We start from the raw sequence: 144,179 nt of genomic DNA on the forward strand, positions 1-144,179 counted from the left end.
CAATACTCTATTTAATGCCTCCTGCACTTGGACACGAAACGTAACGCACAGAAACAGGAGTTAGGTCACCGCCTCACCGTCATACAACTGCGATCATCTACGATGTAAATAGCGGCCGTGAAAGCTTGATCTGTGTGACATCCTGAGAATATATTTACTTTGTGATATGGAATTCCGATGCCTAACTCCTCATTCAGTTCTGAATATGCCACTATCGTGGGAAGTGTTGTGAGAGTTCATATTCTTCAGTACATTGAAAAACGTATACATAGCTTGTTTCTTAAATGCTGTTGATAGACAGCTGTATTTCTGTTTATCCATCCGAGATACGTTATGCATTTTCCTGTATGGGAAGACGGGGCACATTGCGCACAAAACTCACTCACTCATTTTTTGTCAGCTACTGTAATTGCAGTAGACACTTTAACAACGTCCGGAAGTCACGTAATTACATTAGCTGTTCTTGAATTTCTCTCTCTGCCCTCATATTAACAGTTTTGCGACAAATACTGGAAGAATAAAGCTCTGTCTTTTGCCCACTGTGCCCTATACAGCAGCAGAGCGAGTAACTGCTTGCGCCAGGAATATTATTGACATCAAAACTTATTTAAGTAACACATTTATTTCATTATTAGACAAATATTTTCACTGCTTTACTGAACATCATAATGACACAAAGGTCAGAAAGTTATTACAGCGGTCAGTACCTCCATCAGGCTGGGGCTTCAGTAGTTCACACACAATGTCACTAATGTCGATGTTACTTTTTTGTGGATCATTCGGCATAATAAAACAGTTTTCACTTTTAACCGATTTCTTTACGGAATCTGTTTCTGCACCGTTTTCACTTTCACCGCTTCCGCCACACACCGTCAGGTGGCTTGCGGAGTATGGACGTAGATGTACATGTAAGTGATCATCTTTTTTGCGATCATCAGTGTGGGCACTGTGAATATATGGTGCTCTTCGTCATAACCACAAAAATCAGTGACATCGTTTGTGTCATCCAACTAAATTTGCATTTCTGCATCAGACTCACCACTTTCAAAAAGAAGCTGCGGTTTGGCTCTTGCTGTTTGCTTCACAGAAATGGTTTCTTTTGCAGTTCCTTTGGATTCCTCCTGCTTTTGTTCTTCACGTTTTTGTTTGCCTGGCGTGTCTATCAAGAATCGTGTTTTGCCTCTTTTGCTTGCGGGAGATGAACTTTTATTTGGTGGTGCCTTTGGAAATGGATTAATTTCCTGAGGTTTGGATTGGTCAAAAATGTTCAAATGTGTATGAAATCTTATGGGACTTAACTGCTAAGGTCATCAGTCCCTATGCTTACACACTACTTATCCTAAATTATACTAAGGACCAACACACACACACACACACACACACACACACACACACACACGTGCCCACACACACATATGCCCGAGGGAGGACTCGAACCTGCGCCGGGACCAGCTGCACAGTCCATGACTGCAGCGCCTGACACCGCTCGGCTAATCCCGCGCGGCTGTTTGGACTGACAAGCATTTTACTCGACTGGTATATTCTCTTGAAGGGACGGGTTTCTTCCAGTTTCCTTGACTCATATTCTTTGGATTCTGACAGCACAGCATAACCATCTTTTAGGACACATTACACAGCTTCTTCCATTCTGTTTTCAGGTATCATGCTGATATTAGTTTTGCTTCTCCTATTCCGAACTATATTTCTTGGAACATGAGACGGAGAAGAAGATAAGACTGCCGAGCAATAACTTCTGTGCCAGCGGGGCACACAGGGCAGTACAGCCACTGGCCCCTAGCATCAATTGCCCACTGTGCGCCATGCATATAATACGCAAAACTTGCTGCTTAACAAAATTTTAGAAGTACATGTATGATCAATTTCAGTGCCTCAATATCATTTCTAAACTTACTACATTCATGCTTACCGCTTTCGACTTCCTTGGACATTATGCTACACGAGGAGAAATGTTTTTATTTCACGGAAACCTTGCAAGAAAGGAGGTTCAAACACACATGCTACGTTTTGCCGGAAGTCCCGGGAGCGGCCATCATGAAAAGTCAGCTCGTGTTCCCAACGTATGAATACTTTCCCCTGGTAAAACTACCTTACGCTACTTCCAAACACAAATTTATTTTTATAACGAACTGCCCCTAGGCTCCCCTACACCGTTTCGACTAGCGGGCCGGTGGCCTTCCTCAGGAACTAGAGCCAGCGGCCGCTGTAGGGTGCGGCTGCGGCACACGCCCCTTCCGCCGGCAGCCTCCGCCCCCACCCACCCTCCCGCCGCCTGCTCGGCGCACTGGGCCACGCCTCGGGCATAACCGTATCACGCGGCCACGGCAAGCAAACGCGGCCGTGTTTGCGCAGACGGGGGCGGCGGGGCATCGCTGTCAATATCGGAAAACGGCAACCGGGGCCCACCCGGATCACCCACTTACTGGGGCGCTCTAGACGTCTGCCTGCCTGGGCAAACACTTTGTCTCTCGCGCCCGCCGCCAAGCCGTCACGTCTACTGAGCTCAGCAAATGCGACAGACAGGTCACAAGAGCAACGCAGCTGTACACCGAGTAAGCAGGATTTATGGTACTGACTGCAATGTCGACATCTAAACGAACGAGGTGTAGCTCACACGTGTAGTCATGAGGGTTCCCCGCCTCCGTAGCCGAAGTCTCTAGCGGTGGCACTCGATTCGCAAGTAGCAAGTTCGAATCCCGGTGGCAGGAGAAAACTCCAGTGTTTGGCCTGCAAGGGGAGCAGAGGTGATGACGGCAGATTTCTCATCTACACACTTTACACCAATGTCTTAGATTGAAGTTCAAATCTTCCGCAGTGTCTCAAGAACTGATGGGTCAAAAACAACATCTACTACTACTACTAATGATGATACGAACGAATATTGCTACTTTTACAAAGGTAAGTTTTGCAAACGCAGCAATCAGTCGCTGGAGGCTGATTGTTGCTGTGTCCTGAGAATACTTCATACTTGCATTGTAGCAGCTGTGCCAAATGTGCGGCCGCAGTCGCTGAAGTGGTTGCTATGGCATCGTGGTTACGAAGAGAGATTCGGGCAGTTTTGCGGTACAGCTTCGCGCGTGGTTTAAAGATAGACCAGTGCTTTGAAGAAATGGCTCTTGCATTCGGTGATGTGTGTCCCCATCGTACAACTATATTCAGATGGTACAGAGAATTACAAAGAAGAAATTTCAGTCCGGACGACGCTCAGAGGACGGGAAGGCCACGATAATCAGTCATAGTGCAAAACATTTACGAAGACAGGCGAGTGACCCGTAAGCAAATAAAGGATACCTTAGGACTGACGGAAGAGCAGATGACACGACGTATGGCTTGGTGCCGGGAGATGTTACAGAAGTTTGCTAAGGGTTAATCTCAGTACGTGAATAATATTGTGACAGCTGGCGAGACGGCTGTACTATTATGACGCGCCGATTAAGACTCAAAACCAACTTTGAGTCTTTCAAAATGACGCCACACCCGTAGCTGTCAGAAAATCCCGATCAGTAAAGAAGAAAATAACAGTTGTCTTTTCGACGTTATCGAGGTATTTCCAACACGTGTAGGGAAACACCTGTCGTGTTCGTAAAGTCATAAGCCCTTGAGCCTGTCTAGCAGGATCTGACCATACACCGCTGTATGCAGAAGAGGAAGGTATGCAGGTATGCAGAATAGGAAGAATCCATTAGTACGTGGCTACCTCTGCACGCCGCAACGCGGCTCAGCCATCACCAGTAGCCGACAGAACGAGCCAGCAATTACATATCACAAGATTTTCCAACCAAAGAAAGTTTAGCTGTGGGGAACAACTTCTTAGTGAACTAATTTGTTGCCAACATGCGAATGTCTGCATTACAGTGCACAAAGAGTCAGGCCACACGCTGCTGCACCGCCTAAGGCAGGCACCGGCATCGTCGGGCGACCCGCCGGCCTGCTTCACACGCTGGTAAAAGCTCGCGGGCACCTCGAAAAGTCTCGCGACAGCAGCGCTCTTGATGCCTAATGTCGTGACTTAAATTTGTATGGGGTAACGCACCGATATGACAGCAGCCCTTTCCCGAAACGCCACGTCAACAAATTATGCCTTAAAACACGTCCTTTTTAATAGAACACACACTTTATATTCACCCCAACTTCAAATGTTTACATTTTATTTACGTCCTGTTAACATTTTGTATTTACTCGTGACGTTCTACAGCAACTGCCTCACAAGCTTTCGTTGCAAAACTTTGCAACGCCGTTAGTAAAGAAAAATACGTCCGTGACAAATAAATACAAATATCTGATGATACCAGGCATCTTAGCGCGTCATCCATGGAAAAATAAATGCCAAAAAACTAACCAGTTGCAGCTAATCCACTGTACATTACTTACAGTTTCAATAGTAACAGAGTTTTAAAACGTCCACAACGGCAACAGTCAGTTACTGATGTCAATGCACGAAAGAACAGAAAAACAAGTAAGATACGCAATCTCAGTGGACAAGAATTAGAGTGACTGCGATTTTTGGCCACAAGCAGGTCATTCAAGTGTTTCTGCATAACACTATCAGTAACCTTTTATTTAAAAAAAATTTCATCCAAAAACTATAGATGGCTGTTGGGGTAAGCATGGGTTGTTTGTATATCAGTGAACAAATGAATACTCTGAGTGGAAACATGTTTGTCTCAGCTCTTCCAATCCACCGGCGGCGAAGCAGAATGCGCGGAGTACAGAAACACTGTCACTGGTCGACGGTATGAGCTGCAAACCTGAGGCGACCCGTGTGCCTGCGAAAATATCCCGACTGAAATCAATCGCGTGCCGCTGGTTGCACACCCCTGGTCCGAGGCATGCAGCATTGTCTCGGAAATGCTTTTCAGCCCGGTGTGCATTTTCGTATGCTCTTGTTAGCCAGTATGGTGTATCCCCAGGAAAATAAAAACTACATCGTGGCGTCTACACCAAAATTCACTATTAACCTTATACCTTTGAGAGACGCAAGCTTATGGAAATTATTCCAAGAGAACCGCATTGTTTAAAGGCGTCGATGTTAATGAGCCAACTTTTTAAATTCATCAACGACCAAACTTTTATTTATTGTTTTTAAACTAAGATCAATGAACAACTTTTCACAATACAACGAAGAGAAAGAGTAGTGTCAATTTAGTTTTTCTTAACTGATAAACAACTGGAAATTGTTTAATGAAACCACAGTCTTTTGTGTCATCATGGCCTCAAATATTATTGGACTTAAATTGTAACATGGAAGACACTTGCTTTTACTGCTTGTGTCTACAGAACGAATTCTTCTTACCACTATTTATTAGCCACACTCGTCTCTTCTGTATAGTGATCCTTCTTAGACAACATCGTAATTATTAGGGTACCAATTTCAACAATATTACTTTATGGAAAACAACAGGCACTTTACTCGGTACGGGAGTGACTGACTATAAGGCGGTGCAGAGCGTTTTGAAGTCCGCAACAACGTTGCCTGTGTGCAGTACTGTCAAGTACACATCGGGCGCACTTGATACAGGCAGCGGCCACATGCAGCTCTCGAGTCGCGTTGTGGCCACCCCTAATCTATATGAGACGATACCCCTATCTGAAGCAGTAATTAGAGCTCATTCCAGTTCCATTCATGTATGGAGCGCGAGAAGAATGCTTGAACGCCACAATAAGCGCTGTAATTCGTCTATTCTTGTCCTCCTCATCCCTACGGGCTCTCCTTTCTGTTTCCTAAGCAATCCATCAATGAACCGATATATGTCACCGCCTTTACATACGACTAAGCCTATGTGGTAGTTCCATTTCATATGCCTACAAATTGTCACAACCGGGTATGGTATGAATTAACCATTTTGAACTGTAGCTCAGTGATATTATAGTCATAGCATACTATGTTTCTTAGTTCTGTGAAGTGCAGAGTTTCAAATTTCTGAACATTTAAATCACGTTGTCAGTCTCAATAACAGTTTGAAATTTTGAAGACCCCATTGAGTATTTGTTTAGCTTTTTTCAGACAGTCCTTCATTATAAGTGACTGCGTCATCTGCGGAAAGTCTGAGGTTACTGTGAAAGGTCATTAAGACACAACAGGAACAGGGAGGGGTCTCAACACAATTTCCTGGGGCATACATGAAGTTACATCTGCATCTATCGATGACTCCGCATCAGAGATAAGAAGCTTTGTCCCCTGGCAACCAAGAAATCCTCAATCCAGTTACAAATTTTAATGATACCTCGTATTATCGAACTGTCGACGATAAACGTAGTAGTTATTGACTCAAATACTTCATCTACCAGACTGGCCTTCAGTGAAAAAAATCGGTGGGAAATCTTATGGGACTTAACCGCTAAGGTCATCAGCCCCTGAGCTTACACACTACTTAACCTAAATTATCCTAAGGACAAACACACAGAGCCATGCCCGATGGAGGAGTCGAACCTCCCCCGGGACCAGCCGCACGGTCCACGACTGCAGCGCCTCTGACCGGGCCTTCAGTGAGTCAACTGAGAAAAGAGCGGCGAGTTTCCCATGCTCGATGTTTTCCCGCAAGTAAAATAGTGACAGTTTAAATCTGTCCTGTCACTGTTGTTTCTATTTTCCATGGTTTTGTTAAACACTTAATAACTTTTATGTCAATACAGTTGTTTGGATGGCGATACGTTGAAGTAACCAGTCTCCAGTATTAAAGTGAATTATGTCATCCCTCACTAAACATTAAAATATTGAGTCATCACTTATTATTACTGTTTATTTGGTTTAAGAATAATAATAATAATAATAATAATAATAATAATAATACAGACGTTCGGTTATTCCAACATTCGCAAAACTAAAGAAAGTGAAGTACTTACTGCATTTTTACATAAAGTCTGCAACGTAGTAACGAAACTTCACCGTACTTACGATGTCGTAAACTTCAGAGGACTTACCTGTAACAAAAAACAATCATTATAATTATGTTTCATGTCTTTAGTAAGTTGCTGAATCGTTTCAACAAGCATGCATAAAAATACAAGTATGGTAATCTGAGATCTCCTTCATGTACTAGATGGGGGTTAAATTCTTGGCGTTTTTCAAGCTCAGAAACGTTGTTCCACAGAAGTAAAAGGATACAGATAAAGCGGAAATTTGCGTTAGAGCCACTGACGATGCAAACCATAACAGCAACAACAAAAACATAGTATTCAATAATCATTATTTTTGTCTTGTTTTCATTGCATCATTAGATTGTTTTGGAGAATTGTTATTCACTTATAAAGTAAGATAGTACAGTCTACACTGCATGCCTCCTTAAGATTCTCATCTGGCTGTTGAGAAGAAACCTCGATAAGAAATAATAAAACATCTCAGATGGAACGGGCCGTTCAAAGAAATAAACGTACCGTTCTTTGTACTTATGGTAAATTGCATTCAACACACCAGACGTTTCATTTACGATGGTGTACTGACTTTAAGGTGGGATTCCTTCGCAGCGTCAGACGCATACTTCACGCTTTACGCGTCTGACGTACTGCGAGTGCGACCAACGCATAACTCGCGATTGCTACACAGCGTCAAGCCCACACCGTTGGTTATCTGGTGCGTCTGTAATGGAAGAATTAGTGGGTACGATTTGTTTTTTTATCTGATGTTTGAAGGAGCTGAAGATGAAGAAACGAGAAATGCTGAAACACACCCTGTTTTCCGAACAAAAACTGAGTAGGTTGTTTTGAACAACCCATCAGTCGGTACTTGTTAAAATATGTATAGAAATTTGAGGACTGTTTGAAGCTGAACATAACGCATTAAAGCTATGTCATCGATCTCGTCAAAGAAGAGACAAAGAAACATTCCGCTCCCAGATACCCGCGTCCTGTAAGTGCAGAGAAGAAACTGGTTTTAAAACTGAGGTACGTAAAATTAACGATATCCCTTAATGTGTAACTGATTTATTAATAATGCAAACAGTATAAAAATGAAAACAGTATAATACAATAACATGAAATACAAACTGACCGCAGTATTAGAAGGTTTGGTAAGATTGCATTTCAGTCTCCGTGTATTCAAACCGAGCAATGACAGTGTTGGCCCTGGAGTTGTTGAGTGTGCGTAAAGTATTCGGTGATGAACGACACACGGGAAAGTAAGAGTCGAAGGAACTTGCATTTTCTACATCAATAAGCATTTGAAGAATTCTTAATTTGGTTCAAAAAATGGCTCTGAGCACTATGGAACTCAACTGCTATGGTCATCAGTCCCCTAGAACTTAGAACTACTTAAACCTAACTAACCTAAGAACATCACACACACCCATGCCCGAGGCAGGATTCGAACCTGCGACCGTAGCAGTCGCACGGTTCCGGACTGCGCGCCTAGAACCGCGAGACCACCTCGGCCGGCTCTTAATTTGGCTTCACTAATTAAATTATGATTATTTTGTTTACATCGTTGGCGATACTTTTAAAAAATAAATCGATGTCATCATCGCGTTTTTCTTCAGCCAGTGCTTTCGGTACCGTTTCTCTCTCATCCCCGCGAGAATCACTATCGCCAACATTTTTTCATTTTTGACGTCTCATGTTGCCAAGTGGTCTGAATTGCTAGTACTGCCAAAGAGCTATTCAGAACTATCGTCTTTCAAGTGCTCCCAGAGTTTCTGTAAACGCCTTCGCTCTCTTAAGTCAACCTGCAGCCAGAAATGACTGATAATTTGGTTATTGCTGCTTGCTGTTTACACAGTTTACTTAGAGGTGCATCCTGAGAGAGAGAGAGAGAGAGAGAGAGAGAGAGAGAGAGAGAGAGAGAGAGAGAGAGAGAGAGAGAGAAATAGACGGGCCTCATTTGGAATTAAACAGAAATGGACCACTGCCTATTGAAAATTTTGGACTATTGGCAAGCAGTGACGGTTATGCACATGCTGATGGACTTTCTGTGCGAGATTCACTTGCAGAATATTTGAGAAGGCGTGCAGGTGCAGGGACACACATCCAGGCAAAGTATTCTAGTTGACAGAGTCAGCAGGCTTCCGGATTCCTAACGTTACTCAACTAGACATGTATAATATACATCACGAATTAAACTTGCATAATATACGTCGGATTCTGATATCCACTTTGTGGACTCCTTGCTATTATAATAAATGAGTAACACGCGATATTTGCCTGAAAATAAACTAAAAATATATAGTGCTTTTGTTACTTGTTCTCTCCACGAATTCTGGTATTTCTCTCCAAGCATTATCCTCCACTGTGTGGTCCTTGTATATTGGTAAAGATACATCGTGGACGCAAGGAAATTTTGAAAACTTTTCCACCAGTTTCTAATCTTGCACCACCGTGAGCAATACTGTTCCCTCGGACACGCTCACTTGGTCAGCTTTCCGGCTGGGTCTATACCGCTCTCCAAGCGACTCGACTCAGTCGCACGCTGCAGGTAGCTGACGCGTCGTAGAAGGACGCAGTTCCACTTAACGCACTCTGCAGTAGTACAGTGCCTCAGACGCTGCGTAGGAGGCCCGCCTTTAAGCATTCACTGCGACAACCTGCAGACTACTGAAAGAATACACTACTGGCCATTAAAATTGCTACACCAAGAAGAAATGCAGATGATAAACGGGTATTCATTGAACAAATATATTATTCTAGAACTGACACGTCATTACATTTTCACGCAATTTGTGTGCATAGATACTGAGAAAAAAAGTACCCAGATCAACCACCTCAGGCTGTAATAACGGCCTTGATACGCCTGGGCATTGAGTCAAACAGAGCTTGGATGGCGTGTACAGGTACAGCTGCTCACGCAGCTTCAACACGATGCCACAGTTCATCAAGAGTAGTGACTGGCGTATCGTGACGAGCAAGTTGCTCGGCCACCATTGACCAGACATTTTCAATTGGTAATAGATCTGGAGAAGGTGCTGGCCAGGACAGCAGATGAACATTATCTGTATCCAGAAAGGCCCGTACAGGACCTGTAACATGCGGTCGTACATTATCCTGCTGAAATGTAGGGTTTCGCATGGATAGAATGAAGAGTAGAGCCACGGGTCGTAGTACATCCGAAATTTAACGTATACTGTTCAAAGTGCCGTCAATGCGAACAAGAGGTGACCGAGACGTGTAACCAATGGCACCCCATACCATCACGCCGTGTGATACGCCAGTATGGCAATGTCGAATACACGCTTCCAGTGTGCGTTCACTGCGATGTCGCCAAACTCGGATACGACCATCATGATGCTGTAAACAGAGCCTAGATTCATCCGAAAAAATGACGTTTCGCCATTCGTGCACCTAGGTTCGTCGTTGAGTGCAAAATCGCAGGCGCTCCTGTCTGTGATGCAGCGTCAAGGGTAACCGCAGCCATGGTCTCCTGGCTGATTTGATAGTCCATGCTGATGAAAACGTCGCCGAACTGTTCGCGCAGATGGTTGTTGTCTTGCAAAGGTCTCCATCGGTTGACTCAGGGATCGAGAGGTGGCTGCACGATCCGTTACAGCTATGCGGATAAGATGCCCGTCATCTCGACTGCTAGTGATACGAGGCCGTTGGGATCCAGCACAGCGTTGCATATTACCCTCCTGAACCCACCGATTCCGTATTCTGCTAACAGTCATTGGATCTCGACTAACGCGAGCAGCAATTTCGCGGTACAATAAACCGCAATCGCGATAGGCTACAATCCGACCTTTATCAAAGTAGGAAACGTAATGATACGGATTTCTCCTCCTTACACGAGGCATCACAACAACGTTTCACCAGGCAACGCCGGTCAACTGCTGTTTGTGTATGAGAAATCGGTTGGAAACTTTCCTCATGTCAGCACGTTGTAGGTGTCACCACCGTCGCCAACTTTGTGTGAATGCTCTGAAAAGCTAATCATTTGCATATCACAGCATCTTATCCCAGTCGGTTAAATTTCACGTCTGTAACACGTTATCTTCGTGATGTACAATTTTAATGGCCAGTAGAGTAGTTACTAGTGTATGACACTTAGCTACACCGAAAGATGTTGCTGGCCACTGTGACGTGAGTGGCGGGAAGGGGGGTGGGGATGATGAGAGGGGGACATGTTGGCAGCACTGATTCCCTTATATGTGTCGAGCACCCACCTGGGATCGAACAACGTTTTAACAGCCGAGACAATGACTGACAACTCCGAAAACAATATTGTATGTAGGGCTTCAGCTGTTGCTCTTAATTTTCACGCGGCACTGTTTGGTTCAGCTTGGCCCATACGACGTGGCGGGCTGTAACCCACAATGACACCAGCACGGTCGTTAATGAGTGCCTGAAACGAACACACGTCCAAAACAATAGTACTGCGCTGGTATAGCAGCCCCCAAAATAACGGCGACAAAGGGCTGCAACGTAGGACAACAGAACGGTAGATCCCAACAAGACATAACAATCATCCGCTCATTATCGCCTTTTTCACGACACAAGTCCAGGGAAAGTTTCTCCGTACCTCTGGTGCATTGGATAAACCACCGACGATAGGAAGTCGAACCTTTAGCGATCCAAAAGAAAACACCTCGCAGATTGAGTGGTGACGTCTGAACTTCCAAGTGCCCTGACGGACTTGGTTGAAGTACTCCTAGCAGGAGCAACGCGGCTGTTAATGGAGCTGCAGCGAACGGCTGTCCAGCAGGTATTTTGTAGGCGGCTAGTCGATGGGTTGGCAGTGGAGGGGCAGTAACTCGTCGCCATATTTGACTGCCCTCCTTCTTTGTTTCGGGGAAGCGTGTAGGACGAAGTGTGTCAACACTCTCCTACAGTACGTGGGGATACGAGAGATGGGGAGCCACGGCTGACCTTTGAAATGATGCTAAATCTGTTACTGTACACCTGAACAGAAAGACCTAGTATTTTCTAATAGACTCTTCAGTCTTTGAAACCTTCAATAGAACATCCATTATTCTGCGAATTCCCTTATACTTTCCGTACAAGTCGTTCGAATTATCAGCTTCAGGAAGAGTTTTTTGATGATCAGCAAAACGGTGGAAACTAATATGTTCATTTTCGACAGTCCTTTACAAAGGTAATTTTTTTCCCACTAATTTCATTTGAAATTCTCAAATTCCGGTCTTTTCTCAGTTCTGCAGCAGATTGCAGGATATATTAGGTACAATATTCTACTTGCCCTAGCTCGTTTCTCTAAAATGTGTTTTACCGAAGAAATATCGGAGGGCACCACAGTTTCGGAGAAAAAGTGCATGTACTGTGGATGTGAAGATCCTTGCATCTATAAACGTCGTTTCTGTACTGCCCAATGATTACGTCAAGATTTTATTGGACTCACTGAAGAGGTGATTGCTGATCAATTCCAGGTAAGTTGTCTGTGATCTACGTTTCGGACACTAAGTTTATTTTCTCTTTTAGATTTCTTTAATGATAGTACTCTTGACACGAAATAATTAGAGTGGAAAAGTAAAGTGATTTAATTCTCTCTCTCTCTCTCTCTCTCTCTCTCTCTCTCTCTCTCTCCCTCCCTCACACAGAAGACATCAGGGCCTATTAAACAGAAGTGCTATTCGCTACCAGGCAACCGCAAGACAGAGAGCGGCAATTGTAGGACTGAGCGAAATTGCGTCTCAGTTGCTGTTGCCAACCACTTCCGAGGATGACACGACCTGCTGATGGAGGCAGCGGCAGGCATCCGGTTGCTTCGCCCCCACCCGCGCAGGAGGAATCCGACACGGCGCGAAACGCGCGCCAGCAGGTAGTAATTGGCAGCGCTCGCTGCTGGTTGCGGCGGCCGCCGCCAGATGTAGCGGGCAGCCTGCCCGGCGCCCCGAGCTGATCAATGGCGCCCGCCCTGGTCCGCCCGCATCAGCAGCTCGTCGCGTGCCGCTCGCTTGCAGCCCTACCTGCTGCCACCGGCACGCACCACGGCGCTCTGCCGTGACGTCACACTAGCCGTGCCCCGCCGCCGACCTGCGTGCACAGCCGCTTACTGTGTTGACCGTGGGCCGCGCCTCGCATACCTTGTCTCGTTACAGACAACTTCCACATTCTTCGGCACGGAACAGCGCGTGACTCTCGCTTTAATTCCATACCAGCTCACTATATTTCCCGTCACTTAGTTTACTTTCGTACACGTTCACAAGTGTATGAAATTCATGAGCTGGCGTCGTTTTCGTAAAACTCGTTCAACACAAAGGCATATTTAAAAAGTGCATACAGCTAGTCTAGGTGCTTACTGTGCAGGCAACGAATCACGTTACCTATTACTAAGGCGGGCTGACAAGTAATACCTCAGAATTTTTGACGTGAAAACTCTTAAAGCTTTTAACGCAGAAGAAATTCTCCACACTTATTATTCATATCTAGATATTTATTTCTCAACACAGTCACTCTTAAAATGGTTCAAATGGCTCTCGGCACTATGGGACTTGACTTCTGAGGTAATCAGTCCCCTAGAACTTTAACTACTTAAACCTAACTAACCTAAGGACATCACACACATCCATGCCCGAGGCAAGATTCAAACCTGCGACCGCAGCATCCGCGTGGTTCCAGACTGAAGCGCCTGGAACCGCTCGGTCGCCTCGGCAGGCATAGTCACTATGAACACAGTTCTCCCAAAGACAGATCGGTTTGTTGATGCCGTCACTGTAGAAAGTATGATTTCGTTTACGGAGTGGCAATGTCACGTCTCCTTAAAGCACTTCATCACCATCGAAGTGAATTCGTCAAAGGTGTTCTCTAAATTGTGGAAACGGATAAAAATCTGATGGGGTCGAGTCGGTACTGTATGGACGATCATTGATTACAATGGAACCAAGGTGTCGGACTGTTGCAGATTTTGCAGCGCTCTTGTGTGGTCTGCCACTGCCGTGTTGAAAGCTGGGGGAGCTCCATATGTGGACTAACTTTTCGAATTTGTGCTTTCACTTTTCTGGCAGACTCGTGCTTTCAGTATTCTGACGGCCTCGCAACACATCGATGTGGCTACGTTACACACTACAATTCGGAACCCTCTAGCGGCAGAGGGTTGCAACTTGCGTCAGCAAAGCAGAAGACCTAACCCAGTAATATGGATGACATACACTACTGGACATTAAAATTGCTACACAACGAAGATGACGTGCTACAGACGCGAAATTTAACCGACAGGAAGAAGGTGCTGTGATATTCCAATAATTAGCTTCTCACAGCATTCACACAGGGATGCCGCCGGTGGCGAAGCCTACAACGTGCTGACATGAGGAAAGTTTCCAACCGATGTCTCATACACAAACAGCAATTGGCCGGCGTTGCCTGGTGAAACGTTGTTGTGATGCCTCGTGTAAGGAGGAGAAATGCGTACCATCACCTTTTGACTTTGATAAAAGTCGGATTGTAGCCTATCGCGATTGCTGTTTATCCTACCGCGTTAGTCGAGATCCAATGACTGTTAGTAGAGTATGGAATCGGTGGGTTCAGGAGGGTAATACGGGAAGCCGTGCTGGATCCCAACGGCCTCGTATCACTAGCAGGCAACATGACAAGCATCTTATCCCCATGGCTGGAACGAATCGTGCAGCCACGTCTCGATCCCTGAGCCAACAGACGGGGACGTTTGCAAGACAACAACCATCTGCACGAACAGTCCGACGATCTTTGCAGCAGCATGGACTATCAGCTCGGAGACCGTGGATGCGGTTACCCTTGACGCTGCATCACAGACAGGAGCGCCTGCGATGGTGTATTCAACGACAAACTTGGGTGCACGAATGGCAAATCGTCATTTTTTCGGATACATCCAGGTTCTGTTTACAGCATCAGGATGGTCGCATCCGTGTTTGGCGACATCGCGGTGAACTCACACTGGAATGGCGTATTGGTCATCGCCATACAGGCCTATCACGCGGCGTGATGGTATGGGTTGCCATTGGTTACACGTCTCGGTCACCTCTTGTTCGCATTGACGGCACTTTGAACAGTGGACGTTAAGTATCTGATGTGTTACGACCCGTGGCTCTACCCTTCATTCGATCCCTACGAAACCCTACATTTCAGCAGGACAATGCACGACCGCATGTTGCAGGTCCTGCACGGGCCTTTCTGAATACAGAAGATGTTCGATTGCTGCCCTGGCCAGCACATTCTCCAGATCTCTCACCAATTGAAAACGTCTGGTCAATGGTGGCCGAGCAACTAGCTCATCACAATACGCCAGTCACTACTCTTGATGAACTTTGGTATCGTGTTGAAGATGCATGGGCAGCTGTAGCTGTACACGCCATCAGAGCTCTGTTTGACTCAATGCTCAGGCGTATCAAGGCCGTTATTACGGCCAGAGGTGGTTGTTCCGGGTACTGATTTCTCCGGACCTATGCACCCAAATTGCTTGAAAATGTAATCACATGTCAGTTATAGTATAATATATTTGTCCAATGAATATCCATTTATCATGTGCATTTCTTCTTGGTGTGGCAATTTTAATGGCCAGTAGCGTATAATACCTTATTCGATACTCTAAACAGTAAGAAATTCAGAGCCATTACTTTTCAGCATGTCACAGTAGTAAGGGAAATAGATGTTTCTTGATCTGTTGTAATTACCGTACACGGATGTCAAACATAGCGAAAAAAAATAGTACAGCAACAATTCGTAGAGAATCCGGTTCACTGCGGCTGAAGAATACGCTACCCGCACGGAGAAAAGTGTCGCTCGCAGCTCGGCTAGAGCTCTGCACATCGCAGCACGAATCCGCGTGCCCCGCCAACGTGATTTTGAAGCCTGCGTTCGATTCCCGGTCGCGCCGTTTCATTCCTCATGGCGAGAGCTGCAACAACGCGCGCAGTGCGCCGGCGAACGGAATCCACTCTTCGGGGTACTTAACGCCATTCCGAACACTGCGTAATCCAGTTTAGCAACGCATCAAACACGCACTCGCCATCGCCCGAGTGCTATTTTATGTCAATGAGATTGTTGCTGCGACCCAATAACGCTAATGGGAAATGGCTTTCGCTTTTTGTAATGGAAAGGATAAAAATAGTTCCACATCAAACAGGCTACCGCGAGGCAGTCTGTCGGCTACAGTCCACCCTTCACCTTTCTCCACCCTCTGCACTCTTTCCTGTTTCCTCCTTCTCCCTCGTAAGACTGACCCTTGTGTGTGCAGTGCGAAATGAACGCTAACGTAAACATTTGGTGTTGTAAGTTTTCGTTCGAAGGCCGTACAGTCCTGGACCGGTACGACGCCAACCAGGCAAAATCGCAGTGAGCATTGAGGCAATGATGCCACCGACGCACCAATCTGAAGGTGCCCGTTTGGTCAAGCGCCGTCTTGTGATACGTGGGGAAGTTCCTGAGTGCCAACTGCAAATCCTCGTCCGACACTCGAATCGTCCAGCCTTCGAAGCTTTTCTTAAGAGACCAGAGGCGTGATAACCGCGTGGGGAGAGACCTGCACAATAGGACGGGTGCTCGAGTGACACCCACTGAAGTCGCCGTCACTTCTGCGTTACGACATCTGCGATATGGGGATCTGCGTTACCATAGAGCACCAGCATCCCTTGTCACAATTTTCCTGGACGTGGTTTTCGACAGACATGCTGGCCCATATACATTCTTCATTGTCTGATGGATGTCAGCCGCTGTTCGTCCTTCGTCAGCCAAGAAAAGCGTAACAGCACGCCGATTCTGTTCAGAGCATTTGGCAGTTCGCGTTTCCGCATTTACCCCACGTATGTTGGAAACTCACGAATGTCACACTAATCTCTTGTTTGCATGTCAGTGCTCAAATACTCGCATCGGAGAAGCGCTACGTTGCATATACGCAACAACAACGCCTCCAAACGGAAACGTCTTGATCTCCTCTTTTATTAAATAGATATTAGAGTCGCTGTAGAAATTCAGCAGGCGGGTGACCACACCAAAATTCAACAGATCACTGTACAAAGACCTGGTTGTATAGGATAACCAGCGAACGACTAACACAATAACCCATGCAAAACCAGTAGCTGCAAATCACCACCAAGCCGCCGTACGTTGGATTCACACCAAGAAACTTGGCGTAGCGGCAAGTGTTTTTAACAACTCGACACGTTATAAAACGCTTAATGTAATCGACAGCGCAGTCACAATTTTTAAATAGTTTGATAACGTGAAGATACAAAAATCACCACGAAGTTTAAGAACGAAACATTTATTAGCCCACTCTCTCCCTATATCAGTACTATTCCCCATTTCTTCCTGGGTAGTTGCATGATGGTATGGATTCACTGAGCTGGGAAACTAGTGTACAGTTAGGGTGGTTAGTCTTGAAGGCCCCAAAGATTATGTTTATGCCAACGCACTTATTTAGTATCTATGTGAACAAGACTTAAGAGTGCCACTGATATTTGTAAGCTTAATAAAGTGCAGACATTACACGCATGACTGTACGGCGCTGATCAAACTTCGCTGATCAAACTTGAACAACAACAACAACAAAAATAATAATGATTGTTTCTTGCTACAAGCGCATGCACAGAGAGAGAGAGAGAGAGAGAGAGAGAGAGAGAGAGAGAGAGAGAGAGAGAGAGGAGGGGGGACTTCCTATCGTCTTCAGGTCTTAAAAAACCTGGCCAGCTTGGATGGGGTTTTTTGGCTGTTTTCCACACTCCACCAATTGAATGCCAGGCTGGTATCCACGTCCTACCTCAGTTACACTATTCGCACAGCAGGTAGACGGGCTACACAAATTCCGTCCCGGGGGTGGAGGCGTGGGGGAGGCGGGGTGGCGAGAGGAGGGGCATCCAGCCGCCCTCTACCGCTAACACCGCCCGCTCCTGATAAACATGGCGACCGTTTGAATAACGCGGTATAACAACCAAATTTGTGGTTTAGGCATGGCTTGACCAGAAATGAAAGTGACAGAAGTGTGACTTCCACACGGTATGCGTTTTCTTAGGCACACGTTTGGCGAGGCAAGAGCCACCGTAACTGTAATTACCATGCAACGAAAAGAGTGAAGACGAGTAATTCGAAGGTTGAGCCCTCATATGGAAACTTCTTTTTATTTTCAATTTTTTCGCTATTCGCACACTCCTAACGAACCAAAGTAATGCTCGATACACTGTTTTTATTAATATTTTCATAAACGGCATGAAGAGGACAGGTGAAACTGAAATTTGGGACTGTAAATGAAATTCGCGTATACAATCAGATACTTTTATTGTTTTACAACTGATCACTTACAAATATCGTGTAAACAGAGGGAGGGCCAATTGTCTGGCTATCTTCCACACATTATACACGCCGTATTTTTACAATTACACGGTTATTTCGAAGATTCTATAAAAAAAACTTGGCTTACACTCACAAAAGCTTATCTCATATCGCACAGTTCTGCAGCAAACCACACGTAAAATCACATTTAGCCAAATATTATGGAACAGCTGGTGATGTACAAACGAATGCATTTTCATGCAGCCTCCTGGGGAGGCAATTCCCTTTTCTATCTCGTTGGGCCGATTTTACCTGCATCGGGAACTTACTGTTCGCATGCAGCTGCCCAGGGCTGCTCGAAGATCACTATGTAGCTAACGGAATACTAAGTCCTGTAAGCTTCAGTTACAATGCCCGCTTTGAAAGTTATTTACCGATTCCTCGTGGACGCCGTAAGTAAAATTCTCTCTTGGAAATTTATTCGAAGTACCAAATTTCTCTTTGTCTATCCTTCTCGCGCCCTTTATGTAAATATTAATAAATACAATTTACTGACCACTATTTCAGTTTTATTTGCAGTGCAAGTAACGTAAAAATCGAAAACGAAAAGTAAATAAAAGCGTTAACACACAAGGAGTCGACTCCACTATTTTCGGGTTTCCATTCCGTACTCTTTACGCTGCGCCAACCACGCGGGGTGACTATGCTAACATGAATGTCTCATGTCTCGCCCGACACGCAGCAGAAATGACATTTTTTAAGCCCTTAGCCATCTGAAACACCCACTTCTGTCAGTTTCGTTTCTGGCCAAGCCCCGTAAATATTAAAAAATTTGAACGCCATCGGTGATGATGGGCAGACGCAGTCCCCTCGCCAGCGCACTTCGTCCTAAACACAAATCACGAGATGTTCATGACAGCAAAATCAGAGAACGTGCGATTGCCGGCCGCGGTGGTCTCGCGGTTCCAGGCGCGCAGTCCGGAACCGTGTGACTGCTACGGTCGCAGGTTCTAATCCTGCCTCGGGCATGGATGTGTGTCATGTCCTTAGGTTAGTTAGGTTTAAGTAGTTCTAAGTTCTAGGGGACTAATGACCACAGCAGTTGAACCATTTGAACGTGCGATTGCATGGGAGCTTACCGACAGACGTCCCTCCCATGAAATATTCGCGACTTGAACACGAAGGGGTGAAAGAGGGCAGCACGCGATACACCCACCACCACACAACCTAAGTTTCAGACCTGTGCATTAATGTATTTGTTGACTACCTGGCCCTCGCGAAAAAGGGCTCCACTCTTTTTCCTTTGAAGATGCTGTGAGTGATCGGCAAGGGCGCGTAAACCACTCCACGCAAACAACAACCGAACAGCTCGCCTTTTACAGTGCAGACCCGCTCTTGCTGCCCGTGGGCACTCTCGAAAACTATAATTTTGCCTAACTGTACCTTGCCGAAATGTTTATTGTGTGTTCACAGTTACTGCTTCACATCACTTGATGGTCATCATTTTTTATATATCTAGTGTGACCGCCTGTACAGCATTTCTTCTCGTGGTAGTACCACGAATAAGTGAAGCACATTAAAACTAGTGCGCCCGCAATGCGTACCGCTAATTAAAAACGGTCGCGTTACACAATGTGAACCACAAAAAGGAAGACAGGGCAATACGTGTCAAGTTGATCTGTCACGCAGCTGTGACAGCCTGGCCTCAAAGCTTCTGCTGAAATTATAACAACAGTCATGACGAAGCAGTAATTACGTATCATTGCAAATGAGCATCAGTTGTCAGCGTTAGTCACCGCAATACAGTTTGTTAAGTTCGACGCCGAATCTCATTGTGTGTTCTCACTGTGGCGTCGCAACTAGCGCGAGCGCACAGTTTTCTATCAAATATTTACTGTGAAATGTAGACAGACTGTAAAGTAGCCATCAGATTAGCATATGTGCTGTAGCGGGCAGATTACCGGTGTCCGTTCGTCTGACGTCACGACCATATGGCATGTCTGTACCGTGAGAATGTAAGACCTGTGCGCTAACTAGCCGCGTGTATAACGTGGAACTTTCATCTTTAATAACTTCTAACTGAGGAACCTGAGGAAATTAAAAGTTAATATACTAGTTTCTGTTATGAATAAAAATAAGTCATCCAAATTTGAGCTTTGAAACCTGCATATTTTGGAAATTAGAAAATTCTTACAGAAAACGCAAATTTCTACAATTTTCGAGTCTAAATAAATACCAGTATGTATAGATCACCTTCAGTGACCATCCAACTATGAAACAAAATCACCTTCCGTGCTTTTGTATTTATTTTGAGAATTTTACTTTTAGAAATTCACCTATAACTTTGTTAAAACCATAAATGTTTTGAATTTTTGTGAACAGTTATTTTATATGAGTAGGTGAGAGTGAATGAGTGTGCCTGAGTGAATGAAAGAGGGACATTCGCCATTCTTTGCAAGTGTATAAAATCTAGGTTGGAACTCGCAAGTGTTCAGACGATGTAACCGTGGGAACAGAGTCGCCAGTGGTTCCCCATCTTAGTGAATGTCGGATGTCCAAGAGTGTATGGTATTGTACAAGCAGCCAGAACGTTCGCGAGTATTTAAATAATTTCTGGAAATAAAGTAAAGTCTAGTTTTCCTTTCGGTTTGTTAAATTATACAGTAAATTTTGTGTAACAAGAAATCATGACGTAAATGATTCAGAAGTCATGACTGGTGCGTGCTAGATTTTGGCGCGAGGCGCACCCAAAGAGTTAATTCTGATTGGCTGTGTGATGTGTGAGCCAATGAGATGCGAGGACGGTTAGAGACTAGGAGAGTGAGTCGCGAGTGGATGAGGAGTCGCGAAGGAACGGTGATCGAGAAGAGACATGCTTGATGTGTCCTCGCGAATAATGTGTAAAATGAAGTCATAAAACGGCTTCATCGGTTCGGTACTGTGCGATTTGAGACTGGAAGAGTCCAGTAACGCGTAGTGTGAGTTTGAGCGAGTTGTGACTTTTCGTTCCGCGAAAGACGCGAGTAACTTTAATAATTAAAAGCGTGGCGGTACTTCGTAAACTTTTACTAAGTGCTTATGGCGAGCATTAACGTTAAAAAACGAACTATTATTGAACATCGACTGCAAACGTGTATGTTAGAAAATCGTCTGTGTTGCAGTTAAGTAAATTCCGTAACTTTGAAAGCTAATTCTGGCGGGGTTTGAGTGTGGATAGAATTGTGAACTGAACTTTCTTCAAACGTAGATTAGCGGGCTGATGATCAGGCTTAAAGACAATAAAGAGCTTAAATAGAATTACCAACTTCGCGTTCTCGTTTGAGTAAACAATTACTACCATTCCAATAACTCAATTTATTTAGGAAGATTGCTCATAGATTGTATTTCAGCAAACATGTATCGCGGCCTCCGGTGAGCGGCTATTAAATTGCAGTTTCTTCAACACTGCTTTTCTGCAATTTTTCCAGTAGCTGCTATCAGGAGAGGCGAGTGCAGCAACTACCTAAGAAACGAGGTAGGTGGATTTTCTTTCAGGGAAAGGAAACTGCGCGATAAGAGCCTGACACGTCGCACTCACCTCTTGGAAAGTAACAGTGGCATACCAAAAAGAACGCTAGACAAAGACCTGTGTACATTCCAAGGTTAATAGTACCGCTTTCTATTACATGCCACTTAACAAGAGTATCATGCATGCAGTAGAATTTGCTAGTGGCGGATTTGCCTGACACAGCTCCTGGTTAACGCAATAGGAAAAAATTGCCCAGTTGCGTGTAGGACTCGCATACTCGGGGTTCCGTAAAAATATAAATATGTATACATACACAGTTCATCCATTCCGGCAATCGAGGATCTCAGCAATTTTTTACCTTTATCCACACTGATACTGGCAAGATATCGGTCACAGGGATACCAAGATATTCGAGCATATTTTGATTTCAGTAATATAAATGTGACATGAAATCCCGCAGGAGGCAGGCGATCGGTAGTATAATAATCAGTTCTGCGCGTCCAGGCTGACTGGGTCTGAGTGATAAAAGTGAAACGTCAGGCAAGGAATGAGTTTATTGCTCATATGACGTCTTTCGGAATTTATTCATTATCAGATATCCAGGAGCGATTACTGCACTAGATATGGCGTTTCAAACTTGTGTGACAAACATACATTCGCACACGATGGATAATTTTAATTTCAAGTTTGATGTCGGATAATCCACGACAAATATTTTTTGTGTGATATAACTACAAATTAATTTTTTTACTTGTACAGTGAAACCTTAGAACTTGCCATATTTCATGTTTGTAGGTCGACTGGAAGTACCTTATCGGTTTTGATGAATGAGTTTTGGAGTATCAAAATATGTAACATGAATGACCGTGTCTTTTGACAACATTGACTTAGAAGTTTCAATTTTTTACACTGCCATGGGACCGTAGACTTTTGTATGTGACAAATTTCAGCTTAATACGTCTGCCTGTCCGTTACTGAGAAAAGTATTTTTTAACAGTCGGACAGACAGATAGAGAAAGTAATCCTATAAGGACTCCGTTTTTACCGACTGCGGCACGAAACCCTAAAAAACGACGAATTTTCAATTTGCCAGCACGAATGTCATAAATGCTGGTAGTGTGAAACTCTGCATTCTAAGTTCTTTCATGAGAGGTGAATGGCCAGCACTGTTTCGTTTCAGAAAGCGGCCGATGGCGAAGCCGAGTGTAACTGCGTGTTTCTCGACCATGGGAAAGCATTCGATGTAGTTGAATGTCGACGACCCGTAGACTAAATACGTGTTTACTGAATGTCAAAAGACGCACACGAACAAACTATGGGAAAGCATTCGATGTAGTTGAATGTCGACGACCCGTAGACTAAATACGTGTTTACTGAATGTCAAAAGACGCACACGAACAAACTATGGGAAAGCATTCGATGTAGTTGAATGTCGACGACCCGTAGACTAAATACGTGTTTACTGAATGTCAAAAGACGCACACGAACAAACTATGGGAAAGCATTCGATGTAGTTGAATGTCGACGACCCGTAGACTAAATACGTGTTTACTGAATGTCAAAAGACGCACACGAACAAACTATGGGAAAGCATTCGATGTAGTTGAATGTCGACGACCCGTAGACTAAATACGTGTTTACTGAATGTCAAAAGACGCACACGAACAAACTATGGGAAAGCATTCGATGTAGTTGAATGTCGACGACCCGTAGACTAAATACGTGTTTACTGAATGTCAAAAGACGCACACGAACAAACTATGGGAAAGCATTCGATGTAGTTGAATGTCGACGACCCGTAGACTAAATACGTGTTTACTGAATGTCAAAAGACGCACACGAACAAACTATGGGAAAGCATTCGATGTAGTTGAATGTCGACGACCCGTAGACTAAATACGTGTTTACTGAATGTCAAAAGACGCACACGAACAAACTATGGGAAAGCATTCGATGTAGTTGTATGTCGACGACCCGTAGACTAAATACGTGTTTACTGAATGTCAAAAGACGCACACGAACAAACTATGGGAAAGCATTCGATGTAGTTGTATGTCGACGACCCGTAGGCTAAATACGTGTTTACTGAATGTCAAAAGACGCACACGAACAAACTATGGGAAAGCATTCGATGTAGTTGAATGTCGACGACCCGTAGACTAAATACGTGTTTACTGAATGTCAAAAAACGCACACGAACAAACTATGGGAAAGCATTCGATGTAGTTGAATGTCGACGACCCGTAGACTAAATACGTGTTTACTGAATGTCAAAAGACGCACACGAACAAACTATGGGAAAGCATTCGATGTAGTTGAATGTCGACGACCCGTAGGCTAAATACGTGTTTACTGAATGTCAAAAGACGCACACGAACAAACCATGGGAAAGCATTCGATGTAGTTGAATGTCGACGACCCGTAGACTAAATACGTGTTTACTGAATGTCAAAAGACGCACACGAACAAACTATGGGAAAGCATTCGATGTAGTTGAATGTCGACGACCCGTAGACTAAATACGTGTTTACTGAATGTCAAAAGACGCACACGAACAAACTATGGGAAAGCATTCGATGTAGTTGAATGTCGACGACCCGTAGACTAAATACGTGTTTACTGAATGTCAAAAGACGCACACGAACAAACTATGGGAAAGCATTCGATGTAGTTGAATGTCGACGACCCGTAGACTAAATACGTGTTTACTGAATGTCAAAAGACGCACACGAACAAACTATGGGAAAGCATTCGATGTAGTTGAATGTCGACGACCCGTAGACTAAATACGTGTTTACTGAATGTCAAAAGACGCACACGAACAAACTATGGGAAAGCATTCGATGTAGTTGTATGTCGACGACCCGTAGACTAAATACGTGTTTACTGAATGTCAAAAGACGCACACGAACAAACTATGGGAAAGCATTCGATGTAGTTGTATGTCGACGACCCGTAGGCTAAATACGTGTTTACTGAATGTCAAAAGACGCACACGAACAAACTATGGGAAAGCATTCGATGTAGTTGAATGTCGACGACCCGTAGACTAAATACGTGTTTACTGAATGTCAAAAGACGCACACGAACAAACTATGGGAAAGCATTCGATGTAGTTGAATGTCGACGACCCGTAGACTAAATACGTGTTTACTGAATGTCAAAAGACGCACACGAACAAACTATGGGAAAGCATTCGATGTAGTTGAATGTCGACGACCCGTAGACTAAATACGTGTTTACTGAATGTCAAAAGACGCACACGAACAAACTATGGGAAAGCATTCGATGTAGTTGAATGTCGACGACCCGTAGACTAAATACGTGTTTACTGAATGTCAAAAGACGCACACGAACAAACTATGGGAAAGCATTCGATGTAGTTGAATGTCGACGACCCGTAGACTAAATACGTGTTTACTGAATGTCAAAAGACGCACACGAACAAACTATGGGAAAGCATTCGATGTAGTTGTATGTCGACGACCCGTAGACTAAATACGTGTTTACTGAATGTCAAAAGACGCACACGAACAAACTATGGGAAAGCATTCGATGTAGTTGTATGTCGACGACCCGTAGGCTAAATACGTGTTTACTGAATGTCAAAAGACGCACACGAACAAACTATGGGAAAGCATTCGATGTAGTTGAATGTCGACGACCCGTAGACTAAATACGTGTTTACTGAATGTCAAAAGACGCACACGAACAAACTATGGGAAAGCATTCGATGTAGTTGAATGTCGACGACCCGTAGACTAAATACGTGTTTACTGAATGTCAAAAGACGCACACGAACAAACTATGGGAAAGCATTCGATGTAGTTGAATGTCGACGACCCGTAGGCTAAATACGTGTTTACTGAATGTCAAAAGACGCACACGAACAAACTATGGGAAAGCATTCGATGTAGTTGAATGTCGACGACCCGTAGACTAAATACGTGTTTACTGAATGTCAAAAGACGCACACGAACAAACTATGGGAAAGCATTCGATGTAGTTGAATGTCGACGACCCGTAGACTAAATACGTGTTTACTGAATGTCAAAAGACGCACACGAACAAACTATGGGAAAGCATTCGATGTAGTTGAATGTCGACGACCCGTAGACTAAATACGTGTTTACTGAATGTCAAAAGACGCACACGAACAAACTATGGGAAAGCATTCGATGTAGTTGAATGTCGACGACCCGTAGACTAAATACGTGTTTACTGAATGTCAAAAGACGCACACGAACAAACTATGGGAAAGCATTCGATGTAGTTGAATGTCGACGACCCGTAGACTAAATACGTGTTTACTGAATGTCAAAAGACGCACACGAACAAACTATGGGAAAGCATTCGATGTAGTTGAATGTCGACGACCCGTAGACTAAATACGTGTTTACTGAATGTCAAAAGACGCACACGAACAAACTATGGGAAAGCATTCGATGTAGTTGAATGTCGACGACCCGTAGACTAAATACGTGTTTACTGAATGTCAAAAGACGCACACGAACAAACTATGGGAAAGCATTCGATGTAGTTGAATGTCGACGACCCGTAGACTAAATACGTGTTTACTGAATGTCAAAAGACGCACACGAACAAACTATGGGAAAGCATTCGATGTAGTTGTATGTCGACGACCCGTAGACTAAATACGTGTTTACTGAATGTCAAAAGACGCACACGAACAAACTATGGGAAAGCATTCGATGTAGTTGTATGTCGACGACCCGTAGGCTAAATACGTGTTTACTGAATGTCAAAAGACGCACACGAACAAACTATGGGAAAGCATTCGATGTAGTTGAATGTCGACGACCCGTAGGCTAAATACGTGTTTACTGAATGTCAAAAGACGCACACGAACAAACTATGGGAAAGCATTCGATGTAGTTGAATGTCGACAACCCGTAGACTAAATACGTGTTTACTGAATGTCAAAAGACGCACACGAACAAACTATGGGAAAGCATTCGATGTAGTTGAATGTCGACGACCCGTAGGCTAAATACGTGTTTACTGAATGTCAAAAGACGCACACGAACAAACCATGGGAAAGCATTCGATGTAGTTGAATGTCGACGACCCGTAGACTAAATACGTGTTTACTGAATGTCAAAAGACGCACACGAACAAACCATGGGAAAGCATTCGATGTAGTTGAATGTCGACGACCCGTAGACTAAATACGTGTTTACTGAATGTCAAAAGACGCACACGAACAAACTATGGGAAAGCATTCGATGTAGTTGAATGTCGACGACCCGTAGACTAAATACGTGTTTACTGAATGTCAAAAGACGCACACGAACAAACTATGGGAAAGCATTCGATGTAGTTGAATGTCGACGACCCGTAGACTAAATACGTGTTTACTGAATGTCAAAAGACGCACACGAACAAACTATGGGAAAGCATTCGATGTAGTTGTATGTCGACGACCCGTAGACTAAATACGTGTTTACTGAATGTCAAAAGACGCACACGAACAAACTATGGGAAAGCATTCGATGTAGTTGTATGTCGACGACCCGTAGGCTAAATACGTGTTTACTGAATGTCAAAAGACGCACACGAACAAACTATGGGAAAGCATTCGATGTAGTTGAATGTCGACGACCCGTAGACTAAATACGTGTTTACTGAATGTCAAAAGACGCACACGAACAAACTATGGGAAAGCATTCGATGTAGTTGAATGTCGACGACCCGTAGACTAAATACGTGTTTACTGAATGTCAAAAGACGCACACGAACAAACTATGGGAAAGCATTCGATGTAGTTGAATGTCGACGACCCGTAGGCTAAATACGTGTTTACTGAATGTCAAAAGACGCACACGAACAAACCATGGGAAAGCATTCGATGTAGTTGAATGTCGACGACCCGTAGACTAAATACGTGTTTACTGAATGTCAAAAGACGCACACGAACAAACTATGGGAAAGCATTCGATGTAGTTGAATGTCGACGACCCGTAGACTAAATACGTGTTTACTGAATGTCAAAAGACGCACACGAACAAACTATGGGAAAGCATTCGATGTAGTTGTATGTCGACGACCCGTAGACTAAATACGTGTTTACTGAATGTCAAAAGACGCACACGAACAAACTATGGGAAAGCATTCGATGTAGTTGTATGTCGACGACCCGTAGGCTAAATACGTGTTTACTGAATGTCAAAAGACGCACACGAACAAACTATGGGAAAGCATTCGATGTAGTTGAATGTCGACGACTCGTAGACTAAATACGTGTTTACTGAATGTCAAAAGACGCACACGAACAAACTATGGGAAAGCATTCGATGTAGTTGAATGTCGACGACCCGTAGGCTAAATACGTGTTTACTGAATGTCAAAAGACGCACACGAACAAACTATGGGAAAGCATTCGATGTAGTTGTATGTCGACGACCCGTAGGCTAAATACGTGTTTACTGAATGTCAAAAGACGCACACGAACAAACTATGGGAAAGCATTCGATGTAGTTGAATGTCGACGACCCGTAGACTAAATACGTGTTTACTGAATGTCAAAAGACGCACACGAACAAACTATGGGAAAGCATTCGATGTAGTTGAATGTCGACGACCCGTAGACTAAATACGTGTTTACTGAATGTCAAAAGACGCACACGAACAAACTATGGGAAAGCATTCGATGTAGTTGAATGTCGACGACCCGTAGGCTAAATACGTGTTTACTGAATGTCAAAAGACGCACACGAACAAACTATGGGAAAGCATTCGATGTAGTTGAATGTCGACGACCCGTAGACTAAATACGTGTTTACTGAATGTCAAAAGACGCACACGAACAAACTATGGGAAAGCATTCGATGTAGTTGAATGTCGACGACCCGTAGGCTAAATACGTGTTTACTGAATGTCAAAAGACGCACACGAACAAACTATGGGAAAGCATTCGATGTAGTTGAATGTCGACGACCCGTAGACTAAATACGTGTTTACTGAATGTCAAAAGACGCACACGAACAAACTATGGGAAAGCATTCGATGTAGTTGAATGTCGACGACCCGTAGGCTAAATACGTGTTTACTGAATGTCAAAAGACGCACACGAACAAACTATGGGAAAGCATTCGATGTAGTTGAATGTCGACGACCCGTAGGCTAAATACGTGTTTACTGAATGTCAAAAGACGCACACGAACAAACTATGGGAAAGCATTCGATGTAGTTGAATGTCGACGACCCGTAGACTAAATACGTGTTTACTGAATGTCAAAAGACGCACACGAACAAACTATGGGAAAGCATTCGATGTAGTTGAATGTCGACGACCCGTAGACTAAATACGTGTTTACTGAATGTCAAAAGACGCACACGAACAAACTATGGGAAAGCATTCGATGTAGTTGAATGTCGACGACCCGTAGACTAAATACGTGTTTACTGAATGTCAAAAGACGCACACGAACAAACTATGGGAAAGCATTCGATGTAGTTGAATGTCGACGACCCGTAGACTAAATACGTGTTTACTGAATGTCAAAAGACGCACACGAACAAACTATGGGAAAGCATTCGATGTAGTTGAATGTCGACAACCCGTAGACTAAATACGTGTTTACTGAATGTCAAAAGACGCACACGAACAAACTATGGGAAAGCATTCGATGTAGTTGAATGTCGACGACCCGTAGGCTAAATACGTGTTTACTGAATGTCAAAAGACGCACACGAACAAACCATGGGAAAGCATTCGATGTAGTTGAATGTCGACGACCCGTAGACTAAATACGTGTTTACTGAATGTCAAAAGACGCACACGAACAAACTATGGGAAAGCATTCGATGTAGTTGAATGTCGACGACCCGTAGACTAAATACGTGTTTACTGAATGTCAAAAGACGCACACGAACAAACTATGGGAAAGCATTCGATGTAGTTGTATGTCGACGACCCGTAGACTAAATACGTGTTTACTGAATGTCAAAAGACGCACACGAACAAACTATGGGAAAGCATTCGATGTAGTTGTATGTCGACGACCCGTAGGCTAAATACGTGTTTACTGAATGTCAAAAGACGCACACGAACAAACTATGGGAAAGCATTCGATGTAGTTGAATGTCGACGACCCGTAGACTAAATACGTGTTTACTGAATGTCAAAAGACGCACACGAACAAACTATGGGAAAGCATTCGATGTAGTTGAATGTCGACGACCCGTAGACTAAATACGTGTTTACTGAATGTCAAAAGACGCACACGAACAAACTATGGGAAAGCATTCGATGTAGTTGAATGTCGACGACCCGTAGGCTAAATACGTGTTTACTGAATGTCAAAAGACGCACACGAACAAACTATGGGAAAGCATTCGATGTAGTTGAATGTCGACGACCCGTAGGCTAAATACGTGTTTACTGAATGTCAAAAGACGCACACGAACAAACTATGGGAAAGCATTCGATGTAGTTGAATGTCGACGACCCGTAGACTAAATACGTGTTTACTGAATGTCAAAAGACGCACACGAACAAACTATGGGAAAGCATTCGATGTAGTTGAATGTCGACGACCCGTAGACTAAATACGTGTTTACTGAATGTCAAAAGACGCACACGAACAAACTATGGGAAAGCATTCGATGTAGTTGAATGTCGACGACCCGTAGACTAAATACGTGTTTACTGAATGTCAAAAGACGCACACGAACAAACTATGGGAAAGCATTCGATGTAGTTGTATGTCGACGACCCGTAGGCTAAATACGTGTTTACTGAATGTCAAAAGACGCACACGAACAAACTATGGGAAAGCATTCGATGTAGTTGAATGTCGACGACCCGTAGACTAAATACGTGTTTACTGAATGTCAAAAGACGCACACGAACAAACTATGGGAAAGCATTCGATGTAGTTGAATGTCGACGACCCGTAGACTAAATACGTGTTTACTGAATGTCAAAAGACGCACACGAACAAACTATGGGAAAGCATTCGATGTAGTTGAATGTCGACGACCCGTAGGCTAAATACGTGTTTACTGAATGTCAAAAGACGCACACGAACAAACTATGGGAAAGCATTCGATGTAGTTGAATGTCGACAACCTGTAGACTAAATACGTGTTTACTGAATGTCAAAAGACGCACACGAACAAACTATGGGAAAGCATTCGATGTAGTTGAATGTCGACGACCCGTAGACTAAATACGTGTTTACTGAATGTCAAAAGACGCACACGAACAAACTATGGGAAAGCATTCGATGTAGTTGAATGTCGACGACCCGTAGACTAAATACGTGTTTACTGAATGTCAAAAGACGCACACGAACAAACTATGGGAAAGCATTCGATGTAGTTGAATGTCGACGACCCGTAGACTAAATACGTGTTTACTGAATGTCAAAAGACGCACACGAACAAACTATGGGAAAGCATTCGATGTAGTTGAATGTCGACGACCCGTAGACTAAATACGTGTTTACTGAATGTCAAAAGACGCACACGAACAAACTATGGGAAAGCATTCGATGTAGTTGAATGTCGACGACCCGTAGACTAAATACGTGTTTACTGAATGTCAAAAGACGCACACGAACAAACTATGGGAAAGCATTCGATGTAGTTGAATGTCGACGACCCGTAGACTAAATACGTGTTTACTGAATGTCAAAAGACGCACACGAACAAACTATGGGAAAGCATTCGATGTAGTTGAATGTCGACGACCCGTAGACTAAATACGTGTTTACTGAATGTCAAAAGACGCACACGAACAAACTATGGGAAAGCATTCGATGTAGTTGTATGTCGACGACCCGTAGACTAAATACGTGTTTACTGAATGTCAAAAGACGCACACGAACAAACTATGGGAAAGCATTCGATGTAGTTGTATGTCGACGACCCGTAGGCTAAATACGTGTTTACTGAATGTCAAAAGACGCACACGAACAAACTATGGGAAAGCATTCGATGTAGTTGAATGTCGACGACCCGTAGGCTAAATACGTGTTTACTGAATGTCAAAAGACGCACACGAACAAACTATGGGAAAGCATTCGATGTAGTTGAATGTCGACAACCCGTAGACTAAATACGTGTTTACTGAATGTCAAAAGACGCACACGAACAAACTATGGGAAAGCATTCGATGTAGTTGAATGTCGACGACCCGTAGGCTAAATACGTGTTTACTGAATGTCAAAAGACGCACACGAACAAACCATGGGAAAGCATTCGATGTAGTTGAATGTCGACGACCCGTAGACTAAATACGTGTTTACTGAATGTCAAAAGACGCACACGAACAAACTATGGGAAAGCATTCGATGTAGTTGAATGTCGACGACCCGTAGACTAAATACGTGTTTACTGAATGTCAAAAGACGCACACGAACAAACTATGGGAAAGCATTCGATGTAGTTGAATGTCGACGACCCGTAGACTAAATACGTGTTTACTGAATGTCAAAAGACGCACACGAACAAACTATGGGAAAGCATTCGATGTAGTTGAATGTCGACGACCCGTAGACTAAATACGTGTTTACTGAATGTCAAAAGACGCACACGAACAAACTATGGGAAAGCATTCGATGTAGTTGTATGTCGACGACCCGTAGACTAAATACGTGTTTACTGAATGTCAAAAGACGCACACGAACAAACTATGGGAAAGCATTCGATGTAGTTGTATGTCGACGACCCGTAGGCTAAATACGTGTTTACTGAATGTCAAAAGACGCACACGAACAAACTATGGGAAAGCATTCGATGTAGTTGAATGTCGACGACCCGTAGACTAAATACGTGTTTACTGAATGTCAAAAGACGCACACGAACAAACTATGGGAAAGCATTCGATGTAGTTGAATGTCGACGACCCGTAGACTAAATACGTGTTTACTGAATGTCAAAAGACGCACACGAACAAACTATGGGAAAGCATTCGATGTAGTTGAATGTCGACGACCCGTAGGCTAAATACGTGTTTACTGAATGTCAAAAGACGCACACGAACAAACCATGGGAAAGCATTCGATGTAGTTGAATGTCGACGACCCGTAGACTAAATACGTGTTTACTGAATGTCAAAAGACGCACACGAACAAACTATGGGAAAGCATTCGATGTAGTTGAATGTCGACGACCCGTAGACTAAATACGTGTTTACTGAATGTCAAAAGACGCACACGAACAAACTATGGGAAAGCATTCGATGTAGTTGTATGTCGACGACCCGTAGACTAAATACGTGTTTACTGAATGTCAAAAGACGCACACGAACAAACTATGGGAAAGCATTCGATGTAGTTGTATGTCGACGACCCGTAGGCTAAATACGTGTTTACTGAATGTCAAAAGACGCACACGAACAAACTATGGGAAAGCATTCGATGTAGTTGAATGTCGACGACTCGTAGACTAAATACGTGTTTACTGAATGTCAAAAGACGCACACGAACAAACTATGGGAAAGCATTCGATGTAGTTGAATGTCGACGACCCGTAGGCTAAATACGTGTTTACTGAATGTCAAAAGACGCACACGAACAAACTATGGGAAAGCATTCGATGTAGTTGTATGTCGACGACCCGTAGGCTAAATACGTGTTTACTGAATGTCAAAAGACGCACACGAACAAACTATGGGAAAGCATTCGATGTAGTTGAATGTCGACGACCCGTAGACTAAATACGTGTTTACTGAATGTCAAAAGACGCACACGAACAAACTATGGGAAAGCATTCGATGTAGTTGAATGTCGACGACCCGTAGACTAAATACGTGTTTACTGAATGTCAAAAGACGCACACGAACAAACTATGGGAAAGCATTCGATGTAGTTGAATGTCGACGACCCGTAGACTAAATACGTGTTTACTGAATGTCAAAAGACGCACACGAACAAACTATGGGAAAGCATTCGATGTAGTTGAATGTCGACGACCCGTAGGCTAAATACGTGTTTACTGAATGTCAAAAGACGCACACGAACAAACTATGGGAAAGCATTCGATGTAGTTGAATGTCGACGACCCGTAGACTAAATACGTGTTTACTGAATGTCAAAAGACGCACACGAACAAACTATGGGAAAGCATTCGATGTAGTTGAATGTCGACGACCCGTAGGCTAAATACGTGTTTACTGAATGTCAAAAGACGCACACGAACAAACTATGGGAAAGCATTCGATGTAGTTGAATGTCGACGACCCGTAGACTAAATACGTGTTTACTGAATGTCAAAAGACGCACACGAACAAACTATGGGAAAGCATTCGATGTAGTTGAATGTCGACGACCCGTAGGCTAAATACGTGTTTACTGAATGTCAAAAGACGCACACGAACAAACTATGGGAAAGCATTCGATGTAGTTGAATGTCGACGACCCGTAGGCTAAATACGTGTTTACTGAATGTCAAAAGACGCACACGAACAAACTATGGGAAAGCATTCGATGTAGTTGAATGTCGACGACCCGTAGACTAAATACGTGTTTACTGAATGTCAAAAGACGCACACGAACAAACTATGGGAAAGCATTCGATGTAGTTGAATGTCGACGACCCGTAGACTAAATACGTGTTTACTGAATGTCAAAAGACGCACACGAACAAACTATGGGAAAGCATTCGATGTAGTTGAATGTCGACGACCCGTAGACTAAATACGTGTTTACTGAATGTCAAAAGACGCACACGAACAAACTATGGGAAAGCATTCGATGTAGTTGAATGTCGACAACCCGTAGACTAAATACGTGTTTACTGAATGTCAAAAGACGCACACGAACAAACTATGGGAAAGCATTCGATGTAGTTGAATGTCGACGACCCGTAGGCTAAATACGTGTTTACTGAATGTCAAAAGACGCACACGAACAAACCATGGGAAAGCATTCGATGTAGTTGAATGTCGACAACCCGTAGACTAAATACGTGTTTACTGAATGTCAAAAGACGCACACGAACAAACTATGGGAAAGCATTCGATGTAGTTGAATGTCGACGACCCGTAGACTAAATACGTGTTTACTGAATGTCAAAAGACGCACACGAACAAACTATGGGAAAGCATTCGATGTAGTTGTATGTCGACGACCCGTAGACTAAATACGTGTTTACTGAATGTCAAAAGACGCACACGAACAAACTATGGGAAAGCATTCGATGTAGTTGTATGTCGACGACCCGTAGGCTAAATACGTGTTTACTGAATGTCAAAAGACGCACACGAACAAACTATGGGAAAGCATTCGATGTAGTTGAATGTCGACGACCCGTAGACTAAATACGTGTTTACTGAATGTCAAAAGACGCACACGAACAAACTATGGGAAAGCATTCGATGTAGTTGAATGTCGACGACCCGTAGACTAAATACGTGTTTACTGAATGTCAAAAGACGCACACGAACAAACTATGGGAAAGCATTCGATGTAGTTGAATGTCGACGACCCGTAGACTAAATACGTGTTTACTGAATGTCAAAAGACGCACACGAACAAACTATGGGAAAGCATTCGATGTAGTTGAATGTCGACAACCCGTAGACTAAATACGTGTTTACTGAATGTCAAAAGACGCACACGAACAAACTATGGGAAAGCATTCGATGTAGTTGAATGTCGACGACCCGTAGGCTAAATACGTGTTTACTGAATGTCAAAAGACGCACACGAACAAACCATGGGAAAGCATTCGATGTAGTTGAATGTCGACGACCCGTAGACTAAATACGTGTTTACTGAATGTCAAAAGACGCACACGAACAAACTATGGGAAAGCATTCGATGTAGTTGAATGTCGACGACCCGTAGACTAAATACGTGTTTACTGAATGTCAAAAGACGCACACGAACAAACTATGGGAAAGCATTCGATGTAGTTGTATGTCGACGACCCGTAGACTAAATACGTGTTTACTGAATGTCAAAAGACGCACACGAACAAACTATGGGAAAGCATTCGATGTAGTTGTATGTCGACGACCCGTAGGCTAAATACGTGTTTACTGAATGTCAAAAGACGCACACGAACAAACTATGGGAAAGCATTCGATGTAGTTGAATGTCGACGACCCGTAGACTAAATACGTGTTTACTGAATGTCAAAAGACGCACACGAACAAACTATGGGAAAGCATTCGATGTAGTTGAATGTCGACGACCCGTAGACTAAATACGTGTTTACTGAATGTCAAAAGACGCACACGAACAAACTATGGGAAAGCATTCGATGTAGTTGAATGTCGACGACCCGTAGGCTAAATACGTGTTTACTGAATGTCAAAAGACGCACACGAACAAACCATGGGAAAGCATTCGATGTAGTTGAATGTCGACGACCCGTAGACTAAATACGTGTTTACTGAATGTCAAAAGACGCACACGAACAAACTATGGGAAAGCATTCGATGTAGTTGAATGTCGACGACCCGTAGACTAAATACGTGTTTACTGAATGTCAAAAGACGCACACGAACAAACTATGGGAAAGCATTTGATGTAGTTGTATGTCGACGACCCGTAGACTAAATACGTGTTTACTGAATGTCAAAAGACGCACACGAACAAACTATGGGAAAGCATTCGATGTAGTTGTATGTCGACGACCCGTAGGCTAAATACGTGTTTACTGAATGTCAAAAGACGCACACGAACAAACTATGGGAAAGCATTCGATGTAGTTGAATGTCGACGACTCGTAGACTAAATACGTGTTTACTGAATGTCAAAAGACGCACACGAACAAACTATGGGAAAGCATTCGATGTAGTTGAATGTCGACGACCCGTAGGCTAAATACGTGTTTACTGAATGTCAAAAGACGCACACGAACAAACTATGGGAAAGCATTCGATGTAGTTGTATGTCGACGACCCGTAGGCTAAATACGTGTTTACTGAATGTCAAAAGACGCACACGAACAAACTATGGGAAAGCATTCGATGTAGTTGAATGTCGACGACCCGTAGACTAAATACGTGTTTACTGAATGTCAAAAGACGCACACGAACAAACTATGGGAAAGCATTCGATGTAGTTGAATGTCGACGACCCGTAGACTAAATACGTGTTTACTGAATGTCAAAAGACACACACGAACAAACTATGGGAAAGCATTCGATGTAGTTGAATGTCGACGACCCGTAGACTAAATACGTGTTTACTGAATGTCAAAAGACGCACACGAACAAACTATGGGAAAGCATTCGATGTAGTTGAATGTCGACGACCCGTAGGCTAAATACGTGTTTACTGAATGTCAAAAGACGCACACGAACAAACTATGGGAAAGCATTCGATGTAGTTGAATGTCGACGACCCGTAGACTAAATACGTGTTTACTGAATGTCAAAAGACGCACACGAACAAACTATGGGAAAGCATTCGATGTAGTTGAATGTCGACGACCCGTAGGCTAAATACGTGTTTACTGAATGTCAAAAGACGCACACGAACAAACTATGGGAAAGCATTCGATGTAGTTGAATGTCGACGACCCGTAGACTAAATACGTGTTTACTGAATGTCAAAAGACGCACACGAACAAACTATGGGAAAGCATTCGATGTAGTTGAATGTCGACGACCCGTAGGCTAAATACGTGTTTACTGAATGTCAAAAGACGCACACGAACAAACTATGGGAAAGCATTCGATGTAGTTGAATGTCGACGACCCGTAGGCTAAATACGTGTTTACTGAATGTCAAAAGACGCACACGAACAAACTATGGGAAAGCATTCGATGTAGTTGAATGTCGACGACCCGTAGACTAAATACGTGTTTACTGAATGTCAAAAGACGCACACGAACAAACTATGGGAAAGCATTCGATGTAGTTGAATGTCGACGACCCGTAGACTAAATACGTGTTTACTGAATGTCAAAAGACGCACACGAACAAACTATGGGAAAGCATTCGATGTAGTTGAATGTCGACGACCCGTAGACTAAATACGTGTTTACTGAATGTCAAAAGACGCACACGAACAAACTATGGGAAAGCATTCGATGTAGTTGAATGTCGACGACCCGTAGACTAAATACGTGTTTACTGAATGTCAAAAGACGCACACGAACAAACTATGGGAAAGCATTCGATGTAGTTGAATGTCGACGACCCGTAGACTAAATACGTGTTTACTGAATGTCAAAAGACGCACACGAACAAACTATGGGAAAGCATTCGATGTAGTTGTATGTCGACGACCCGTAGACTAAATACGTGTTTACTGAATGTCAAAAGACGCACACGAACAAACTATGGGAAAGCATTCGATGTAGTTGAATGTCGACGACCCGTAGGCTAAATACGTGTTTACTGAATGTCAAAAGACGCACACGAACAAACTATGGGAAAGCATTCGATGTAGTTGAATGTCGACGACCCGTAGACTAAATACGTGTTTACTGAATGTCAAAAGACGCACACGAACAAACTATGGGAAAGCATTCGATGTAGTTGAATGTCGACGACCCGTAGACTAAATACGTGTTTACTGAATGTCAAAAGACGCACACGAACAAACTATGGGAAAGCATTCGATGTAGTTGAATGTCGACGACCCGTAGGCTAAATACGTGTTTACTGAATGTCAAAAGACGCACACGAACAAACCATGGGAAAGCATTCGATGTAGTTGAATGTCGACGACCCGTAGACTAAATACGTGTTTACTGAATGTCAAAAGACGCACACGAACAAACTATGGGAAAGCATTCGATGTAGTTGAATGTCGACAACCCGTAGACTAAATACGTGTTTACTGAATGTCAAAAGACGCACACGAACAAACTATGGGAAAGCATTCGATGTAGTTGAATGTCGACGACCCGTAGACTAAATACGTGTTTACTGAATGTCAAAAGACGCACACGAACAAACTATGGGAAAGCATTCGATGTAGTTGAATGTCGACGACCCGTAGACTAAATACGTGTTTACTGAATGTCAAAAGACGCACACGAACAAACTATGGGAAAGCATTCGATGTAGTTGTATGTCGACGACCCGTAGACTAAATACGTGTTTACTGAATGTCAAAAGACGCACACGAACAAACTATGGGAAAGCATTCGATGTAGTTGTATGTCGACGACCCGTAGGCTAAATACGTGTTTACTGAATGTCAAAAGACGCACACGAACAAACTATGGGAAAGCATTCGATGTAGTTGAATGTCGACGACCCGTAGACTAAATACGTGTTTATTGAATGTCAAAAGACGCACACGAACAAACTATGGGAAAGCATTCGATGTAGTTGAATGTCGACGACCCGTAGACTAAATACGTGTTTACTGAATGTCAAAAGACGCACACGAACAAACTATGGGAAAGCATTCGATGTAGTTGAATGTCGACGACCCGTAGGCTAAATACGTGTTTACTGAATGTCAAAAGACGCACACGAACAAACCATGGGAAAGCATTCGATGTAGTTGAATGTCGACGACCCGTAGACTAAATACGTGTTTACTGAATGTCAAAAGACGCACACGAACAAACTATGGGAAAGCATTCGATGTAGTTGAATGTCGACGACCCGTAGACTAAATACGTGTTTACTGAATGTCAAAAGACGCACACGAACAAACTATGGGAAAGCATTCGATGTAGTTGTATGTCGACGACCCGTAGACTAAATACGTGTTTACTGAATGTCAAAAGACGCACACGAACAAACTATGGGAAAGCATTCGATGTAGTTGTATGTCGACGACCCGTAGGCTAAATACGTGTTTACTGAATGTCAAAAGACGCACACGAACAAACTATGGGAAAGCATTCGATGTAGTTGAATGTCGACGACCCGTAGACTAAATACGTGTTTACTGAATGTCAAAAGACGCACACGAACAAACTATGGGAAAGCATTCGATGTAGTTGAATGTCGACGACCCGTAGGCTAAATACGTGTTTACTGAATGTCAAAAGACGCACACGAACAAACTATGGGAAAGCATTCGATGTAGTTGTATGTCGATGACCCGTAGGCTAAATACGTGTTTACTGAATGTCAAAAGACGCACACGAACAAACTATGGGAAAGCATTCGATGTAGTTGAATGTCGACGACCCGTAGACTAAATACGTGTTTACTGAATGTCAAAAGACGCACACGAACAAACTATGGGAAAGCATTCGATGTAGTTGAATGTCGACGACCCGTAGACTAAATACGTGTTTACTGAATGTCAAAAGACGCACACGAACAAACTATGGGAAAGCATTCGATGTAGTTGAATGTCGACGACCCGTAGACTAAATACGTGTTTACTGAATGTCAAAAGACGCACACGAACAAACTATGGGAAAGCATTCGATGTAGTTGAATGTCGACGACCCGTAGGCTAAATACGTGTTTACTGAATGTCAAAAGACGCACACGAACAAACTATGGGAAAGCATTCGATGTAGTTGAATGTCGACGACCCGTAGGCTAAATACGTGTTTACTAAATGTCAAAAGACGCACACGAACAAACTATGGGAAAGCATTCGATGTAGTTGAATGTCGACGACCCATAGGCTAAATACGTGTTTACTGAATGTCAAAAGACGCACACGAACAAACTATGGGAAAGCATTCGATGTAGTTGAATGTCGACGACCCGTAGACTAAATACGTGTTTACTGAATGTCAAAAGACGCACACGAACAAACTATGGGAAAGCATTCGATGTAGTTGAATGTCGACGACCCGTAGACTAAATACGTGTTTACTGAATGTCAAAAGACGCACACGAACAAACTATGGGAAAGCATTCGATGTAGTTGAATGTCGACGACCCGTAGGCTAAATACGTGTTTACTGAATGTCAAAAGACGCACACGAACAAACTATGGGAAAGCATTCGATGTAGTTGAATGTCGACGACCCGTAGACTAAATACGTGTTTACTGAATGTCAAAAGACGCACACGAACAAACTATGGGAAAGCATTCGATGTAGTTGAATGTCGACGACCCGTAGGCTAAATACGTGTTTACTGAATGTCAAAAGACGCACACGAACAAACTATGGGAAAGCATTCGATGTAGTTGAATGTCGACGACCCGTAGACTAAATACGTGTTTACTGAATGTCAAAAGACGCACACGGACAAACTATGGGAAAGCATTCGATGTAGTTGAATGTCGACGACCCGTAGGCTAAATACGTGTTTACTGAATGTCAAAAGACGCACACGAACAAACTATGGGAAAGCATTCGATGTAGTTGAATGTCGACGACCCGTAGACTAAATACGTGTTTACTGAATGTCAAAAGACGCACACGAACAAACTATGGGAAAGCATTCGATGTAGTTGAATGTCGACGACCCGTAGGCTAAATACGTGTTTACTGAATGTCAAAAGACGCACACGAACAAACTATGGGAAAGCATTCAATGTAGTTGAATGTCGACGACCCGTAGGCTAAATACGTGTTTACTGAATGTCAAAAGACGCACACGAACAAACTATGGGAAAGCATTCGATGTAGTTGTATGTCGACGACCCGTAGACTAAATACGTGTTTACTGAATATCAAAAGACGCACACGAACAAACTATGGGAAAGCATTCGATGTAGTTGAATGTCGACGACCCGTAGACTAAATACGTGTTTACTGAATGTCAAAAGACGCACACGAACAAACTATGGGAAAGCATTCGATGTAGTTGTATGTCGACGACCCGTAGACTAAATACGTGTTTACTGAATATCAAAAGACACACACGAACAAACTATGGGAAAGCATTCGATGTAGTTGAATGTCGACGACCCGTAGGCTAAATACGTGTTTACTGAATGTCAAAAGACGCACACGAACAAACTATGGGAAAGCATTCGATGTAGTTGAATGTCGACGACCCGTAGACTAAATACGTGTTTACTGAGTGTCAAAAGACGCACACGAACAAACTTCTTATCAAACAAAAGCCAGTAACACAGCGGCCGGGGTGTACGGAAGTGTGGTCTGGTAGGCCTCCACTGTTCGCGCTGACTCTGAACACTTTGACTACCGGCTACGACAAGTCGTTTCTTAGAAGGCTGATTATTTTTACTGTTAGTGTAAAAACTGAATGTGCATCGCAACACAATGGAGACCGATAACGCCCGTCAATACACTTGATTCAGTATTTATAAGTGGGAGGAATCGTACCCCATCAAGCGATGGAATCGGCAGCCAAAGTGTTAAACGAGCTGTCGTAGCTCCCTCATCCCGTTCAAACACGACGAAGCAGTTGCGTAAAAAATGGAGACCATTTCTCTAGGAAAACGTGGCGGACTCCAAGAACATTTGTTAAAGATCTGTTCTTGGTACAAGGACTGCCGGCCGCTGTGGCCGAGCGGTTCAAGGCGCTTCAGACCGGAACCGCGCTGCTGCTACTGTCGCAAGTTCGAACCCTGCCTCGGGCATGGATGTGTGTGATGTCCTTAGGTTAGTTAGGTTTAAGTAGTTCCAAGTTCTAGGGGACTGATGACCTCAGATGTTAAGTCCCACAGTGCTCAGAGCCATTTCATCCAATTTTGCAAGGACTAACAGCTAACGCTTAACGAAGGTAAAGGGTATTTAGTGCACATAAACAGACTACAAGATCGGAGATCAATTTCCACAACCCTTCTTATCCAGTAAATGCCTTGGAGTAGGTTTCCGGAGCGACTTAATGTGGGATGATCAAATAAATCTAGCTCTGCGGATGTCACACGCAAAAATTAAATTTCTGACAAGAATCATGGATAAAATCTGTGACCTGGATGGGAACTAAACCCATCAGGGGCACATTACCTAACTTTTTGTTAAATAACTGAACCTATTAATTTCGTGACCGGTTGGAAGAAACGAAGTGCAATTTCTTGCACAACAATCCTCACTAATGTTCAAAACTCTGTAAACATACGATCAGATGATAATCAGTGATTACGCCTACAACCTGGTCCGCCTACGCATTTGAGTGGTCCGCGAGCCCGACTGCCATGCGGGGGACCCGGGTTCAGTTCCCATCCCGGTCACAGGTTTCATCCATCCGGGGGCTCGCTGTTCTATCATCATCATCATCATCATCATCATCAACAACAACAACAACAACAACATCATCGTAAGTCGCGGAAGTGGAGTCAAATAAAAAGACTTGCACAGGTGGCCAAACAATATCAGAAAGGGTCTCCCAGGCAAGAATGTCACACGTTTATTTTATATGCTAAACGCGTATTTCAGAACTCGAGAGCAAAACTTCAGCAACTGATTCCTCAAGTAACACGAAGAAAAATAAGATTAGTAAACATGGACTCTAAAATGCATACCTTACACAGCAGCGAGTCGCTACCGTTGTGTCCACAAAACGTATTCAGACAGGGTTTTTTTTACGAGCTGTGAACACTTTTTCAGCTTCGAGACTGTAAGACACGTCTCTTCTAGCGCAAGCTTTTTGCTCAACATATTCTGGTAGGAGGTAGTATGGACCAAAACAAGAAAAAACTTCAATGAACAAACGCTCTGAAATGCATACCGTTTTAGCTCTGAGCTCTTGTTTACCAGAAGAGATGTGTTTCACAGTAGCGAACATAAAGACATGCTCATAGCTCTTAAGGCATTTTACAGCCTTTCTTCATCTCTATTTTTTCCCAATTTTGATCCATAGTAATTCCTCCAGAAATACAGAAAGCAAAGAGCTTGCAGGAGAAGAGATTCATTTCACAGTATTCAAGAGGAAGAGCTGCTCATAGCTTTTAAGGTATGCATTTTGAAATCTACGTTTACCACTTTTTTTTCTTGCAGTATGAGGAATCCATTCCTGAAGTATGTCCAGGATCTCCCCCCAAACCTGTGGATCGATTGCAACCAAATCTGGCACACAAATAGCAGGCCTCACCAGTATCAGCACCGAGGGATTTATAACATTATAACAGAAGAAATATTGAATTTAATTGATGAAAGGAGAAAATATAAAAATCCAGTCAATGAAGCAGGCAAAAAGGAATACAAACGTCTCAAAAATGAGATCGACAGGAAGTGCAAAATGGCTAAACAGGTATGGCTAGAGGACAAATGTAAGGATGTAGAAGCTTATCTCACTAGGGGTAACATAGATACTGCCTATAGGAAAATTAAAGAGACCTTTGGAGAGAAGAGAACCACGAATATCAAGAGCTCAGATGGCAACCCAGTTCTAAGCAAAGAAGGGAAGGCAGAAAGGTGGAAGGAGTATATAGAAGGTTTATACAAGGGCGATGTACTTGAGGACAATATTATGGAAATAGAAGAGGATGTAGATGAGGCCGAAATGGGAGATACGATATTGCGTGAAGAGTTTGACAGAGCACTGAAAGACCTGACTCGAAACAAGGCCCCCGGAGTAAACAACATTCCATTGGAACTACTGACGGCCTTGGGAGAGCCAGTCATGACAAAACTCTACCAGCTGGTGAGCAAGATGTATGAGACAGGCGAAATACCCTCAGACTTCAAGAAGAATATAATAATTCCAATCCCAAAGAAAACAGGTGCTGACAGATGTGAAAATTACCGAACTATCAGTTTAATAAGTCACAGCTGCAAAATACTAACGAGAATTCTTTACAGACGAATGGAAAAACTGGTAGATGCAGACCTCGGGGAGGATCAGTCTGGATTCTGTCGAAATGTTGAAACAAGTGAGGCTATACTGACCTTACGACTTATCTTAGAAGAAAGATTAAGAAAAGGCAAACCTACGTTTCTAGCATTTGTAGACTTAGAGAAAGCTTATCACAATGTTGACTGGAATACTCTTTTTCAAATTTTAAAGTTGGCATGGGTAAAATACAGGGAGCGAAAGGCTATTTACAATTTGTACAGAAACCAGATGGCAGTCATAAGAGTCGAGGGGCATGAAAGGGAAGCAGTGGTTGGGAAAGGAGTGAGACAGGGTTGTAGCCTCTCCCCGATGTTATTCAATCTGTATATTGAGCAAGCAGTAAAGGAAACAAAAGAAAAATTCGGAGTAGATATTAAAACCCATGGAGAAGAAATAAAAACTGAGGTTCGCCGATGACATTGTAATTCTGTCACAGACAGCAAAGGACTTGGAAGAGCAGTTGAACGGAATGGACAGTGTCTTGAAAGGAGGATATAAGATGAACATCAACAAAAGCAAAATGAGGATAAAGGAATGTAGTCGAATTAAGTCGGGTGATGGTGAGGGAATTAGATTAGGAAATGATACACTTAAAGTAGTAAAGGAGTTTTGCTATTTGGGGAGCAAAATAACTGATGATGGTCGAAGTAGAGACTATATAAAATGTAGACTGGCAATGTCAAGGAAAGCGTTTCTGAAGAAGAGAAATTTGTTAATATCGAGTATAGATTTCTCAGGAAGTCATTTCTGAAGGTATTTGTATGTTGTGTAGCCATGTATGGAAGTGAAACATGGACGATAACTAGTTTGGACAAGAAGAGAATAGAAGCTTTCGAAATGTGGTGCTACAGAAGAATGCTGACTAATAGATGGGTAGATCACATAACTAATGAGGAGGTATTGAATAGGATTGGGGAGAAGAGAAGTTTGTTGCACAACTTGACTAGAAAAAGGGATCGGTTGGTAGGACATGTTTTGAGGCATCAAGGGATCACAAATTTAGCATTGGAGGGCATCGTGGAGGGTAAAAATCGTAGAGGGAGACCGAGAGATGAATACACTAAGCAGATTCAGAAGGATGTAGGTTGGAGTAGGTACTGGGAGATGAAGAAGCTTGCACAGGATAGAGTAGCATGGAGAGCTGCATCAAACCAGTCTCAGGACTGAAGACAACAACAACAACAACAGCTCTTATAGGAGCAAAGACAAATGCAAATGTCTAATGTTCAAATGAGTGTGAATTCCCAAGGGACCAAACTGCTAAGGTCATAGGTCCCTAGACTTACACAATATTTACACTAACTTAAAACTAACTTTTGCTAAGAACAACACACACACCCATGCACGAGGGAGGACTCGAACCTCCAGCAGGAGGGGCAGAGCAATCTGTGACATGGAGCCTCTGACCGTACGGCCACTTCGCACGGGTGACACATGCGTAAACGTGTCTTTCCAGCACTTCGCATATGGGCTGCCCAGCATGATAAGGGTGTTGTGTTGGAGTGGTATTTGACTGCTTTATCGACTTGCTACGCACGGCAGTGTATAATCAGGAGTAAATAAATGATTTTCAAACTCATGTTAGGCTCCCATGCATCACAGGCACGTTTGGGAGCAGTATCGGCTTGCTTTACTAAACTGTACGGCAGGGGCTACGTATGTCGATGGACATGGCTGGGGACTGGCTGAGATGTACACAGGAGGGGAGGTGGAAATGTACAGAGGGAAGGAGGGTTAAATCCATGAGGCAGTTGAAAGGTGCAGTGGGGTAGTTGGCTAGTAGAAACGTGTAGGTAGGAAGGTGGAGGAGGAGGAGGAGGAGGAGGAGGAGGAGGAGGAGGAGATGGTCAGAGGGAGGATATGGAAAAACGAACAAAGAGAGAAGGAGGAGAAGATGAAGAGACAGAGAGGGAGAGGAGGAGATAGACTCATAGAGGTGTGAGGATGGCATGGACAGACAGAGGAATGAAGAGGTGGGCACAAAGAACAGGAGGAGAATGAGTGTTCACTGTAGTCGTGTAGTCGAACATATACGTGGGCAAAGCCATGGGGAAATGGCTAGTTTCATCTATAATGTTAACACACACACTATAGTTTATATGAGATTAATACATATTATTTGCAGTCAGGCACATAACGTACGGTTATATGAGATTACTTTCCATATTTACTTTTTTTGCAGTTCTGGCGTTGTCGACGAGAAATCATGAAGTGAAGGTACAGTGTTAGTGGAAGCTCTTAGAGCCCAAAACTGTATGGCACTTTCAGATGCAAGAACAGTGGCAAACGACGACATAATTCCTTTATTTCTCGGCGAATGGTTCCAATTGTACGTTCTGGGAATCTTCAAACTCATACTGAATCGATACGTCTATGTGTGAGGCGGAACTGGGTGCGAATTTGGTTCTTTAATCTCGTATTTTAGAAGCTTCCGGAAACGCGTGGAGGAACACGGTCTATGCCTGACAGTACCTCCCTGCCACAAGATTACTCCGATCTGACGCCAGTTTGACGCCGGCGCGTCCGGCCCTGCGCCACGCCCCCTCGACAGCTGCGTGGAGAGCACCGCCCCTAGGTAAGCACAGCAGAGACACGTGTCCGGTGTCCGAGTCAGCTCCTGACGTGGACTGCAGCGGGGGTCGGCAGCGGCTCCCCGCCGCCGCCGGTGTATGGGACGTAATTAGCCGGCTCCGGCAGTCGGCGCTCAGCTGAGGGACGGTCATTCGTTAATTACGGCTGACAATTAGCATCGCGGCGGCCGCTGCCAGCGCACGCGCATTAGCGTCGCGGACAGAGGACGCCCGGCTGTCGCGCCGCCGACGCACAGTACTGCGTAGCCCTGCCGGCGCGACACCGGCGCCGCACAGCCAGCTGTCGGCGATGACCTCGTCCCTGACGACGACATGCTGTATTCTTTTGTGCCTGCTTCATTTACTGCATTTATATATTTTCTCCTTTCATCAATTAAATTTAATATTTCTTCTGTTACTCAAGGATTTCTGCTAGCCTTCGTCTTTTTACCTACTTGATCCTCTGCTGCCTTCACTACTTCATCCCTCAAAGCTACCCATTCGTCTTCTAATGTATTTCTTTCCCCCATTCCTGTCAATTGTTCCCTTATGCTCTCCCTGAATCCCTGTACAACCTCTGGCTCTTTTGGTTTATAAAGGTCCCATCTCCTTAAATTCCCAATAGATTGTGGTCAGATTCCACATCTGCCCCTGGAAATGTCTTACAACTTAAAACCTGGTTCCCAAATCTCTGTCTTACCATTATATAATCTATCTGATACCTTTTAGTATCTCCAGGGTTCTTCCACGTATACAACCTTCTTTCATGATTCTTAAACCAAGTGTTAGCTATGATTAAGTTGTGCTTTGTGCAAAATTCTACCAGGCGGCTTCCTCTTTCATTTCTTAGCCCCAATCCATATTCACCTACTACGTTTCCTTCTCTCCCTTTTCCTACACTCGAATTCCAGTCACCCATGACTATTAAATTTTCGTCACCCTTCACTATCTGAATAGTTTCTTTTGTTTGGTCATACATTTCTTCAATTTCTTCGTCATCTGCAGAGCTAGTTGGCATATAGACTTGTACTACTGTAGTAGGTGTGGGCTTCGTATCTATCTTGGCCACAATAATGCGTTCACTATGCTGTTTGCAGTAGCTTACCCGCATTCATATTTTCCTATTCATTATTAAACCTACTCCTGCATTACCCTTATTTGATTTTGTGTTTATAACCCTGTAGTCACGTGACCAAAAGTCTTTTCCTCCTGCCACCGAACTTCACTAATTCCCACTATATCTAACTTTAACCTATCCATTTCCGTTTTTAAATTTTCTAACCTACCTGCCCGATTAAGGGATCTGACATCCCACGCTCCGATTCGTAGAAGGCCAGTTTTCTTTCTCCTGATAATTTTACATCCGGAATATTTTACCCAAGAGGACGACATCATCATTTAATCATACAGTAAAACTGTATGCCCTCGGAAAAATTACGGCCGTAGTTTCCCCTTGTTTTCAGCCGTTCGCAGTACCACCACAGCAAGGCCGTTTTTGTTATTGTTACAAGACCAGGTCAGTCAATCATCCAGACTGTTGCCCCTGCATCTACTGAAAAGGCTTTTGCCCCTCTTCAGGAACCACACGTTTGTCTGGCCTCTCAAGAGATACCCCACCGTTGTGGTTGCACCTACGGTACGGCTATCTGTATCGCTGAGGCACGCAAGCCTCCCCGCTAACGGCAAGGTCCATGGTTCATGGGGGGGGGGGGGGGATATAGCTCACAAATTTAGATAATATGGAAGGCGAAGATCGTAAAGCTGATAAATGACATCCTGTAAGTAATGCGTCTCTGTACAAAGAAGAAGATTATTCGAATACCTTGCCTGAAAAAAAAAAAAAGAAGGTGAAGCAAGCATAAGATAGCCGCGCGGGATTAGCCGAGCGGTCTCAGGCGCTGCAGTCATCGATTGTGCGGCACATCCCGGCGGAGGTTCGAGTCCTCCCTGGGACATGGGTGTGTGTGTTTGTCCTCAGGATAATTCAGGTTAAGTAGTGTGTAAGCTTAGGGACTGATGACCTTAGCAGTAAACTCTCATAAGATTTCACAAACATTTGAACATTTTTTGAAACATAAGATAAGGTGAGGTCCGATTTCAAATGTAAATGACATGCATTTCTGCCCGCAAGCCAGCAGAGTTCGTCAGTGATGTTCCTGTTTGGCGTTGTTACCACGTCCTGTAGGGTACATTCGGGGGGTGAGCAGCGTCAGGTGTACAGTGACCATTATGAGGGACACGGATATTCCGCGTACTTATTTGAGACAGTGTCATCAGTACCTGACTGCGTCTTCATTAGGCCGGCTTGTCAAACCGTATAATGTCCATGTTTGTGGAACTCGGATGTGACAGCGGTCGAATATTGGACTGCGCGCCGACTAGGGAATTACCGCCCCATGCGTGGGCTGCCGTTCACAACACAAACGGCTGCATCTGGAGTGGTGCCGTCAGCGGGAAAGCACGGATGTCTAATGTATGGCATCGCTGTTCAGCGGTTCTGCATTACACCAGACAACCATCGTCGGGGAGTAGGGCGGCGACCTGGGGACCAGTGCCAGTCCTCCAGTGTTGTGCAAATGCACGGCAGCGTTACCCCTGCTGTCGTGGTGTCGGGAGCCATCAGTTGTGGCTTCAGGTCACGCGTGGTACAGGTAAACATAAATCTGACGGTACAACGGTACGCCACGGACATCCTGCGTCCCCATGTGTTACCTACCACGCGAAAATATTGCGGTGCCATTTTTCAGCACGACAGTGCTCGTTCGCACACGGAGTGTGTATGAACTGTCTGCGTGATTTTGAGGTTCTCCCGCGGCCAGCAAGACCCTGGATATCTGCCCCAGCTCGCACGTCTACCCCGTGCCAGTGCCAAAATCCAGGATATCAAGGACCAGTTAAACGGTTGTAGGGGCAGCTTGTCTCAGAATAGGGTGCGACGACTTCATTTCGCGCTTCCCAACCAAGTCTGTGCATGCGTCGACGCTAGAGGTGGTCCAACGTCATACAGAGAAGTAGGCACACTCTGCCAAGTTCTTTGCCTATGAAGTTTCATTTTTTTCCACCTCCTCCTCTTCAGGGTGTCTCACTTTTTTTGTCAGGCAATGTATAGGTACAGGAAATCGTTTCGTTAAGTGAACCAGGGCAAGTAAGAAAAAAAATAGAATCATAAAGATTCATCGCATGTACATTGTGCGCCGATCGAAATGGAAATGAGTGTTTGGCGTCATCGGCCCGGAGGCCCCTTGCGAGCCACGTCCGGCCGCCTTGGTGTAGGTCTTATTACATTCGACGCCACATTGGGCGACCTGCACGCCGAATGGGGATGAAATGATGATGAAGACAACACAACACCCAGTCCCTGAGCGGAGAAAATCCCCGACCCAGCTGGGAATCCAACCCGGGCCCGTAGGACGGCAATCCGTCACGCTGACCACTCAGCTATCTTTTCTTTTTTTTTAATCTCATTTTGTTCGTTTTCGTTCGTCGCATCGGCTCGGGGCGGATGTCGCAAGACACCCGTTTCAGTTCGTCGTTCACCCATTAACTCAGTTTTTTTATTACAGAGGGCAGCTAACCCTCTGAACGAACACGCTGAGCTACCGTGCCGGCTATTGTGTTCGGCGCATCTACATACATACTCCAAGTCACCGTACGGTATGCACTGCAAGGTACGGTCTACCACTAATAGTGATTTCTTTTCTTGTTCTACGCCCAAACAGAGCGATGGGGGGAAAAAAGAGGGTGTTTATCTGTGTGTCTCTGTACGGGCCGTAATTTCTCTGACCTTGTGTTTGTGGTTATTACACGAAATGTAAGTTGGCGGCACGAGAATTCTTCTGCAAAACAACGTCGTCACTAGGGGGTTCAAATGGTTCAAATGGCTACACTACTTAAACCTAACTAACTTAAGGACATCACACACATCCATGCCCGAGGCAGGATTCGAACCTGCGACCGTAGCAGCAGCGCGGTTCCGGACTGAAGCGCCTAGAACCGCTCGGCCACAGAGCCCGGCCGCAGTATCCACTAGTGTTCTAAGTACGGTCTCCCTCATACATGAGATACACTTTCATAAAATTCTCCCAGTTACTTGAAGTCGTTTTCGATACTACCTCCCTTACGTCCTCGTCCCATTTCATATCGCTTTGCGACATTACGCTTAGATATTTAATCGACCTGGCTATTGCTACACTGGAACGTTACAGGTTTGTTTTTCCTACTCAACCCCATCAGCTTGAATTTTTCTACATTTACAGCCAGCTGATATTCATCATACCAACCAGACATTTTGTCTAAGTGGCCTATCATCCTACAACCACCTATCTCGGACATCTTCCCGTGCCCAAGAGTAGCGGCAAGCAACCGCAATTGCTGTGCACAGCGCCCGCCAGTTCTTTTGTGTTTATAAGGGCTCTATGGGCCACTCCTGACTGTTCCCTTGTCTCTGATGAACACTCACCGTCGAGGTCAACGTATTGGGTTCTGATACCTAGGAAGTATTCGAGCCACACACGAAACTGGGGACCACACGTTCGGACCTTCGTCAGAAGTATGCCGTGAAGCACGATGTGAAGCGCTTTCCGGAAATCCAGGAGTGTGGACTTGGCTTGTCGCCCTTCATCCATAGTTCGCAGGGCATCATGTGAGAAGACGGCAAGTTGAGTTTCGCACGAGCGATGTTTCCTAGGTCTGTGCTGGTTTGAGGACAGAAGCTTTTCTGTCTGAAGGAAATTTTTTATATCTGACCTGAGAATATATTCAAGAATTTTGCAGCAGGCCGATGTTAAAGACATTAGTCTGTAATTATGCGGGCCCATTGATTTACCTTTCTTACATACAAGTCACATATGTATTCCCGGCACCGGGCGACAATCAGGGTGTGTACACACAAATGGAAAGCTACTTGCGCGTATGGAACTCCAGCCACGCCGAAAAGACACAGACGTCAATGGAAATGTTCGAAAATACTTCCCTAATATGATGTAGTCCAAGAAAGCGACCTTTGTGAGGGATACAAATACGGGTCCGTCTGCGACCCACAGGAGAACAGAGCAGTAGTGGTAAGGAGACAATGGCCCTGTTTCGCTCGAGTAATCTAGTAATAAAACGATGCTTTTGAATAAAAACATTTAACAGCAAAGACCGCATAAATATTGCTTTCTTTAAAAGAATTGGTTTCAACAAACTTTGCTGTCCTCTTCACGTCTTGAAAAAACCTTTTTATTATGAAACGTGTTCGTTCTACGTTGGACCTCATGCAAAGTTGTGATGTGAACAAAAAAAATTTTAAGACTTGACAGCAATGTCTGTCGAAACTAGTTGTTTCAAATAAAGAAATATTTACGCATTCTTGGCTGTTGGTCTCTCCTTCCGTCTTCTCAAAATGAGAAAATTCAATCAAGATCCTTTTGAATGTCATCTGATCACAGATTTTGACTTGCTCACAATTTGGTGTGTGCTCAAAATGTGTTAGTCGTCGGGGTGGGAGTTAAGAAAGGAGCACTTCCATCGCATTCGGCTACGGTGTAGGGGATGAAGAGCCTGTGTGTGTGTGTGTGTGTGTGTGTGTGTGTGTGTGTGTGTGTAACCCCCAAAGTCTGTAACTTAACCATCATGATCGAAATGATCAATATATTTGAGAGCAAGCAATGATCTTTGTTCGTGCGTCCTGCAATTTGAGTTCTTGTAAGTGGAGCAGTGACTCTTTATGCGACACTTCGTCCTCCTCGTAGCATGTACAAGACGGGACGGTCGAGTATTTGTGTGACGCCTTCACCCTGGACAACCAGTCCATGACCATTCGCTCTCACCTCTCTGAATTTCTTGTTTCGGAAATTCGACTTGAGAAGGATCACAGAATTATAAACAATACTCAACGATGGAAGTTTTTTCCTAGCCGATGACCAGTTTGATTGTCTCCCGCAATGTGACAGTTTTAACTGATTTCCGTTAGAATAACGCGTGTGGCAAGTATAAATCTACTTCACTCATCGGAAAACATGCGATAAGCGCTTTCATCTAGTATCACAATGCAACAGATGCCAGCAAACTGACATTAAATGTTAGGGATCCAGCGCGTTGTTGGTTTGTCGTTTGTGTACTGCTCGGTGGAACGCCGGCCGTGCAAGTCGCTGTGACCATACGCTAGCGCCTATGTCGGAGCCGGAAGGACCTCGCACCTCCCATCTGCGTTCGATTTCCCGGATGTCGGGAAATTCAGCGAACAGAGATGGAAGTTTTAATTGGATTACAGCGTCGAATCCGGCATATGGCTTATCAAAATCCAAATGAAATGGTGTGCAGCTGAATTGCTGTAGGCAGAGGGAGTCATGGAAATATCGCACAGAAATGAATCCGGGAAATGTGCGCGTCATCGATAAAGCCCTAGACACTTGGTTAGGTCATTTACGTGGTACATCACCATGCAAAAGCTGCATTCAGTGTGCGAAATCATACTGGTATCCACACCTGTGATAGTCTTACATTTCCTACGTCTTGGACGATAAAATTCATAAACATAAATACCACTGACACATGCCAAGCACGAATAGTCGAGACATGTTTGTTATAGACGAAAGAAACATTCAGTTGCAAATGAAGGAATTTTTCTCGTATTTGTGATAAAGCGTGAACATAAAATTCTGTTACTGTTCTGAAAATATACATTTCCGGAGATTTTTCAGGTATAAGCGTTCAGTTGTTTTTACTACATTATGACGGGTAACAATAAGTACAACGGTGTTAAGACATTCACTTTTGTTTCTATTCGATACTTCAATGTACTGAGTTTTGAACATGTTCCATTATTTCCTTGGAAGTTTGAGTTCGGAGATTTCATATCATCTTTTCAGAAAGGAGCGCTCTGGAAAATTTCAGTCCAATCGATTTTTGGTTTAACGTACTCCTTTAAATCCTTTCCTAGTGCCAGCTAATTTAGTTTCACATCTCTAGCATATTCACGCAAATAGGGGCCAACAAAGAAAAACTTGTATGTGAAATCATTTCACGATAACAAACGAACGTGTTTTATTGGTTATGAGGCAAGAAAACAGATATGTGCTTACTTTCTTTTTGAGTTATTTACAGACTACTTGAGGGCAAAGTATCCAAAGAAGTTTCTCCAGTGTTTATGGAGAAACAATTCAGGAGTAGTATATACTACAAAAATAAAAAATAAATTGAGAACTAACACAAATATTTAAAGTAACAGATATAAACCCTTTTCAGTTGAAATATTAATTTTACTTAAGCAGCTACAGAATGAAAGTGTTGGGCATAGAAGGAAGAGAATAACATGACGAGCAGACGGAAGAAGATGCAGGCAACAGCATTGACACAGGAGGAGCAGCACACAAAGAAAGAAAAATAAATAAGTAAAGTTTCCGTAGTTTATTTTCCATTCTGAAATTGAAAATGTAAAATGAGAGGACAATCTCACGGTCGAATCCTGCCTCGGGCATGGATGTGTGTGATGTCCTTAGGCTAGTTAGGTTTAAGTAGTGCTAAGTTCTAGGGGACTGATGACCTCAGATGTCAAGTTCCATAGTGCTCAGAGCCATTTGAACCATTTGAGAGGACAAGAACATTACCAAGTAACAATGAAATAGAGCGGCATATTTATGGCCATTTATACAGAATGAAAGACAAAAGGCTAATAAAACCGTGGAGGTGTAGTAAAGGAAGGCGAGGGTTACGCTGTACGTTGCTTTGAATCCGATGCCGCTACGTTAGCGGTCCCTGAACACTAGCAGACTGCTATTTACAACAGCTCCTTCTTCTTTCCGATTCTTGTAGTGCCGACGCCATAGCGGTTTTAAATAGTAAAGTCTCAGAAAGGCCTCGTTCATGTAACCTCCTTATAGTTATATTTCCGAATAACAAAGAAAATGAGGATGCGATCTGAAAAGGCTGCTTTCGTAAGCTAGCACTCTCCTTAACACAAAATGTGAAAACCGATGTTCGTCTTACGTCCCCTTTCCAAAAATGCTAAAAACATATTTTGCTACGTGTGGATTGTTTGCAATACTTGCTTCTCAAACAGTTCAAACAGAGTGGTCTTCGTGCTGTACTGATAGGATATCAAAAGTCAAATTACAGATATAAAATTGCCACAGTAGAAGCAACAACCACAACTGAAATTGATGTATACGAAAGAAAATATCGCACGAACGAGTGCACTTACGAATGAAGTGTGATTCATTTACACTTGAGACTATACCCAGAACGACTAGTGCATCTGTAAACGACGCAGGCTGGGGCTCTTCTGAAGACTTCCAACAGAAACTAATGTTTGGCTCTACCAACATCGCAGACGTCGTCTTCAAGTTTCTGATGTCCTAACTTCTCTTATTATGTCTCCATGAACTTAAAAGATCGTCAAGTGTCTTTGCGCCAACACACTGAAAAAAAGCGAGAGCTACGAAAGTTAAAGAAGATGTAGAAATACACATCATAACCGAAGAATAAGAAGGTGAGAGACAAGTTTTCAGCTTGAAATGTTACAATTATAAGAATTACATTGTGGAAGCGCGGAAACAACAACGACAAAAAAAGGCTCTGAGCACTATGCGACTTAACTTCTGAGGTCATCAGTCGCCTAGAACTTAGAACTAATTAAACCTAACTAACCTAAGGACATCACACACATCCATGCCCGAGGCAGGATTCGAACCTGCGACCGGAGCGGTCGCTCGGCTCCAGACTGTAGCGCCTAGAACGGCACGGCCACTCCGGCCGGCGAAAACAACAAAAGTAAACTAGTCTGAGGGAAGATAGAAAAATACTGGAGGAAAATGAAACAGGAAACGTGGTTCGTAGCCAACTTTTCATTGTGATTATCAATGAAATCCGCCAATAACCTTGTAACTGAGACGTTTTATCGTGACTGCCAGTTTCGGCATTCAACATACCATTCAGGCCACACACGCATATCTCAAAAATAAACGATACTGTAATATAGTGCATATATTCCTGGATGTCGCGAACTCAAAAATAATTTCCAAGTGTTTCATTCGAAGGCTTCATTGCAACCAAGAGATGTATTTGAAACCTGAAGATGGCACAGTGGAATGCCGAAACTGGTAGTCAAAATAAAATGAAATAAAATCACATCTCATTTATCTGAATTACACGGCTGTTGGCGGATTTCACTTCATCAGCTGATGTCCCCTGTCCATGATGGAGCAACAGAGACTTTCCACTGTCTATGGAAACGTCGCCTGTAGACAGTACAGACTACAGACGAAATTTTCTCTTCCACTTTGTCATTTGACTTTTAGTTTAGTGAGTAATTAACGTCAGAATTCCTCGCTTACAGGCAGGGCTGTTCATTGGCATCGGCGTGTGCCCGAAACAGTAAGCAGTGCACACAAGTCGGAGGCTGTCCGCGATATGGAACAGTACAGCGGTGTCCGACACGAGCGGAAAAAAGCATATTGTTTTGCGAGTAGCTGCCCTCTTTCGCTTGCTTTACGACTGAAACTTATCGTGCATTTCGCTGCTAATTTTGTGTTTTATCATGTGATAATTTTACCCGCGAATTGCTCGGTCTTAATAGCGCCAGGGATATGGACGGTCTTGATGCTACGGATGTACTTCCGCTAGCTGGAAAGCAATGGAGCTGTTACGTTGTACAGCCCACAGGTAGCCACAGTGCTGTGACCGACAAGTGAACAGCAGCCTTTATGGCGCGTTATCGCAACGCACTGAATGAGCCGCCGCAGGCGTTCTGTTCTTCTTCTTCCGCCGCCCCCTCGCTCTGCGCTGCGCTGCGCCGGGCTGTGCTTGTTAACGTGCAGCGCGTTTCCCTGCCTGCAACGTCCCCGCTGGCTCGCCTGTATTTCAGCCGCGACCGCGCCGCCATTGTTCTGGGCGCGAGACACACACGCACACACACGGCAGGGCAGGGCCAGATAAATCACAAACAGCGCGGAACGGCGGTCGTTTGTTCCCGCGGATACACCGAGCTTTGCCGCAAACGACAACACACCACACAACCCACAAACCAGCGCGCCGCAATACCGGCAAACGTCTGACGTACACGGCGACAGCGCACACACGACCTCTCTGCCACCTATCACGGGGTACCCGTCGCCTGGCCTCTATCACCACCAAGTCCGCAGCCGTGGTCATATCAACACCAGACCTGCAAATACTTCTAAACGCCGCAAGACACACTGCCTCGGGTAGCGGAGGTTACTTCTGGTGTCATAACCATTTGCCATCTTCGCTGTTCCAACCGCGAGTGAAGCGTGGGAAGGACAGTAGACGACTGTTCTCTCTATACGAGCTCTAATGATTTTCCTGTCGCGGCCATTTTGCGAAAGGCCAGGAGGCACGATGTAATGTGTTAGCCGATTCTTCTCGCAACTAAAGCTCTCGAAATTTCACCCGTAACAACCTCAGTGACACACAACGCCTTATAACACTACGGGTTACCTGTTTCCTAATAACCGAACTTCTAGTCCTGTCACAGGAAAGCCAGTATAACGCCACCGCGGAATGTTGAATGTCAATTATGACCTTAACATGCAATAAGCGTTACCCTCTGGAAAGAATTCTGGAAAGTTTGACCGTGCATTAACCTAACGGATAGAGGGTATAGAACGTGAACTTCGTATTGTGGTAATTAGTAGAAAGCAGAAAGACTATAATTTTGAAAATAATTTACGTAAATGAAACACACAAAAAACGGTCGCCAACCTAATTAGGCATAATAATGTGAAAACATTATTCTCAAAGGATTTAAATATACTCTTTTGAAAGAGACTTTCATTAATTCTTTGTTAGTAAAGTGCAATGAACATTTATAACGACCAGACGAACTGCACAGTGGGTAGCAGTAGTTGTCAACAGCATAAGTTAGCAATCACAGAAATGTAGAAGAGACTTTACCCCTGTTGACTATAATCATCACTTTAACCTCCAACTAATTCAGCACAAAAATTGTGGCACCTGACAAGAGTTCAACTAACACATATACACACATCACAAATGCAATAATATAACACTGAAATAACGCATTTATTATTCATTCCACAGTGGTAATGTTTCAGATGAGAAAAAAACCAGATTCATATTAACTTTCTCTTGCTATTACAGAAACACTTTTCATTACAATAATACCAATTCCCAATCCCACTTGATATTAATTATCTTTCAATGCTTTATAAGAATTGCACTGACACTATATATACTTAATTAACTTCAAAATAATTTCACTTTAGAGTTAAGTTTCAAATATGATCATAATTAAGTGCCTCACAACACCAGTTGTGAAGCAAGTGGGCCGGCCAGAGTGGCCGTGCGGTTCTAGGCGCTACAGTCTGGAGCTGAGCGACCGCTACGGTCGCAGGTTCGAATCCTGCCTCGGGCATGAATGTGTGTGATGTCCTTAGGTTAGTTGGGTTTAATTAGTTCTAAGTTCTAGGGGACTGATGACCTCAGAAGTTAAGTCGCATAGTGCTCAGAGCCATTTTTTGAAGCACGTGATTCTAACTAGCCACATTTATTTTCATTAGTAGTAAACGTCGACACAATCAAAGTAGTAGCGATTAAAAGTAATACGAAGTGCAGAATAACATGCCCCTCTCTTTATCTACGAAACAAATTATTTACCTAGCAACTTTTACATATTTTAAAACTAAAACTAAGGCACATTTAAATGGAAGCAAGTTAGAATTTCTTCATAAATAGGATACCCGGTCTTTAGCACTATTAGGATAGGACCCTGCTTGGTATCATGAAGAGGCCAGTGCAGAGTTTAAACCCGTATTTTGCAACACTGATTATTTTTGCAAAAGCACACACAAACACTCTGGTTCATACTAGCATACACATCTGCTTTCCGAAGTTATTGAAGCAGTTGAGCAATATTGGTGGCAGGCATGTGGCGGCTGTCAGATCTCCTTCTGGCCGTTTTAAGCTGTATTTAATTCTTCTTGGCGACGTAATCATCATCTTTAGAGCCTTTACAAATACGAGAGCACCCTTTTACAGCCGCCGGCCGGAGTGGCCGAGCGGCTCTAGGCGCTTCACTCCGGAACCGCACGACTGCAAAGGTCGCAGTTTCGAATCCTGCCTCGGGCATGGATGTGTGTGATGCCTTAAGTTAGTTAGGTGTAAGTAGTTCTGAGTTCCAGGGGACTGACGACCTCCCATAGTGCTGAGAGCCATTTGAACCATTTTGAACCTTTTACAGCCGAAACCACACCCGAAGCCATTACTCACAGGACGCCTGACTCGGCACCCGCGGTGTGGACTGTGCGGCTGCGGCTGCTGGCCTCTGGCTGCCTGCCGTGCTCTCTAGCTTGCCGCCCGTATAGACCGCCGCTTCCACCCAGCTCCTTCCGTAATGGAGGGGGTTCCCTACGCCTTTTAAGTTACATCATATAATTTCCCTAAGTATGAACCGGTTATTTACGTACACTTTTGTTTTACCAAACAGACATATCTAATGTAGTTTCATTGTTTAAGCACACTGTTAAGTTAAACAAATTACACATCATAAATCTCCACTTCCCTCCAACAATTCAAAGAACTTAACACGTAAAGAATAAACACTTCAGAGTTACATACACTTAATTACTCTGTACCAATCACTCACAATCCATAGTGCCGTTACAGCCTCTCTTGTACCCACTGCCGTTGCAGTCTGATGACGATCTGCGTACAGTGCTCACACTTATTAAACGATCACTTTCACGGAACGTGCCTCTCTTCGTTGCATCCTCTCTAACCGTTCTGTTAATCCTACTTGGTAAGGGTACCACACTGATAAACAGTACTGAAGTATTGAGCGAACAGGTGCTTTGTAAGTCATTCCTGCTCAATCGCGAGTCGCTGCAGCCGTCATCGATCCTCTGCATTTAACTGCAACCCTCTAAATCTATCTTACATGATTACTCTGAAATCGGCAGTTAAGTGCCGGGCAGAGAATTCATCGAACAACCTTCAAGCTACTTCTCTACTTTCCACTCTCAAACAGCAGTGTGAAAAAGCGAACGCTAAATCTTTCCGTGCGAGCTCTGATTTCTCTTATTTTACTATCAAGATAATTTCTGCCAATGTAGGTGGGCGCTAACAAATTACTTTCACACTCTGGGGAGAGACTTGGTCATTGAAATTTCATGAGAAAATCCTGCCGCAACGACAAACGCCTTTGCTTTAATGATTTCCAACCCAATTCGCGTATCACATCTCTTGCCTGTTTCCCGATAATGCACCGATAATGCAAAACGAGCTGCCCTTCTTTGAAGTTTATCGATGTACTCCGTCAGTCCTACTTGATGTGGCTCCCACCTCGGGCAGCAATATTTCACAAGTAGACGGACAAGTATGTTGTAGGCAGTCTCTTCCGTAAACCTGCTGCATTTTCTAACTGTTCTGCCAATAAACCACAGTCTTTGGTTCGCTTTCCCCACAACATGTTCTTTGTGATTGTTCCAATATGAGTTATTCGTAATTGTAGTCCATAAGTACTTAGCTAAATTCACAGCCTTTGGATTTGTGTCATTTATCGTATAGCGGAAATTTAGCAGATTCCTCTCGGTATTCATATGGATGACTTCGCACATTTATTCTTTAGGTTCAACTGTCACTTTTCAGACCATGCAAATATCTTATCTGAATAATTCTGCAGTTGGTTTTGATCTTGTGATGACTTAACAAGATAATAAATGACGGCATCACCAGCATGCAATGTGAGAGGGCTGCTCATATTGTCTCCTAAACTAAGGACATCACACACACACACACACACACACACACACACACACACAACACACAACACACAACACACAACACACAACACATGCCCGAGGCAGGATTCGAACCTGCGACCGTAGCGGTCGCGCGGTTCCAGACTGAAGCGCCTAGAACCGCTCGGCCGGTTATTGTCTCCTAAATCGCTTATGTAAGTTAATAGAAGAGGGCCTATAAAACACATCAATTACTACAAGCTCAGACGTTTCTGACAAGAAATCACGAATTCATTCGCACAACAGAGATGGTACTCCATAGACACGCAACTTGATTGTAAGCCGCTTGTTACGAATAGTGTCGGAAGCTTTCTGGACATATAAAACTACAGAATCCATTTGACATCCCCTATCGGTAGCACTCATTACTTCGTGATAATAAAGAGGTAGATGTGTTTCACAAGAATGATATTTTCTGAATCCGCATTTTCTTCGATGTAATTCATAATCTTCGCACAAAGTACACGTTCCAAAATCCTACTGCAAATCGACGTTAGTGACGTGGTCTTTTAACCTTCCTACAAACCATATCATCTGCGAACAGCATCAGGCTACTCCCGACGTCACCCACAAGATCAGTTGGACCTATCTCAAACAGTAAAACTTCCTCCTGGCATTCCAGAAATTACGTACGCACCTATCGATTCCATCCAGTTAACAACAACCTAGCGTTTTGTTCACTAAAGGATGGCGCAGAACAGCATCCACTGTACGTCGTTACCGCACGACACTTTGAATCTCGAGGGCGTGTTGAATTTCGCAGCAGTTCTCGTCTGCGGAATCCATACTGATTTTTACAAAGGTGTTTTTCTTCAGCTACAGACTGATATCAGCGATACTTGTCGGTAATTATGTGTTTCGATCCCTTTGTGGCAAGTTATTTTGCATTAGATTTGTAGAATATCAGAAGTATCTCATCTGGTGTGGATCACTTCCCACTATTGAGAAATTTTATTTCAAATTTGATTAGTTCTCACGCAGCTGGCTATGACTTCAAACGAGTAGTTTAAAAACAGAAGTGTTGCATTTTAACACCTACGAACATGGAACAACGGCGCTGTGGCTAGGTATGGGTAGCAATCGAGGAAGTAATCTGCAGCGGACACTCACAGAATCATACTGGCATTCGCCTCACAAAGTGCAGAAACCACAAATAAAGCTACATTTGGATGGCGCAACAGTGTTTGAGTTCTGCTCCTCCCGAGTAAGGGCCCAGTGTATTAAGCACTGGACACTGTTCACTGCATGAGAACCGGAATGATAAATGTACAGAACGGGGCGGGAGACGAAGGTAACACTAGAAATTATGGGTACCTCCTAATGGCAGGTAACATTTCTGGCACTGTTATCTTGTTACTTTTTGCTTTTGTTCCACAAGTGTTTTGTTGAAGTCCTCTTTGAACGCTCTTTCCAGTTTCACAAAAACAAAATACATAATTCCATAAAAAAACAAAGTCAATGTTACAATTCTGCAGCCATAAACATACAAATTAATTTCATGCTCCATAAAATTCGCCGCTTATAGCTTGACACAAAGTGCACCTCGTTGTACTCGATATATCTGGAATGGCCTCAACCTGTGAACTCCGCAAGCTACTGTACAAAGTGGAATGCAGCTCGTCCCGATATTAGCCACTTCTTGTACTCTGTGGGGGCCGTTCGCCCTGTAACACAGCAAACAGTCGTACACCAGAGCTAAGCAGGTGGCCTGTGCAACACCGCTGTAGGGGCCACAGCAGACCGCAGCCAGCAGCTTCCACGCGCCTGCTGGACAAGCAGGCGACAGCTTGATCGGCGCAAGAGGTTCTGGCCTCACAAACATACCTGTCTCAGCGCGATCATGTGACTGCAGACAGAAACAGCTGTACCCTGGCGCCTTCACGGTATTTATTTTGGGACCCAGGCTGACACGCCACTTCATTACTAACCAGATGCCTGGGATAGGAGCTGACTGCAGTAGCAGTTCGTCCATCACGTCTTCTTAAGAAACTGTCACGATTTACGAAGCTGTTTTCCAAAGAGCAACCTCTCCTGCAAGGTGCAGCCAGTAGAATCACCAGGCTTCACGGAGACGCGGCTTCTTCACTGAGGACATGTGTGGAGATTATTGTTATTAGCTATTTCCAAAGTGAACTCTTACATGAACTTTGATATTACTTGGGGCTATCAGCCCAACAACCAGTTATTGTGGCGTTGAAGTACAAGTCTGACCTAACCACGTACTGTAAATGTAAAGCTTACTGCAAGGAGGATATCCGAGTGTGTGTGTTTATTCGTAAGCCTGTTCTGCGTTGTCTACAAGGGCTGACTTCGTACTCCGCCCCGAGCGGCGCGGTGCTTATCACTGGGCCTACTGTTAACGCAAGGAGCGACGGGGAAATAACCGTCCAGGAGATCGAACGTCTATTACCTGAAACTTACGGTTACTATGCGCGTTTTACAATTGCGGCAGCGAAATTTGCAAAAGCTACATAAAATGTGGTTCTTTAAATTTAACCAGTCAAGGTTGTTATCTTCTACATATTTTCATTTCAGTTGCCTAGGCGTCTCTTTTGGTCTTTCGCATGACCTATACTCACTTGTAGTGGTCCAGAAGCTCCCTCTGCATTTATGTGGTATCTGCCGCAGGCCTTGTTTTATAAGCTCCAAATGCTTCAGGACTTCACCCTTGAATACCATTTCCTTTATAGATTCACCCCACTTCCGTTAAATCCCCCGCTAAAAATTTAAGTATCCCATTCGCCTTCCCTAATATTGATTCTAGATGACCATATCCTTATCATATAACTTATTAATATTACTGTTAATTATATGACGTGACAGGTTCAACACTAATCTTGAAACCCGATGTTGTATCGTTGTTTCGCTTTGTTATGGGCTAATACTACATTTATACACATATAACAAGTATTTATGCAGTTCCTTATGACCAACGACTACAGACTCCCGTATACAACGGGGTCAAAAAATGGTTCAAATGGCGCTGAGCAATATGGGACTTAACATCTGAGGTCAGCAATCCCCTAGAACTTGGAACTACTTACACCTAACTAACCTAAGGACATCACATACATCCATGGCCGAGGCAGGATTCGAACCTGCGACCGTAGCAGTCGCGCGGTTCCAGCCTGAAGCGCCTAGAACCGCTCGGCCACAGCGGCCGGCACACAACAAGATCGTAAGGGACAATCCCACAGAGCAACAAATAGTATCTAATTAAATATTTATGTATACTGAGAACATTAGAGCGCTTATTACTCTTCCTTGGGGTGCAGCGGATGTTACTGCCCCATCTGTAGAACATTCCGGGTCCAATATAACGTACACTACCTGATTAAAAGGATCCTGAGACCTGTTATTGAATAGTAATATGGGTTGTATCCACTTTCGCCTTTATGACGCCTTGATCTCTGCTGGGTACACTTTCAGTGAGGTGTCTGAATGTCTGTGGAGGAACAGCAGCCCTTTCTTCTTCTTGAGCCGAAACCGGGGAAGGTACTGATGATGGCCACTGGGATCTGGAGCGAAGTCGGCGTTGTATCTCACAGGTGTTCCACTGGGTTGAGGTGAGGGCTCTAGACAGGACAGTCCATTTCAGGAATGTTACTGGCCACAAACAACAACTGCATCACAGATGATGCAGCAATGTCATCCTGATACAAACAACCATCGTCTCCAAAGTGTTCGTCTAAACACAACAGACAGTGCCGTAAAACGTGTTCAAATCCACCGCACTTAGCGTTTTCTTAAGCACAATAAGGAGGCATGACCCTAACAACGAGAAAGACCCCCACCTCTTCCATACTTCACGACTGGCGTCACACATGACAGAAAGTAGTGTCACGTACCATCATGTGTAATTCCAGTCGTGAAGAACCGAGGAAGTGGTGTCAAGTCACCAACAGTCGACTCGAGCAGCTCAAATGTCCCTGATGGATTTGTTCCTCGGGTGATATCCACTGGCTAGCCCACGACCCAAGTGAGCTCTCCTGTAGCTTCTCTACTGACAAGAGCTTGTTCCACACCTCGTTTTATACTGGCAGCTCTGCCTTTCCTGACATCTAGTGCTCAAATCGGCATTAAACAGCGGTGTCGAATACCTTTGATCAGACTGAGTATCTACTGGCTTCTATTAGGCAAACATTCATCGAGCCTACCACGTATCTGCAAAGATACCCCGTATGATCACCACATCTTGGTCGACAGGCTAGTCTTCCTACTTTTACTGCCAGTATGGCCAATGATTCAAAACACTGCCCCACCACTAAAAAAAATTATCGTCATATGTGAGTGAAGATAGTTAAAGGTTTGTTAGAGTGAGAGAGAGAGAGAGATAGATAGATAGATAGATAGAGAGAGAGAGAGAGAGAGAGAGAGAGAGAGTGTGTTAAAAATATATGATTGGTGTAGCACAGTAAAGAAATGTCACGCGAAAGTCGGTTCTAATCGTAGCGTACGACTCAGTGACATAAACTAACTCTGTTGCGTGAATATTCCAAATATTGCGACGGTGGCTACGTGCTGCGCCGCAGGTGGAATTTGTTTGCCCGCGCCTGCAGCTCGATAACTCGTGCCGTTACCGCGGATGAACATGAATTACACTTTTATCTGTCACAACGCACACTAATTTGCGCGTCAGGAGCGAAAACACAGTATCACATGGAGGATGGGAATAATTCAGAGTCGCGGGACCAAAAAATATGAAACACGCAGTACTTGATAACGGTAACAATATTAACCTAGTAACATGCCAGAGCAATAAATACGAATAACGTGACAAACACGGTACGAAATCCTGAATCATGTGTGCACCACAGATCAACAGCCACGATGACAACTGCAAATGGCGCCGACTGTATTCTGTTGCAAACACAGAACGGGAGGCAGTAAATTCTCCACGTTTACAATGATACAGTGAACCGCAATGGACTTACACACAGATGGCAGCCCGAAGTCAGTTTCCGAGAGTAATGATTTTCTTCTGACATGAAGTACCCACGAAAACCTGGACAGAGGTACGGATCATAATCTGATGAAGCAAATCTGCTGTGCTCTTTCGAAGGAACCATCCGAGTATTCGCCTTGAGTGATGTAGCGGAATCACGGAACCGTAAATCTGAATCGTTGGACAGCGGTTTGAACCACTGTACTTCTCCATGCGACGTCAATGTGCTAAGACCTCGCTCGGCTTGTACACTTCGAGTTTACTTCCCAACGGATAGGTCATTTCCTTTGGTTGTCACCGAAACTGAAGTAGGTCAGAACAACCTTTCAGCTTATGTGCGAATTTCAGAGCGTGTAATACGCTTAACTGATTAATAATTATTTCCAGCGCCTCAGTAATACTCTACACACACTTTTAGACTATATCACGTGAGAAGCTTTGGGGAAAACGTGCACGGTATTGATATGTTGCATAATGCCGCACGCGTAAAGCCGATCTTTCAGGGCGTCATATCTCGAGTTTTATTTACCATACGGATTAGGGATCAATTGTTTTGAATAGCCATTGGACTATTGACTATTTGTATACCTGCAGCAAGACCGGGCGTACTATAGAGATCCCAAAGTAGATGATCAAAATTTGAACGTTATGCACTTCCTCCAGTCCAGGCAAATTGAGCAAATCGGTTTAATCTCTTGCGTTAGGTGAATTATTTATGGACAGCCGTTGGTGGGGAGGCTTGCGTGCCTCAGTGATACAGATAGGCGTACTGTAGGTGCAACCACAACAGAGGGGTATCTGTTGAGAGGCCAGACAAACGTGTGGTTCCTGAAGAGGGGCAACAGCCTTTTCAGTAGTTGCAGAGGCAACAGTCTGGATGATTGACTGATCTGGCCTTCTAACACTAATCAAAACGGCCTTGCTGTGCTGGTACTGCGAACGGCTGAAACCAAGGGGAAACTACAGCGTTACTCTATGATTAAATGATGATGGCGTCCTCTTGGGTAAAATATTCCGGAGGTAAAATAGTCCCCCATTCGGATCTCCGGGCGGGGACTACTCAAGAGGACGTCGTTATCTGGAGAAAGAAAACTGGCGTTCTACGGATCGGAGCGTGGGATGTCAGATACCTTAATCGGGCAGGTAGGTTAGAAAATTTAAAAAGGGAAATGGATAGGTTAAAGTTAGATATAGTGGGAATTAGTGAAGTTCGGTGGCAGGAGGAACAAGACTTCTGGTCAGGTGACTACAGGGTTATAAACACAAAATCAAATAGGGGTAATGCAGGAGTAGGTTTAATAATGAATAGGAAAATAGGAATGCGGGTAAGCTACTGCAAACAGCATAGTGAACGCATTATTGTGGCCAAGATACATAAGAAGCCCACACCTAATACAGTAGTACAAATTTATATGCCAACTAGCTCTGCAGATGACGAAGAAATTGAAGAAATGTATGATCAAATAAAAGAAATTATTCAGATAGTGAAGGGAGATGAACATTTAATAGTCATGGGTGACTGGAATTCGAGAGTAGGAAAAGGGAGAGAAGGAAACATAGTGGGTGAATATGAATTGGGGGACAGAAATGAAAGAGGAAGCCACCTGGTAGAATTTTGCACAGAGCACAACTTAATCATAGCTAACACTTGGTTTAAGAATCATGAAAGAAGGTTGTATACATGGAAGAACCCTGGAGATACTAAAAGGTATCAGATAGATTATATAATGGTATGACAGATATTTAGGAACCAGGTTTTTGAAATTGTAAGACATTTCCAGGGGCAGATGTGGAATCTGACCACAATCTATTGGGAATTTAAGGAGATGGGACCTTTATAAACCAAAAGAGCCAGAGGTTGTACAGGGATTCAGGGAGAGCATAAGGGAACAATTGACAGGAATGGGGGAAAGAAATACATTAGAAGACGAATGGGTAGCTTTGAGGGATGAAGTAGTGAAGGCAGCAGAGGATCAAGTAGGTAAAAAGACGAAGGCTAGCAGAAATCCTTGGGTAACAGAAGAAATATTGAATTTAATTGATGAAAGGAGAAAATATAAAAATTAAGTAAATGAAGCAGGCATAAAGGAATACAAACGTCTCAAAAATATGATCGACAGGAAGTGCAAAATGGCTAAGCAGGGATGGCTAGAGGACAAATTTAAGGATGTAGAGGCTTATCTCACTACGGGTAAGATAGATGCTGCCTACAGGCAAATTAAAGAGACCTTTGGAGAAGAGAGAGCCACTTTTATGAATATCAAGAGCTCAGATGGAAACCCAGTTCTAAGCGAAGAAGGGAAAGCAGAAAGGTGGAAGGAGTATATAGAGGGTTTATACAAGGGCGATGTACTTGAGGACAATATTATGGAAATGGAAGAGGATGTAGATGAAACTGCGTGAAGAGTTTGACAGAGCACTGAAAGACCTGAGTCGGAACAAGGCCCCCGGAGTAGACAACATTCCATTATAACTACTGACGGCCTTGGGAGACCCAATCCTCACAAAACTCTACCATCTGGTGAGCAAGATGTATGAAACAAGCGAAGTACCCTCAGACTTCAAGGATAATATAATAATTCCAATCCCAAAGAAAGCAGGTGCTGACAGATGTGAAAATTACAGAACAATCAGTTTAATAAGCCACAGCTGCAAAATACTAACACGAATCCTTTACAGACGAATGGAAAATCTAGTAGAAGCCGACCTCGGGGAAGATCAGTTTGGATTCCGTAGAAATACTGGAACACGTGAGGCAATACTGACCATACGACTTATCTTAGAAGAAAGATTAAGGAAAGGCAAACCTACGTTTCTAGCATTTGTAGACTTGGAGAAAGCGTTTGACAATGTTGACTGGAATACTCTCTTTCAAATTTTAAAGGTGGCATGGGTAAAATACAGGGAGCGAAAGGCTATTTATAATTTGTACAGAAACCAGATGGCAGTTGTAAGAGTCGAGGAATATGAAAGGGAAGCAGAGGTTGGGAAGGGCGTGAGACAGGGTTGAAGCCTGTCCCCGATGTTAGTCAATCTGTATATTGAGCAAGCAGTAAAGGAAACAAAAGAAAAATTTGGAGTAGGTATTAAAATCCAGGGAGAAGAAAAAAAACTTTGAGGTTCGCCGATGACATAGTAATTCTGTCAGAGACAGCAAAGTACTTGGAAGAGCAGTTGAACGGAATGGACAATGTCTTGAAAGGAGGGTATAAGATGAACATCAACAAAAGCAAAACGAGGATAATGGAATGTAGTCGAATTAAGCCGGGTGATGCTGAGGGAATTAGATTAGGAAATGAGACACTTAAAGTAGTAAAGGAGTTTTGCTATTTGGGGAGCAAAATAACTGATGATGGTCGAAGTAGAGAGGATATAAAATGTAGACTGTCAATGGCATGGAAAGCGTTTCTGAAGAAGAGAAATTTGTTAACATCGAGTATAGATTCAAGTGTCAGGAAGTCATTTCTGAAAGTATTCGTATGGAGTGTAGCCATGTGTGGAAGTGAAACATGGACGATAAATAGTTTGGACAAGAAGAGAATAGAAGCTTACTAAATGTGGTGCTACAGAAGAATGCTGAAGATTAGATGAGGAGATCACGTAACTAATGAGGAGGTTTTAAATAGAATTGGGGAGAAAAGGAGCTTGTGGTACAACTTGACTAGAAGAAGGGATCGGTTGGTAGGACATGTTCTGAGACATCAAGGGATCACCAGTTTAGTACTGGAGGGCAGCGTGGAGGGTAAAAATCGTAGAGGGAGAACAAGAGATGAATACACTAAGCAGATTCAGAAGGATGTAGGTTGGAGTAGGTACTGGGAGATGAAGAAGCTTGCACAGGATAGAATAGCATAGAGAGCTGCATCAAACCAGTCTCAGGACTGAAGACCACAACAACAACAACAACAACAACAATAGTTCATGATAAAACCCTGAGAAACTATAATTTTTGGGTACAAAAAGTACCAATTGTGGGGATAGCCGCTTGTGTAATTTCTATTCACGGGAGATAGTTGAATTCTTACCATATGGTCTTCAGATAACTTCCTCAGGGAACTTCAAAACTTCATTATCCGTTAACGAGATTCAAAGTTCCCGCAAATATGCGTTGCGCAAAACTTCGTACATAACGGCAAGGAGATGTGAGCTACAGGGTGGTCTGGCAATATGTACACACCTGTCCAAATGTTCCTTAGAAATATCAAGTAAATCGATCAAGAACTTTGCGGTATTTTTGTAACAACGTTAAGCAACGACTTGTCCTTATATAGTCGTATAGATCACGTTCAGAGTCAACAGAATTTTTGATACATTAAAATACAGAACATATAACATGAAGTTCTTAGATGAAAAAAGTTAGTCAAAAAAGAAAAGTTAACGTAAATAAATGATGAATCTTACATATGACAGTTTAGAATAAGACATTGCCGGCCGGTGTGGCCGAACGGTTCTAGGCGCTTCAGTCCGGAACCGCGAGACCGCGAGACCGCTAGGTCGCAGGTTCGAATCCTGCCTTGGGCATGGATGTGTGTGATGCCCTTAGGTTAGTTAGGTTTAAGTAGTTCTAAGTTCTAGGGGGACTTATGACCTCAGAAGTTATGTCCCATAGTGCTCAGAGCCATTTAGAATAGGACATTAAGAAGCCCAAGTCTTATGAGACAGTGCCGTAATGAGTGTAACGTGTAAGTTGAATATCAAGGCAGCATTCAATACAAGTGTGACGCAGTACCGAAAAGGAAGACCGTGCGTCCACCAGATGGCGCAAGGCGTGAACCTCGCCAAACTTTACTGTTTCCGCCTAAGGTCATTCCGTCAATCTACAAGGGTGTGGTACAAGAAGAATATGAACACATTTCTCCCAATTAGTGACCAATTTGAAGACACGTCACTGTAAAATGCTTGATTTTTCTTGACGGAACCACAACCTCACCTTTGCTTGTACCGCTTCATAACTGCCATGGTGAAGTCCTCTAAGGTGTTCTGTAAGTTTTGGAAAAAGATGAAGATCGGATGGGCTTAAGTTGGGATGATGATGATGATGATGATGATGATGATGATGATGATGATGATGGGCGACAGTGAACCCTAGGCGTCGCTTCGTTGCCAGCGTCGCAGCGCTCGTGTGTTATCTAACACCATCATGCTCAATGAGCGTTTGTTCTATGTGTGGACGGACTGTTCGCACTCGGTTACAGCACGCTGTTTCCCAGGCTGCGACATAGTTACGTGACACACCGTCATGTTACAGCTGAAGCCCTGACTACACGGCTCTATGACACACTAGAATTCCGGGCCCTCTAGCGGCAGTGGACTGCAACTTGAATCAGCGAACCGGGAAAGTCGACTGAGAAACACGCATGGACATGTCTGAATCGACATTGGGGCAGAGAGCAAAAACTTTTGAGGCATTACCTGTCACTGTACACCCGTAATTTAATAATGCAAATTTAGAAACGGAATTTTTGTGAACATCTGAATACTTTCTACATCGCTAATTTTCATGTTAGACATAATGGTGAACACTCTTTAACGCGAGAAATGGTGACAAACAAATGATTCTTCGAACACGAATTTTCCGTAATTAAAAGACGGAATAGAACGATCGCTAACCTGTATGGAGATTTCATATCTTGTGTCATCCAAAGTAGTCTACAGGTCTGACACAGAACTTCGTACAGTTCCATATGGAAGTAGCCGTAAGATGCAGTAGGATGGAATTTCATTTGATATTGCGCAGCCCTCCAAGGCCGCAAGTACATTCGAATAACACTGTGTGTGGACAAGCATTTTCACTTTGTTCCTAAAAAGGAAGAGGTGACAATACGATGTACACAGGTTGCGCGATACAGCCCATTTTGACAAAAATGTGGAAGATCGTCAGCTACCACGGCTCTTACAGGGATGTGTCCTGTACAGAACTGAGCGAAAATATATCCGTTTTAGGGTACAGGAAGTGGTGTGGATTTCGAGCCCACGATGCCGAAGTATCCAGCAAAAGACCAACGGAAAAAGAGGCTTCTTGAAAAATTAGAAACGAGTGCTGGCTGGAACGTGAACCTTGGACTCCGCCGTTCACAAGCAGCGCTCTTACCGACTGAGCTGTCCAGAAACAACTGGAGTTCCGCCTCGCAAGGATATCGCGGAGAATGGGTTACCCACTGCCCGGTCTTTGAGAACTGCTTGCGGAACGAGGCTTCCATTCTGGAACGCAGTGTGCACGAACAGTTTCTATCCGCCACCAAGTTTCAAAGCAGCAGGGACTCTCGTTGCAGTGTGTAAGATCGTCCCCGTACACGTTTTGCCAGCGTTAACCGTGCCAGGAAGATGTGCAACGGCGCAGCGCCGGACGTCTGACGCCGCCGTGGATTTGCTAACGACCTCGCGTGACGTGACGTGAATCCGCGGCAGCTCCGCTGACACGTGTGTGGCCCGTGGGACTGAGGGACAGGCGCGCGGAAGCCAGCCTGCGGCAATGCGCGTTCTTGCCGGCGCGTGTGTGCCCCGGGAGCGACCGCTACTCACACCTCACACTCTCAAGGGGCTAACTCCGCTATCGGCAGAAATACGCCATCTGATGAAACCGAACAGGACTCCAGTAACGGCCAACTCACCGCTTTCCATTTACATCAGGTGTGGCAGGTAGAGACAATCGTGTCGTCTTTACTTCCACTGAGAGCAGTAATGCAGTCCTCTTTTTTTCTATTGTTAATACAACCACACAGCAATCTCAAACACTATCCGATTACAACTATTCTTTACGTTATATATTTGCAGAATTTCCCAATCCCGGCTATAATCCTTTCCATCCCCCTCCCAACTACACACACACACACACACACACACACACACACACACACACACACACACACACACCTCCTAATATTGCATTAATTACGCATAGTTTATTTTATCTATGAATTTTTTTTTAACAATCGTATTGACCAACTAGGATCACGTTAACAACTTCAGTTCCTCTTCTTGCTTTGTTGCTGTTTCCTATTTTTCCAGTATTCCCTCATTTTCTCCCCATGAAGTCTCTTCCTTTCTTCTGTCCATGTTGTTCCCGATTTTTTTAATTCTTCTGCTTTGAAAGCCTTCCAAATTTAGTGTTTTCTTTTTGAAACGGTTTCTTTCTACTATGTCTGATTCTTTGATGTTGTTTCTTTCAAGATCTTTCTTACTTCTGTAATCCACGCTATTGTCGATTTCTTCTTCCAGAAATATAGGAGTATTTGTTTTATTAGTCTATTTCCATCCATTCGGTAGAGATGTCCAAAAAAGGTTAATCTTCGTTTGGCCATCACTTCAGATATTTTCTCTACATTTTTGTAGATCTCCTCAATAATTCTTATTTTCCAACCATCTGCAGTTTTCATTGCACCCATTATTTTTCTAATAATCCTTCTTTCCAGTACCTCTAATTTGTCCATCTTATAGTTCATCGTTGGGCATTCAGATCCATCTAAACATTCTGGTCGTACCAGTGTGGTGTAGTGTTTTATTTTTATTTTTCTAGATATACATTTCTTGTTGTAAATATTTTTGGTCAAACCATATGCTTTTTCCATTTCGTTATATATTTATTTATTTTACCTATTACGGTCTTAAGGTCTTCACCTACACCTAACCAAACAACCTTCGTCACTCAACAGTGCAATATACAACAATACTGAATTTATGGAATTTATGTTATTACCACTGTGGTGACTGAATTCTTATTACATTGTTGTCTATTTTCAGTATAGATGTCTATCAGAAATGTACGACAGAGGAAGAGAAGGAATTAAATGTGGAGAAGACGTTGACAGTCAGAGGAAGAGCGGGAAAGAATACAGAAAGGTTAGCTGATGACATAAAAGGAGGAAAACAGATGTGGACAGGGATGCCTAAGGCATCAATAGTACTCGCTATGATACTGGTTCGGCCGGCCGCTGTGACCGAGCGGTTCTAGGCGCTTCAGCCCGGAACCGCGCTGCTGCTACGGTCGCAGCTTCGAATCCTGCCTCGGGCATGGATGTGTGTGATGTTCTTAGGTTAGTTCGGTTTAAGTAGTTCTATATGACTCTAGGGAAGTGATAACCTCAGATGTTAAGTCCCACAGTACTTAGAGCCATTTGAACCATTTGATATTGGTTCAGTATTAGAGAGAAGGAAAACAGGTGGTATATGACGACAGGGAAGCTGCGCTTGTAGGAACAGATGAGTCTTCGACCGCGCAGTTGTTTTGGTTAAGTCACAGGTTGCAGTGTATTTTGATCCTTACTCGTACGTCTGAAATGGAGAGGGAGATGGTGAAAGATTTAATGTCATGTGCAGGTACAGCCAAGATGCGGGACTAACAGATTTTGTACTATAGTTACACATTGATGACAGGTATTTGAGAAACGACGGGAGGAACTGAAAACACCCCAATATTACAGACCTAACTAGCGCCATGATCGAGTAATTATACGTGGTCGGAGTGCCGAGACACTGGATTCGCATTGCGTAGGCGTCGTTTGCGCCGCACCTTCTTACTATGGTGGGAGATGGTGGCAAACAATGCGGAGAGCAGTAGCGAGCCCCCTGGGGCCACCAAGTTCAGCTACGGCTATAGTCAGAACACACAGCGCGGCCAACCGGAAGGAATGCAGCGGTGTACCGCGGAAATGACGCTCGGCGTAGCTGTGCCGCCCGTGAACAGGGAGGGAGGGAGGGAGGGAGGGAGGGAGGGAGGGAGGGAGGGAGGGAAGGCCAATCACGACAAACGACGGTGATGGGGCCGGGCAGACACCTGCCGCTGCGTGACGCCATCAGCCTGGAACGCGGTCCGACAGCCAATGCGAGCGCAACAGCGGCGCGCGCTGCTCCAGGGCCACCACAGGGGACGCCGTCCGCGAGGCAGCCTGAGGAGCAACGCTATACCTGCCCCTCGTAGCAATCACACCTAAGATAATTCTGCAATTCTGTTGCTGAGAATAAGTTCATTAGACAAAAAAAAAGTTACACATAGGATAAGCCGCGCAATACAGGTCGATAACGGCCTCAAATCGGCGAGGAAGACTGTCCACGAATTTCTCTCGCTGTGCCACAACCAGCTTCCACGTGCAGCTACCAACTTGCAGGGTTTACGATTGCTACGCTTCGCCCGCTGTTTCCAAATAGTACTAGACATTTCCTATCTGATTAACATAGGTAGTCGTTCTATTTAGGCAGTGACTAAAACGCGTTTTTTACTTGGTTGGTTGATTTGGGTGAGGGGCCAAACAGCGAGTCATCGGTCCCATAGGATTAGGGAAGGATTGGGAAGGAAGTCGGTCATCCCGGCATTTGCTTGGAGCGATTTAGGGAAATTACGAAAAAACCTAAATCAGGACGGACGCTTGTTTCAACCGTCGTCCTCCCTAGTGATCGTACACGTTTTGTTTTATTCATCTACAATAGCGCCAATGGTATAGTTTTCTCGTCCTCGTCTTGCTTTCGATGGTACTGTGATTTCTCCATGCACTGACTTTTTCCTTTTCGACTCTGGTGTAAAAAAACAGCGAATAATGAAACCCGTTATTGCTGATTATACAGGGTGGTCTATTGATCGTGACTGGGCCAAATATCTCACGAAATAACCACCAAACGAAAAAACTACAAAGAACGAAACTTGTCTAGATTGAACGGGGAAACCAGACCGCGCTATCGTTGGCCCGCTAGATGGCGCTGCCATAGGTCTAACGGATATCAACTGCTTTTTTAAAATAGGAACTCCCATTTTTTATTGCATATTCGTATAGTACGTAAAGAAAAATGAATGTTTTGGTTGGACCACTTTTTTCACTTCGTGATAGATGGCGTCACAAACGTATAAGTACGTGGTATCACGTAACATTCCGCCAATGCGGACGGTATTTCCTTCGCGATACATTACGTGTGTTAATATGGACCGTTTAGCGAAAATGGTCGACATCATGTCGATGTATGGCTATTGTGATCATAATGCCCAACGGGCGTGTGCTATTGTATGCTGCTCGGTATCCTGGACGACATCACCCTAGTATTCGGGCCGTTAGCCCGATAGTTACGCTATTTAAGAAAACATGAACTGTTCAGCCACATGTGATACGTCAACAAAGACCTGCAACAAATGATGATGTCCAAGTAGGTGTTTTAGTTGCTGTGGCGGCTAATCCGCACATCAGTAGCAGACGATTTGCGACAGAATCGGGAATCTCAAAAACGTCGGTGTTGAGAATGCTGCATCAACATCGATTGCACCCGTACCATATTTCTATGCACCAGGAAATGCATGGCGACGACTTTCAACGTCGTGTACAGTTCTGCCACTGGGCACAAGAGAAATTACGGGACGATGACAGATTTTTTGCACGCGTTCTATTTAGAGACGAAGCCTCATTCACCAACAGCGGAAACGTAAACCGGCATAATATGCACTACTGGGCAACGGAAAATCCACGATGGCTGCGACAAGTCGAACATCAGCGCCCTTGGCGGGTTAATGTATGGTGCGGCATTATGGGAGGAAGGATAACTGGCCCCCATTTTATCGATGGCAATCTAAATGGTGCAATGTATGCTGATTTCTTATGTAATGTTCTACCGATGTTACTACAATACGTTTCACTGCATGAAAGAATGATGATGTACTACCAACATTATGGATGTCCGGCAAATAGCTCGCATGCTGTTGAAGCCGTATTGAATAGCATATTCCATGGCGGTGGATTGGTCGTAGAAGCACAATACTATGGCCCGCATGTTTACCGGATTTGACGTCCCCGGATTTCTTTCTGTGGGGAAAGTTGAAGGATATTTGCTATCGTGATCCACCGACAACGCCTGACAACATGCGTCAGCGCGTTGTCAATGCATGTGCGAACATTACGGAAGGCGAACTACTCACTGTTGAGAGGAATGTCGTTACACGTATTACAAATGCATTGAGGTTGCCGGACATCATTTTGAGTATTTATTGCATCAATGTGGTATTTACAGGTAATCACGTGTAACAGCATGCGTTTTCAGAAATGATAAGTTCACAAAAGTACATGTATCACATTGGAACAACCGAAATAAAATGTTCAAACGTACCTACGTGCTGTATTTTAATTTAAAAAACCTACCTGTTGCCAACTGTTCGCCTAAAATTGTGAGCCATGTGTTTGTGACTATAACAGCGCCATCTATCACAAAGCGAAAAAAGTGGTACAAGTAAAACACTCATATTTCTTTACGTACGACACAAATATGTAATAAAAATGGGGGTTCCTATTTTAAAAAAGAAAAACGCAGTTGATAACTGTTTGCCCTATGGCAGCGCCATCTAGCGGGCCAAACATAGCGCCATCTGGTTTCCCCCTTGAAGCTAGACCAGTTTCGTTCTTGGTAGTTTTTTCGTTTGACGCTAATTTCGCGAGATATTTGGCCCGGTCACGATCAGTGGACCACCCTGTATGACCTGGTGTGCTGTAGCCAGACGGAACTATAATCATCCGGCAATAAATGTGGGATCTTCGACTGCTGGGTGAGGTGGCACATGGGAACAAGAGCACGTCACATATTAGGTCACTTTATTACATTAGTGATAAAAAGATTTACCTAACTTTATCACACGAGTGATTGATACTTCACAACTGTCAGTAACTAAACATCATTCGATGCACTGATTAACGAACTGCTCTCTGGCAGCACCGTATTGCACATTGACGAAAGTACACGTCCATGCGAAGCTCTGAATCACTCGCTAATCCTGCTCGATAGAGCTGACTGCATCAGCCGGGGTCACAAGCCGGGGCACAGCTCTCGCATGCTCGACACTATGTTGACCTCAGCGCGAGGGCGTTGCTACAATCAGAGCACAATTCTCTGCAATTCAACAGTATGTGCTTAACGGAGGGTTTATCGAACCACCTTCAAGTTATTTCTCTATCGTTCCACTCTCGAACAGCGCGCAGGGGAAAAACGACCACGCAAATTTTTCGCGCGAGCTCTGATTTCTCTTATCTTATTACGATGGTCATTTCTCTCTAGGTAGCTGGTCGCCAACAAAATATTTTCACATTCTGAGGAGAAAGTTGGTGTTTGCAATTTCAGGAGAAGGTACTGTCACAGCGAAAAACGCCTTTGTTTTGATAACTGCCACTCCAATTTTTGTATCATATCTTTCGCAGTCACCCACTCATTTCGCGATAATACAAAACGAGCTGCTCTGCTTTGAAGTTTTTCGACGCCCTCCGAAAATCCTATCTGGTGCGGATCCCACAACGCACAGCAGTACTCCAGAACAGGGTGGAAAGGCGTAAAATAGTCTCTTTAGTAGAACTGGTACATTTCCTAAGTGCTCTGCCAATAACTCGCAGTCTCTTGTTTGCTTTCCGCACAGCATTATCTATGTGATCGTTCCAATTTGAGTTATTGGTAACAGTAATCGCTAAGTATTTACTTCAGTTTACAGCCTTTGGATTTGTGAGATATATCGCGTAACCGAAATTTAGCGGATTCCTTTTAGCACTCGTGTGGATGACTTTACACTAATCAACTGCCACTTTTTGCATCATAAAGGTATGAAACAGGTAAAAAGGAATACAAACGTCACAAAAATTAGATCGTCAGAAAGTGCAAAATAGCGAAGCAGGGATCGCTAGAGAACAAATGTAAGGATGTAGAGGCTTATCTCACTAAGGGTAAGGCAGATACTACCTACAGGAAAATTAAAGAGATTTTTGGAGAAAAGAGATCCAGTTGCATGAATATAAAGAGCTCAGATGGAAACCCAGTTCCAAGCAAAGAAGGGAAAGCAGAAAGGGGCAGCAAGGAGTATATAGAGTGTATATAGAGTGTTCTGGAGGACAATATTATGGAAATGGAAGAGAATGGAGATGAAGATGAAATGGGAGATATGATACCGCGTGAAGAGTTTGACAGAGCACTGAAAGACCTGAGTCGAAACAAGGCCCCCGGAGAAGACAACATTCCATTGGAACTACTGACAGCCTTGGGAGAGCCAGTCCTGACAAAATGTACCATCTGGCGAGCAAGATGTATGAGATAGGCGAAATACCCTCAGACTTCAAGAAGAATATAATAATTCCAATCCCAAAGAAATCAGGTGTTGACAGATGTGAAAATTACCGAACTATCAGTTTAATAAGTCACAGCTGGAAAATGCTAACGCGAATTCTTTACAGACGAATGGAAAAACTGGTAGAAGCCTACCTCGGGGAAGATCAGATGGGATTCCGTAGAAATGTTGGAACACGTGAGGCAATACTGACCCTACGACTTATCTTAGAAGAAAGATTAAGGAAAGGCAAACCTACGTTTCTAGCATTTGTAGACTTAGAGAAAGCTTTGGACAGTGTTGACTGGAATACTCTCTTTCAAATTCTGACGGTGGCAGGGGTAAAATACAGGGAGCGAAAGGCTGTTTACAATTTGTACAGAAACAAGATGGCAGTTATAAGAGTCGAGGGATATGAAAGGGAAGCAGCGGTTGGGAAGTGCGTGAGTCACGGTTGTAGCATGTCCCCGATGTTATTCAATCTGTATATTGAGCAAGCATTAAAGGAAACAAAAGAAAAATTTGGAGTAGGTATTAAAATTCAGGGAAAAGAAGTAAAAGCTTTGAGGTTCGCCGATGACATTGTAATTCTGTCAGACAGCAAAGGACCTGGAACAGCAGCTGAACGGAATGGACAATGTCTTGAAAGGAGGATATAAGATGAACATCAACAAAAGCAAATCGTATATAATGGAATGCAGTTGAATTAAATCGGGTGATGCTGAGGGAATTGGGTTATGAAATGAGACACTTAACGTAGTAAAGGAGTTTTGCTATTTGGGGAGCAAAATAACTCATGATGGTCGAAGTAGATAGGATATAAAATGTATACTGGCAATGGCAACGAAAGCGATTCTGTAGAAGAGAAATTTGTTAACATCGAGTATATATTTAAGTGTCAGGAAGTCGTTTCTGAAAGTATTTGTATGGAGTGGTGCCATGTATGGAAGTGAAACATGGACGATAAATAGTTTGGACAAGAAGAGAATAGAAGCTTACGAAATGTGGGTGCTACAGAAGAACGCTGAAGATTAGATGGGTAGATTACATAACTAATGAGGAGGTATTGAACAGAATTGGGGAGAAGAGAAATTTGTGGCACAACTTGACTACTTGACTAGAAGAAGGGATCGCTTGGTAGGACATATTCTGAGACACCAAGGGATCACCAATTTAGCATTGGAGGGCAGCGTGGAGGGTAAAAATCGTAGAGGGAGACCAAGAGATGAATACACTAAACAGATGAAGAAGGATGTAGTTTACAGTAGGTGCTCGGAGATGAAGAAGGTTGCACAGGATAGAGTAGCATAGCATAGACAGCTGCATGAAACCAGTCTCTGGATGAAGACCACAACAACAACAAAGGTATGTTGTACACATCATTTTGCAAATTCGGTTTCATCATCTGATGACTTTACATGACGGTAAATGACATCATCTGCCCACAATCGAAGAGGGTTTCTCAGATTGTCTCCTGAATCGTTTACGTAGATCAGGAAAAGCAGAGGGCCTCTGACACTACCTTGGGGAACGTCAGACTTTACTTCTATTTATGTGCATGACTTTCCATCCGTTATTACGAACTGTGACCTTTCCGACAGGCAATCACGAATCCAATCGCGCAACTGACACGGTACTCCATACTCACGCTATTTGATTAGAAGTCAGTTGTAAGGACGCTGTCAAAAGCCTTCTGGCGTGTGTCACACTGGCTGCTGTGGATTGGAGCGGGTCCTCGCTAATGTCTGTGGTATCGTCTCGCGTTGCCGACTTGGTCGCGACACTGCGATCTCTGCAGCATACCACGTACCAGTGGAGGCAATATTCTGCCGGCGGCCACGACAGAGACGATGAGCACGGCGGAGGACTGCTTCCCCGACACCTCCCCGCGCATGCTCCTGGGCTGCCTAAGTTGTCCACCTTTTACGCTCATTAGCAAAAGAAACAGACGTAATTTTGCTAGTAGACCTTTTGATCCCTGATACCAACGAAGTGCCGGCGCACCTACAGCACTGCGAACCCATCCTCAACGTTGACAGCTCAACCGGCTCCCACAATCCACGGATTACTGCCAGAGCTGCGGCTCAGCTGGGTACAACTAGACAGCGCAGCGCTGATAGTACCGACATTATTTGATCGTAGCGGTCCATACGAGCATCCCTCGAGTCCGTGAATTCTTCTTCTAACACGGTTCAGGAGCAAAATGTTGAGTCACTGTCTTCTTGAAGACCAAGGATATGGTTTCCTGTGAGCGGTCAGACAGGGGCACGTGATAGCACAATATGGTACTGCATCGTCAGCCAATGAGACACCAAATATCAGGCTCCCTTTTCATTGACATGCTCCAACGCGGAATACCTCCACCAGTTGTCTAAACGGTGTCCAGGTGGCAAACTGGGTGTGGTTTTTGATGCAGTCTTACCCTACCATTAGAGCGTACCGTGACCAGTCATTCCGGGAGACCTTTATACATTCCTTCAGCGAGTGGCTGTGCCCTGCTATAGCGAACCCTGTCACCAACACACAGTTGCTCAAGGTACTTGACTCTGGCAGAAGCGGGTTTCTCAGATCGAGACCGTTAAAAATCTCGCACATGATACAGTCTGTACCTTCACGACATCGGCAAAGGAGGGTTGCATTCGCACGTCACCCACGATCAAATGCCCTGCTGCAGCTGGTCTTACTGGTACTACGCTGCACCTTCATTCCCGTCTGGCTATGGAAGAAAATCACTAAGACACGTTCGTTGTTGTCTAGATGAACTTCAGTTACTCTGCAAAGATATCGGGATGCTGACATGCTCCTCTTGTAACGTCGCGAGTTAATACGCGATAACTTTATTGCAGTAAGCTATTTTTTTCATGAACAGCCCGTAGCATTGGAGCCGTTGGCTGTGAAGGAGACAGCCATTTGTATCTCAGTAATGACTGATTCGCACCTGTCGCTGTGCTAGCCGTGGGAAGCGGTATCTGAGTCGCTTCGAGCGACTGAATATTCAAACCCCTAAGAATCGAAATAAACTATATAAAATATTATTTAATGTTGTTTAAAGTCGATACACTGCCTTTTGTCATTCAAGAGAATATATTATAAAAATTTCAGCCGTCTATCTGTCATAGTTTCGGAGTTAGAGGGAATTACCTAGAACACCTCAAACCGACACTAAGACTAAAACCTCAGGAATAGTAACAGTTGGTCTTTTAGTATTACTTGAAATCATTACTGGAGTTCACAAAATGTGAAGTCAATTTATTTGGATTTTCATATTAAAAACGGTAACTACTTTTCATTTTTGTAACATAAAATCGAGAAAAGATTATATATATATATATATATATATATATATATGTGTGTGTGTGTGTGTGTGTGTGAGAATGAGTGGAAGTGGGACATACGTAGAAATTCAGTATTGTAAATTGTGCCACATTACGTAACTATGGAGAGGGAAAGTTGTGTTTTCCCCCTTGCTTTTGTAAGAAGGCACCGAGAATAGCCGTTTGCAGATTAATAGTTTTCTACATACATTCCCAGATTAGTTTTCCTTTCGTTTGGCTTTGTTAAACATTATATTAACATTTGCATATTGAAATGTTGTAAATGCAACTGGGAATAATGCTTGGCACAGGACAGTTTTGGGGCTAGAATGAACTGGAACGATTGACCTGTCTGGCTGGTTCAACCAACCAGAGTTAAGCAGTTCCCACGCACTGCTAGGCAGTTACAGGCTGTGGGAGGAGCAGCACTGAGGAGTCGCTGCGTAGTATTGAACAGCCTGGTCATGCTGAACGTTTCCGTCTGCACAACGTGTAAAATGAACAAGTTATAGGCATTTCACGTCCAGATTGTGTTGCCGTAGAAGCGGACAGTTTTGTGAAGTTTTGAAGTTCTTGAATTGTTTTGTTGGAAAGATAAACGCGTGTGAACTTTCGGCCTTTGTAAAATTCCGCATGGCATGTTTCGAATCGGTATATGGAATATTTGGCGAGCAATTTTCATTAATAGAAATCCACTGAAAAGGACTGTATGTGACACTCAGGTACAGTAGCGGAGTATTGACTGTGAAATCGCGTAATTCTTCGGGTCGGACTTAAGTGCATTTCTGGCTGACTTGCGTGTGCACTGTGTTGCATGAACCGTGAACTGAAGACAGTGATGTTGTTTGCTAGTTACACGTGGGCCGATGGCAGGTTTTTTTTTTTATACTGAAATGGAATCAAAGACTCATTTCAGAATTCATACTTTGACTGAGAGAACAAAGCAACCACTTTCCGCCCGAAAAGTATTACAAGAATTTACAGGATAGCTTGCTACCAGGGTTTACGCTGACTTTGGAACGCAAGTATTGACGGCGTTTACTTCAACGCTGCTTTTACGGCGTCAGCTCCGTACTTACGTATGCAGAGAAACGGGGTGGTGATCTGCCGCCGTACTGAGGTAGGTGGAACAATTTGCAGTCAACAGTACGACGAACGAGCAGACTTATTTAACCCGCCCCGTCGCACTCTATGCCATATACTCCGAAAATATCCCAGGAAAAGCTTCAAAATTTTGTCGGTGGAGTTCAGAAAGATCCTGTGTACAGTCTACTAAAGAGAATTATCAGCATACGCCTGTGTGAACCGAACAAGACACCTACTGGGTACAGTTCTAAAAAACGAAACCACTGAAGGACACACAAACAGAACGAGCATGATTTAAGACGCGTGGCCTTGAGCTAGCGTCTCAAAGCTACTGAGCTGGTAACAATTGTAGTGTGATTGAGCTGTACCGTGGGTACGATCGGACAAACACGCGTGTGTGGCACGTAAGCCGGAGGAAAGAAGAGAGGCAGCGCATTATAACAGCACCCCAAGATCAATGCAAGTTGTTTTTATTAAAGTCTGAACTGCTCAGAGCCTGCGTATTTTTATTCCTCAGTACGAATTATAATACAAGGAAGCCCAGAAGTTGTGCACCAGATCCTAGTCCCTCAGAAAAGCTGTTCTTCCATCTTAGATACGCAGGCAGGTACTAAAAGCGACGAGGTATCCACCTTCCAACGTCTGTGTTGTACTTCGGTGGTTTCAAAACTTAACACAGGCTCTGCTACAAAACTCGTTGAAATATCATCTCTCAATGTGTATATACTCTTTACTGTCGTTCTTGTTAACAGTATGAGCCACCTTTCACACAGTTAATACTAGACAGAATTCGAATCTGCATTTAAATCGCACATCCTTGACTCTTGTGCAGAAAGGTGTGCGGTATACTGCTGCATCCATTTTCAATAAACTACCACAATAATCCAAAAATCTCAGCGGAAATCCAGCGATTTTAAGTCGTAAATCAAGAGTTTCCCCATGGGTCATTACCACTGTCGAGTAGCTCCTTGAAAAATTTTACCGATTGCTATGTTATATTGTTGATTGCGTTTACATAAACTTACGCCTTGTCTTCTTTGGTTTCATAGACATTTTATTTTATCTGTTATTACTTTTATGTTGTAGCTTCATGTACTGACACGCTCCATGACCTTGGAAATTTGCTCCTCAATTTGGTATTACGGAACTAGACGTGTAAAATAAAAGGGCTTAGAAAGAGACTCGGCGTTCGTTTCCAGAATGATTCTAAGTCGACACTCCCCTGCAGGGTGAGAATCGTTTTGGCCAGTCAAGTCCAGACAGTTTCTGCTTTCTGAAATGCGTGAACGTTATTCTATGGGTATTTTGAGGAAAAACAATACCTTCTTTTCTGCTTTTTTTGCTATTTTTGAAGATCGTTAAGACTACAATGTTGTTGACACTTCAAGGGGGTTATTGCATCTACTTAACAATTTATCATCTACTTAACTATTTAACATATTGTCAACAATCGCTTTAAAATTTGTTCAGAGTACAAGCCCATCGATAATAATGGACAGGGTCAACTGACGCCAAATGCTGTCCTTTTAGAAAGTAAGAACGACTCCACTTTCTTGGAGAAAAACGTGCTGGTTTAGGAACATGAAACGTAATCTGCCACGAAACAAGGTCAGCTAGAAGTGCACGAACAAGGAAGAAACAAAATTCGTCGTACAGCTGCAGCAAGCGATCAGTTCACTATACGAAGTTCTGTAGGCGAGAGTTTCTTGGCACACATTAGTCAACAGATTGGAGCCCGTTATCTTAAGTACTTAAAAAGTCAGACATCTACAACGAGAAACATTTCGGAACTCGTCTGAGATTAACGATCAGTGGGACGGACGGGGATGGACAGAGGAGAACGGCTAAAGCAGCCGACGGCTCACGGGAAGCCCGCCCTAAGAGTTACTTACCCCGCGCTAAATGAGGCATTCAGAAATCCCACCCACGGTGCCTGCCGAGTTAACCTGCGACGCAAGTCGGCTGCGTCTCCATTTAACGAAATTAAGATTTTACCATCAAAGTAATAACCGGAGTTGGGGCGGGGAGCAAAGTTGGCCGGAAGTTGCTTCCACTTCTAGCGCAATCCCCTGCGTCTGACGTTTTAATAGTTAAAAGGCTCCCCTATCAAGGTGGCGGTGGCGGCGCCGCGCTGAAACTAAACACGGTGTGGATTACGGGGCGTCCGGATCACGCGTGACGGCTTGTCAAAGTATGTCGCCGGCGATGGAGATATAAACTCTGCACTGTGCCGCACTGGAGAGAGAGAGAGAGAGAGAGAGAGAGAGAGAAATGTTGCACGATAGGTGGTGCTTCAAAGCTGTCACGTATTTAATGAAAACCAACTTGGAAAGCAAATCGATACCTGCTAAGCAAATAATTTCTTTTTACATATTACAGCGTCAGGTGACGCAAGTAGTATCATAATCTCTTCCGAGTTGTTAACAGGTAACTGTCAAACAGTTGTCTACAAAGAAAGAAAAAACAGCAATGGTAATACCCTAGGAAACTGAATTATAAAGTCAAATTAAATTCTATACCTAAATACCCTGACCGCTACTATACAAAATGATCAAGTGCGTGTAGTAGTGTGTGTAAGCTAGCTTGCTATTGCCCCTGGCCTGAAAAACGCCAACACAAACCACGGCAATTATGGTCTAGGGTCCACCAATACAAAAGCCCATTTAGACGAAACGATGTAAATACGCTTACCAGAACACAAAAACACCACAGCAGGAAATTTTTCCAAACACCAGTAATACTTCAGGGGTGAGCTTACAAATAAAATTTCCAACCACACACTGAAATACTACTCTAGCAGACACTGGACCCATATCAACACCACCACTTGTGGAGGCATTTTCAATGCTACACAAGTAGCAGTGTTAACTTGCGAGCTGAGCTCCACAAAAACGTATATCTTATTTCTGAGTACCTTTCCACAACAGAGGAGCACGCAGCAGAGTCCTGAAGCTTCGAAAATAACCAATCGCCAAAAGAGTCTCGACACATTTTTGCGAAACAAAATTACGTTCATAGCTCGCAGTAAAATCGTATAGCTGCAGATGACAACCTACCAGTACACAATACTGGAAAGAGGTTCCTACAAAACCCAATAACGTTGAACGTGAAGTACGTACCATAACAGACCAACTGCTTTAGGACTAATTTCGGTGGAATGATCAACACTACAAACACGTTAGTACTTTATAGAAACGAATGAAAGTAACCGCTGATAATGGCACGAAGCTGCTGGAACATGTTTGGGCGTTTATAAACAACATTCCCTCCTCGCACTGCCACTACTGCGAAATCATATTAATGTATGTTAATCACTGTCGTAGTTGCATGTGGCACTCTATACAGTATACACTCATAATGTACGAAACTATTACCATTGCTGAACGTAAAAGCTTCTGAGCGAACTACAGTTTAACTGCAAACTTTGTGATTTATCATAATCACACTTATAGTAATACAACTCTAGACATCTATTGCCCGCAACTGAAATCCTCATAGCATATTTAACTCATTTCTCAATGATACTTCTCAAGTTATCCAATATAGCCACGTAATTTTCAGCGTTCTTCAGCAGCACTACATTTGAAAACTTGTTGTTTGTCTATACGGCTTATCTGCGACGCTTAACCTCCACATTTGGCTATACTCAAACAAATAATTTCAAAAAACAGTTCCTAACACTAAAATTAATATTAGATGTTACAATGTATATATCTGAGAGGTGCCTGTTCTGTCGGACATGTACGACAGAGCAGACACAATTCATACACATTCATTTCTGGATCAAAGGGTGACTGCTTTTCGATTTTTGTTAAAGTGCGAATGCACAGATGTCGTATGGACTCCTAAGGGAACCAAAATTTGCGAGTATTAGGTGTAAGGCACGAGGGACGCTGCATTGTTTGCCGTAAGTCGGAAGTCTGACTCAGTCAGGGACCGTGTCCGGATGGCCGAAGCGGTTAAGAGAACCGTTCATGAGAAGCTGCAAATCCGGTTTCGAGTCCCGGTCGGGCAATAATTTTCGACTTTCGCCGCTGCATTACCACAATGCTCTGTGCGGCTAGCCGTCGCAATTTCCCACACATCGTTCCCCTTTCCTTCCCAATCCTCTGCCTACATTTCGTGTTTACACGGACGTTACAATATTTGTCTTTCTCAGAAATGGATTTTGTGCTGTTGCTGTTAGCGGAAAGAGCAAAAAATCCGTGTACTATTTTTAGTATCATATTTTCTAATCTAATTTCCACCGTATCAAGTCATTTAATTCGACTACACTCCACTAACCTTGTTTTAATTGTGTTAATGTTCACCTTATAACGATACCATCCATTCCGTTCAACTCCTCTTCCAAGTCCCTTATCATCTCTGACAAAATTACACTGCCATCGGAAAACCTCAGAATTTTTGTTTTCCTCGTTTTTGTTTCCCTTTCGAAACTATCCTCTGTTTCCTTCACAGTTTCCTCTACGTATAAATTAAATAACCTAAGAACTACATTAAAGCTCTATCTGACTGACTTATCAACCAGTTTCCCTTTCATATTGTTAGACTTTTAGAACTGCAATATGATTTCTATAAAAGTATAAAAGTTCGCTGTATTTTATCCCCGATAAATTGCAAAGTGTAAACAATTTGTTGTCGAGATTCTTTTAGTGCTGCCAAGTGTCAAGTCCCAAGTATCCTAATTTACGTGGTGCAATAGCAGAAACACACAACTGAAGGCCTTCCCGCTAGAGAAACCCACGGTCCGCCTGACATGCTTCACGTACTGTTTTCTCAGGCACGGCGTGTGTAATTCCTAATTTTTTTTCAAAAAAAGGTCCTTTTGTCAATGAGGGTGACAACGACGCGTGGTAATTGCTGTGTGTATGCGTGTCTCTTCCGAGTACGCTTTACACGCGTTCAAAGGCCGTTGGCATTCGTATCTTATGTTGCGTGCTGCCGCTGCCCAAGTTTACAATGTTTCAAGAAAACTGATTCGCACGGCGACTGTCAGATACCTTCTGTTAAGTCGATTCGTATGTGCAAAAAAACTCCGGTGTGCCATAAAAAAGAAACGTTGTTGGCTACTGTCGTCCGATGTGAAGCTGCTCTGTGACAACCTGCGGCCTAGTATTTCTGTACTAACACAAGGTCTGATCACGTATTTCGAGTGGGAGCAGCTGGATCATCGACGTTAGAGTCCAGAATTTGCACCCAGTGATTTTCACTCGTTTCGGTACTGAAAGGGGGCGATCAACAGTTCAACGGCGATGAGGATCTGGAAACTGCCTTTATGATTTCAGCTTCTTCACAGGCGGCGTATCTCTTTGACGTCTGAATGCAAAACTTGTTGAGCGGTATGGCAAATGTTTGAACAGCAATGGAAAATGTGTAGAAAAATAGATAGAATATGCAGAATGTGGACAAAACTGCATTTGAAAGACATTTACAGTGCTATTTCATCCGAGTTGAACCTTGTGAACACCGCGGCCGTTAATTATAGTTGGTGAATGACACAATCAGCCACAAACACTTTTAAAATATTTTACTTTAGAGCCATAATCGCTATACACTGGATGTCTTTATTTACATTTCAACGACTATCACTAAGAAAAGATACAAAGATCTAAATGACGAGCTTGAGCTAACCAATAAAGAATTTAGAAATAATTTTCTTGTACTGTTCAAAGAAATCACACGTAAATTGGATCCCTAATAATCACAACGCTGCAAAAAAAGAATCTCGTATAAATATTAAGTATCACGATGCACTTTTTAACTTTGTATTTCCTACAGCTAACTTATAAACTATATATATATATATATATATATATATATATATATATATATATATATATATATAATTTATGGTATGCAATTTGCTGGCTATAAAGAATTTCGACAAAATTTCCGTTGACAGTTATATAAAAGAAATACTAAAAACAATATTCCTAGTTTCTTTTAACAATAAGTATACTCTTAGAAAGCAATCATTTTTCTGTCGTTAACATGTTGCACCTTGCACATCCCACACATCATCTTTGCTTTGTTTAAATCCTTGCTCAATGGGAAATGAAAGATGTCTTCGTATCTTTGCTTGATGATAATCTTTGTATTGTACAGAAAAGCATGAAGTGTAAACTACGTACTTGATGCTCAGTACTGACAGTACGAATATTACCAACTGTGACACAATAATTTATTTAAAGTACGTGTGTATCTGGTATTCAAAATACGTACTTCGACCTGGAAAACCACACTGACCACAGCAAAACAATTCGCCGTCTATTAGATTTTATGTAACTACCGGGTGGTTATAATTGAACTTTCCCTGCTTAACAAGTTATAATACGGAAATTAACTACCGTACGAGGACCAAGCTTGGTAGCATTAATGTCAAGGCCATGGGGAAGAGGAACAACGAAGAATCAAATCAAATGAAACACTATTAATATGCTGCTACGGTACATCATACCATCACATACCGGTACTATAACCGCTAGAAAAGGGGCTCAATGTAGCGCCTATCAGCGTCCAGAAGAGTCTGAAAGCGCAGGACTGCACTCTGCACAGCAGAACGAAGCGTGTCTGTACGCATGCTGGCTACCTCTCTTATTATGTTGCGCTTCAGATCAGCACACGTGTGAACGTTCGCCCGGTAAACCCTCTTTTCCAGGAAGCACCACAACCAGAAATCACAGGGAGTGAGGTCAGGTGATCCTTCCGGCCAAGCATTTGGAAACTATCGGCTGATAATTCTATTGTTTCCCAATGTGTTTCGGAGAAGCAGCTGAACTTCACGCCGGGGCCCCATCTTCCACGAAAATTGTTGAGTTCAGTGCGTCTCTCTCCTGCACGGCGGGTATGACATCTGGCGGAGCATATCGCAGTAACGCTGGCCAGTGGTCCTCGAGTGTCAACCTGTTCAAAAAACAATGGGCCAATGATGGACGTAGCCGTGTGAAGCCACACCGTAGGGTGACACTTCCACCGTACAGAGGAATTTCGTGGACAGTGACCGGAGGTGAAGAACCCCGCACTCGGCAGTTCTCTACGTTCACCTCACCCGTCAGAGAAAAATTAGCTTCGTCTGTCCTCAGGATGGTCCAGGGCCAGCCTTCGTCAACTTCAATCCTTACGAGAACGTATAGAACGAAGTGAACACGTCGTTGTGCGTTCTGCTGTATGATATGCATCTTGTACGGATACTACTTGAGTATGGTTGGAAGCACCTCCCGCACAGTGGACCACGCGATGTTCAACTGTTGTGGCACAGCACGCGCTCTGCATGACGGTAGGGAGCTGTGCGCAGCGTTGCTATAGTAACAGCGATTTATCGACCACGTCGGCCTCTTCCCAGTTCTCCGCACAGCAGGTGGAGAAAGAGGACCCATCGCTAATCCTTTCTGCCGGCGATACTCTCGGAGTGCACCTACGGCACTACTGTTGTTTTGACAATACAGCTTCACCCATAATGCCCTGCTCCTTTTGTCCAGGCTCTTGCTGACATGTCAAGAAGTGCACTGCGACTGGTCAGGTGTGTGAGACTATGAAACACGATGACTGATCGCGGCGCCTGGTGGCCATATTTGGAACAGGACGGTGGTGCTGTGACGCATAGAAATCGTGCACCCCATAGTCTGGACATTGATGCTACCAAGTTTGGTGCTTGTACGGTAATTAGTTTCCGCGTTGTAACATGTTAAATAGGGAAAGTTTAATTATAACTACCCGGTATTTTGCATTATGTCTAAATAAACGCAAGCGCTTTAGCGTGTTTTCAGTAATGAAACAACTTATAAAATGGCACTAAATAGCGAAATATTCTTGTGCAGTGTGGAGCAGACGACCTGCTGTTGATCAAAACATCTATGTTACTGAAAGTATCAGTCACCTGAAGATGGGCTTGGTAGTACGAAACAGGCTGGGCACTAAAATGAAACACTTCAAAATTACCTGTGGCTGGTTGCGTCATCCACGGACTGACATTCACAGGACTTCTTTTCCTACCAGAAAGCGGGCGTTGCTTGAGAAGTACCCCCGGTACGCAGCCACCCCGCCGCGCTCAGGGGCCGTCGTCGTGCGTGCCGGTACCGAGGGACGGAGGGGCTCATTGCAGAATTGCGCTGAATTATTCAGGCAAGTGTGGGGCACTCATTAGCATTTCATGCTCATCACAAAGCTGGCCTCCTTAGAACGTGAAATGGAATTTGGAATGAAGCGGGAGAGCTGAATGAAGGCCGACGACAGTCACCTGGGGAGGATGTGTACCCTCCGGCGCAAGGCCGCTTTCCTGCTGTAGTCCTCCACTCTGCAGCTACGGGACTACACAAAGGCCCTCATTTCTGCCTGCTGAGAGAGAAGAACAGTCGGTCGGGCAGTGTCCCTCGACTTCCGGGAGGCTCTCGATGTACTTTGTTCCGGAGTAAAGTCAAGCAAGTCCGGCAAGAACGGAATAACAGAGGGGGCTGTAAGGCGTCGGCCAATAATAAGCTGACCAACCCCTCTCTAGCCGATCTATGAGGTCTGCATCAGTGACTCAGATACCGTATTATTTCAATGTGTTACGAATTGTATACACTGCAGCTACATGGATACTCTGCAAATCATATGTAAGTGCCTGGAAGAGGGTTCATCGAACCACCTTCGCAATTCTCTATTATTCCAATCTCGTATAGCGCGCGGAAAGAATGAACACCTATATCTTTCCGTACGTCTGATTTCCATTATTTTATCGTGGTGATCGTTCCTCCCTAGGTCGGTGTCAACAAAATATTTTCGCACTCGGAGGAGAAAGTTGGTGATTGGAATTTCGTGAGAAGATTCCGTCGCGACGAAACTCACTTATTTTAATGATGTCCAGCCTAAATCCTGTATCATTTCTGTGACACTCTCTCCCATATTTCGCGGTAACACAAAACATGCTGCCTCAGTCCTATGCCTACGATAGGACTGACATCGCACAGCAGTATTGTAAAAGAGGACGAACAAGCGTAGTGTAGGCAGTCTCCTTAGTAGGTCTGTTACATTTTCTAAGCGTCCTGCCAATAAAACGCAGTCTAGATTAGATTAGATTGGATTAATACTAGTTCCAAGGATCATGAATACGATATTTCGTAATGATGTGGAACGAGTCAGATTTTCCAATACATGACAATTAAGTTAATTTAACAACATAATTAAGTTAATATAACAACTTTATTTTTTTAATTTTTTATAATTTTTTTTTCTTAATTTATATCTAAGAATTCCTCTATGTAGTAGGAAGAGTTGTCATTCAGAAATTCTTTTAATTTCTTCTTAAATACTTATTGGTTATCTGTCAGACTTTTGATACTATTTGGTAAGTGACCAAAGACTTTAGTGGCAGTATAATTCACCACTTTCTGCGCCACAGTTAGACTTAATCTTGAATAGTGAAGATCATACTTTCTCCTAGTATTGTAGTTATGCACACTGCTATTACTTTTGAATTGGGTTTGGTTGTTAATAACAAATTTCATAAGAGAGTATATATACTGAGAAGCTACTGTGAATATCCCTAGATCCTTAAATAAATGTCTGCAGGATGATCTTGGGTGGACTCAAGCTATTATTCTGATTACACGCTTTTGTGCAATAAATACTTTATTCCTCAGTGGTGAATTACCCCAAAATATGATGCCATATGCAAGCAATGAGTGAAAATAGGCCTAGTAAGCTAATTTACTAAGATGTTTATCACCAAAATTTGCAATGACCCTTACTGCATAAGTACCTGAACTCAGACGTTTCAGCAGATCATCAATGTGTTTCTTCCAATTTAATCTCTCATCAATGGACACCCAAAATTTTTGAATATTCTACCTTAGCTATATATTTCTGATTAAGGTCTATATTTATTAATGGCGTCATACCATTTACTGTACGGAACTCCATGTACTGTGTCTTATCAAAATTTAGTGAGAGTCCATTTACAAGGAACCACTTAGTAATTTTCTGAAAGACATTATTGACAATTTCATCAGTTAATTCTTGTTTATCAGGTGTGATTACTATAATTGTATCATCAGCAAAGAGAACTAACTTTGCCTCTTCATGAATACAGAATGGCAAGTCATTAATATATATTAAGAACAAAGAACCCAAGACCGACCCTTGTGGAACCCCATTCTTGATAGTTCCCCAGCTTGAGGAATGTGCTGATCTTTGGTTAGCCTTCCTCCACAACATTTTCTGTGTGTTCTTTCCAATTTAAGTTGTTCGTAATTGTAATACCTAGGTATTTAGTTGAATTTACAGCTTTCAGATTAGACTGATTAATCGCGTAACCGAAGTTTAACGAGTTCCTTTTAGCACTCATGCGTATGAACTCACAATTTTCGTTATTCTGCGTCAATTGCCACTTTTCGCACCATTCAGATATTTTATCTAAATCGTGTTGCAATTTGTTTTGATCTTCTGATGACTTTACAACGGAAGAAGGCTGCTCAGATTGTCTCCCAAATCGTTTATATAGATAAGGAACAGCAAAGGGCCTGTAACACTACGTTGGGGAACGCCTGAAATCACTTCTGCTTTACTCGATGACTATCCGTCAATTACTACTAACTGTGACCTCTCTGACAGGAAATCACAAATCCAGCCACGTAACTGAGACGATATTCCATTAGCATGCAATTTCAATACAAGGCGCTTGTGTGGGACAGTGGCAAAAGCCTTCCTGATATCCAGAAATACGGAATCGATAAACACTGAAGAGATTGCTTATGTTTCACATCGCCCACTGCTTGCGACACAGCATTGTAATATCTGAAAGTACTGACATTTACCTTACTTTAATTCACTAATACGATTTGCTTCACCTGTGGCCTAGCGATCCGAGAAGCAGGTTTCCTAGGCACGTGGGCCGGACACAAGACACTCGCTGCGCTGTCGTTTGCCGAACACGGTACCAGACCTTCCAGAGGGTCGGGCCGGATTTGTGACTGAATTCGGGACTCAACACGGAAATAATGCGGTGGATTAACGTCCTAAACGCTGTACCGTGTTACGGAGATGCGCAGATATCTCCAGAGACACGTGCTACAAAGGGGTGATTTGTGAATCACGATGGAGAAGTTTACTGTCGAAATTCCCAGTGGGTACATTCGTAAAAGATTCGGACAACAAGTCACTTCCTCCCACATTCTCCATCTAGCAAGAAACAAAACAAAGTAGTTGGTAATTTTCCGAAAGTGACATCTGCGATAAAATTAACGAAAATGCACTATAAATTTGAATTTATTGTTTTTACCTACTTTATGTCACTGACTGTTTGCTGTCTTCATCGATATGAAGACCCAACAGTTGTACTGACAAGTCGCTGAAGTTAACTACTCAATCGACAGCTCAATGTTCGTTGTTACTAATTTCAAGTATTTATGCAGTACATACCAACAATTTCTTTATTACGTACTAAATTTACGCACACCAGTGAAACAAGATACAGGGCGATTCAGGAAAAAAAAAGAACAGATTTCAGCTGTTTATTACAGTCGACGTACAGAAAACAGAAACACACTGCACATGTCACTGGATAGAGGAAGGTTCAGAGTTCTGACACAGCTTCACTGTTGGTTGTTTGTAGTAGCACCACAGCAGAAATCACTTTGTGTGTTGGAATTTGCGATAAACCAGTCCACTGCTCAAGAGCACGTGCATTCCGCTGTTGATTCAGCAAGAAGCCGCATCTACACAAGCACGTCTGATGAAAAAAACGAGTGGATCCGTGATGTGTCCACACGAAGACCTCGGAAATCAGCAAGTCGGGCAGCCCAAGAACTTCCTCAAACAACGGTGTGGCGTATTCTGAAATGACGCCTACATATGAAGCCTTGCAAGTTGCAGTTAGTGCAGAAATTGCGTCCCGCCGACCGTAAGGTACGAATTTTGCATTTCACCTCTCCAGGACATAGCAGAGGACACTTTTTCAGAATGACTTATGTTTTTTGACGACTCGACGTTTGATCTATCGGGTAAAGTAAACCGCCATTATGTAAGAATTAGGGGCTCACAAAATCCTGGCGTCGTCGTTGATCACCAAGAGACTGACGGAAACTGAATGTGGTTTGGATCGTTTCTCTTCACAAGGTTTATGGACATTTCTATTCTGCGAAGGAAACTGAGACAGCAATGCCATGGCTGGACATACTGTAAAACTGGTTGTTTCCTGAACTTCACGAAGATTCTACTGATTCCATTCCTATGCATGACGTGACCCTGCTTCACTTTCACCTTGAGGTGCAGCGTTATCTGAACTACACCATTCCACAACGTTGCATTGGAAGAGATGGTTCAAAAATGGCTCTGAGCACTATGGGACGTAACTTCTCAGGTCATCAGTCCCCTATACTTAGAACTAATTAAACCTAACTAACTTAAGGACAGCACACACATCGATGCCCGAGGCAGGATTCGAACCTGAGACGCTAGCAGCAGCGCGGTTACGGACTGAAGCGCCTAGAACCGCTCGGCCACAACGTTGGACTGGAAGAGATGAAAAATAAGATCTTGTTCAGTGCTTTTGACCTCCCAGGTCAGCAGCCCCCACACTTTGGAATTTTTTTCTGTTGGGGGTTACAAATAGGAGAAGAGTCTTTGTTCCATCTATGGCAGCTATTCTTCAATGTGTAATGTGTTTCTATCTTTCACAGTTCGTCTCTAATCAACAACTGAAAATTGTACTTTCTTTTTTGAATAACCCTTTATCGTATACACTACAGAGGCAGCATGTACGACGTGGAATGTAAAAAGCAGACGAAGTGACGCGCGAGAAGGCGGGTTGAGGTAGAGGATAGAGGACAACGATGGATGGAGTGCTTTGGCATAGTCGAAAATGATGTCGTAAGTTATTTACAGAAACAGGATGACATGCAACACAAAAAGCTCAAAATATGCATCCAAATATGCATGAAAAATGCTTAAAATATTTGCATGAAAAGTGTCGATTCATGCGAGATAAAATAATAAACAACACAGAAGTTAATGCGTATGATGTACCTAGAAGCTCGACCTATGGAAGTCGATTGCAAGATAGACCGCTGGTATCGCTAAAAATCGGGACATCCGGAATGCCGATCTCATGATCTGTATGTATACTTTGTGGCAGAGGTTAGGATGGGTCCTCTTTGAGATTAGCCGGCCATTGTGGCCGAGCGGTTCTAGGCGCTACAGTCTGGAACCGCGCGACCGCCACGGTCGCAGGTTCGAATCCTGCCTCGGGCATGGATGTGTGTGATGTTCTTAGGTTGAAGTAGTTCTAAGTTCTAGGGGACTCATGACCTTAGAAGTTAAGTCCCACAGTGCTGAGAGCCATTTGAACCACTTGAACTTTGAGATCAGATTTTTAAAAAACTGGGAAAAAAAGATGCAACTTTGTTTCAAACATTGTTCCGTTTTCGCTATTGTTGTCGACAGCAAGTGAGAGCGATGCGAGTTAGTCACCGGGTGACAATCGGTATGCACACGTCCAGCTTCGATATACATCGCGCGCAGAGGGGCACAAACAGTAAGTCCATAATATTTTATTTCAGAAACAACATACACGAATTTTTTGAATAGCATTAACGTTAAATTAAGTATCTTTTACAAATTATTTTACAGATGTAAACAACCATGCATGAGTGGCGCCTGTTAGGAGGAGGGGGATCCGATGTACTATCAGTTGCAGTCATTCCACCAGGAAGGAGGTACACGGCTGGTGTTGTCTGCAGTTTAACCACACCTAGACGCTCAATACCGCGGCTCGATCGCGTCCGCATTGTTACTTTGGGCCAGGAACATCTTGTGAATAACTTCCATCAGGATAACGACATCGCTCGACTTGAGTGATCAGCATGTTCTGCAGACGTGAACCCCAACGAAAATGCCTGGGATAGATTGAAAAGAGCTGTTATTGACGACGTTACTCACCAACCACTCTGAGGGATCTACGCCGAATCGCCGTTGAGGAGTGGGAGAATCTGGACCGACACTGCCTTGATGAACTAGTGGATAGCAGGCCACGACGAATACAGGCATGCATCAATGCAAGAGGACGTGCTACCGCATATTAGAGGTACCGGTGTGTATAGTAATCTGGACCGCAAACTCTGAAGGTCTCGCTGTATGGTGGTACAGCATGCAATGTGTGGTTTTCATGAGCAATAAAAAGGGTGGAAATGATGTTTATGTTGATCTCTATTCCAATTTTCTGTACAGGTTCCGGAACTCTCGGAACCGAGGTGATGCAAAACTTTTTTTGATGTGTGTATAATGTAAAGTCACAGGAAGAAGCAAAACGAACAGTATCTTTCTTTAGACCTCCCTTTGTTGAATCAGTTATAAATTAAAATATTTTCACTTTTACCGTTTCAGATGAACAAAAACAGCCAGATGATGGCACAGAGGTGCTGAAACATTTTTGGGTAAAAATACAAACAAAAAAAAACTGTTTGCGAAACGGCGGAATCCATATCCTATAGCGAAGTATTCGTTGTGTGTGTGTGTGTGTGTTTACGGCCACAGAGCAAGAAACAGAGTGCACATCTACACATCTACACACAACATGAAACGCATCACAGGACTTGGGCTAACTCGACAGCTCCTCGGAAGGAGGCCAAGACCGTCACTTTGCGCGAGTGCTGGCACAGTGTAGCGGCAACAGCCAACTCACAACTTACTGCCGAAGTCTGCGCGGCGCGTTATTTCGCCATCCGGGGCCATCCATCACTGCTTTCTGCTGCTGTCAGATAAAAAAGCAGACGCTGCTCATGGAAAGCGCCCGCCGCGCCGGCAGAATCCGCTAACCTTATTGGCGGGCGCGGCAGAGCGCCGTTTCAATTCGGTGGCGGGCCCGACGGCGCCGCAAATTGGCCCACGCGCGGTCTCTGGCGCGCCTCGCTGCACATCACACGTACTCTGGGCGAAAAGGGGCATTTCACCTGAGCGATAAATGCACCCCTCCAAAAAAGAACGAAAAAGGACCGAAACGTGGTGGAACTACCAAATCAAATCCCAGGTGCTTTTAATGCATGTAATACTCTGTCACACGAATATGGCGTCCCGTCTCATTACCACGAGTAACCGCAGGTTCTTTGGACACCTGAGAAGGAGCCCCGCATTTACTTCCATACGGAAGCCTACGAGATAGTACAGTGAATCAAAATCTAAGAAATTTAATTTGTTTTGCCCTAGTTTGATAGGTCGCAGCTGTAACAACCAACGCGCCCATTTCACCACACACCGAGTCCCTTCCTGGCGGATATTTTGCTCTATAAATTTGCAACACTTTAATGTACTACTCTCTATATTTGAAGTAGCATTCGCGTCCCAGAAAAAATACCAATGGCTGTTAAGTGCCAGGAAATTTTCATATTTTGAATTAAACTCCTCCTTACGGTAACAATATCACATTTTCATTTTTCCACTCATGCTTCACATTTAGTTTGAGACGTATCTTCAGTTGATTTTCAGTTATTTTTGTCTCCTGTGATGTAATACATTCCAATACGTAATATGATATCTCCGTTACCGGATACTATCGATCACTTTTATGTGTAAAAAAAATAGGAACTCTGTAGAAAAAAATCCTCTGTAAAAAAAAATTTAAAAAAAGCCTGGGAAGTACAGTTTCATTGGATACAAATTTGACATGTGTGTATTTAAATTAACAAATATGTATATAGGATCGTCACAAACAGCTAAAGAAACTTGTAAGAGTACTGCAGGATAGGTTGTGCTGAGAAATAATTGGTCAGAAAAAATTCGATTCGTTGCCCCATTTCTGAGTTAATCAGCACGCTGTTGCGCGCACAAATGCAAGACAATTTAAGTGTCTAATACTGGACAAATCGAATTAATAAATAAACACCAAGAGTAACAAGGCCCGACAGATACAATTAGTGTCAGTTGTTCTCATAGCGAAGATGGCAGCGCACGAGACTTCTCAGTCTTTGCCTCGGGTTCGATTCTTACTACCGCTCCATGTCCGATCTCTGTATCACTATTTTGTTCGATGTCGCGAAACCGAACTTGGGTCACATTTGGCAACACCGTCTGTGGCGGGCCGCTTAATATGCGTGTGCAACGGCCTGATTCGCTAATTTCAATGCTAATTAACTCGTAAACGGCGTAACGTATTGAATTTTTTTCTGAACAGTTATTTCTGAGCACAACCTACCGTGCAACACCCTTACAAGCTTTTCAGACTGATTCTGATCACCCTGCATATGCAGATTTTGTGAGGTCATATTGATAAATATTTACGTCAACTTTTGTATTACTTCAGTGTCAATTTATGTAAGAACGATGTAAAGTCTCATGTTGAATATCTTTGCCAGTCACTAAACTCTTTGGGTTAAATGCATATTGTTATCTCTGTTCAGTCTGCTTGCGAGAAACGGGAAGAGAGGAAGGAATCTTGTGTACCCCTTGGTGAGAAGTACCCACGTTAGGCACAGTTGGAATTTTGCAGCCCTAGTGAGCATATAAAAATCGTATGTAGGTACAAGTTGTTTATTATTTGTGAATCATTCGACTGAGAATCGTAAAATACTCAAGCAAAAAGGAAGGAATTATTATTTTATCGTAACTGAAAGTATTCATTATTGAAATGTTTCGTCTCCGGTGGTAAAGGGCTGCAACAGAGCAGATGCAGAAACTACAAGGAAGCAGACACGGAGATAACGGGCACAGGCAAAAATAGCTAAAAATCCACAGAAGATACGTTCCATATAGAGGGTAAAAGGCGTCTCGAAAAATTAAATTCTACTAGTGCTACAAGAAAAAGCGTTTCGTTTACAAACGAGTATTTCTACAGTTGATTCGGAAAATGACAACACCAACAATATAGCGATTCAATATTGTTTCCCTTTAGAAATCCAACGAAGACAGTATCCTATGAGTTTTTAAGGAAGTACAAGGAAAAATAAAGCAATCAGATTCCGACCCACTGCAAAATAATGCTACTAGAAATAGCACCTTCGGAAACTGCTCTACATGGGTTTACCTGAAACCTGTTGTAATCTACATCTACATCTACATCTACATCCGTACTCCGCAAGCCACCTGACGGTGTGTGGCGGAGGGTACCCTGAGTACCTCTATCGGTTTTCCCTTCTATTCCAGTCTCGTATTGTACGTGGAAAGAAGGATTGTCGGTATGCTTCTGTGTGGGCTCTAATCTCTCTGATTTTATCCTCATGGTCTCTTCGCGAGATATACGTAGGAGGGAGCAATATACTGCTTGACACTTCGGTGAAGGTATGTTCTCGAAACTTCAACAAAAGCCCGTACCGAGCTACTGAGCGTCTCTCCTGCAGAGTCTTCCACTGGAGTTTATCTATCATCTCCGTAACGCTTTCGCAATTACTAAATGATCCTGTAACGAAGCGCGCTGCTCTCCGTTGGATCTTCTCTATCTCTTCTATCAACCCTACCTGGTGCGGATCCCACACTGCTGAGCAGTATTCAAGCATTGGGCGAACAAGCGTACTATAACCTACTTCCTTTGTTGTCGGATTGCATTTCCTTAGGATTCTTCCAATGAATCTCAGTCTGGCATCTGCTTTACCGACGATCAACTTTATATGATCATATTATATCATAATACGGATATTAAGTGAAATCCTTTCAATGAAGTGACAGGAGGACCGCAAGCAAATCGGATATTTTTAAATTCTCTTTAAGCAGGAAATTGAGATGGGTCGCTTCAGCTTACTGAGACTGTAAAAGAAATTCGTCGCAGACGTAAACAGAGCGTCACGAGGCACTGGAGGAGGTGAGTTGAGATGGCTCCCTTGAGAAGAAACGAAGTACTTGCGTAACCTGCCTTATGCTGTGTTGTGACACTGAAGTCCAGTTTTCTATCGCTCTCACCTTCCAAATAATTACAGCGTGGCTGGAGGGTCTCCAGTCTTGCAGAGAGATACGTCGTCAACAGATGGCACTGCGCTCGTAGTACTGGAATGGTGTCTGGCGGTCTGTCAACTTTCTGAAGGGCCAATAAGACTGTACCTGTGCGGCTCAACAGTGGTGTGTGACGGATGCTCTGCCCTGTATTGCTCAGACTTCAGACCTTCTGGGTGTTCGGGAATTCCCTGTACGAACCTCTAGAGGGGAGTATACAACATTTTGAACAGGAACCCATGTCCGGAAACGGTACCGTTTGGAAACATGTTTGCTACGTAGGTACGCAACAGGGTGGTCATGGTAGGGGGTGGTTACGTCGGATCGGTTGCCGTCAATTGACGTCTGTCCTACGTTGCTGACCTGGGTCGAGCCTCATTCACGAGTCTGTGAGTATTAGAGCAACATGATTGAGTACACGTCTGCAGGATACACTGACATCCTTGTGAACGGCAAAGCACACGGTAATGAAAGAGCCGCTCGTCGCCTTCATCCACAACGTCTGACTCCATCGGATTCCCTTTTCGCCACAGTTACGCAACGGCTTTGACAAAGGATACCTTCACCGTAAACTGGTGTGACTGTGGAGCTCCAAGGAGACGCCGCACAGCCGAACTGGAGGAGGCCGTACTGCATCACGTTGAAGACGACCGTCAACGAGTACACGAGCAATTTCTATGGCTGTTAACGAGTGAAACTGTAAAATAAGTGATGTACTGTGTCACGCCCAATCAATTACTTGTGAAAGTGGTCGCCTTACCGGCATCTATGCAAATGGTATAGCTGGGAAACGGTGCGTTTCAGACACGGATTCCAATTAAAAATATTATCTACTCATTCATCTCTACAATTCCTATACGTTTGTACCGGGAATTTCTGAATACCCTGTATAAACTGAACAGCGATAGTGAAAAATGACGAGGAGATCACACACAGTACGGACTTGAAAATTTCGAAAAACAGCAGCCATACAATAGTTGTCCCCATCCTTCAACTGCAAAATATTAAATATACTATGGGATACAAAAAAACGGAAGTAGTCTTTTAAAAGATAGATGTTTTCAAATTGTTTACAAAACAACGTTATCCCCTTCAAAAAACTCTCCATTGCAACTTATACATCTGTCCCAGCGGTGCCTCTACAGTTCGAAACATTTTCTGTAGCCATCTTTAGAAATGTCTGACGGTTTCTCGCTCGTTTTTTTTTTTTTCTTGACTTGTTCAATGTTGTCAAATCGGTGTACTTTCTTGCTCCTTTTCATGCGTGGAAATAAGAAAAAACTCCCAGTGAGCCATGACACGCGAGTAAGGTGCATTTGGCAGCGGAACCATGACTTTTTAGCCGAAAACGGATAAACAAAAATGCGTGTGTGTGTGTGTGTGTGTGTGTGTGTGTGTGTGTGTGTGTGTGTGTGTGTGTGTGTGTGCGTGTGCGTCTTGTTGTGGTGTGAGAACCAGTCTCCGTCCTGCCACGAATAGGTTTTTTTTATTTTTTTTATTTTTTATTTTTTTTACGAGCGTTGTTACGCAATCTTCCTAAAACATTCGGGGGACAAACTCTGAATTAGCAGCGCCCTCGGCATTAAAAAAGCAAATGAGCACTGTTTTCCATTTGACTTGACAACATTTTTTTGGACGGGGTGACGATTACTGGCTTGACTGTTGCTATGTTTGTGGGTCGTTACCGTAGCAACACAACTCGTCACCAATAACGCCCTTTGACAGAAAGTCTGGAACACTTTCATGCTGTTGTTTAGAAGTACGACACATTTCAACTCGGTGTTTCCTTTGACTGTCACTGAGCAAACCTTGCAGCAACCCTTTTAATTCCCAAATCTTCCGTTAAAATTCGATGAACCGAACTCCTAGATAACCCACTAATCTCTGACAGCTTATCAAATCTCTGTCGACGGTCTCTGAGCACAAGCTCTCAACTTTTTTCAGTATTTTCGTCGATTCGGGCAGTTGATGGATGTCCAGAACGAGGTTTGTCATCAATCGACGGGTCACCATTTTTAAATAGAGCAAACCACTCGAACAACTGAGCTTTTTCCATAGCATGATCTTGGTAAGCTTTTTTCAACATTAGGACAGTTTCAGATCTATTTTTACCGAGTATAAAACAAGATTTCACGGCTGCACCTTGTTCACTTAAACTTGCCACCACAAAAAACGAAACAAGAACAAAACCGCGCTAGCAAAAACAATCACTACAGACGAACAGAACAAGCCAGGTCGAGAACACAGGCAGCACTGAACTGGTAATGAGTTATGCAATACATGCATAGCGGCACAAGCTTAGGACGCGGTAACGTTATTCCCGTCTCTCTCTCTCTCTCTCTCTCTCTCTCTCTCTCTCTCTCTCGCCCCCCCCCCCCCCCTCCCTTCTTTTGTACACCCTGGTCAAGTTACTTTGTTGCTGAACGTGGAATTTCTTTTACAATAGCTTATTTCCCGACGTAATAATTCCTCGTGCCACACGCAGTTTTCAGACACGGCTACGTCCACACACTGCAGAGACAATACGTACGAGGGTGGAGGAGGGGGGAGATTACTGAGCTTGGCTCCGCGGGCGGCAGACAAGTGAGCCAGCAGTTTCCACGGACAGGGAGCTGAGCTGCTCGGCGCCTTCCCAGACACCCCGGAAAAAAGTTGGTCTCGCCCAAACTTCGTTACGTACAGCCGGCCGGCCTGACTCTGACAAAGCGGCCAGGCGGAGGCGGGGGGAAGGGCAGGGAAGGCTGGGGAACCAAGACGCGCCTCGCCCGTCCGAGCAACTCTGCAGCGGCAGCGTGTCCACACCACGGATAACAACCACTCACTTTTCTTACTGTCAGCGTTTCTGACGGGTTCAAACAGTGCAGCGTTGCCAGGTATCTTCGGGTACGAACTTCAACTCCATCTACCGAGTATTCCATCGCGGCTGACAACAGCGATGCTTAGGGTCATTCATGTATGCCATGAAATTACGAGGGGCATTCAAGATGTAATGAAATAATTTTTTTCTGGAAGCACGTTGGTTTCATTCAGGATTTCAATACATCATATTATTCGCCACTCTTTTGGCTACAGTACCCTGTTTTTGAACACAATCTCCGTTCTATGTGAAGGCCCTCGCCACCTTACTCGTCTGTATGCCCTCTTACTCGTCGACGTTGGAGCCAACACATTGCTGCATCAATAACCTCCCACCATCCACGTACTGCTGCACGTGGATCGCATCTTTCACTGAGCAAAACAGATGGAAGTCGGAAGGCGCGAGATCCACGCTGGAAGATGGACGAAAAAGAACAGCCCAATGAATATTTGAGAGCTCCTCTCGTGTGCGCAGACTTCAGTCACGCTTTGCGTTTTCATGGAGAAAGTGTGAAGGAATTGGTAATAACGCATGTAAATTTTTTTCGTGATTTTCTTTAGATTTCTATTCTTTTTCTTTTGTTCATATGGGCATTTCTAATTGTGATTATGTAACATTCTAATGTGGTTGTTAAATGTAAAGATGTAATTGTAATTATTTCGTTTGACAATGGATAAATATGTTTCTTGCTTTGTACCTGTCGTAAAGTTCGTAAAGTTATCTTTTGGAATATTATTAATTGTGAAACATGCAGTCAATAACATTTATAAAGGTTATGCAATTTACGATAACGATATAACATCTGTAGAGAGGCGACAGCGATAGCGATATCGATAGTCGAAAGGTTGTTGTGTAATAGCGGGGATGGCGGATGGTGTGTCTGTGAAGCGTGCGCGGAAAAATAGTACTGTGTTTTATGAAAAGCATACGTAATTGTATGGACAGTGATACCGAACTATCAGATTGTTAATTGCGGTATGTAATGCCATAGCCAGCGAACTTTAAGAGCAAATAAACCCGACTGTGAAAGTACCGCTAACAATACTTTGCTGTGGCCGAAACGAACAGTGCTTTTGTGCGAATGAACTTTGCTGGTATTGCTTTTGGGTGGTTGAACTGTTGTCTATCACTATCTATCAAGCTGTGAAGGTGAAGACTTTAATTAACTGCGCAATATAAATGACTCAGTGACGTTGCCGAAGTTTGAAATGCGAGAGCACAGTGGACATTGTTTACGGTGCGCTTCACACACAAGAACAGTTCTATGAACTGTGTATTTGTGGCTAAGACTATATGAATGTGACGAACCGTGTAATTAAGGACGATAGCGTCACGGACAGTGCATAAAGTGTAAAAACGAGCGATGTCTACGTCATGCACTTTGAAAGAGAGCACATGTCAACAACGTTCGTATACTGGCGTCTTGTTGTTTGTTAATCACCACGGGGTTAATGATACAGCTGTGCCGCAACTTTACTTGCGTTTCGCCGGAGAAGATTAACCAGCGGAACTGCCTGTACAATGCTCTCATCAACGTAACCTGCCGACATCGTGCTGCCCAACGCAACGCTTCGTATGCAACAAAAAGTTCAGAGATTTCGCCGAAAGCTATCCCCTGACCTAGAAACTGTCTTTCTCTAATAAAAGTATAAGAATTACAGACTCTATTCAAATAAATTCTTTGTTTACTTTATGTTTGCTTTCTGCAAACGAAAATAAAATTACAATCAGTGAGTTAGAAGTTGCCTGGTAGTCATTGTTGAAAGACCAGTAAATATAAACTTCTTCCTCTCATTAGAACTGATTCTCCTTGCACGTCAAAATTATTGTATTTATTTCATGTAGTTTTATGTATTGTTGACACTAGATATATGACAGTGACTAATAAGAGTATTTTGTCGGGAAATATGGCTTCGCGCGAAAATTAGGGCGACCGCCATAATTGCTTGCGTTCTGACCATAACGTAAAAGCTGCCATTCCCGTATTGGTGCATTTCCTGGCGTGAGTGGGAATTATAAATATCAGCTGTCAAATCACGTAGGGACTGTTTACCCAGTAATAAAAGTTTTTGATATTGCATTGCTACGAGTCGTAGTACTAGAGACACTGGTTATACTCAGAAGTGGGTAAATGTATAGTGAAACCCCAGTGTTCATGCGATTATTAACAGTATTGTGTGTGATTCACGAAATTTTGTCACTTTTTCTAATTCCTTTCAGATATTGTCTTAGATGTCTTTAAAGTTTCAGAGAATATATACACATATTTGTCGGTTCAGGTTAATTTCAAAGCAGTTTCTCGTTAATATTAGAGTTTTCAGTTCATAAACAAAGTGGGATCGTAACCAATTGAGAAGTATAACAAAGAGTGTGGTTTTCCAACTAGAATTTTGGATGACTTCACAGTTCAGATTTTGATAATTATTTTTCCTGTGGTTTGAGGTTTATCACAAAGGGGAAGTTTGTGGCGACGAACGCGCTGAAATCCCTTCTTCGATATCCTAAGGATAGCACAATACACTTCAGAGTAGATCGTTGCACCATGAGGGAGGACATCAAACACGGTAATCCTTTAAGAGACCCAGATGAATTTCTTGACTTCACCGACTGAGGCTGGGCCTTTGAACTTTTTTTCGGAGACGAGATGGTGTGACGCCATTCCATGGATTGCCGTTTTGTTTCCAGTTCGAAGCGATGAACCAATGTTTCATCGCCTGTGACAATGTTCGACAAAAAACAGTCACCTCGACCTCATAACGCGCAAGCAATTCCGTCTTTAGTCAGGTGGCAAGGAACCCAACGCGTACACACCTTGAGTACCTTAACTACTGGATAAGTGTGTCAACACTGCCAACAGAGACGTTCGGTTGTGCGACGTGGTGTTTGTCAACCGTCCATCAAGGTAAGGAGCACACACTACGTTCTAACCTATAACTTTTGCATTTGTTTACATCTGTATATTTATATTCGTATTTGTCATTAAAGTTCTCCTCAACAACAGGTAAATGTAAATATTACGGTCGAAAGTTAGAAATTAAAAACGATTATGCATAAAAACGTACATACAAGGATGTATCGTGGATTCATGATTTTTATTTCACGTCGTTCGCTTTGTTTTTAAAGATGTTTTTTCTTAATTCGCAAGAGCATCATCATCCCGAATGACTGAACTCATTCAAAATAATGTTGTTATGTAAAACTACAGAAGCGAGAAAGTTTCGCACAGTTCTCTTGGTATTCTATGCACAAAAATCACTCAACTGTGTGTACACCAGTTACATGTTTGTTGCCGATTTTTGGTTCTGGTAAGTACTTACAGAAGCCTGAAACGCCAAAATAGAGACTGTCGAATGATTTTGATTCACGAAGTTTTTAGTTCCGTTTTACTGATGGTTATATTTCTTTGAAAGGAAACTCCCCGTCGCACCCGCATCAGATTTAATGGTAATTTGTACGCCTGGTGAGAGTGAAATATGTCTCCTAGCCCGATTTAGGTGTTCGTATGAATGTGATCACTCCGAAGGAAATGATGAAAACGTACTAGTTTGTCACGTAAGTTGCAACAAAGGAACGCAACATTTTCACAATGACTCAGTTTCAAAAATGTTTCAAATCGGTTTAAGCGCTATGGGACTTCCTGAGATGTCATCAGTCCCCTAGACTTAGAACTACGTAAACCTAACTAACCTAAGGACATCACACACATCCATGCCCGAGGCAGGATTCGAACCTGCGACCATAGCAGCAGCGCGGTTCCGGACTGAAGCGCCTAGAACCGCTGGGCCGCGTCGGCCGGCACACACAGTTTTCCCCGTGCTCTGTCAAAACGTATGTTGCCTTATGTTTTTAACATCGTTGAAGTTTCATTCGTGTTTTGGACGACTTGACTCTTAAATTCCTTTGTTGTAACATAGTTCACAGCCGTTTGTTTGTTGGTTTCATTTTTCTGGGCCGTCTATGTGGAATTCCGCCTGCTCTCACTGTTATCACATTTACTTGCAACGGTAGTGTATTCTTAGCACATGACTCGTAGTCCATAACCAATATAGAGTATGACAACTAGTAAGACTACTGAAAGGGAACAAACATTTCAATGGCCGGACAGACAGTTCATCATTTTGTGAAGTGCACCTACTCGAACTCGGTTCGTCTGCGTAGCTGTCAAACACCGTAAACCATACTGACCCAACTGAGCTCCTGAGAGCCGGAGCGCTCACTGCGGCAGCTCGGAGCCCGCGTGGAGGGGGAAAGCGAACCCACTGCCCCCTGGCCGCATGAAGCCGCAACTGACGCAATCATCCGTGTTGAGTTACAGCTATGACGAGCCGCGGGAGCCCTGTACCTCTATTGGAGGATACCTTTCTATTGATTGAGAGGGATGGTCGCCCGCAGTGTCTTGTATGCCATAAAGTATTTAATTCTGCGAATAGGTACAATATACAACATTATACACGCACTGCGATTAGGTAGAAGTCGTTGCACACAGAGAACTGGTAGCCAGGCTTAAGAACGACATACCAGGAGACGTAAGTTTAAAAACGGTTTCGTAACCGTATCAAAAAATGCAACATAGTTCGTGTTCTGTAATTCGTTTATAACTTTCAGGTGAATGAGAGCGGAGAAAACACTACTGAATCTGCAATTCGAGCAAGCTACATGGTCGCTCACATCACTGCGACGAGTGGCAGTTTTCGGTGGGACCACTCGTAAAATCGTGCATCGTAGCAGTTGCAGAACGTTTGTTTCCAAGGGAGATGCAAGCAATTAAAGGGGTTTGCCTGGCGAAGCAAACAATATCTCGTCGAATCCTGGACATGGCAGCTCAGGAAAAAGACGGAGAGCTTTGTTGCATTTTCGCTAGCGCTTGACGAAAGCACCGACATGTCGGGTTGTGCTCCAGTCTTTGTGCGTGGTGTCGACATGGAGCTGCAAGTAACTGAAGAACTCTTGGATGTGATACCACTCGATTACACCGCAACAGGGCGTGACATTTTTGAAGCTATTTGCGAGTCAGTGGACAATATCAATTTGCCGTGGGATAAGCTCCATTCTGTAGCGACAGACGGTGCACCACAAATGATCGGGCGTCACCAAGGATTTGCTTTTCGTTTGAAAAATAAACTCAGGGACAAATTCGTGAAAGACATTTTGACTCTTCATTGTTTCATTTACCAAGAGGCACTAGGTGCTGAAACAGTGGAGCTAGGTGGCGTAATGAAAGATGTCGTGAAGTGTGTGTATTTTGTGCGGCGTCACGGTATGAATCATTGCCAGTTCAAAGGATTTCTGAAAGATATGGAAGCGGAATATGGGGATATACCTTACCACAGTACAGTTCGTTGGCTGAGTCGGGGCAAAAGTTCTTGATGTTTTCTTTGCCATTCGCGAGGAAATATCCCGTTTTCTCGAAATGAAAGGGGAAAGAAATGCTTTGTCTGAAATGGATATCAGACCTGGCGTTCCTAGCTGACGTAGCTATGCATCTGAATAATTTAAATCTGTCACTGCAGGACAAAGGGCAGCAGGGCGTTGACAGGCACGACGAGATCAAAGCGTTCATGCAAAAGTTACGTTTATTTTCGAGACAGATGAGTAATAGACATTTAACATTCTTCAATCGTCTTGCTTCTTTAAAACTACCTGAAGGTACTACTTTCGTCGATTTCCAAACAAAGTTAAAGCAGCTCATCACGTCGCTTGAAACAAAATTCTGAGACCTCACTAGTTTGGAAATGAAACTTACGATGTTCAGCAGCACTCCTTTTTCAGTTTCCCCCTATGACTTGTCATCGTCACTTCAATTGGAGATTATTGATATGCAAAATTCAACTTTGTTGAAAGAGAGGTACTACGCACGTTGGATTTGTAATGATGGTATCGTTCATTACAGCAAAAACCATTTCTGAAGCTTCACAACAATGCCGCTCAGATCATATGCATGTTTGGATCTACGTATTGTTGCGAGCAGCTTTTCTCAGTAATGAAAAGAGTAAAATGTAAGGAACGATCGTTTCTTCAGGATGCAACAACGAAGGCCATCCTCCGCATTAACGCTGCGAAACACTCTGACGCCTGATATTTCCGATATTGTAATGAAAAGAAAATTTCAAGTTACAGAGGCCCAATAAATTTAGTATGCAATTTCTTGTAAAACAGTTGTTTCTTACTTATGTCCTGAACATCGTATTTCCTGGTGTAGCATGCTCCGCGGCTCACAACGGAGCCGACGAGCTGGAACAGCCTGCCGTAACCACTACACCACGCGCCAGCTTCAAAAATGTGGTCGATGTTGCACTTGTTGACCGTCGATCGTTCACTGTTTCTAGTTTTCTTCTTTCTCGATTCGGTACACCACCTTCCTGTTTTCATGCTTCATCGGTGCTCAGTTTTTGACGGGCTATACACTGGGCCACCTTACCACTAAATCTGATGGGGTTGCGATTTGGAGTTGTTAGCTGTACTGCAGTGTAGTCGGAGCCTGATAAAGAGGTTGTGCGTGATCACTGCTGTCCTGTAGCTGCCTCCGTAAAACTATCCTGCTATGCGTTTTCATAGGTTGTTCCGTGACTGCATGCGACGTCCGTACGGTTCACACAGTGGCTGCCGCTGGGGCACTTTTTACGAGCCGGACGTCGCGGCAGCGCAGCAGCTGGCGCCGCCGACAATGACGTCACGAGCAGGGCGGGCGGCCCGAGCAGAAACAGACGGCGCCGCTGCAACGGCCGTGATTTATGGCGGCTCGTCTCCGCCTGAGAAATTCCGCCGCGGCCGCGCAGCAGAGGGAATCCCTCCGGCATCAGGCGGTAATAAATATCGCGCCGCCCGCACAGTAATCCGGAAGATCGCCTCGCTGGGTTCTCGGCCTCGCCGCTGCAGTATACGGTAAACTGCAGAACGGGAGGCGACAGCTCACGCACTCTCACACGTGAGTTTTGGGTGTTCACGCCAATAAGGCACGTCATCTTGTAGAGGAACGGAATCCCGATCTTCTCTAACCTTCTCGCGGGCTAATCCGCTATACTCATAAATTAATCTGCCTTCTTAATTTTTATTTCTGTTGCTAATCGGAAGTGACACCATGAAAAAACTTTGTTCCACGGAATTTATGGAAATATGGTTCAACGCCAAGTGGTACAGAGCAGCAACTTGTAATCGTACAGTCGTATCGCTACACGTTGCTCATATCGATACAGTGCTCCCTCCAAAAGGGTGAATGTACTTGTTGCTGGCAGCAGTTGATGGTGGAGGGAGTGAATGTTGGGACTCGCTCGTTGATGAGCACGAGAGTAAAGTCACCTCGAAATAGTCGGAATCACTCTGAATGAAGTTACATCGGGATACTGATTATGTGAGCTCTGTCTAGGATACGTCGATGAACAATTAGAAAAATAATAGCATCTTTGAAGCACGTGTCCTGTGTGGTGAAGATCAACACCCAACTGCAACTAGGCTGCTTTCGGGAGACGTGAGCAGGTGCAGTCTTCATACCTTCGTTTGAAATAAAACTGTAAGAGGAAGTGTACGCTTAAAGACGATGTTTCAGGAATGGTTGAACATTCGTTTCTTTATCGTGTAGTGAAGACTACATTCATATCTGTCGAAATGGATATGTGAGCCCTCATGAACAAGAACTCTGCGACATGCAGTTATTGTCCACTGTGATACCAGGATCAAAAAGTAACGTGAATTTAATTTCGCGGGCTTTATGTATCCAATTTTCAGTTTTTTTATCTTGTTGATACACGTGTTCCTGACGTATGTTTCTATTCTCAGTTATTTTGAATACTTAGCTTAATATTGACAATCGAAATCTTTAAACGTGTTTTTCGAGTTGGCGAAGAATTTTTATTTTCAGGAAAGATTCATCATAGGATTTGCATTAAATTTTGCTTGAAAAATGGGATCAAGTACAGCACCGCATTCGAAACGTTGTCTGTGGCGTTTGGCATATCTGCTATGAGTACGACATGAGTTCAGGAGTGGTATAAGCGTTTCTAAGAGAGCCGAGAAGACGTTGAAGATTACGGTCGCCCTGGACGCTCTAGCGCATCAATTCCTGAAGACATTGTGGGAGAAGTAAAGAAAATGGTTCTGGAAAAACACCGAATCACCGTCGGAGAGGCTGCTGATGATACCGACATGTCGTTTAGCTTATACCAAGCCTTTTCTTTAAGATGTTTTGGGCATGAAACGCGTAGCAGCAAAGTTTGTTCCGAAATCGTTTCGACCAAAACTGACGTCGCGTAGACATCGTTCAGGAATTGCTGAATAAAGCCGACAATCATTCATAAGTTCTAAAGAATATAATAACATGTGACGAAACATGAACACACGGGTCTGACGTCGAAACAAGGCCCAATGGTCCCAATGGAAACTGCCTGAAGAGCCAAGATCGAAAGAAGTTCGATCACATATGAAGGCTCTTCTTCTCACTGTTACCTTCCATTGCAATGCGATAGTGCATAATGAATTCGCGACTTATGGTCCTACTATTAATAAGGAATACTACCTGCAATTATGCGCCGTTTGCGCGACGAAGTCAGAAGAAAATGACCATTATTGCGGCTAAACAACTCGTGGAAATTTCATCGCCACAATGCTGCTGCTCACACCGCTATGTTTGTTTGCGACTTTTTGGCTGTTCGTGAATATTTTGACCGTTATGTTACCTCAGCCACTGTATTCGCCGGAATGGCCCAATGTGACGTCTTCCTATTCCCGACGCTGAAGAGAAACATGAAAGGACGTCATTTTGCCACGACTGGTGAGACAGAAAACCAAATAGCTGAAGGACCATGAAGAAAAGTTAGTTCCTACGGTGCGTCCAAGACTCGAAAAAGCGCCGACGCAAGTGTATTATATCTGAGGGGGATTACATTGAAGGGGACAAAGTTGATGATGATGATGATGATGATGATTAATTATAGATTCTTTAAGAAAAACAAAAATTTCCCATACTTTTTGAGCACACCTCGTACACGTATGTTACAAAGCTGTACGTAGAAGCTGAACATCTTGCTAAGGAGAAACTGTGGATACATAATTTGATTAGAACCCAGTAAAAGATAAGTCTACCTTACTAAGTGTGAACTGTACGGCATACAATTAGTATGTTTTTCTGGTCTGCATAAACGAACAATTTTATCAGAGCAAGCGCCATTTATTTGAAATGTGCCTTTTTCCTAACCCTGTACAGTTTAATCAATTGCTACTCTACGTGCCCTCATGATATTGCATCTGGCCACTAAAAACTCAGTATCGTATTACTTTCCATCCTTTGTTTTTCTATAGACTGTAGTCTTGTCTTCAGCGTTGTCCGGTGCTGTGAACATTGTCATATGCTCCTTCTCCTTCCCCTAAAGCACTCTCATCTCTGCCTCTGCGAAGTAGAAATTCCCCCTCGCTTGCGATCGTTCTCTTCAGCTTAGGCTCCATTTCATCATTTTGGGAAACCCCGTATGATTGAATCTCACTGTGTCAATAGAAGAAATTTCATTTTTCAACAGCATTCTCATTAAATCCAGCTACGTGAAAAAATATTAAATGCTACCGCACTGCCGGAGGGCTGCAAATTTTGGATAAGACTAATAAGCTGTCTCAGTTAGAGGAAGACTGCATATGAAGCATCGACCGCGCGACCGCTACGGTCGCAGGTTCGAATCCTGCCTCGGGCGTGGATGTGTGTGATGTCCTTAAGTAAGTAAGGTTTAAGTAGTTCTAAGTCTAGGGGACTCATAACGTCAGATGTTAAGTCCCATAGTGCTCAGAGCCATTTGAACAGGAACCCATGACCGAAAACGTAACATTTACGTTCTACCACCATTTGGAGCATCGATCAATACATTTTCTGCAATAACGTGTCAGACCTTCCGCTCAAATTCAAGTGAGATGAGGAACGGCTAGAAACTAAGAACACAGTAAAATTTTGAAGTTGGTAAAGAGTATACCTCCGTCACGTAAGGGTTAAAGCGGAATGTCGCTGTCAGTCATTTTCGTGTACTTCTGTTGCAACTGATTTGTTTGTGTACTATTTAATCTAATTCTTAATTCGCTCTATATGTGGTTTGTATGTGCTGGTCCGCCCTAGAGTGGTAAGTCGTAAGAAGTAGCGTGGAAGAAACCCATAGGCAGCGCCTTTTTGATGACCGCAACTATGAACCGACTAACGTACTATGGTGTCGATTGGAGAGTAACAACTCGCAGTCAGATTGACTAGAGAAAATTGTTGAATTTGGCGAAAAGTTCTTTTGTGCAATGAAACAATAACGAAAGGCACGTTTGTGATACAGGAATAATGTGTCCCCGCGGAACATCGTTCTCAAGATTCTGAAAATAATTAGTAATAGGGATCACCACGCAAGTAATGCTGAGATGCTTCTTGAACTAATCGAGGAATTCCTGGAGGGAAGAGGACTCTCTTTCTCGAGGCACTATTGCGGATATTTATAGAAACGGCATTTGGCGCCGACTGTAGAATGATTCCATTGCCGCCAACGTTATTTTCGCATAACGACACGAAGATAAGACGAGAAGAATTAGTGTTCGTCCGGAGACTTTTAAACAGTCGTTTTTCCCTTGCGAACGGAACAGGAAAATATTGACTAGTAGTGGTACAAGGTACCCTCCGCCATGCACCGTATGGTGGCTTGCACGCAGAGTATATATACAGATGTAGACGAAGCTATTATTACCATAGTGGGTTGCAGAGCTTACATGTTAAAAAAATTACTTTAGGAAAAAAATCTTTTGTCGCACTTAAGGGGAGGTTCTGGTCCAGATCAACGAAATTTTTTTTTATACGGTTTGCTTCCCTGAAGAATATAGATTATGCCTTCAAAAGGACATTTTGATTGTGAAAGTGTTTTAGAAGTTAAAGAAAACTGGGCGGAACCGTTCGCCGACCGAAATGTAGGCAGATGTAGGGGTAATTAATTCAAGAAAATATTCGGCCAGTACAAGAATTTCTGCCCAACGAACATATTTTAAAAGACGCACCGGTGCCAATACACAAAATGACAACCGAGAGCTTCGACACGCGTGTTTGGAAAATCGTACCGAAACATCTTCACTGTGGTGAATAAACTGTGAAATAGCTGCATGTATCGCTGCAGGTATATTCAAATGTAAAATGGTGCAAAATGTTCGAAATTTTGAGAAATAAAGAAGTAAGCTATAGGGAGAGATGGGCCATATACATACAATATGTACCACAGCCTAGAGGGCAGTGGACGACCAAGAAGGAAGTGCTCGTATTAAAAAGGGTGCAAGACAAGGATGTGGTCTTTCGCCCCTACTGTTCAGTCTATTCATCGAGGAAGCAATGATGGAAATAAAAGAAAGGTTCAGGATTGGAATTAAAATTCAAGGTGAAAGGACATCAATGATATTCGCTGATAACATTGCTATACTGAGTGAAAGTGGAGAATAATTACATGACCTGCTGAATGGAATGAACAGTCTAATGAGTACAGAGTATGGATTGTGAGTAAATCGAAGAAAGACGAAGGTAATGTGCAGTAGTAGAAATGAGAACAACCAGAAACTTAACATGAGGATTGATGGTCACGAAGTACATGAAGTAAGGAATTTTGATACGTAGGCAGTAAAATAACCAGTGACGGACGGGGCAAGGAGAACATCAAAACCAGACTAGCACTGGCAAAAAGGGCATTCCTGGCCAAGAAAAGTCTACTAATATCAAACATCGGCCGTAATTTGAGGAAGAAATTTCTGAGGATGTACCGGAACAGAAGAGATTTGAAGCATTTGATGTGTGGTGCTACATGGGGAATGTTGAAAATTAAATGGACTTATAGGTAAGGAATGCGAATGTTTTGCGCAAAATCGGAGAGGAAAAGAATATGTAGAAAACACTGACAAGGAGAAAGGACAGGATGATAGGACATCTGTTAAGACAAGAGGGAATGACTCCCACGGTACTATAGGGAGCTGCAGAAGGCAACAACTGTAGAGGAAGACAGAGGATCTTCCAGGATCTGTTTCTGTGAACACTTGTTACTAGAATTTGTGTTTTGAGCTTTGTTTGCGTTTTTTACAACTGAGAATTTAGATGAATTCGGAGATATTTCACCCAAAGGAACCTGAACTTTTGGTACCAATGCTGTGGAAAAGATCTTGTCCCTGGCGCCTTCGTATCAGTGGCTGTCCTCTAGCAGAAGTAGTAGGTTTGTGTCGCAAATCTAGACAACCGGACCATCTGCTGTTTCAGACTGCGTTGCTGTTACAAAATGAGTTTTGAAACACAACTCTGTTCACAAGTTCAATAAAGCCATTCACTGCCGACCCTATTGTTGCTGCTTGTCGAAATACTTTCCCAAACTATCTATCTGTATGGAACAGCCTGACAGCCTCTTGTTTCTTTCACCCACCTTTGTCGTAAGAACTTCTCCATCTCACTGATGTAATAACTGCGCAATGGCTGTAAGAACGAAACATCAAGGGGTTGCTATCAGTGTGTTATGTGACCCGTGAGTAAGACGATAATTACACCATTTTCTCGAGCAAGTACTGATGCTACAAGATTTCTGGTTTGTGTACAATGTTCATCTAGGAGGAGTATAACTTTTTTTCCTTTCCAAGAGTGGACTACTTCGGTTAAATGTTTTGGTCACTGCACAAACATATTTTTATTTTTGAAGCAGCATTCGGCATTGTATGCAAAAATGGTTCCAGGTGGCGCGGCATCTTGTAATCCGTCTGCAGAAAGTGTATGTTTGTAAGTTAGAAGCTGTGTGACATGCTGTCTAGCCGGCCGGTGTGCCCGAGCGGTTCTAGGCGCTTCAGTCTGGAACCGCGCGACCGCTACGGTCGCAGGTTCGAATCCTGCCTCGAGAATGGATGTGTGTTATGTCCTTAGGTTAGTTTGGTTTAAGTAGTTCTAGACTACTAATGACCTCAGTTGTTAAGTCCCATAGTGCTCAGAGCCATTTGAACCATCTGACATGCTGTCTGGCGGCAGACACGCAGTAAACTGCTGTCTTAGTGGAGCCCCTTTCTGACAATGAGTCCTACAGCCTTCTTTCTCTTCAAAGTTTCTTTTGCACTGTCTCGTCCGCATTGAAAACTCGAGTTGAATCGAGTTTATTGTCCTCAACAACCCTCTCTAATACGTGAACAGTCCGAGCAAATATTGTCGACTATGACTGATGCACAGTTAGCTCTGGATGTCTTCTCACGAAGGAATAATACCACTTCTTACCAGTAGCTTTTTTTCTCTCGGAAGCTAGGATGCTCAACTCCGAAAGTGTTATGCCAAACATATACTCCTCTAGTTTAAGGAAATGTGACACAAGCTCTTCTACCACTTCTTAGAGCAGGTCACCAGTGCTACGTATTATTGTTTCTGCTCCAATGGAAGAAAGTTTATTCCCTTTGAACGCCTGTGCAATTTAACCAAAGGAATATTGTATGTCCTGGCAAACTGATTCCTCTTCCCCCCCCCCCTCCCCCCCATGTCACCAGTTCGCAGTGATTCAGCTGCACGATATGTGAACAGGCAGAATACGGCGTTGCGGTCGGGAACACCTATACAAGAGAAGTGTCTGGCGCTGCTGTTACATCGTTTACTGCTGCTACAATGACAGGTTGTCAAGATGTAAGTGAGTTTGAACGTGCTGTTGTAGTCGGCGCACGAGCGTTGGGACACAGCATCTCCGAGGTAGCGATGAAGTGAGGATTTTCCGGTATGACCATTTCATGAGTATACCGTGAATGTTAGGAATCGGGTAAAACTCGTGTCCCCGACATAGCTGCGGCCGGAAAAAGGTCCGCCAAGAACGAGTCCAACGACGACTGAAGAGAATCGTTCAACTTGACAGAAGTGCAGCGCTTCCGAAAATTTCTGCAGATTTCAATGCTGGGCCATCAGCAAGTGTCAGCTTGCGAACCATTCAACGAAACATCATCGATATGGGCTTTCGGAACCGATAGCTCATTGGTGTACCCTTGATAAGTGCAAGACACAAAGCTTTACGCCTCGCTTGGGCCCGTCAACACCGACATTGAATTGTTGATGGCTGCAAAATATTGCCTGGTCGGACGAGTCTCGTTTCTCATTATATCGAGCGGATGGGCGCCTACGGGTATGGAGACAACCTCACGAATCCACGAACCCTGCATGTCGGCAGGGGACTGTTCAAGCTGGTGGAGTCTCTGTAATGGTGTGGGGCGTGTAAAGTGATAAGGGACCCCCGATAGATGTAGATACGAACTCTGACAGGTGAGATGTACGTAAGCATACAGTTTAATCACCTGCCATTCATGTCCATTGTGCATTCCGACGAACTCGAGCAAATCCGGCAGGACAATGCGACACATCGAACGTGGAGAATTGCCACAGAGTAGCTTCAGGAACACACTTCTGAGTTTAAACACTTCCGCTGGCCACCGAACTCCCCAGATATGAACGTTGCCGAGCACATCTGGGCTGCCTTGCAACGTGCTGTTCAGAAGACATCTTCACCCCCTCGTACTCTCACGGATTTATCAACAGTTCTGCAGGTTTCATGGTGTCAGTTCAGTCCAGCACTAGTTCAGATCTTAGTTGAATCCATCCCACGTTGTGTTGCGGCACTTGTGCGTGCTCCGGGAGGGGGGCGGGGGGTCTTACACGGTATTAGGCAGGTGTACGAGCGTCTTTGGCTCTTCAGTGTTTTATCTCCCTCCCATTTACAATATCTGGAACTAAACATGAATGATATAGCTCACACTATTCATGTTTTTAAACCTGTTTATTCACCAGACTGATGTTTAAAACTAAAAGCAGGTGTGAATTACCCGTTAGATAACGGAAATCATTACATACTTTCAATAAAATATCCATTTTACAAAGTTGATTGAAATTGGATTCATAAATTTGGTTTAATAATAAAGGAAACGAGATCATGGTCGAATTACAGACGTAAGTACTTCTTATAGTTGTTTTCTGACGAGGATACAACGACATTTGATGTACGACTCGAAAAAGTTACACATACTTTCTAGATATCGTTTCCTCGGTTGGGCTATCAGGCCATTTATAGTAACTCGGGCTGAAGGCATGTAATACATCCGTTATAACAACGTAAACAACCGCCGTTAATATGGCTAAATAAAGCTGATTTAACAGTTCTAAGTACTCGTATTGTCACTAAAGACTAACACATTATTAACGCCTCACTGATATCGATCTTATGTTGACACTGATAGATTACATGAACGGCAATTTTCGTACGGCAATCGTGTTTAGGCGTGGACCAACTCACAGTCCAGGTGGCGATATTCAAGCTTCCTGTAGCGGCTGCTGTCAGTGAGTACAAAATAATGGAGGGGGCTGACTGAGGCAGCCGGCCCCATGGTACCGACCGTCCCCTATGTATTGCTGACGAATAGCTCTGAACACGTATGAGCCATTCTTGTGAGCCGATACAACTGCTGAGACTGGAAGAACACTCGTATTAGTGAAACAGGCTATTTTTGCGATGTTTGTTTCATTTCCATTGTATCTCCTCCACACTGCAGATGCGAGTCTTCATTCATATCAATACAATGACACTCTTCGGTACAAATTTTATTGCCGAGATTGGTCAATATCTCTGTACTATTGACCTGTGTTGGCGAGGTCGAACGCAGAGTTTAGCCAATCATAACCACTTTCTAAGTTACGAATATGTTAAAATAATAATAATAACAATAATCTGCTCGCAACCGATTTCTTTACTTTGGTTCACCAAACGCGATGCGACAAGATTTCGCTAATACGAAGCAGTACCGCAGCACACTGTTACGACAGACCCACAGAGATTAACAGCGACTGGTTGATCGCACAGGAAACTAGGTCGCCCTGTTCGCGAACCACCCGTTTACTCCGGCACTGTGCGGGAGCCGCGGAACACACACACACACACACACACACACACACACACACACACACACACACACACACACACACACACAAAATCACACACTGGCGCAGCAGTCTCTAAGAACTGCCACTCAAAACGAATGCCCGCGCTTTCCGCGGCACACTCTGCAGCAGGTGAGTGACGCGCCGCGGGTGACAGCAGATAACGGCAAACGCCATCCGAGCAGGCAGGCGGCAGCTCTGATTTGTGGAGCTGCGACCGTGCCTCACGTCCCGCCTACGCCCCTAACTCAGCAGGTCTCTGTACCATGGGCGGTGGAGGCAACAAAGTCTGCCACTGTCACATACCCCCCCCCCCCTCTCCCTCCCTCCATCTGCTTGTATTCCACTCCGTGATGGTGTGCAGAACGGACTGTCGGTACGCCTCCTGACAACTGCGATTTTCTCCTATTCTATGTGACTCTTTTCCTCGTGCCGGATTTCAAAATCGTAACAGCAACCAACCCCATTACGTTACGCACAACGTCTGTTCCGCAGCGTCTCTTACTGCAGTTTGTAGACCATTTCAGAGGCACTATGGCATCGACAAAAGAAATCTCTAACGAATCGGACAAATCTCTCTCTCTCTCTCTCTCTCTCTCTCTCTCTCTCTCTCTCTCTCTCTCTCTTTCTCTCATTATCCTCTCTTAATACTTCGGTTAGCAATTTTTTCGAATAAACAGGACGAGTGTCTCGTGGGCGCGTATCTTTCGTACATTAACAATAATATAATAATTATGTTATCAAACAATAATTATCAAACAGATGGCTTGCAAATAATCGTGTACATAATCTCGAAGATTGATAACAACATACCGATAAATCTAGGGGGTTCTATACTTTTAGAATTCAGGCGAAATACTTGACCCTACAGAGGGAGAGAAAATGACACAGACAATTCGGATGCGAAAACTTAGGAGAGCCTACAATAAAATCTACAATATCTACAACAAATAATGTATGTCTGTACACACCAAAGTCGGACACTAGGACACAGTTATGACGCCGGAAGTCTTGTACGTCAGAGAAACGCTTAAACGCCACAATAAAGATGATATTCTACAAGAACCACTCAAAAAATCTAAGAAAGAACAGAAGATGGACATGGATCACAGTCCGGAAAAAGAACCGAATTTCCCGGTAGATACCAGAAGAAGAAGAAGACTGAAACGTTATGGACATATCCACACAGTTCCAACAGCAGGAACAACCAATCCGACGAACATGGAACAACTCAAAATAATACCCTGCATCCAGCCGCTGATAAACGATCTAGAATAGCGTTGTATAGGCCCATCAAACATTTCACGAGAAACTCATACAGAGAAAACAATTAGCAAATGGGAAATGTACTGGTGAGTCAGAACATTATGACCACATACCTAATAGTCGGTACATCCACCTATCGCCCAGATAGCAGCGGCGCCGCGTCGTGGCATGGAAACAATGAGGTCTTGGTAGGTCGCTGGGGGGAGCTCGCACCACGTCTGAACACGCCAAGTGAAATTCCGAAAAGCGGGCAATGAGCTATGTCACATTCCAGATGTGTTCCAGCGTGTTCATATCTGCTGAGCTGGCGGGCGAGCATATCGACTGGAACTCGCCAGTGTGTTCCTCCAACCACTCCATCACATTCCTGACCTTCTGCCATGGCGCTCTATATTGTCGAAAAGCGCCACTTCCATCGGGAAACATGGTCGCCCTGAGGAGGTGTACGTGGTCTGAAACCAATATACCATACGCCTTGGCCATCATGGTGCCTTGCACGAGCTCCACCTCAATGTTCCCCAGCTTGTCTCCGTCCCGCAGTACAGTTGATGACAAGGAGATGTTCCGGTGGAAGACGAAGGATTGCTACGATGAAGAAGGTATCGGGATTCATCAGAAGATGCAACGCTCTGCCACTGTGCTAACGGCCAGTGCCGATGGTCACGTGCCCATTTCGGGCATAGTTGCAGGCGTCGTCTGCGGCGGCCATCGTCAGGAGTGTTGTGTATACGATGTTTTCAGACACACTTGCACTCTGCGCAGCATTAAAGTGTTCGCCGCCTGTCCTGTATTAGCAGCCCAACCCCACGACGCCTGGACGCGGTGTCACCTTCGTTTCGCCTCGTGTTGACGACACCGCGGCACTCCGTAACACTCGACAAGTCGTGCAGTTTCCGAAATACTAAAGTGCGCGTCATTTACGACGAAGGCCGAGTTTAGGTTCGTTCTGCGCATCTGACGTCACAAAACACAGTCAGCCAATGGAGAGAGGACGACGCTGCCAGAGCTCGACTGCAGCGCAGAGCACGGACGAGTGTCTTCAGTTTTAGACAAGTTCAGTCATAAATAAAGTAATTGAACACAAGCAATGTATTGATAGCACTCTTTCTTTAATAGAAACTTTGGAAAAATATTCTTTATACCAATTGCTTCATATTCTATTAATTAATTAAACCAAACAAGCAATAAGCCTCCTAATTCAGGCGATAGCAAGGAAACGTGTTTGCATCATTCTCACGAACCCTCGCAATAAAGAACAGCGGTAATTCTTTCTTTCCTGTTGTACTTCGACGAAGCGTGAGTAATTCATAGTCATACCAACAGTGTTTGTATTTTGCGTGTTGTTTTAAAGTCCTCAGCGAGAATTCTTTAATGACGAGCTGCGTTAACGTAATGGTTAAAGTGTTTGGCTATTTAGCGAAAGGTTCAGAGTTCAAACCTAGTTTGGTGCTTAATATTTTCTTTATTTAAAAACAATATCGCAGTCTCTTACTTCATGAATTTTATTCGTTTGAATGAATTTTTTTTTTTAATTTCTAGTGGCAACTAAAATCGACCATACGGAAAGTATACGCTATGGACTTTTACCTCTGCAAACTCTTCAAAAGTTCGTGCAATGGTTTACTACATCTAATGCTGCACAATAACCGCGTTGAACATCGTAACAAAATTAAGTCACTTTATGGCGGGAAGGTATCAGTCAAGAACATGTGTAAAAATCAAATTTTTGGGCCAAATAGTTTCTGTGAAATCGAATGATAAAGTGTGTCAAAGCAGTCGAAACACCATGAGTCTGCACAGGCGAGCAGTGCAGTGATGACAAAATCGCGCACAGCGCGGAATGCGGGGAACACGTCTCTGTAGCAGCGAAAGGGTTAATGCGGCCGTGGTGGCTTTACTTCATAAACTGCGCGCTCCCCCCTAAACGTAAGTTTGCCGACTATACTATGGCGCTGCTTCTCTTGGCGCGTGCAACTGGCAACGCAGCAATCTCCCGCGTCTGGGCGGGCACGCGCGAACCACCAAGATAAAAGAATTGAACTATAGTGCCGAGTCTCCGGGCCACCACAATCTTCCCTCCGTAAAACTCAGAGAGATCGCGCGCCTTCCGAATTCTAGATACGGACAGCATGGTCACTGATACTACATGCACCATGCCTGTGTGTGTCGCAGTCACTACTCACCAGGTGTCGCTGTTATCGACTCGACGCGTTTATATCGATAGTAGGGCGGTGGCCAGAGCTTTCTGGATGACCTGTGTAAGTTACTGCCGCAAAATGAAATAACAGCCAGAGCAGCGACAAAGTGGGATGAAGAAAGTAGGAGGCATGCTTGACGACTGTTGACAACTGCGAAGAGAAACGTGTTAGTTTTCCGTGATCCCATAGAGTCCAATTCGTACGTCATACTACTACTACTACTACTAATATTACTACCACCACCAATAATAATAATTATTATTATTATAATAATGTTTCAAAAGTGGTTACAGCATTCATTGTCACGTTTGGAAATAGACGTATTATTTACCCATCTCGTTCCGGTTATGCTTCGGAACCGATAGTCTATTTCCAAACTTTTAGGCTTACGATCACGGGGTTACTTTAATTTAACCGATCTAGTGTCGGGGCATTACAATGTCTAGTAATGAAACCCAAATATGAGTTGCATTTTTTCCCTTTGGTTATAGATATGAAACCTTACATTTGTGATGGTACGATGTCAACCCATTTGACGGGACTATGGAACGCCGTTACATGTTGATTTTTCCACACTGCTGTGCCGTACAAGACAGACTGGTAAATCGAAGTATAGTAGGTAACACAATTTGTGTGTGATGTTGTTTTATAATGCCAAAGTGCTGACGAGGGTTTTATGAATCGTAACCGCCAGTTGTATGAAATGTTTATTTCGAACAGAAACAGAAATAAACAATACCTTCATGTAGGAAAACGATTTCTATAATAAAATTATATAGAGATTCAAATTACATCTAGTATAAATGTCGCGGTTACCACTTACAGCTATACTGAACATGTGGTTTATTTAAATTTTCGCCGTCACGATTGCAATTCTTACATAACTCAATTCTGTGAGCTCCGGCGTTCAGTGAAATCAGCACATCAACATCACATTCATGCTTTGCAAGCCGATGTCAAGTACTCTGCCAGAAACAGAGTCCCACTTGGCATTGTTCCAGTTGCTAGGGCTTCTGCCTCTTTAAATGTGTCTCTAAGTGTGGTAATTAATCGAATCTCGTCCTAACAATTGCGACGTTACGTACACTTACGACGTATTAGTACATTGCTGGAGTTATCATTTAACGCCAGTTATGGAAACTTTGTAAGTCAATTGCACATCTCTTTTAGGAGAAGCAATCGCACCAGTTTTGTATTCTGAACAGCAACCCCCAACAACGCTTCGCAAAGCGCGTCCCATTCTAGTTCCGCTACTGACGATATATCGTCGTACCTGTATTTGCTGGATAAAAGTAATGACTACAAGACTAACCTGGAGTGATGTCCACGGGGCACGCGTTTTGTTTTACTAAGTGACAGCGGTTAGAGGTACGAAAGGCACTGCAGCAGAGAAGAAACGCTCCGTCAACTTGGGCTGCACTACATACAGCAACCTGCCTCCTGAAGCAGAATCGGAGTACGACAACAGAGGCCTGGCTTCAACTCGCCACAGCTGAAACTGAATCTCCCCGGTGTAGCCAGGCAGGCGGTCCGCGGTTGTGCCGGCCACCTGAGAAGCGCCCCCCCCCCCCCCCCCCCCCCCTAGAATTTGCTGGCTTCGGTTCGCATCGCGGCGTAGGCGGGCCCAGGCACCAGAACCACGGAACGGCGCCGCGTCTTCCTCACCGTCGTCGGGGTCCTGCACAGTGCAGACGTAGCTGCCAGGGCCCGAGCGGCTTCGCCACGTACGTTCCGTAACCCTGCTGCTTAGCGACGCGTATATCTGTCGCGAATATGCGCGCTCGCTGTGGTAACGACGTACCACGGTTCCTTCAGGCAGTCTAGACCCCCGTCATGGAAAAAGCTTGAGACTGCATTAATAGGAAGCAGAGGTAAGTTAAGATGGAGTATTTAACACCTCACATGTTCTACATAGTCTCCCACGACGTGAGTACAATGGGCGGAAGGTTCATACAAGCACGCGAAAATGCCAGGAAAGTTCTCCTTATGACGTTGTTCAACTCGGCTTTCACAATGACTTGCTTGTCTGTTATGTCACCAAAGCGTTCACCCTTCATGTCAGTTTCTGCATTTAAGCTTTTGGTGTTATCAAAATACCAACTATCTTCAGCCGGGATGATTTTTTTCCAGCGTTTTGCGCCTGAATCACGACGCGGCAGGTGTCCGCTTGCCGTCGTGTTTGTTCAGGAGTCAAGGTGTGCTCGACAGACTGCCCACACTCTTCTCTACTTCAAATCGTGGTAGAGAATCTCTCTAACACTTGCTTTAGGGACGCAGCTCCTTTAAGATTTGCGGCACCACAACGACGACACACTACGGCCGCAGATCCACTATTTAACACCGCCGGCTCACAACCGACTGGTCGAATACACATCTGTTGTTGACAATTATTAGTTCAAGCTGCCATCTTAGTTACTATGCTGACATCGTTTTGTACGCTACGTACAAAATTAGTACTGCCCGCGGTGGCAGTGCGGTTCTAGGCGCTACAGTCTGGAACCGAGCGACCGCTTCGGTCGCAGGTTCGAATTCTGTCTCGCTCATGGATGTGTGTGATATCCTTAGGTTAGTTAGGTTTAAGTAGTTCTAAATTTTAGGGGACTGATGACGTCCTATGTTAAGTCCTATAGTGATCAAGGCCATTTTTTTTACAAAATTAGTCTCGCATCTTTTTGAACGGACGATATATATAGAAGACCAATTTAGTATTGGAAGCCAGTGTTGTTGTTGTGGTCTTCAGTCCAGAGACTGCTTTCATGCAGCTCTTCATGCTACTCTATCCTGTGCAAGCTGCTTCATCTCCGAGTAACTACTGAAACCAACATCCCTCTGAATCTGCTCCCTGTGTTCATCTCTTGGTCTCCCTCTGCAATTTTTAGCACACACGCTTCCCTCCAGTACTGAATTGGTGATCCCTTGATGTCTCAGAATCTGTCTTACCGACCTATCACTTCTTATGGTCACGTTGCACCACAAATTTCTGTCCTCCCCAATTCTATTCAGTAGCTCCTCGTCAGTTACGTCATCTTTAATTCCTACTCCATTTTTTTCATTTTTTCCCATTACTGCTTGCTCAATATACAGATTGAATAACATCGAGTATAGGTTACAACCCTGTCTCACTCCCTTCCCAACCACTGTTTCCCTTTCGTGCCCCTCTACTCTTATAACTGCCATCTTGTTTCTGTAAAAATTGTAAATAGCCTTTCCCTCCCTATATTTTACCCCTGCCACCTTTACAATTTGAAACACAGTATTCGAGTCAACATTGCCAAAAGCTTTCTCTCAGTCTACAAATGCTATAAACGTAGTTTTGCCTTTCCTTAACCTATCTTCTATGAGCAGTGGTAAGGCCAGTGTTACCTAGCGTGTTCCTACATTTCTCCGATACCCAAACTGATCTTCCCCGAGGTCGGCTTCTACCAGGTTTACCATTCTTCTGGAGAAGCATGGGGGGGGGGGGGGGGGTAAAATCGTAGAGGGAGACCAAGAGGTAAATACACTAAGCAGATTCAGAAGGATGTAGGTTGCAGTAAGTACTGGGAGATGATGAAGCTTGCACAGGATAGAGTAGAATGGAGAGCTGCATCAGTCGCGCGTCTCCTTCAGATACTCAACTGGCTGTTATTAAAAAAACGTTATCTTTAGCAGTTAGAATTGAGTGGGGGCTACGATTTAGAAAGTACATTGCGTTGAGAGAATCTCTGTTAAGAAATAGCGACACATACCAAATGGAACAGGTCACACAAAGAAAACGAAGTATTATTGTTCTACGCGAGTCAGCATACATTTTACCTGTCCTCGAGGGCAATGGTTTCAGTATTTTCTGTTCATCTTAAATTGCATTCAACAGACCCTAATGTAAAGGGTGGTTATAATTCTACTCTCGCTATCTGAGAGGGCCCCCGTGGAAAACTGAAAAGCGAATGATCGTAGGACAATGCAACTTTGAGGAAACATTTCTGAGCACGTGCGGAAGAGAAAAAAAATGCACAAACCACTCTAAGAAATATTCCTATTTCCACATGAGACGGTAACATTTGTTAACTGCGTACCGCTTTTACGTTCCAGGTTACAAATGTTGTTCAATACGACGATCACCTGTATCCACGCCAGCCTGGAACCGCGGTAGAGGCACCACTTTACAATTGTTCGCAGCATTTTTCGAACTATGGTTCACCGAACGTTCGGCTATCATGAACGATCTCGTGCACTGTTTCAAGATTGCACATTGCGTCGAGCATACTCAGCTGTGTCAATAGTAACTCCTTCGACAAATTGTGGCGCAACTGGCCGTTGACCTATACCAGGAGCAATTCCCAAATTGCCAGTTAATCAAAACTTACGAATCATGTTCTTCAACTGAGGTGTGGCAAGAGGATCTGTCCGTATTTATGTAATGCTACCGTGAGTTTTCATTGCGATATTTCACGACGATAAGCAGAAACAGTTGTTAGTATATGCACATCTATGCTGAAATTATTCGGAGAGCGATGGGTTTTCTTCAGTAAACACTGTACTTGTCTAGAACGTCGCCGCGAGTTTCCAGGAACGGCCACGCAAGGCCTAGTGCAGCAGTACCGTGGCCAGGTAGCGCAGCCCTGTTCCACTTGTCAACATTCAAGCTGACTGACTGCAACCGTAATGCAACTGATGTTTGTGTTTCAACCCTACGTCGCCATATACCAGTACCGGCGCCTAACGACAATTCATTCTGAAGATGAAACCACTGACAGTGATATTTTTAGACTTGTAAAAAAATATAAGGTGTCATTGTTGTTACGTGATTCCGACAATAATACTTGTCTTACTGTTCGTAATGATTCGTTGCCATAATGATAACAATGACTGGTCAGAAATAGACATTTAGCCACATTTGCAACTGTTTGAAGATCACCCTGCGATCTTTACGTTTCCAAAAATATGACTCTGCAGCCTCTGTTATTACTCTGATGTTCGGTGACGGCTTGTTTGAAATGTTTATCAAGGAGTTGTACACATATAATGATCAAACCGCAGTGAAAGTAAAACATCGCCTAAAGCACTCAGGTGCCCTCCTGTTACGCAAAAAGACGTGAAGAAATTTCTTGGTCTAATTCTTCTAATGAAACAAACAAGGAAAGTTGAAAAGATAATTGGTGAACAGACCCTTTAATAGCTCCCCCCCAATATTCTCACGGACTATATCAGTCGCAACAAATTTCAAGAGATTTGGACATTCTGGCATTTTAATGACAACATGAAACTCAACAATAGTCTGGATAATTTCCTCAATAAACTGAGGGCACTTTACAAACCAAAGTAACAGTTGTCTTTGGACCAGGTTATGGTTCTACGGAGAAGCCGCCTGAGGTTCCGGACGAGCAACCCTCCCTATATTACTAAGTATGGATTACTCGTTGAGATGATGTGCGAGAATAACACTGGCTGTGTCTGGGATATGGAGATTTACACTGCTAAAGTGAAGAAATTGGAGCAACCTTTGTTCCTGAATGAGATTTTCACTCTGCAGCGGAGTGTGCGCTCATATGAAACTTCCTGGCAGATTAAAACTGTGTGCCCGACCGAGACTCGAACTCTTCTGCCAGAAGTAAAGCTGTGGGTACCGGGCGTGAGTCGTGCTTCGGTAGCTCAGTTGGTAGAGCACTTACCCGCGAAAGGCAAAGGTCCCGAGTTCGAGTCTCGGTCGGGCACACAGTTTTAATCTGCCAGGAAGTTTCATATCAGCGCACACTCCGCTGCAGAGAGAAAATCTCATTCTGGAAACATCCCCCAGGCTGTGGCTAAGCCATGTCTCCGCAATATCCTTTCTTTCAGGAGTGCTAGTTCTGCATGGTTCGCAGGAGAGCTTCTGTAAAGTTTGGAAGGTAGGAGACGAGGTACTGGCAGAAGTAAAGCTGTGGGTACCGGGCGTGAGTCGTGCTTCGGTAGCTCAGTTGGTAGAGCACTTGCCCGCGAAACGCCAAGGTCCCGAGTTCGAGTCTCGGTCGGGCACACAGTTTTGATCTGCCAGGAAGTTTCAACCTTTGTTCCTGTTGTTGACGCGTATCTTGGTATATCACACCTTGTCCACCAAGATAATCATTTCAACAGTACCTATCCTGCAGAGTTACTATCGAAAACCAAAACTGTGGTAGCATTAGGGTAAACAGAGGTTTGCCGCAGAAAAGGCAAAACATAAATAATGAATTAACGTGACAGTTTCCTGTAGAAAAGGTGACATTCTGGTCGAATGGAAATAAGGGTGGAATGTCTGAATGATATCAACAATTCATGACGCTTCTGCCTAACAAAAATAAAAAAAATAAAAAAACAGAGCATGTATTGAAGCTGTGTGTGTAAATCAATAAAGTGCCCAGATGAGAGAAAGTAACTGTGCGGATCAGTGCCTTTCTTACTATACTAAGGAAATCAATGAAATGACGAAAGAAGTCATCCTTTATGTAAGAATCTGTGGACTTTCGAATCCAGAGCAAAAGTAAAGTGTAAGCAGTTTCTCCTTTCGGTGGCGAAATAATAATGCAACAGCGATGATAATAATGAAGACCCTGCGGACCCAAAGATAGATATGCCCGGCCCATCCCTTTGTGGAACAGGGAGAAGACCACAAAGATCCATCTTGAAGACTGTCGGGAAACATGAAGCAGCATCAACCAATGTCCATTTCAAAGAATGGAAAAAAGGATTTTGCTACCACAGCTTGTAGAATTTGTGGTACCCACGGAAAAAAGTGAAACGAGGTATGTTAAAAAATTGTGTATGTTTCCGCTTCGTACAGAGAAATGTTTTACGCAGTATACCATGCATCAAAAAAGTGCTAGGAACGTTTGTTTGTACATTGGGTTTAAGCTAAAAGAATGCAGTGCCATGTGTATTGTAGCGAGAGTAAATTTTATAACAAAGGAGCAGATCAACAAGTGGACACTGCAGAAATAGGTGAATTTTTGTTTATGTGTTTTAAGGGATTTATTGCCGTCCACACTAATATGCTAGATGATGATGATTTTTTAAAGTGTTAAACATAATCTTTCGAAAATTCCCCGCTGTCTGATATGTTCTGGAACTCCGTTTACACAGTCTTGCAAAGAAGTGTGTCCATTCCGCAGCCTAAAGCATGTATCAATGAAGCCCAAGAAGTGACCGTCTACCACAAGATCCGATAATAAATAAATAAATGAATAAATAAATCCGTTTACGTGACGTTGTGATAAATGGAATATTTTCAATTTGTAACTACCGCCACATGATGCCACTCTCTTATTGGTGCACCCCGTTCTTAACATTGCCTCCCGTGCGATACTTTAACAACCAGAATCTCGTACTTATAACAGGTTAATCCGTCAGACGTGCTTGTCTGTTATCTTACGGCTACTTCAGTTGCAACCTCGAAGCTAGAGATTTAGATACGTATAACGAAATGAATTTATGGAAATACACGCAAATTCTGTGTTATTTCTGTACAATTGTGATGACGATACTTTTTCAACATAGTTCTGATCATTAGAAGTCGGTAAATGTTCATATGGATTGCAATTACCACCAGTGTTTACTACCTTTAGAGTACCGTAATTCTGTTATAACAAGTTAAATTTGAAATCATATTCTTTGCTCCAAATAATAACCACATCTGAACATGAACATCTCTATAATGGCTCTCGCGACATCTTTTTATTTCCGCGTGAATTTTCTACCGCAGAAGATGATCGGAATAAATCAAAACGTGTTGGAACTGCAGGTTAAGCGCTTCGTCCCCAGAAGCGGTCAGCATGCACTTTCCCGTCACACCCCACCCACAGTAGACAACGTTCATTAGAGGATGGTAGTACTTCAGTGTCTGTCCGTAACAACATGGCACCCTCTTCTGGTCCGTTTGTGTCGGTGGACGTCGGACGTCATCGTCTTGCAACTACTTTCAACCGATGCAAACGAATAGTAGAAAGCACTGCATTGTTAACAGCGTGTTTGAACTCTAACTGAAGATGGGAGACCATATGGCCAAAACATTTTCAGATGCAGTCCGTAGAGCTGCAGTCTGACAAGCAAGTAAAAGAAATATGTGACCTTTTTTTTAATTTTTTTTTTTTTTTTGTATGGACTCTTCCATATCATACCTGCCCGGAGACAAATTTCCCTCGCTGCACCGTCATGCGTCATATATGTCATCTTTGTTTGGAAGCACGTGTCTCTGTGAAGTGTCATTTTCAGGAGAACACACACTAGGAGTAAAGACAGACGCAAAATATGAGAGTAACAGCTTGAGAACGGCCTGAGAATTGCGACCAACTCGATCGAACCCGATATTGATAAATTAGTCTCACAAATGCCAGGTTAAATTGAACATTAATTCTACGAGAGTCGTTCAATAACCAATGCCCTACATTTTTTTTCTTAGAACATATTTATTGTTACGAGTCAGAATTCGGTGACAATATACATAAAACATGTCTTGTCCCTGTCCTATTTTTCTACGTAATCTCCATCACGTTCTATGGCTTTGTGCCAACTTTGTGGAAGAGCATGTATTCCCGGCTGGTAAAAGCTCTTGTCCTGTAGACGTAGCCATGTTTTCACTGCATGACTGAAAATCGCGTGTGTTCCCCGTAGAGAATCTCTAAGCGGCCCAAAGAGATGGAAGTCCGAGGTGCCAGGTCTGGACTGTAGGGTAAATAAGGCAATGATGTCCAACCCAATTTGGCGATGCGTTCCCGGATTCTCAGACTTGGGTGTGGGCGTGCACTATCGAGCTGGAGCAAGATTTCTGCTAGATTCTAGTCCGATCGAACACCTCGGAAACGGTTCTTGAGTTTATTCCAAGTCTTCACGTATCCCTCTGAATTGATCGTTGACTCTCTGGGCATCACATCCATGAGAATGACGCCATCACGTCCTAGAAGACAGCCACCACGACTTTTCCGGCAGAGGGGGTCGTCTGGAATTTCTTCTTTTGAGGTGAATGAGGATGGTGCCACTCGACGGACTGCCGTTTTGTTTCCGGCGCGAAGTGGCGCACCCAGCTTTCGTCCCCCATGACGACCCTTGACAGAAAGGCCTCTCTGTCGGTCTCAAAACGCTCCAAAAATTCAGACGAAATGGCCTTTCTTTGAATATTGTGGACTGCTGTGAGCATTCGTGGAACCCATCGTGAGCACCTCTTTGAATATCCGAGAGTCTCGATCATTGGAGATGCACTTCCAATGCAGACCGACAACTGTAGAGCCAATTGTCGAGTTGTGACGCGCTTCGGCACGAATATTGGCATCCGCACGATTCAGCACGTCTGGAGCAGTGGCTGTGGCAGACGATTCAGCATGTCTGGAGCAGTGGCCGTGGCAGGACGTCCCGAGCATGGCTGATGATGGAGCTCTGTTTCTGCATTTCGTGAGGCTGTGACTTTCTTTACCCATCGCCCAACTGTACTCGTATCAGCCGCAGTACCGCCACAAACTGCACACAAACGTTTATGGATGTTCACCACGGTTTCTTTCCTACACACAAGAATCCAATAACAGCACGGTGCTTGTAACGTGAGTCGTATACAGACGGCATTTTCACGCTGCACTATGGCTCTGCCATCCGCCAGAAGGTCCGAAACTTCACCGGCGCACAGAACAAACACCAAACGTCAAGCACCAAGAAGCACGCTTGTCTATGTATATCAATGGCATTACTTATTGAGCAACCCTCGTATGTTTCGCGTGTTAACTATATACATCCAACCGACCGCTGCTCCCCCAAAACGCCACTTCCTTTTTTTATGTTACTATAAGCATATTACGTGTGGCCCAAAAGTACTCGTCTTCCTCCAATGTGGCCCAACTAAACTAAAAGGTTGGACGCCCCTGTTGTAGGGAGAATACATGCGCTATCAACCGCACTTTAACTACCACAAATTTTTCTGCTCATTATTCCTTAACGCTGATGACGTCTTTGGTAAATGCCGTCGCCGCCGGCGCAGCAAGTAAGACGGCGCCTGCATTGGGCGCTCGTTCTCTGGAGAACCGGATGGCCGCCAGATGGCAAGGCTTATTTATGAGCCACCGCACGCGACCGCTAACGATACTCCGACTGTGTAATAGAGCGGCAGCTAATGGCTGTGTCGCGGTGTAAGCCGACACCCTGTCCTCGCCGGTAATAATAGGCTCTTAGTTAACGAGCGCGCGGCTAGCGGGACTTGGGTCGTTGCAAACTTGTCCCCATTATACACAATCATCTCTATACAATTAATCCTTCTGTCTTTTACCGCAGTCAATATGACAGTTAACACATTAGAAATAGTAGTGTGCTCCCCAGTCTCGTAGAAGTCATTCTATTTAACTACCATTCAGCATCTTGAGTGTCAACCACACTGCTTATCGTAACGCGTATAGTCAGTGCGCCAGACACTTGCCAAACTAGGGAAAGCATAGGGTGGGTGTTGTATCGGCAAAAAAAAAAAAGAGTGTGCGATTCTGCTTCATCAGTAGTAGGACAAAGTTTGTACTGGCGCGTTTTGTTAGTGCAGGATGCCTACATCAGAGGCAGGTATGCACTCAGAACAAACATAGTTTTGTCCTTTGATTGACAGGTCATTAACCTATTATTTTCGTATGATTGACAGGTGCTTAATCTACTGTTCTGCTAAAAGGATCCTTACTTTTGACTGACAGGTCCTTAACCTATTGTAGTGTGTCCATCTAGCAGGTGAAAGACGGGTGGAGGACATGTTTGGGAGTTGATTTGGAATCTATCATCGACATCGGTATTCACGGGTGGAAATACCAGTTTCCTCTATTTTTTCGTGTTTTATGTAGAGGTCTTCACAGACGATATCAGTTTCTACCTCGCTAAAGTATCGAGTTTCTAGAGAAATAATTTCTGGCAATATTGCTATGTGGTTGATATCAAAAAGTATCAACAAAATGGTATAATATTTCGGCAAACCATATGAAATTACATATGTTCTTGTAATCCCAGAGCCTGGAGATGTGTGTAGAAAGCAAGCAAGCAAGCAAGCAGCCTGGGGCCAGAAACAGTAACGCCTTTGTGCAAAGGGGAAACGAGCCCACTTTCTACAACATTTTGGGAAGTGTCTTTGGTCCACTGAGGGCGCTCTAGTTACGCAATGGGAGTGCATGATTTGTGACAGTCAGCTACGGTGGATAACTGCCTGATCTCACGGGAACTATCTGATGCTGCAAGGAGTATATACAGCAAATGTGCTTATGCTGTCTATCTTTGCTGTATACGTACAAGTGTCTGGCTGTCTATAGTTATGTGCATGATGCAAAAGGGACGATTTTGTATGGCACAGGATACGAAATGTATGTTTACTACATGATACAGGAGATTAATCTAACGCTAAAATAGTCAAGCTTCCCTCCTCAGTGGCAGAGCAGTGTAATTGAGCAAGAGTCTATCTGTATTTGACGATCTGTAGGCCACTTTGCAGGGTTTAACTGTCAGTGTAATACGGCGATCTGTAAAAAACAGTTTTGTTGCTCAAAGTCTCGTCTGCAGAAGTGGTGGACAGTGCTCCCACACCGGCAGCATCATCAGTAATTTGGTGGGAAAAATTCAGTAAGAACCAATCAGAATAATTCATTCACTCACAAGACATCCTTCACATTGTGGCATAGGAGCCTCTACTAACTGGTTCGAACAATATGGAGGCAAGGTATCTTCGGAAAGTTCCAAGAAAGCAAGCGTTCAAGGACAAGATGAAGCAGCAGACCACCCGCCTCTGGCAATGATCCTGCCCCCTCACCTGCCATTGTGGCATCAGGACATGTCCAGACCAGTTGCTGTGCGACTCCCTTCTGCATGGCAATGCTTCTAATTCTGTTTTTGTAATTATTCTGATTTCCCCCGTCTGTGCTTAGACACTGATCTCTTTCCAAACAACAAGAATGCTTTTATGATTAACGGTGTTTTCGCAAGCGTGTGTAGACATGATGAAGGCTTTTAGCGGTGAGAACGTTTACTGTTTTTGAGACGTATGTCGAAAGCAGGATATCACTATTAATAGGAAGGGAACACGTGATGATGCCTCGTTAGGACCATTAGGAAGAATGCAATCGGTATTATTCTGATCTATTTTCATAAAGAGGTTCTGTTATGGCAAAAATTCCCATGCAGACAATCTGAGACATCACGAAAGCTCCTACACCAACAGCAAAAGCGACCGTTAACTATTTCTGTGACACTTTCAGATTTCCGAGAGGATAACTTAGCTCTTATTTACACAGGCATCTGACACCAGTGACACAATGACAACCTTTTAGCTGCGCCTGTAAGGGTGAGCCACTATGCAAACATCTTGCTGAGGGTGATCCGCTATGCAGACATCTCTCTCAGTACTGGACCCGTAGCTATGCGTCATCGCACCAGCACACGTGTTCCAACAGGTATTTCTCAGGTGTCGATGCCGCCGCCTCATGCTCGGCAGCTGACAGTCACGTCGTCTTCATTCGAGGGGGCCGCCAGCGCATCTTGTCTCCTGGAAGCGTGCGCCGATTTCTTGCCGCGCAACATGCCAGGTGGACTTTACGGTAGGTTGCGACTTGTTTGTAAAATTTTGCTCATTTAGCCATAGCATCTATGGATGCAGCACACAAATAGTTGCATTTACAGTGAAAAGAACTGTATTCTGAAGTCGAAAATCGCTTATGTTTCTCAATGTATATCGGTCACAAAAGGTTGTGCCTGGATAGCAAAGGAAAGAATGGACATGTTTACCAGCGTAAGCCGCAACCTAACCTCATGTATAAGCGGCTTTCAGTAAGATACGAGCCGGAGGCTTAATTACGTATGTCAGAAGTGCTGACCCTGGCTGTTGAGACACTCATCCCACTCTGACACAAGGCGGTAAACGGCTGCCTCGATAAAATTCCTGGCGCTGCGATTTTAACGTACAGCAGCTGGACGCCGCCGTCCACACGAGTGCAGGAAAGGAACTGCTGACGTTCTTCTTTGACCAAGATGGCCCCCTTCTGATTCACTTCCTGCAGCACGGACAACAGTGAACGCCCAGCGTTGCTCGCAAAACTTGACCACCCTTAGCCGAGCGATCAAACCAAAACGACCAGACAGTCTCACCCGTGGGGTGATTCTGCTCCACGACAATGCAAAGTCTCATACGGCCAACACAGTCGCGGCACTCCTGCAGAAATTCAAATGGGAGGTTCTCGGCCACCCCCCATACAGTCTGGACCTCTCTCCCTGTGAATATGCCACTAAAAAGGCTGTGAGGGGCAAACGATTCACCTCGGACGACGACGTCCAGCTGTACGAACGGGACTGGTTAACATATCGCAAGCCCGGGAACTTTATGGGACAGCCATTTACCGCGTTGTGTCACAGTGGGACGAGTGTCTCAACAGCCGGGGTCAATACTTCTGACACACAGGTGCTGGTTTCTGTAATTATGCTTCCGGATCGTTTCTTTTTGAACGCCTCCTACAGTACTCACAAGGTGTCGCAAGAAATGGCCGATGCTTGCCACTGAAGACAAATGTGTAAACCATACCTTTCACTTTACGATGATCGTTTTTCCGTCGATACGCGCAGTGGAAGACGTAATAATTTTGTGACTGAAGCAGCGTCATACACTGTTCATTTTCTCCACTTTAATGAAGTCGTAGTTCTCACGACTTTGCCCAATCTCGATGAAACTAGTATCAAACAGTCCTGCCTTCATAATGATGCAAATTTACACTCACCAAATAAAGTAAGAGTGTCGAATTTCGGAAACCGATTTTTTCTTGTCTCGTTTCACGCCCTGTCTCAACCGATTTTGCTAGCCCGATCAAACATCGGTTTCCAGACTGTTAGTGTGTGTAAATTAGCTTTTGCGATCTGAAATTAGTCTTAATAATATTTTTAATAAATGGTGAGTACAATTTACTTGTCCATCTCAATGAATTCTTAAGGGAGGAAGAGCAGATTGCTTAACATAATATTTTTGTTTTTTTATTGTATATTTAATTTTTTTATTTCCGTCTCATGCTGCACACGTGCTGTCATTACCGATTTCGACTTAATACCAATTTATCAATAGGTGATCTGTTGAAAAAGAAACAAAAAGAAAGAAAAACAGGGTACAAAATGCTACACGTTACAATGCAACTCGCCAATTGAAGGCGCCTGATGTGCACATCGTGCCAATAAGGTACGCCTGTGCTCTGACTACTGAAACTGAAGCCTGCAATTAACAACGTAATACAATAAAATTGGCAACTCTTACACGGGATATGTTCAAAATGTAGAACTGATTGAGAGGAAAACCTTCTTAAACTGGAACTAGTAAAAAAAATTACGTTACTCCTCCAACCCTCTTCAATTGATGATGGTTCAAATGGCTCTGAACACTATGGGACTCAACTTCTAAGGTCATCAGTCCCCTAGAACTTAGAACTACGAAAATTAACTAACCTAAGGACATCACACACATCCATGCCCGAGGCAGGATTTGAACCTGCGACCGGAGCGGTCGCGCGGTTCCAGACTGTAGCGCCTAGAACCGCTCGGCCACCCCGGCCGGCTTCAGTTGATGAGTTAGTATGTAACGTATCATAGTATGTGCGGTTTTGGATAATTTCATTTGTAGTTTCTTTTTCCTACTATTTCACTACCCCTCTATTCTTTTCTTTTAGCAGATCTCGTGACGGTAACTGGGTTGAAAATGAAAACCGGTAGTCATACCATCTGACTGCCAAGGGACTGTAGTACATAATTTCAAAAAATTACATGAGCGTCGCTTAGTTTCTCCTAAGGCAGCAGATCTAGTCTATATTTAAAAATTCATCCACGCCAATTACTGCACGCGCAACCGCAACATAGAGGACGGGTGCTATCGAAAAAAGTGCATATTGATGTCTGGTGGGATATTATACCACATTTTGGAGACTTGGAATGGGTATTAAATTTTCTAGTGACTGAACACACATTCCTAATTATGTGCAAACAATTTGCAAATGTTCTGTCACCAAGCGCTGTATGAATGAGAGCTTTTGTCATTAAGTACGAGAATGTGTAAGCAGTTTACAAATCAGCTAGCTAACAGGATATAGGCTTGTTACCCATCATTTCGATTTTGTTAATTTAGTAAATTAATTCGGATTTATATATATCCATCTGTGTCATAAAAGTAAAATGGGTTTCTCATATTTTGAATAAAGGAGGTTAATAACTTCGTTTTAAATATAGTAGGAAGTTAACATGCCTGCGGAAACAGATTGAGAAATCTCTAATTCAGCAGCCAAACCCTCATTCCCAGAATCGATATCGGAGTGTTTACACGACCAACTCGACGCGGTATTGGCAAAGAGTGTCTGACACACGGCAGATGAAAGAAAGGTGGATGAGTTGCCTATCTCCACAATGAAAATCACCAGACACTACCACCAAATTGGTACACAACTCTGCGTCGACACGACAGCTTACAAAAAATTAAAATCGAAATCATAAAAAAGAAAAATTACCCGCACTTCCAGATCGGTTGTAAAACTGAAACAAGTGTTGCAGATTTTTTTGTGTTTCCCCTATAGACGCCGAGCGCCAGCTAACGAAATTAGCAGGAGGGGAACAGAGAGGCGATACGGGCGAAAGCCAGAGGGAGGGACTGCTCTGATTCACAGATACCGCACACGCAGGCACACACACACACACACACACACACACACACACACACACAGGGGGGGGGGGGCAGCTTTAAATTAACGCAGCTATTACGGCCGGCGGTCAGCGGCGAGCCGCCCTGGGAGAGTAATAATGTGTACATTCGGCTCTGGAAATGGCATCAATTTCGCCGCGGGCCGCGCACAAAATGTCATATTCCGCCCCCGCTACAGGCCGCTGGCTACTCGTTGCGCTGCACAAGACGAAACAGTGTAGACAACGTCTCTTCTAACTGGCTGGTCACTATGTAGCTAAAGCAGCGCCAAGTGCCTACCAAGAGAACAAACTGTGCGATAGTTTCCATTAAAAGCATTAGTGCCGTCATGTGTTGCTTTACTTCGTGATAGAACGTTTGCTACCACACCCTGTGTTTACAATTGATTTTGTCTGCAAACTATGAAATGCTAAAACAATATCACTGAATAAAGTTAGCATCGTATTCTCGAGGAAGATACGAAAACATGCCATGGAAATACCATCTAGTGCTGTCAAATTCAGGAATCGATGTCAAATATCGATTCGATCGTGTTCTAGAGAAATGCGGTCGAGCATTCGAATGCCCGTTTCACGCTGCACGTCGGCTTGTATCGACAGTACTTGAGAATAGTACGATAAAAATTCTCGGATCTCCGATGCCTAACGATAACCCTTTTCTTTTTCAGCTGCTATTATTGCGAAAATTCACAAGAGATTTCATCTGTTATATAAAACAGAATGATGCGTTGAAAGAGTAGCATTAGCGCGTCAAATTTCCCTAAGAATAATAGCAGTAACACAAAAAAGATTATGAAAAACAAGAGGGCAAAATGTATTAAAAAGAAGTTCTGAAGTAGTGTAATTTTCAACTGAATCGTTGAGTTGGAAAAGGCATCAAGCCCCAGAAAGTAAATTTTTCGGCAGACAAAAAAACACCGTATTACTACACTACTAAAACGTACTTTAGCCATCGAGAGTGCTCAGCAATCCAGTTTGAACTTAATGGATATTACCCTTTTTGGAACCTGATGATGCTCATTAGGCAAGTAGCGTTCTGTTTGCTTTCTGCCAAATTTCATGATTCTACATCAATGGGAAGCACACTAAAGGTTTTAGAGTCAGTTTGAGAGTATAAAAAATGTTGTAGGAAATGCATCTTAACACTGCTGTATTGAATTTCACACATTTATTCCGACCGGTTTCGATTGTCATCCATCATCGTGGGAAAAGCAAGAAGCAACGCGACTTTTACGTTTCACATATCTTGCTGCGAGACGGCAAACTGTGATGGACATCAACAGCTACCAGTGAAATATTGTGACTCGTTTAAATGAGATACAGAGACTGCCGCGAAAACTTTGACCGTAGTTTACGTTTATTTTGACCCCTCTTTCACTGAGCGTAATTTTTGAAGAATCGGGTGACGACTCTTGCCGTGTTATCCTCGAAAGACACTCCTTGAGACGAGTCAACTTCGGGAAATCCCTGACACCTGGCAGCGCTTTTGGCACCTTTGAACAGTGAAGCGGAAACAATAGCAGTCTATAGAGCTACGAAGAGACGCTGCCATACAGGCGTTTACAAAACCGCGGTGTACACACGCGAAGCGGCTGCGCGCAGAGAACAAAAACTGTCCTGGGTCATCTCACACCGAATCTGCGCTGTTGGAGTGCGCGGCTCGCGGGCGCGTCCTCGCTTCCCCAGCACGGGGTCCAGTGTTCGATTCCCGGGGGGGTCAGGCATTTTCACATGTCTCGAGGTGACTGGGTGTTCGTGTTGTCCTCATTATTTCATCATCATTCATGCAAGTGGCGAGATTGGATGAGCAAAGGTTCGGAATGTGTACGGCCGCTGATAACCGCGCAGTTGAGCGCCCCACAAGCCAGACATCATCATCTACTGCTGGAGTCCAAAACAGTTTCGTTTATAACAGGAAACAGGGGAAATGAATATCGGGGCAATGCCGGGTTTGCTAAAATCGTATCCGCAACGCCGACCAGCGCAAGACGCCTGACGGCAGCTGTTGGTTGACTGTCCGCTGGGACACGCTACATACTGGCCGCAAGACATCGTCGCTGCTCAAGTGAAACAGTAGGCGATGGCTGCTTATTGAACTGTAAAGTTCAGAAGCTTCTGAAGATTAGTAGTAATTTGTTCACAATCTCTTGCAAGGAGGGCGGCGCAAGTTACACAGAAAATATGAGACCGCCGTGTAGTAGGTGGAAGAAAATCACGCATATTGAAAGTTGCAGAAATTAGACAGAAGGCACAATATGTACAACTTAAAACGCTACCGTTAGCAAACAGAGGAGAAATACGGGGACTGAAATCCTGAAGATCAAGAAACTCCATAAAGATCCTCCTGCTGAATGACCAACCCGACTCCCTGCACTAGGAAATAGCTGAAGGAAAATCTGCGTGATTTCTCTGCTGTATTTATTCAAGAAGAGCACCTCTGTGTTATGGATCTTGGACAGGTGTTCACTCATGTCAAATAGTGCCAGACAGTTAAAGAAATATAAAATTCTTTGTCAACTCATAGTACAGGAGGGCCGTAGAAAATAGTGGTCCATTACTCTGTAGTATCGCCAACGGCATCGCCGAGCCGGCCGATGTGGCCGAGCGGTTCTAGGCGCTTCAGTCTGGAACCGCGCGACCGCTACGGTCGCAGGTTCGAATCCTGCCTCGGACATGGGTGTGTGTGATGTCCTTAGGTTAGTTAGGTTTAAGTAGTTCTAAGTTCTAGGGGACTTGTGACCTCAGTAGTTGAGTCCCATAATGCTCAGAGTCATTTGCTCAGAGCCGGCCTTGCCGAAGAGCTAACACCGATTCCCGTCAGATCACCGAAGTTAAGCGCTATCGGGCTGGGCTAGCACTTGGATGGGTGACCTTCTGGTCTGCCGAGCGCTGCTGGCAGGCGAGGTGCACTCACCCCTCGTGAGGCAAATTGAGGAGCTACTTGACTGAGAAGTAGCGGCTCCGGTCACGAAAACTGACAAACAGCCAGGAGAGCGGTGTGCTGACCACATGCCCCTACATATCCGCATCCAGTGACGCCTGCGGGCTGAGGTTGACACGGCGGCTGGTAGGTACCGTTGGGCCTTACTTACTGCGGCATTAGTAATTTTTCTTGTAGAAGAAAATCTTAAGGTATTTGGAATTGCCGCTTGATTTATTTGAGTGGCTGAAGCCTCTCCGCTTGACAGTCGTCCAGCAACCACCAGTAACACGACGGCAACAGCCTGGCAGTAGCAAATGGACCCGGGTTCCAAAACCTGGGGCGTGCGCTACACGAGTTCGAGTAACATACGCAGAATTCCATTTCGCTGTGCAAACATTAACACAGTAAAATCTCAGGAACTGCATACCGGTGTGGCGATGTATGGTTAGTACCCGAAATCATCCTGTTGTTACAGTGAAGTAGGAGACTGGGGTCCTTTACCTCTGCATGCAGCAAGTTAGTTACTTCTTAACTGCTTACTTTTAAGTGAAATTTCGCTTAATGGTGATTTCTACAGCGTCGTTTCAGGATCAGGAGGAATCGAAATGAAAGATGAGGAGGAAGACGATGAACAGGACGAGGAAAGAAAGGATGAGAAAGGAGAAATGTGAATGGGGAGGTTTATCATGTGAAGATAATGAGGAGGAAGAAGAGGAAAAGACGTTGAAAGTAAATGGGTCCGCATTACGTTTTTATATCCCTAAATGTGGCGTAACGTTCAAAAAACATCACCTTGTAACTCATTTGCTGCGTAACACAGCAAGCACTCCACGTCAGTTGCAAGTATGTGTGTACTTACTGAAGATGCAAGAAGCTATTCACGCTTACCTGAAACAAAAAGAAAGATACAAATTAGAGGTCTCAATAGTCATATTTCTACGTGGGGCGGGGGGAACGGAATGGGTGTGATCTTATTATATATATATATAATCGAACATCACTGACGCAACATTCGGGAATTTGAGCAAAATTTTTTTGATTACTTAAAGCACTCGTCATGTGGAAGCGTAAGAAAACTGTCGAACAAAAATGGATGTACGCTGGAAAACTGCATCCTGACAGGACCAAGTAACTAAATGCGAGAATAGTATAAGGGACGTTCAACAAGTGAAACAACTTTTTTCTCAGAGCAGGTTGGTTTTATTCAGAATTCCAGTACACCACTTTATTCCCCACTCTTTTTAACTACATAGTCCTATTTTCGGACATAATCTTCGTTGAATACAATGGCCTTACGCCACCTTACTGGAAGGGTCTGTACGCCCCCATGGCACCACTCTACTGGCCGACTTCGGAACCGTCGTCTTGCTTCATCAATAACCTCCCCATGATCCAGGTACCGCATCCCGCGGAATACATCCGTCATTGGGCCAAACAGGTGGTGGGAGGACCATGCTGCACGGTCGATGACAAAGACCAGTCCAGTGAAGTTTTGTCAGCTGCTCCCGTGTGCGCAGACTTTTGTGAAGCCTTTCGTTGTCATGGAGACGCAGACAATGTATGTACATGTATATACTTTTAATTTATTATTACTTCCACTGTAATTGATGAAAACAATAATTCCTGTTTGTAATATGGAATATGATTTGTAATCTACATGAAAAGTTGTAAAATGAACATCCTGTTCTAAAATGTAAGGCAACATGTCTTTAAATGAGCAATAAATCAAATCAAATCACAGAGACGGAGAAGTTGGTTTCCGCTTCTGTGACGACGAACACGCTGAAGTCATTTCTTTATTTCCCCAAGGGTAGCACAGTTGACTCCACAGTTGATCGTTACACCATAAGGGAGGGCATAAAACAGAATAACCCACTCAGAGTCTCAGAAGACCGTCGCCTTGACTGAGGGTGCGGTTTCGGACTTGTTCTCCTGAGGAGAGGTGGTGTGGCGCCGGTTCGAAGTGATAAACCAGTATTTCATCGTCTCAGACGAATTTCGGTAAAAAAACTGTCACAATCAGCCTCGTAAAGCGCAAGTAATTCCGCACTAATGGTCCTTCGTTGGTCCTTTGTGGTCTTCTATTCGGAGGCGAGGAACCCAGCGGAGACACACCTTTGAGTACCCCAAACGGAGGACGAGTGTGCCAGCACTACCCAACACAGGCGTCCCGTTGTGCAGCGAGGTGTTTCATTGTGACCATTCAATCACCTCGAGCAAGAGTGTCTGCTCGTTCGAACACTGTAGGAGTCACAGCTATGTTCGAGCGTCCAGCACGACGGAGATCGGACGCGTTTGCGCAATAGTATCGAAGGAAATTGACGGAGATTCGAATTGTGAAATGATTTGGGTGAAGGTCACGGTTAAAGCAGGCTCAGACATGGTAATTGGATGTCTCTATAGGCCCCCGGGCTCAGCAGCTGTTGTGGCTCAGCACCTGAAGAATAATTTGGAAAATATTTCGAGTAGATTTCCCCACCATGTTATAGTTCTGGGTGGAGATTTTAATTTGCCGGATATAGAC

The sequence above is a fragment of the Schistocerca gregaria genome, chromosome 7 (assembly GCF_023897955.1).
Source record: "Schistocerca gregaria isolate iqSchGreg1 chromosome 7, iqSchGreg1.2, whole genome shotgun sequence".
NCBI lineage: Eukaryota > Metazoa > Arthropoda > Insecta > Orthoptera > Acrididae > Schistocerca > Schistocerca gregaria.